The sequence below is a fragment of the Pholcus phalangioides genome, unplaced genomic scaffold, assembly GCF_987345545.1.
Source record: "Pholcus phalangioides strain wild (caught in Gottingen) unplaced genomic scaffold, Ppha-v1.0 ptg000001l_1, whole genome shotgun sequence".
NCBI classification, from domain to species: Eukaryota; Metazoa; Arthropoda; class Arachnida; order Araneae; family Pholcidae; genus Pholcus; species Pholcus phalangioides.
The window spans coordinates 3,668,456-3,795,000 of record NW_028301594.1 but is presented as its reverse complement, the minus strand read 5'-3'; the positions used below and the strand labels follow the sequence as shown (position 1 = coordinate 3,795,000).

At 35.8% G+C, this 126,545-nt stretch overlaps 5 protein-coding genes across 5 annotated transcripts in view; 2 read left to right on the top strand and 3 right to left on the bottom strand.

The window, feature by feature from the left end:
- LOC149089705 (ankyrin repeat and FYVE domain-containing protein 1) overlaps positions 1 to 16,001 on the bottom strand; it is a 44,352-nt gene extending 28,351 nt beyond the window's left edge. Inside the window, exons 1-13 of the mRNA XM_089239027.1 lie at positions 15,967 to 16,001; positions 13,708 to 13,894; positions 9,163 to 9,281; positions 8,849 to 8,984; positions 8,590 to 8,713; positions 6,991 to 7,140; positions 6,262 to 6,427; positions 5,095 to 5,299; positions 4,634 to 4,848; positions 4,174 to 4,271; positions 3,722 to 3,941; positions 2,853 to 3,105; positions 2,487 to 2,655 (exon numbers count right to left, since the gene is read on the bottom strand). Of these exons, the coding sequence (XP_089095153.1) occupies positions 2,487 to 2,655; positions 2,853 to 3,105; positions 3,722 to 3,941; positions 4,174 to 4,271; positions 4,634 to 4,848; positions 5,095 to 5,299; positions 6,262 to 6,427; positions 6,991 to 7,140; positions 8,590 to 8,713; positions 8,849 to 8,984; positions 9,163 to 9,281; positions 13,708 to 13,894; positions 15,967 to 15,976 (2,052 nt within the window). The 5' untranslated portion in view covers positions 15,977 to 16,001. The remainder of the gene's footprint in view (positions 1 to 2,486; positions 2,656 to 2,852; positions 3,106 to 3,721; positions 3,942 to 4,173; positions 4,272 to 4,633; positions 4,849 to 5,094; positions 5,300 to 6,261; positions 6,428 to 6,990; positions 7,141 to 8,589; positions 8,714 to 8,848; positions 8,985 to 9,162; positions 9,282 to 13,707; positions 13,895 to 15,966) is intronic.
- A 449-nt stretch (positions 16,002 to 16,450) lies between these two features.
- On the top strand, positions 16,451 to 34,481 carry lwr (ubiquitin conjugating enzyme lesswright). The gene is made up of 6 exons (XM_089238901.1): positions 16,451 to 16,843; positions 17,799 to 17,882; positions 20,470 to 20,542; positions 27,346 to 27,455; positions 31,095 to 31,174; positions 34,139 to 34,481. The coding sequence occupies exons 1-6, from the start codon at positions 16,778 to 16,780 to the stop codon at positions 34,203 to 34,205; spliced, it is 480 nt and encodes a 159-aa protein (XP_089095027.1). The 5' UTR covers positions 16,451 to 16,777; the 3' UTR covers positions 34,206 to 34,481.
- A 1,901-nt stretch (positions 34,482 to 36,382) lies between these two features.
- On the bottom strand, positions 36,383 to 66,237 carry LOC149089703 (monocarboxylate transporter 9-like). The gene is made up of 4 exons (XM_089238788.1): positions 65,882 to 66,237; positions 48,143 to 48,286; positions 45,301 to 46,584; positions 36,383 to 36,915 (listed from the first exon to the last, which is right to left on the bottom strand). Exons 1-4 carry the CDS (start codon positions 66,084 to 66,086, stop codon positions 36,767 to 36,769), a joined length of 1,782 nt encoding a protein of 593 aa, XP_089094914.1. The 5' UTR covers positions 66,087 to 66,237; the 3' UTR covers positions 36,383 to 36,766.
- Positions 66,238 to 72,277: 6,040 nt separating this feature from the next.
- Positions 72,278 to 101,606, bottom strand: l(3)72Dn (UTP4 small subunit processome component l(3)72Dn). The gene is made up of 18 exons (XM_089238725.1): positions 101,338 to 101,606; positions 99,438 to 99,492; positions 98,275 to 98,394; positions 97,988 to 98,053; positions 96,638 to 96,722; positions 95,876 to 96,044; positions 94,414 to 94,489; positions 93,101 to 93,148; positions 92,790 to 92,955; positions 91,963 to 92,033; positions 88,811 to 88,907; positions 86,334 to 86,497; positions 85,746 to 85,938; positions 81,308 to 81,408; positions 81,079 to 81,174; positions 77,151 to 77,330; positions 74,782 to 74,871; positions 72,278 to 72,480 (listed from the first exon to the last, which is right to left on the bottom strand). The coding sequence occupies exons 1-18, from the start codon at positions 101,439 to 101,441 to the stop codon at positions 72,364 to 72,366; spliced, it is 1,998 nt and encodes a 665-aa protein (XP_089094851.1). The 5' UTR covers positions 101,442 to 101,606; the 3' UTR covers positions 72,278 to 72,363.
- Positions 101,607 to 101,754: 148 nt separating this feature from the next.
- Positions 101,755 to 126,268, top strand: Srp54 (splicing regulatory protein 54). The gene is made up of 13 exons (XM_089238641.1): positions 101,755 to 101,891; positions 103,945 to 104,095; positions 105,627 to 105,760; positions 108,926 to 109,014; positions 111,541 to 111,696; positions 114,272 to 114,447; positions 114,562 to 114,692; positions 115,732 to 115,948; positions 116,332 to 116,391; positions 117,938 to 118,225; positions 119,117 to 119,344; positions 119,493 to 120,260; positions 124,691 to 126,268. Exons 2-13 carry the CDS (start codon positions 103,971 to 103,973, stop codon positions 124,971 to 124,973), a joined length of 2,655 nt encoding a protein of 884 aa, XP_089094767.1. The 5' UTR covers positions 101,755 to 101,891; positions 103,945 to 103,970; the 3' UTR covers positions 124,974 to 126,268.
- Positions 126,269 to 126,545: the final 277 nt, after the last annotated feature.

Sequence of the window (126,545 nt, the reverse complement as noted above, 5' to 3'; positions counted from 1 at the left end):
GTTTATATATGTTGAAAACAATAAAGGCGAGTGAACCGCTCCTTGAGGAGTACCTGAATTTACAGTAGCAAAAGGTGAATCATGATCTTTAAAATGAACAAATTGTTTATGATTTTTTTAGGAAAGCTTCTAACCATTCCAGCAATTGTACATTAAGACCAAGATTTGAAAGTTTAAGGAGGAGTCTATTGTGCTGTACTTTATAATAGGCTTTAGAAAAATCCAAGATGATATCGGTTTGTAATGCGTTATCAATGACTTTGGAAAGGTCATGGATGAAGAGGGACAGTTGGAATGTAATAGAAAGGGATCGGCTGAAGCCGTGTTGGTTGAGAAAGAAAAATTTAATGGAGTCTAAATGAGCTTGGATTTCCTTTGCTATAACATGTTCAAAAATCTTACAACAGGATGAAGTAATAGATATTAGTCTGAAGTTAAGAGGGTTGGACAGAGGGCCAGTTTTGTAAATGAAAATAATTTTATTGATTCTCCAATTGGTGGAGAGGATGGCTAGTGAGAGGTGTTTAGTGAGACACTAAATAAGATTAGAAGATAGTCAGAGATTTCTTCTGCAATATTTGAAAATGGATGTCATTGGGGCCTGCAGAATGGGGTTTCATTTTTTTAGCAACTTTATATATAAAATACTTTCTTTAGTGAAAAGGACCAAATTTGAGTTATGGACAAAATCGACAAATGAATATTGTGGTGGAGTGCGATCAACTGAAAAAACTGAGTAGAAAGTCAAATTGAATTCAATAGCAATATCTGAAGGAGACGAGACGTTTTTATTTCAGATTTTGAGAGAAGTGGGTTCAACAGAAAGATTTAAGTCTGAGGACGTTCAAAAACTTGGTAGGATTTGTTTGTAAGTAATTTGGTAAAGAGTGTGATAGGTACTTGGACTTTTGGATAGAGATGAGGTTCTTGAGACTCCGAGTGAAGGTAGAAATTGAGGATTTTTGGAGTGCATTAGATTTGTTGGATTCATATTTGAAGGTAGCACGCCAGATTTTCCTCTTAAGGTGAATGATGTTTCTATTGATCCAAGGACTGTGGAGAAACTTAGCTGAAACTATTTTTGTCGAACTGTAGCTACGAATTTGTTTATAATAAGTTTGAAAGTTGACCATAGGATATGAATATCGTGGGAGGAAGATATTGATAGGAAAATCATTGAAATGGGAGCAAAGAATGGGTTGTATCAAAGGGTAATTGGCTTTGTTAAAATAATGTTTGGGAGTGAGTTTGAAAGAAGGGATAGAGTAATGAAGAGAGAAATTAATAAATGGGATATTGTGATTTGAACAACATTAGAAGGTGTAAGTATCAAGAATTTGAGTTCGGTTAGAGGTGGCGATAAGATCGAGGGTGGAGCTGGAGTGAACAGTAGTTCTTGTTGGTACTAAAATGTTTTGGACAAGATTAAGCTTATAGAAGATGTCCAAGACTTTATTGTTGATTCGGTGGTTGCCAGACAGTGATTTCAAATTTTTCCAGTCCATTCCCAGGAGGTTCCAGTCTCCAGAGATAAGAAGGGAATGTGTATTAAGGAAACTTTCAAGGACTGATTCGAGTTGGACAAACAAGTGAAAATCGGAAGCCGACGGTAAATAGATAGAAAATAAGGCCAGTGGGAAACAGTTAGGTTGGAGCCGGCTCCAACGATTTCTACGTCAGAACCTAAAGGGATTTCAGTAAGGGGGGATAGAATTATTGAAAATTAGTGCAACACCCCCTCCCTGAGAGTTTTGTCTGTTCGCAAAGCATTAAAACCAGGTGGTAAAATTTAGGAATTAAAAATTGTATTGTCTAACCATGATTCTAAAACTGCAAGGAAGCGGGGATTATGACTAAGCAAGATTGATTACAGAACATCAACTTTATTTCTTAAACTTAGAGTGTTAATGGTTCCCAACTTGATTTTATTTTTCAATTTTGTGGTTGGGTGGATGATGCGAGTGCTCCGGGAAAAGGGTGGCCTGTGGTTTGAGAGGAGTGGTTAGGCAAAGAAGGGTTAGCACTAGATTGGGTGTGGAAAATAGGGACAATATTGTTGATATATAGTGGGATCCCAAACGTATATTAATTTATAAGAGCAAAATTATGAAAAAGTTTGACTTTCTGGCCCCTATCACAAAACTTTTGAAAAGCGTTCCAGATCTTCCCACGAAGCTTGCGTGTTTCAGATGAGAAGTCTTCAGAGATTGATATGTTACTATTTTTTAATTTAAAGGCATTTTTTAGACTATCACTTTTAATTTCGAATTAATTAAATTGATGATGGAGAGTCTGCATCCGAGGGTCCGTTTAGGGCCTATTCTGTGACAACGACCTATATCACTGGGTAAAATGTTCAATTCAAGGTGGTTAAAGCAGCATTGAATGGTTTTGGATGCTAGGGTGGAGAGGGACTCAAAGTCATTTCTTCAGGGATCTCTCTCTCTCAGGTTATTAGTATAGGCATATGCACTATGTATAATTACCAAAATAGAAGCCACATCTTCTTGTCCACTTTCTAGAGCCAACCACAAAGGGCTATTGCCATTTTCATCCAGTGTATCTAAAGCTGCCCCTGACTTACACAGGATATCTACAACAGCTGGCAGATGACGTTTCACAGCTAGTCTCAATGGTGTATCATTATCTCTTGTCCTGAAAAATTAGGACATTAATTAATCCTTTCGAAAATAAAATGTATAATAAACTTTAGAAATGATCGGTTACAGGAATCTCGCTCAATTTTGAGTTTTTCTCCAAAATAATTCATAAATTAGTCAAAAGCATAAAACATCTATACTAAATATAAATCATTTGGAAAAATTAAATTTAAAAAAAAAAAAACCACTCACTTCACATTAATGTCAGCAGCATTCTCAATCAGGAAAAGTGCAGCTTTGGTATCTTGGTTCATGATAGCCTGATGTAAAAGTGTAAGACCATCTGAGTTACTGACATTGATGTTTGCACCACCGGATAGCAACTGCTGGGAAACTTTTAGAAGACCCATTTCTAAAGCAAGGCTCAGTGGCGTGTGACCCTTTGAATTTTTAAGGTTGAAGTTTGGTATAATCACAGAAGGTTGCTCAGTAGACTGTGCATATGCTACAACAAAATTTCAAAACTCAGTTCTGATATTATAGTTACAAATCAAACAAAAATTAAGCTTGCAAACTATATTACAGTCTTATGTCAGGTAGCATGTTCAAAAAATTTTCTCAAAATTAGGAATCATTACTACTACTTTCAACCATACATGCAACTCATACAAATTCCTCTGCAGAATTTCAAATGAATATGGTGCATGCTAGAATGTATGTTCTGAGTGTATTGTGGCCCTATCACATTAATGTAGTCAGAGTTGTGCTAGTTCTGTGTTAATGTTGTTGCTGTCTGATCTGTCTTCCAAGGTTTGAATGCACACTGTGGAGACAAAGGGATCAATACTGCAGAAAGTATTACATCCTAGTCTATGCACCAATTTTTCACTATATCATTGTAGGAAGGTTAGGAAATTGGAAAGTCTTAACATGTCACTTGTTGAGACTTTTTCTTGCACAGGGTCTCCAGTCTATGTGTCATAAGTTTATGTAGACTGGACTATTACATACAATACTTATATTTCGTGAAGCAAACTATGAGAGAACATTTTATTTATGAAAAATATATTTCAAAAATTCAAACTCACTGATCATTTTTTTTAAAAAGGTAGATGTCTTACTTTTATGATCAATCAAAGCCTGTATGGTTTCTTCATGTTGTCCAAGTATTGCTAGATGCAGGGGAGTCTGTTGGTATACCACTTCTTCATCTTCAAAGCTCAGAGTGGAAATGGGCTCAGAAGAAAATGTTTGTATATTGGGGTTACCACCCTTTTGCAACAACACAATTGTTAATGACGAAAGACCCTTCAAACAACTTAGATGAAGTGGTGTTTCTCCCTAAAAAATTAGCATAATTGAATTAAATATAAAAAAATACATAGCTGGAAAAGGAAAAAATAAATGTCCATGCTACAAATACATAATTTAAACATCTTATAATTGACTGCTTTCAATTTTTTTAATGCCTCTATTAATGAATATTTCCTACCAGTGATTTATGTCTAAATTATGTTTGCAAACTAATGAAGCATGAATCATAAAAATATACTATTAAAAAATTGGTCCTCACTTTATTGTTTGTTAAATTTGGTTTTGCTCCATGTACTGCCAAAAATATGCCAGCTTCTTCTTTGGATGCTCTGCACGCCAGATGTAATAAAGTATCCCCTATAAAAATTGCGCAATATGTTAATTATTGTGGTCACCATATGAAATCAAACCATGAAAGAGGAAAAACATTAACACAAAAAGTGAGTTGCGCGTGTGTGTGTACTGTACTGAATATAATAAACACATACAAACCACAAAACCCCACACATATGGTTTCCTAAACAAATGTCAGATAGAAAGACTGAAAAAAATAAAGTATAACCATTCTGTAGCAGCACAAACAGTATGGGTGTAATAAAACCAAACAAAAGTGTTTCCATAGGAATAATTATTTTTTAATATCAATTTTTATTTAATGTTTAACTTAATAGCAAATTCATAATCAGCCAAGTACACACAAAAAGTATAGAAATAATTACCATTTAGAGGACATACAGCATCAAGATTACTTCCTCTTTTGACTAGTTTAGCAGCAAAACTGTTATCATCATATCCACCAATACCAGAGTCCAAAGCCAACCATAAAACTGTCTGTCCCTCAGCATTTTTTATTTCAAGATCTAAATGTTTGTTCTCGAGCAACAACTCAAATATACATGAGTTTTGAGCAATAATTGAGCGATGCAAGCATGTGCTGAAATGAACAAATAGGAGAAAAAGAACATAACTCTCTAAAAATTTGCATAATTGTCTCAGTTATGCTTGAATCAACTATTGAAACTTGTTTAAAAAAAAACAAATTGAATAATTAATGAAATCAAAACTTTATTTTATAAATTATTATTTTTTTTTTCTAACAAAAATTACACAAGCTTTTGTATTTTGAATTTAATTTTTTTCCAACAAGAAATACATTAAAAATATATGAATCCTAACTCACTTTCCATTAATGTCTTGCAAGCAGAGATCTGCAGAGTGCTTGACAAGCTTTTGCGCAACGTCTGTCATACCCTCCATAACACTTTGAGAAACCTCTTTTGGACAGATGCTGGCAACCAAATGCAGAGGAGCAGCTTTTTCTACCGGAAGAACAGTGTTCACAGCAGCATTGTTTTCTATGAGGAAAATGGCAGAAAATGTGTCTCCTGCCAATTGAAAGGAAGCATTTTACTATTCTTACATAATCAATAAAATGACACTTTGGATGAAAACCATGACTTATTTTACAAACAAAAATATCCACAAAACAAAATTTCATGCACCTCAGAAAATTACAATTAACAGATGAATCCAAAATTTAATACCATTTATGAAAATTGTGTGTGTCAATTTTAGATATTACATATTTTTATTGGCTGATCTAATGCTTGTTCATTAACTTATTTGTAATAGTAAACTTGAAATCCGTGACTTCATCATTTATTTTTCATTAAGATACAAAAACCAGCTTATTTAATGTTAAATAAAATCTTAGCATACATCACAGAATTAGAAACATAACTTATCATTGGAAGACGACACAGAACATGCTTTGAGGGAAAGGGGGAAATTATGTTATAAAATAATCAATTGAACTTCTAATGCAGGGGTTCTTAACCCATGGGTTGCAGGAGCTCCGAAAAGAGTTGCACAAATCAACTTACAAGCTGGTTATAAATCTATTTGTTGCACGACTGATTTGAATGAATAATTTCAGAATTTATAAAATGAATAATTTCAGAATTTATAAAATGAATAATTTCAGAATTTATAAAATGAATAATTTCAGAATTTATAAAATGAATAATTTCAGAATTTATAAAATGAATAATTTCAGAATTTATAAAATGAATAATTTCAGAATTTATAAAATGAATAATTTCAGAATTTATAAAATGAATAATTTCAGAATTTATTCATTGGCAAAAACAGTTAAAAACCCCGGCTTTAGTCAATACAAAAATTGCAGAAAAGAAAATATGAAACTCTCCCACATATTTTTCACTACTGATCTTTGGATTATATCAAGGCAAGTGAACTTGACTGAAAGTCATAATATAAAAATTGAACTTCAAACAGCATAAAAAATTAACATTTAAATTACATCGTAAATAATAAAAGTACTTACTTCTCTGAATAGCTTTGTGCAGCAAAGTCCAGCCTTTGTTGTCTGCCTGATTTACATTTGCTCTGTGATTAACCAGAGTTTTGGCAATGCTTTCTTGCTGGGAACGTAATGCCAAGTCCAATGGTATGTCACCTTGATTATCAATTTCATGCAATTTTGCTGGAAGCTGAAATTGTGAATGAAATGTAAGCTATGAACAAAATTCAGCACTCTTCTCAAAGCATACACAAAAATCAATTTCAAACAACAAAACTGATGAAAAATTTTAAAATGAGTCAAAAGTTTAAATTTATGACTTGTTATATAGTTGACTTTGAATGATCATCAAACTTATTCTACATATATATACAGAAAATCATTGCATTGAGGCACAACTGAATATTGATTGGTAACACTATGAAAACTGTGTGCATTATAACCACCATCCTATATTTAGGTATGTAGCTATGCACATCAGCACATTTTCAGGCTTCATAAACTAATTGGGATAGGGCACCCTAAATGTGGGTACGATGAAAACTACATAATGACAAGGTACCTTGTTAAAGTTCATTAAACCAAAGTAAAGTTTAAATTTCATAAAACAAGCTTAATGTTGCTTAAAGTGGTCCAAAATAATTTCCTTCAGAAAATTTTTCCTTAACACTCATTTACAAACCCTATTTCTTTCATGCATACACCATCGAATTAATAATATCAACCAGAGAATTTTGTGAAAAAAAATTATACCTGAGAATCGTATTCTATAAGAAACAGGAAAACTACATCTTCTCTGTATATTCTTATTGCAGTATGCAAGGAAAATTCTGTCTTTGCTTTGAACATTTTATACAGAAGAGGTGCACTCATATGAGCAAAATCATCACTGGAAAAATCATTCTAAAAAAAGAATTGAAGAATGATAACTAACATAATCTTAAGCCACAAGTTTTTCACTACTAATATTTAAACAAAAATATGAATGCATTCGCGCTTGAAAGATGAAAAAAACTGCAGTGATGCGATGAGTATCACTGCAGTATAAATGTATGTGCTTAAATCTGAACCATTTCTCCCTCCTTCCAAATATAGATTTAATTTTTTTTCCTCAATTCTATGTTATATACAAATGTACAGTAGACTCTAAACTACAATAATTCTGTGATTTCAAAGGTGCACAAAAACCCCGGTTTTAGGGTGTGACTGTGCAAAATCGACCATTGAAATCTCCCACATTGCGCTAGCCACATCTCAAAGCCGGTTTTTGCATGGTTTAGAGCGTAAGTGGAGGGACATTGTGTCACGGAAGAGGGCTAAAAGGAAGCAGCAGTCATCTATCAAGGACGTTTTCAAAAAATATGAACCGAGTTTTGTCTCTTTCACCTTAGGCTTACATTTTACATAGTCTTTGAAATTGGTGTGATCATTCAACAATGAACAGTAAAAGTTTAAATAATTTTAGTAAGAACTAAGCTTATGTTTTATTTTAAAAGCGTGTGTGTTCATACTGTGCACTCTATAAGATTTTATTTTTCCTGAAATCAAGTTAGACATAATAAAATTTATCCTAAAATGCGTCCAATATTTTTGTTCTTAGGTCATTTATTTTGTAAGAAATTGCTTAAAATGCAAAATTTCAGCATTTACATTTTTAAAATGTACTTTATTAAGCTCACATCTACTTAGAGGTCAGAAAATATAAATAAGAGCAGGTTTTGGTATAAAAAAGATGATGGGAGAATAGTAAATGAGCATTTGTAGAGCTTCAGACTATCCAGCTTTTCTGTTATCTGGCCCACCCTTCCGCCACATTAGGCTGGATAGTCCAGTGTCTACTCTGTGTGTAGATATTATAACCATAATAGATATGACTGACATAATGCAAGACACTAATATCCTGAAGATTTGGACATGCACTGTATGATTATATTAAATTTAGTCAATAGTTTTCATACTCCTTCATGCCTTTGAAAATAAAAAAACGCGGTGGCAAACATTCAACAAAATCACAATCGTGTCAATGACCATCCATTTCAAAACATGACCTGACTTTCACCGGAAACCCCCCTCCCCGAATTAATTTTGGAGTGGACTCTGTAATTTTATTCATCAACTGTTATTTATTTATTGTTCTAAAATACAAATTGAGATTCGCAACATTGCTGACAGAAACATCAAATAATGCATGCAGGAATTCAGAACCAAAGATTAATTAATAAGTTTTTTATTAGAATTTTGATCAGCATTTGTATGTTCAAATGTAATTAAAAACGAATGGAATAAAAATCCATTAAAATGAAAATTTAATTGTATTATTTGAAAATAAATAGTGAGGATTGAAACATTTACCCAGTGGCTTGAAATTAATTCTGAACAATGACTTTTCAGAGTTTTTGCATCGATTTCATCAGCAGTTTGATAAAACTTCACACAATTATGGACATTGACAGCAGATATCAAAGCCTTTTCACACCTTCAAAAATAAGATATAAATATATACACAACCTTAGAAAAAGAGTATACTTATATTATTAATGAAAAAATATATAGGCCTATTTTTCATAATGATTTTGGAAAACAAATCTAGAATAAATAACTACATATATACCTATTTACTAAGCTTGTAAGTTCAAATCGTTTAGCAAATCTCATCAGATCAAGTAGGAAGGATTCTGGTTTTGAGAGGTCTATTTGGTCGGTATAAACCCACCTTAATAACGTGAAACCTATTTCGTTTGGGATATCTATAATGAAACAAGCAATTGATAATTTAAAAAAAAAAAAATTGGATAAACAATGATTTAGCCATCCATAAACCATTAATATTTTATTATTACAGCGGTGTAAGATTTTGCAGTTTCCTTTAGTTTTCAATCATAAAAATTTCAAATTTCATTGGAAAATAAATAATGTTTCTTTTACCTCTTAAATCCAGAGACTCAACTTCCGCCAAGTTTGGAACACCCCAGTTATTGCTCCTTGCTGATAAAACAAATTTATGGGCCCGGATTTGACGTCCATCCAGATGTACTGTCAAGTCACTAACATTAATGAAATATAAAAACCAAAGACTTAATAAAAAATACAAATAAATACAAATACAACGCCACAACAGGCAAAATGCCCAATGAAGTGGCTGAGAAAAAGATGCCCATAAAAATACGTCATATATTTCAAAAATATAATGTCATAAATTTCAAAAATATAGCAACCCAATTAAAAATGCAATTAACAAAAATTGTAAACAATATATACACAGGATAAAATATTATACAATGCCCATAAAGAATACTTATGGTTGTCTTATATTAAGTATGGATAGCTTCTCGATTTACCCCAACATGTTTATCGTATTTTTTTTTAAACGTGTCAACTGTGTTACAATTTATTACCTCCGGGGGTAAGCTATTCCATTCCAGTTCTAACAACCCTTAGAACTAAGACATGTTTAGCAAAATGTTACTAATATAAGCATAAACTAGTCCCCTAATCTGTATGTATTAAGTGGTGCATTTGAAATTTTTTGTGAAAGTTGTGGACACAAATGTCCAAATTTACAGCCTCTAATGCACCAAGGACCCGTGGATGTGTCCAGGTGAGTCCACACACATTAAGACAGCAATGCCAGGTACAATGCATCAAACTGATACAATCTAACCATCACATCAAACTATGATACTTCAATTACAAATATCTCGACTTGAAAAAGATTCCGCAAAAAATAAAATGAGCAAAAAAGTAATTCGGCATGAACAGAATATTTGACTTATGAGCTTGAAACTTCTAAGAGAAATTCATTTGACATGTGAATGGTTGTTCTAAAAGTCAAAATCGACAGTGGTTGCCGTATTGTACAATTATATAGTGTTTTTTTTAAAAGCAAAAATACAGCGATACCTCAGCCAACAAATGCCTGAACTTGTACAGGGGTCTGTCCAGCCGGAATTTGGGTCCGGAAAACGGACCCTTCACAAAATTCCGGGGCTAAGAAACGGACCCTTCACAAAATTCCGGAGCTAAAAAACGGACCCTTCACAAAATTCCGGGGGTAAAAAAAGGATGTGTCACAAAATTTGGAGGATAATAAACGGATCCATCACAAAATTCCAGAAAACGAACCCTTCATGAAAATTACGTCGTAAAAAACGAACTTTTGCGACTGCTGTGCGACAAAATTCTTATCAGTTATGACCCTAGTCGTAATAGAAAGCCATTGATCTTTTTTTTAAGCATGCATTGTTGGCCCAACACCACCACCCACTCTCCCATAGATGAGTAATCTTATCTATAGAAGTTCTTGAGAGGGCTTTCCTTGTTTCTAGTCTTCTTGTTAGGACATCCCGCTGGTTGACCACGGATTGACCGCGTCCGATATTTTATCGCACAACCTATGCCATTATACAAACGCTTTAGCCCTGCACTTCTCCTCAAATGGTCTTTGAATCACAACCTCTTGTTAGTCGTAAAATCGGTGTAGTTGATGCTTATTGTAGAATTGGATTATGCGCTTTCATTTTTGAAAATTTAATATGAAGCGTGGTTGACCACCAACAGGTGGAAATTCAAGGAATAGTGATTACTACATTAAAAAAATACGGCCAACTGACGTTCGGGGATGCAGCTCCATAACATCGTTTTTTAAACGAGGATCTGAAAACGTCACCAAAAAGACGTCAGATACAGATAATTCCAATTGTGCTAACCCGGAAAAAATTACTGAAACATTGCTTCCTTCATCGGTTTCGAACCACGCTGTCGAAACCTTGGAAACGGCGCGATACATTACCGATTTATCGGAGGCGCCTAAAGACATTACCGATTTATCAGAAGCGCTGAAAGACATTTCGGATTCTTCGAAAGACATTGCCGATTCGTCGGAAGCGGCAGAAGAGATGACCGATTTATCGGAAGTGGCGGAAGACAATTCCGTTTCTTCGAAAGACATTACCGATTCGTCGAAAGCGGTGGAAGACATTGCTGATTTATCGGAAGCGCTGAAAGATGCTACGAATTCATCGGTAGAGCCGGATTTAAAGAAAATTTCATCTACAGAAGCTAGAAAAATGGGTCCAAAAGTACCGAATTTATTGAACATCGCACGTTTTGAAAAGCTTCACAGTTGGCTATGTTACAGCATTTCTGCATCTGGCTTTCTTTGCAAAATATGTTCTACATTTTTTGATAAGGGACCCTGGATTGACCAAGGGGTGCAATTTGGCGATCACCCAACACGATGTGTCAACAAGCATATATATAGCCAGAAACACAAACAAGCTGTGAGTGCATCAAAAACTAGGAAAATGATAATAAAAATGAAATGAAATAGGAAAATGAGGTTGCTGTTTAATTAGTATTACTTTCACTGCTATTTTGAACGTTTTCACAAAAATAAGGTACATTTTCACAAAAATAGGACCCTGTGCAAAAAGTCTGGACAGACCCCTGTTGTACATTTTTCAGCAACAACAATTTTTTCATGATTTTTCTGTCTCAACTTACCAATACAGATTCGGCTAGCAAACATTTCTGTTGATATGGATGTGTGCACTAACTAGCCCAGACAAACCTTAATAAAAATAGCCTTGACACTGGCAAAATTGCAGAAGTTTTGTAAATTGTTTCTTAATCAGAAATCATTACTGAACAATCTAACTAAAATCGGACCACAGTCCTAAAACCAGATTTCAAAATCATGTTTATGTGTGCAAGATTAGGGATATCAAAACAACTTTTTTTCATCTTCGTAGCAAAAAAAGAAAAAAAGATTTACACCCTATATTGGTGGATTTTCGTGGTTTCTTGCTAATTTTCCATAATCCTTTACAATTTGTGCCAAATCAATGGATGAAAAACAACTTCATTTCTAACTATGAATCTCAAAGTGATGAAAATGATTAATTCGTTTTTTTTTTTTTGGTTCACTGAAATATTTCTGCAATCTTTCTTTTGTCTCCACTTTTGTTTGTTTATCTCTTTCAACCCTTTGTGGTAATTTTTTCTTCTCCCTTTTCTCATATTGCTCTATGCCTATGATAAACTATATAAATTCAAAAAAAAAAAAAGATTTTAACCAGTAGTTTGAAAGGAATATGAACTTTTGTGTGTGTACTATTTGAAAATACTTCAATTTTAAGTTGTGAAAATAAACTAATATATTGCTTTTATTGCTATAATTTTGAGATTCATAGTTAGAATGAAGTTTTTTCATCCATTGATTTGGCACACCCCACAAGCTGTTAAACAGGACAGTCCATTATGTTTGCATCCGTAATACATCCTATGCCTAAAATAGAAAAAACCACTCTGTCATTTTGAAATCGGTTTTTTCTTGTGGTCTGATTTTGGATATGTTGTTCAGTAATAATTTCTGATTGAGAAACAATTTACAAAGCAGCTGTTGAAATTTCGCCAGGGTTTATCCACAAATTGCCTGGACTAAACATAAAACAACTGCGTCATGAGCTGGATTATAGCGCTAATTATCATCAGAGAGAATTGCTATCACTAAAGCCTGATTAACTCATGTCCACCTTGGAATATTTTTCCAGATGTACCTCCAGTTTTCTTTCTGAAAGTTTTGAACCGTTTCACGTAAAATAAAAGATTCAGCGAAAAAGAAAACACATTGAAAAAAAAGCTTATGTTTTTGGAGCGCACGTGCTTCCAATTCAAGATTTGTAGCATCAAACTGAACAGTGTGAATGTTCTAGGAGCTAATCTTTTCATCTCCATGTACAGGACAAAGAAATGCATTGATCAATATAGTTAAATGATATAACATGCATTAACATTAGGAATATTTCTGAGGTTAAAGCATATTATAACACAGGCAGAATCGTTAAAACACAATTGTCCATATGGGCAATAGTGTTTTAGATAATAGGGATTTCAGCTAATTAATATGATTCTGGAAAAAATTACCTTCATCAGCTGAGATACTGTACCATGGTAATTGATTTTTATACGAGTATTATTATTTTAAGAATGCAGGACACTAACAAAATTTCCATTATTTTGAATTTGAAAAAAATGATTATCAATGATCAAATTTAAAAAGGAATAACCATAAAAACTACATACTCAAGATAATGTTTTTATGAACTTTGGTATATCTAATAAATACGTTGGAAATGAATGTTAAGTAAAAAACACATAAAACCTTTTAGAATGATTTTTATGTATCAAAAATTTTTTTCCATAAGAGATGGTATGTCTCTTGACCATTAATTTCAAAACATGGTTATTTCACTGCAAACTAAACCACCAAATCAAAATTGAATAGAGATTACAAACCCACATGACCCAGGCTCTATCACACAACGGCAACTTTGGCTCATTACTCCGAAGGTCACAGACCCCAGCAATTACATGGACATTAAGGTTTTGAAAAAAAAAAAACCACATACACAATATGCAAAGCATAATTGTCACCAACAGTAAAAGTCAGTAAAGCACATATAATGGTACCTGTACAATTCCTTGTCAAATAAATCAGCAACCGTTTTTAGGAGACGCTCGATGAAAGAATCACCATTCACATGACCAGAAGAAGCAGATGCTATACTACATTTCTTTTCCACTTCAGCAAGCTTTGCTTGTAATTTCACATACTCTTCTCGAAGAAGACTTAGATGCCGTTGAAGTTTTATCACTTCTAAGGAGTAGATGAGAGAAAATTATGATTTCAAAATAATGAAACAATAAGTGATGTATGCCACCAGGATGCATTTTTCACAGTTGAAAATTTAAAAAATGCATCTTCTGTACTCAAAGACCCCATGAACAAAAATTAAATCATATACAGTAAAAATCCTACATGACGATACCTTCTGTAATGATAAAAAAATGATAAAAGTGGGTTTTCTCTGCGCTTTCTAACTTTGAGACACAAATTTGAGCCAGTCTTTTATTTGAAAAAGTCACACGTTGGAGAGAGCAGATGGACCTTGAAACATAATTACATGACACTGAAAATTCAGGCATCCCCCATTTTCACTTTAAAGACAGATGACAGCGCCATTAGCACATAAGAAAATCTTACTCTGATGACATAAGTACGTTAGGGTTACACATACACTCAGAGCAGGGTTTAAGTTACAGTCACATTTTTTTTACAAAATGCGAATGAAAATCTAAGAATACGAAAAAAGTAGTAGCCACTTTTGCAAAAATGCATACAGGAGGTATAAAACGAGTAGACATCCAACCATTAATCATTACATTAGCATTGTAGCATTTTTGCTAAAGCTTTTTCCCCAATTTTCACTCTTTTGCGAAAGGAATTTTTATCTAGTTTAAACCTGACTCAGAACAAGCGTAATACAGTGAACCCTGCATATAACGATAAACCTGCTTATAATGCTATTTTCTTTGGTCCTGGCAGAATTCCTATTCATTAGAAAATAACATGAACGCTAAACTATCTACAATGATAACCTGTCAAAAAAATATTTTTCAGGCTTTACTGTATAACATATTGGCAGATTCAGAATGATGTATTGAGAGTGGCAAATTGCGAACGTTTTTTTAAGTCAGCCTGTATTTTGTGGGAGAGATCTAACTTTTGACAGGGGCAATCGTTTCTCCCTCTGGATCTGCACCTGAGCAAACATCTTCAGCTGCGAATGGAGCCGAGGCAGACATCTTCAAATTCAAATAGAGTAGGAGGCTTCGGCTGTGAATGAAGACATCTTCAGCAGCAAATACAGTGGAGGCAGCTTTGAATGATGAAAAGGCAGATATCCTCAGTTGGGAATATAGTGGAGCAGGTGGATCCAGAGTGACGTGTCAGATAAGCAATATATTATGTAGGTACATTGGATCATCCTGTATCTTACGAGTCAGACTCTCTCTTCTCCCCCATATTACTTGGTTCTTGAGAAGGGTGATTCCCCCTCCCCCGATCGGCCTCATTAAAATTTTGCATATGGTCCCCACTGTGTCAATGGCTGAAAGCTGTGGGGTCATATCCTGTCACGCTCTTTGGTAACGTGCGAGTGTAATACAGTGAAACCTGTATTTCTCTGTGTTCCAATAGCACAAATGCTCAAACTGTCTACAATGATAACCTGTCTATAACAATATAACAATAGTTTTTCCCAGGTCCCTACGGTATCATTATACAGGTTTTGCTGTATAGCATATTGGCTCACAGGCCTTATCAAAATGTTACATGTGGTCTGTGCTGTGTCAAAGGTTGAAGGCGCCTGTCAGTCACGATTGTGCTTCAGATGCTATGTATTTGAACAAACTTTAATCTTTTTCTCCCACATATATATATATATGAATCACTATAAAGTTTTACTGTTTTTAATGCAAAGTATCTGCATTTCTTGCGGGCCAACAGACTCCGGCCAATGAATACTGTATAAATAAATAAGAGGGGTGGTTTTGAACTTGGGGCTCAAGTGTCCCCAATTAGGATGGTTGGCTCAACAAGGCCAGAGATGGAAACCTAGCTATAACATTTATATTGATTTGAGAAATAATGAATTGCAAGAAAATAAGCACCAATAACATTAATGAAATAAATTCAAACCGAATCCATATAAATGTACAAAAAAAAAATTAGAGAAATCATAATGGGGGAATTCAAACAGCACATTCATTTCAAAAAGGTTATATCGAAAAAATTTATTATTGAATGAAATTCATTAAAATCAATAATTTCTTATGATGTACACATAATATTATCATTGTTGTTAATATAGGAGACACTCCTCTTACCATCAGCCATGTTTGTATTGCCGAGAGGTGTAAGAATTTGTGATGAGGAATTAATTTCCTAAATATATATATACGATTATTAGAGATGATTTGCTCCGATTTTAAATCGGAATAAAAAAATGAAAATTCGAATAATCTTCGTAAACAAGAAGGGATATTTTTTGTACAAAAAAATGTCGGAATGCCCGAAATAACGGAAAAATATGGGACTGTTTGGGAAATATTAATCATAATGGTCACGAAAGAGCTGCCTCAACATCTATCACTTTCGTGACTAGAATGTAACAGTCATCTGTGGATTGCTTCGAGGAATTGTTTCCAAACAAAATAAAATTATCAAATAATCAATTCATGAAATCAATAACATAAACTAATATTATTAGTTTATTTATAAAATGATTAAAATAGCAGAGACAAATAATTTTTTTTTCAAATCTTTACAATTTCGCTCGTAATTAATGAATATTTCGATACTTCATATTGGCAACGATTCAATGACAAAAACCCCCCTTAAGTACCCAGCAAAAGTAGAAAGTAACTTATGCGCTTACTTGTATTTATTTGATTGATAGTTTCGGCGCTGAATTAATCCGGTTCATCAGAGACTATTATTCTTTAGTTTGTTGAATGCGTGGTTCAGCGGCGTTAATTTCTTTCCGCGTCGTTGCTTGAAGAACAAACAAATCGTATTTGGCGGGTTTTTATTGTTAACCCTTGTGAGAGGCTCTCCATTGAAAAACATATTCGACCCCCCCTTTTTTTTATTTTATTTTATTAACTTTATTTAACCAACACAGCTCTTGTAAGAAAAATGTCTGGAATCGCTGTTTCGAGACTCGCCGAGGAACGAAAAGCATGGAGAAAGGATCACCCTTTCGTAAGTTGAATGACTGTTGAATTTAATGGTAATCGAGAGAGGAAGTCCCGTGAAATTGAGTTCACGGATTTCTTATCGTTATTAGCGAAAAAAAAGCTTTCTTATCAAAGATAATGGTCTTTTATTGTTCGATAAATTGGAATTACCGAAGTTCATAAACTATAAAAATCAACTCACATGAGGGCCATGGGATTGTTTGTAGTGTGTGGGAGATAAATAAACTGCCAGGAAGTCGACTCTGGGTAGTGGGGGGAAAAAAACAAAGTGTGTTAGAGAAATGGGTCTTCGCCCAGGGTTCAGCAATCATTAGGTGGCTCAGAAGTGTTTTACAACAGGGCTGACCATGCTATAGCCCAGGGTGTTAAATTTAGTGAATGGGTGGTTAAAGAAATTAGTATAGAGTAAGACAAGAAAATTGGTATGAGTAAAGGTGGCCTTGATAAACCCTTATGCTTAGGGTTATCGCTACAAAGAAATCCCCCACCCCCCTTTAAGTGAAATGTATCATTCCCAGTGTGGCTGAGTTAAAAGTCACCCTCAATTAAATGAATACCTTTTGGAAAAAAATTGAAATTACTACCAGAATGCTCCGAAGTTTTGTAAAAAAAAATTAGTCTCAGAAAGGGTTTGTGCACTTTTTTTGGAATGAACCATATAAATACTTATCCCGGGAGAACTTGCTTGCGAGATCCTTAACATCACTTGAAGCGCACTGATTATCAAGATGGCTGTGCCATCCCTTCCCACTATTCCACCATCACCAGCAAGACAATGCGAGAAACGCTGACCTTAGTTTTGAGTGGGAAGCAAAATATTCCACGGCATGAGAAGAAAAATCTTGCGAAGCAAGTTTCTCCCGTGTAAAGAGAACAGTTTCTTTAACTATGTGAATGGAAAAGTTTGTTTCTGTGTGAAACAGAGTTCTACATTATAATTTTAAATCTATATATTCCAGGGTTTCATTGCCAGGCCGACAAAAAATGCAGATGGTACATCCAATCTTATGAATTGGGAATGTGCGATTCCAGGAAAGAAATCTGTAATTAGTATTTTTTATATTGTTATATTTTTTCTTGGTGCAGTTCCTTTTGATCTGGTTATGTGTGATTTTTTTTGTTTTGCCTCAAATTTTTTTTATTAATTTAAGAATTATTAGTGAATAATTAAGGCTTATGTGCAGGGCTGCATGTTTTGATTACATTCCTACAGAATGATTATAATCATTCTCAGCAAAAATTGTATCATTTTTCAGGTTATATGGGGAGGGGTGTATGTGGCCCATTTGGTTTTATTAATTTTTAATTTGCTTAGTTTGAGGGTTCAACAGGTGGAGTAGTCATTAAAAATTTGTCTGGATTGAAAAAAAATAATTTTGTATTTACTACTTCATGGTCTTGGACAATAAATAACATTCATCATTCTAATTTATAGGCCTAGTCCACATTTTTCGTAAAGGGGAAACATCAGTTTGCATTACGAAGCAGTTTGATACATAGGCCTATTCTAGGTTTATAGCATTAAATTGTCTTCTATATTTTTATGGCATGCAGAGGCATACACAATATTTACAATACTTAGCAAAGAGGTAGAAATGAAAGTGCTTCATTTGTCTAAAATGATTACACTGGCACACTGAACAGTAAAATGTAAACAGATCCGATTACAAAAAAGGGATGGACAACACAGTAAAACTATCCAGTTTACCTTGATTTATTTACACAGGATCTTGTAAATCGCACATTTTGCACTGTGCTTTTGGAAACGTTCTTGAAAGAGCATCATTCTTGAAAAACTTGCATGTCTTCATAATTTGCTGTGCATTGTTAAAGGGAATTGACAGACTAGACTGTGGAAGGCTCCAAAAAGTAATTTATATTGTGAGAAAGAGAGATGGGGAAAAGAATTATCTGTGATTGCTAGTACCCTGTTTTGGCCAAAAATTGTTTGTCACCAAGTTTGTCATTTTGCTTCGGCTAGAGTCAGTCTTACAGGATACTTAAACAGTGCTATGAAAAAAAAAATTTTTAGGGATTTTATTACACTATGATTATGTTGTCTAAGGAGGTACCTTTCCCCCATCTTACTTATTAGTCTTACATTTTCCTACTTTTTCTAATTTTTTGAGTGGGAGCTTTGATATATGATATTTGTATAATGTGAAAATTTGAGCATGTACTATCTTCAATTCAAAATATGAAAGACAGGTAGCCGCACCAGCATAAACATGAAACAGGCATAACTCTAACAACATAAATAAGTTAAGTGCCACACATACACACAGAACATAAATTTTCCTGCATGTACAGTTAAGGGTTAAGTAGTATAGTATACAGCATGTGTGCGTGCCTTAATGCTGCTTTTATCTCAACTGTTCGTCATGTAGGCATGTTTTCGATTTACAAAAATTCTGAAAAGGCATTAATAAATTACCCTGAACCAGTTTTGGGAGTGAAAATGCAGTGTCGCACTTTCACACACAAAATAAAAAAATCTATATGATTTCCCCTGTTCTCTTAATTCCAGTTAGAAAGATGTTGCCCCATCCTTCCTGAATCCAACAATAGAGATCCTATGTTTTTAACTGCAATAGGCTATTCACTGAGATATTCAAATTTGAAATAAGTTGGGAAAGGACAGCATAAATGAAAAGAACGTGTCCGTTAGTTTTTGCTGCCATTTCACATAAATTTTCTCAGATTTTTTTGTTCATATATCTCCGCAAATATTGCACTTAGAAACATGGAATTTTTTCTGTTGGACTCAGGAGGGGGGCAATAACTTTCTGAATGGTAGTTAGAACACAGGGGGGACTGTATAAAGAATTCAGATTTTTTTTTTTATTATTTCGTTATACTGTATTTTCACTCTGAAAACTGGTACAGGATAATTTCTTTTGAGCATTTTGTGAATTGAAACCATGCCTCTACAACGAATGTTTGAGGTAAAGGCCACATTAGCACTTACAGGACTCCCTGTATAAGATATGAATGCAGAAGTATATGCTCTGTCATGTAAAAATTTTTAATACAAAACCAAAATATGGTATAAGTGTTGGGGGGAGGAGGGGAAAGGTCTTCTAGTGGTGAATAAAGCCTCAGAGATTAAAGAAAGTGAAGATCTATTGTGATGTGAAAACATTTAGTGTATTCTGCTTCCAAAGGCAGAATTTTTTACATTGTTCTGTAGCGAACCCTTGGCTGAATGGAAATGTTTTGCAGTAAAAATTCCTGTAATAGTGTTTTCCACATTTTCCTTAAAAATTTTTCCTGCTTGTTCTGCTGTGGCATTGATTGTTCTTCGACGTATGTTGCAGAACTTCGCACGACAGGAAATTATCACGTTCCCATTTAGCACGACATTCTCATGATCCCAACTCTCGCTAATACTCATTAAGAATTTCCCATTACAGCATTTTCCTGCTTATAACGTTCTGTCATGACGGTTAAAAAAAAGTTCATTATCAGGATTCACTGTAGTTCGTGGAGGGGGTGGAAAAGAAATGTAACGAGTGGTCTGTGCTTCTCTCAAGCAAAAACCTATAAGTATTTGTCGGTTATATTGCTAGTCTATTCACTAACAATCAATACTTGTACTTAACATTATTATTGATTTGTTTTTATTCTCAGACTCCGTGGGAAGGAGGTCTGTATCAATTGAGGATGATTTTCAAGGATGATTACCCTTCTACACCACCTAAATGTAAGTATGAATTAGCACAGTGATTTTTGAAATATATTTTTTCTCTTCCCCTCCTTATTTTATTGAATTATTTACGTCATTAGTGGCTTTCAAAATTTGCAGGAATGTTTTTGTGTTCCCAATCTGTTACTTTTAGTCTTCTCGATAGTGTTTTGAATGATGAATTACTGATTCCTGAATTCAAGTTACAATGGAACTTTGGTGTTCTGCAAACATGTTCATTGTCAAAATCATATATCAAATCAAACTTTCCCTTAGGAAATAATGTAAACCCGTATAATTCCTTCCACAGTTATTCATTCATATAAATATGACTAATAAAAACAAAAAACAGCATTCAATCACTAAATAGAATACAATAATAAAAAATAGTACTATAAAATAATACAATTATGCCATAAATAAATGTACAATATGATAATCGTTTACAAATTAACTTACTCTAAACAGTGAGAGAGAAAGACTATCATTTAGGACAACTTGTTACGTTGTCTGTAAACTTTTTTTGTGTGTGTGACTTTGAGGAAGAAAATATCCAATGATTCTTGCTCTTGCCTCTTTTTTTAAGATTTCTGGGAAATGGGAAGTTGCATTGTCACACTAGCCAGATTTGTTGCTCTCACTGCTATAACTTTATTTGATCGGTTCTTCTCTATAAAATTTTGCAGATTTCCACATTTTACAATCTTTCCAACTTCATTTGAAATGAGGATGACATAGCTGCCAAGTCTCCCGATTTTTTCGGGAATCTCCCGAATTTTAGCTTCATCGCTCGACATCCCGAAAAGTTCTTAAATCTCCCGAATTTTTACGAAAATCACAAAAATCCCTAGTTGTCCCTTAAAATTCCCTACTTCATTAAAAAAAATCCCCGCTTATGAAAACAATCCCTAAGGAATTTCTTGTGGGGCATCTTTTTTTCCCTTTCGAAATGACGTCACACGTCGTAAATGGGGAAATTCCCTTTTTAAGGAAGTTTTACAAACCCTCTGATGGTAACAAGAAAGTTGTTTGTCTTATCGTGCAGGGAAATGGCTTAGCAGCCAATAGTCCTGGATAATAATTGAAGATTATAGTCACGCGCATGTGGTCAAAATTTCTTTTGTTATAACGTGCCATATAACAAAACACGAATACTGATAAGCAAAAACATATTTAATCAATTTTAAAGATACTTATTCCGATGAATTTCCTTTCATCAAACGTTCCAGAAGAGGGCCGACTTTTCCTTTGTGTACAAGTTGTGTTACGGACATAAACATCGGTCATGGAAAGACTGCCATCATCAGTCGTGAAGTGAAAAAAAAACATCAAGCAAGTGTCACAAAAAGTCAGTGTTCTTCAAAAATTGACGGTGTTTTCCTTCATCTTCCGATGATTTTGGGGTCATTCGCTCAGAATGTTTGTTCACAGCGTTTCTGATTGAACACTATTTATTTTTACATCATTGAAGTTTTGGCCTCCAATTTCACTTGTTTTTTTGCGTATGAATTTTATTCCCAAGGGTTTAACTTCCATGTGTGTAAAATCCCTATTTTAATTTGACTTCAGTTTTTGAGTAGGTATTTTATTCCCTACGCTCTAACTTTTATATTTGGAAAATCCCTATTTTATTTGGAAAAATCCCTATTATATTTATTAGGGAGTGGTTTTAGCATAAAATACGGGTTTGCGCGAAAATCTCCCGAATTTTCATTTTCAAAAGTTGGCAGCTATGGGATGACACTTTTCTCTTCCTCAGACGAATACATTTTGTACATGAATACACATTGTACATGAATTCTGTGTTCGTCAACTGACTAATTTTATGTGTTTATATTTAATTATATATATATATATATATATATATATACGACTATAAAATATTAACCAATTATTATTGTAACAAGGCTGCATAATTCAATTAACTCTTTGATTTAACTTATATTGACCCCAAGGGACTGATAGTCCCTTGGGGTCAATATAAGTGTCTGTGTCATCGTAATATTATTTTTTGTAGAGTTTTATTGTTTTTCTCTGTTTTGATTGTATGTTTTATGTGTTGCATTCAGTTCAATTTAAAAAAAAAAAAAAATCCACAGTACATGTGTGGATGAAAACAAAAAACCATTGGTTTTTGCTTATTTAAGTTATGATGTGAAAATAATAAAGTGAAAAAATGTTTTGCTCGTAATTTGAATCATCACTCTTTGACAGAGCGAAAAAATTCTCTTGTTATGCCAACCACTCGATAATCAAAGTTCCACTGTACTGTATGTACTGTACTCATATTTTATTAATGATCTGCATCTGTATGAACAAAGTAAATCAAGCTTCAAACTTTTATTTTATATTGATATACAAGAGATTTCCAAAATGCAATACCCACTTCATAATTAACCAACAAAGGTGTTTTTTTTTATTATGGAACACTATTTTACTGAAACACATTGTAGCATTACGTTTTTACAGTCAACATATGAATTCAAACGCTTGTCACATTGTGTATTTTGTATGCTGGCTTTCTATTCCTCCTTGCTAATGTTAAGCAGGCGCAAATCGATCTTTGAGAATTCGTCAAACCCCACAGTTTTGTTGTTGAAAATTGTTTTTCAACAAAAACAAATTTTTGGGTTCGGCATATACACTCGTCAGTTTTTTGAGAAAATATTGACTTAAACTTTACTGAATGCTACATGGCCTCCGCCTTGTCTAGCTTGAAGATCCGAGACATCATTAAACTACTTTAGATGGTGTCTCAATCAGTGGAGCAATTTTTATAGCTGTTCAAACCCTACAGAACCTATAATGTTAGCCAAAGCAAAAAAACTAAAAACATTGTCTTCGATACTCTGTGGAGTAACATTGGTTTTATACGGCCTTTAGGTGAGAGCATTGGCGAGTAAGATTAGTGTTATTACCCCAAGCCGAGATGAGTGTTTTTGTGCAGAAAAAAACGTTAAAAAAAACTTCCTTCAGAAGACCAAAAAATTTTGAACCCCCCCCCCCCCCCCAAAAAAAAATCTGCATATGTCTATGGGTGTGAGCATTAACAAGCCTTTTAAAGGAATTTATGGAGCGAATGAGTGAGTTCCAAAGATGAAGAAACAACAAGAAGCGTGCCTTAAAGAAATTTGGCACGGGCTTGGTGGGCCAGTGGGTTCACAAAGTGTGGAACTCTGTTTCCATCGAAATCATTAAATCCTTTATTAAATTATTTTTTAATGCAGTGTATGGAATGGAAGATGACCTTCTCTTTGAACAGTTGAAGATGAAAACGAAGATGTCACACTGTATGATGACTTGGCTTTTCGATGTAGAGCAGTGTTTCCCAAAGTGGGCAATATTTCTCTCTGGTGGCGCAATGGAACGGTCCGGGGCACAATAGAAGTTACAAGTATAACATAGGATCCTATGAGCTCACTTGAGTCGGAGGGGGGGGGGGGCAATGAGGAAAAAAAAATTCTAATGAAAGAGGTAATAGAACAAAAACTTGGGGAAGCTATAGTGTAGAGCATAGTTTCCAACCTTTTTTGTCCCATCCCCCCCCTTCAGAAATGTTTTTCTCCCATCGCCCCAACACAATCTAACCCATAGAATCTTATGTTATACCCATAGCTTCTACCCCTCCCCGGAACATTCCATCGTCCCCCCAGGGGGCATTCACGCCCACGTTGGAAATCACTGGTGTAAAGCAGAAGTGTCTTGAACCTTTTTCTAGTTGTGAGTACTGCCTGAACCCATCATCAAAAGAGGAGCACCCTTACAGCAAGTTTGATATACCAATGCATAGAATCGGGATGATTTAAATTTTTCAGTATGATTTGTACAATGTGTTACGTTGATCAAGTGCTCACAAAATCAGATCCCAGCATCAAGCACTCTGGGTGCTTTAACGAGCAAGGGATTGAAGATGCCTGGTGTAGAGCTTGGAGAATCAGGAGAAATATGGATCAGCAGACCTGCAAACTCTCCAGAGTTAGGCGGGAGACTGAATTTTTTACCTTTCCTCTGGCTCTCTGGATTTGCTAAAAATTTCTCTAGATGTTGGCAGAAAATTAAATATGGAAGAAATTTTCATTGATTTGTTTTAGATAGAAATTTTTTTAGATTTTCCTTGAGCTTTCACGCCATTGTGATGTCAATGACATTGTGTTGAGGAAAACACGTATAGAGTGCAGCCATAGTTCGCTGAACCTATGGTATCTTTACATAGCATTTTCTAGGGGTTCTAGCTGAATCTACCTATTTGGTTCACGATTTTAGTACTGTTGAACAAAGCCATCAAACAAGGTCTTGGCGACCACATTTAAGTAAACCGCAACGACATGACTTCGGTTACTTAGTGCTTATCAGCAAATGTCAAGGGATGGGCTTGATTGCAAAAATCCCTGTGTAATTCTAATAACAAAGCTGAATTAAGCCTCTTTGATTAACAACCATGTGACAAACAATAACGGAAGTATTGATTATACAACCATGTGATATGTGATGCCACCTGAGCTTTTTTTTGTCAACGTCTTTATATTTTTAAGTATTGTTTAATTCTTTTCTCTGATTAAATGTCTTAAAAATATATATACAACTGCTTTTAAGAGTTAATATACCCAAGATTATCCATCACTGATAGCATCCCAGGGGGGTCCCTCCTCTACTCTTGGGAGAATCTCAGGATTTCAAATCTTAAAGTTGGCATGTCTGGATCAGAAAGTTTAAATAATTTTTCCATTGCAACTTTTATTACATGAAAATATACAAATTTTGTTCCCTTTTAAAATATGCGGATTTTTTTGGGGGGTCAGCTTATACACAGGTTTTCAATTTATTGCAGTTTTGGTTGTCCTGAAGTGAGAAGGGTCAGCTTATACACAAGTAAATGCAGTAGTTCTGGAATAATTGTTAATTAGCTAAAATCTTTGTTATCCTAAACATAGTTTTTTATAGATTTTGATTAAAAATCATTTAATTCATTCCAGGTAGTGGGCAAAATTTAAAGATAAGTTCATTGAAACACCAAGGAGTGCAGCAAGAAAGACAAACTGATCTAGGGCTAAAATTAACAGCTTCGAAATTAGATAAATGAGAATTCACAGGAAGGTGTAAGATCTTTTTATTTTACACACTGTGCACGACACCAGCTTCAGTGTACCAGTGGTCATAGTGACGGACTCGCATCACGAGGACCTGGGTTCGAGCCCCACCGTCACCACAGTGGTGGTCGGCTGAAGTTGGTTTTCTGTGGTTCCCAACTTCAAGGCGCAAATGCGAGCCGATCTCCCTGTTAAAAAGTCTCGCCACAGAGAGCAACAGTCCTACAAACAGTACAAATATTCAGTCATTACATTTCATCCACTTCTGAGATATATATGGCAGGACTAAAAAATCATACACAACTCTAGATACACACTCAGACTGTTAGATGCACATACTTACACTTCCGGCACATTCACCAGTTAGTAAATTGCCCATGGTGATAGCCCTGATTTGTGCTCGCCTTCAAAAAAAAAAAGCTTCAATGTACCGAAGCCAGTATTGACATAACCCATTCATAGTGTTTGTGATTTTGTGAGTTCATTTCTGTGTCTGATGCATGCAAATGGGAAAGATAAGATCCTAAAATCACCAGTCTGATAAGAGTTGCATTGAGGGCATGTTTCCAGGCAAGAGTGTCATTGTCTCTCTAGACAACTGAAACATTTCTTTCAAAGGCATACATGCTCTGAAAACATTTCCTTCTTTCCAATGTATTTCTATTAGCTGAATCTTTTCATTTCACAAAAAATTGTTCAAAAACTTTTAGAAAGGGAATTACATCTGAAAAGTTACTTAGAATTGGACATGAGTTAATTGGGCTTGAGTGACATTCTGATAATGATTGGCTCCAAAATTCAGCTCATGATGCACCCCAAAGCAGAATATGTCAATCTGCGATGTACGTTGCAGAACAATCAGTTCTACCGCAGAATAATCTGGTGAAATTTTAAGAAAACACTGTTGTGTAAAAAATACTATTAGGGAACTTTTACTGCAGAACATTTCCAGTCCGCCGATGGCTTGTTGCAGAACAATGCAAAAGATTCGGCTTTGGGGACGATGCAGCTGCTTTATGTTAGTGCATGTATTCATATCAACTTAAATGTTAGTCGAATCCATATTCGTTAGTCGAGGAAGAAAAATCACAGAAAATGTCTTCCTTGGATGAAAAATTTGCAAGCAGAGATATTGCTTTATAACGATACTCAATGACCCAAAGCAGTATATGCCAAAAAATTCTGACATATATCACAGAACAATCAGTACTACTGTAGAACAATCTCAGTAAAAACTTCAAGAAAAGAACTCTTGCAAGTATAAAACCACTATTATGGAATTTTCCATTGCAGAAAATCTTTAGTCAGCTGAGAGCTCATTGCAAAACATTCTGCATAAGGGCTAAGGGGACAGGAATGTATTGTCTTAGATGGAATATGTTAACATTATGAAAAATATGAAGACCAGCGATAAAATACTGTTTTAATTGAGGTTTTTTCTTTGTAATTGGAATACTCACTTAAACAAGAAACATGTTAAAAATCAAAAGAACTATAAAATCTTGCATACAATAAGCAGGCAAACATCTGAAACTTGCTGACCTTTTGAATTGTAAGTACTTGAGCAGAAAGTTCTGCACATGTGCACTAATGGGTGCTATTTCACTGACAACTCTATTATGTTGAACATATTCATTTTGTGTCTGTTTTAGTTTAAGCTTCAGTTTAATATGACATATGGCTTTTTTCATACAATTGAAAAATTAGTTTTAAAACAAATTTTGTTATGTTTAGGCAAGTTTGAACCTCCATTGTTTCATCCGAATGTGTACCCTTCTGGAACTGTTTGCTTGTCGTTGTTGGATGAAGAAAAAGATTGGCGACCTGCCATTACGATCAAACAAGTTAGTAACCCTTTGGTTTTTAGCAATGTTTTATATCTGTATGCTGGAGGTAGAGAGCACTGTCTATTTCCAACAATATTGGGATAACACAATTTGCAGTTTCATCACACTACACATCATGGGCACAAGGCACTAAGTTTTATTTTAATAAATAACAGATTATTATTTTATAAAACAAGCAAGATGCATAGAAAGAAAAGGAAATGCATATACAAGCAAGATGCATAGAATGACTCTCCTGAATGAGAATGCTGCGACTCTGCCACCAGACTTATCCTGCAGTCAAGATCTCTTCCAGCCCAGCTTCAAGGCAGAGTATGAAACAATTGTAGGCTTGTTGCTTTCTGAGACTGATCACCATTGTGGTGCCAGTGGGGTTTGAACCTGTCCCTTCTATGAAAGTCCATCACTATGACCACAACAGCAGCTAAACAGCTTTTGTCTGAAAAATTTCCTTTTTATGACATGGTGCCCTTTACCTCTGGCATAGAAAGATATAAAGGAAAACTTCTCTTTTGTGGACACTTGCAGGGGCAAAAACATTTGTTCATGAAAAAAGAGGTGACTGATATAGGAGATTCCTATTGAAGCATTCAAAATAGCTCTTCATTAAAAAAAACTATTAAGAGTTTGTAGAAAGTTTTACACACAATCATTTAATTTTGACAATTATGCAATTTAATTTAAAATAGAACAAACAGAAATCATGGTAGTTTCCAGTGAATAATGTGTGGGTATAAGCCACATCCAGGAAAACATTATTTTTCTGTAGAAATGCCACAGATTCATATAAGCCAACTATTATTTCATACAAGAAACTGATAAAATTGGATAAAACATGTTATTTTAAGCATAAATTGTTCTCATTTTTCATAATACTGCTTAAACATTGGCTCTCATCCTGGAGTTAACAAATATTTTTTAAACTGAATTAGAATAAAAACATATAAACTTTTTTGTTAAAATTCATTACATTTCCCTCCAAGTCAGAGAAATGTGTTATTGAGTAGATCGTGGCTTTGAATCGGCCACAAGAGATAAAAACTAACTTTTGAAGCTTTATAACGTATAGCTTCATTATGGGGGAAATTCATGGGATGAATTACGAGAGGAAGAATATTCAAACAAAAAATGTGACCATATATCTCAAGTTTATCATTAAACAGAGGTTTGGACTGCATACTTTAAATACAGCTTTTCCCAGGAAATTATTTGACTTTAAAATGGGTGGCTGTTAAAAGAAGGGTTTCTCTGTATGCTGAAATTTAAGAAATAAACTTTTTGCTATATCCTCTGTAGTCAGAAATTAGACATAAAAATTTGATTGCATATTCATCTAAAAGAGAAGCATGCTTTTACGAAAAGTTTTGTGAATTTTTTGAAGGTTTTTTTTTTTTTGAATTAAAATGGTTGAAAGACACTAACTGATAGCATGTAACAGTTTAAAGCTCATTTATGGTTAATATAAGCTCAATATCAATATAGTTTCTCAATGACTTGTATTACTTCCATCATTCTGGTGCTGTGATTCTTAAGTTGTGAAACATGTATCCCTGGGGGGTGCATGGTAAGTTACTCATAGGTACGTAAAAATCATTAGTAATGAGAAGCAACAAATAAAAGTATATGAGGGTCATTCCATAAGTAATGCACAGGTTGACAACACTGCAGAGTGAATGATGCAATGATCGTGAAAATTACATCGTGTGTAGTTCAAGGCTTGGGAAGAAGTGTATGGTTTTTGTTTAATCGATAGCATTAATTTCTTTTTTAGTAACACAAGTTAGAAATGAAGCCTACACTAGTCTCTGGTACTGTGAGTGTTGAGCATCATAAATCATATATTTAAATCTAAAATTTTTGTGGTGTAAATTTTCAGTGCTTCAAGGAAAGTTTGCTGTGATTTAACAGTAGACCTTAGTACAGTATGGCCAGTGTGAAATGCAGTTCAACGAATGGAGAGGTCAGAGTTCCGCAAGACAAAAAATATTTTGCCGAGTTCAATCAAAGGTTAAATGTTGCTTATAAAACAGTTGCTTATGATCACCACAAAATCATCATGACCAAGGCCTGGATGTTGTTGCCCTAAAAAAATCTTGAAAAATGGCTGAAAGATGCCCTAAAAGTTGGGGAAAATTCCATCGAAATAATAAAACTAAGTTCTCTTGAAGAATTGGTTATGTTTAAAAGTCGAGAAATGAAAAGTTTCGCCAGCAATAATATGTAATGTTTTTTTCTTAGTGTTTAGATTTTATCAAAAATAACATTTTGTAATAAATGAGTTGTAATTCATGAATCTGTTAGGAACATCAGTTGGGGCTGACAAGGCTACTGCCTGTGGACCCGAGACGATTCTTATTTTTGTTTTTCACAAGAAATTTACTATTGAGTGGCTTGTGAAAAATCTGATGGGGGGGAGGGGGGCAGTAGGGTTTTTTGCGTTAAAGAAAAGAAATTAATTCTTTCTTCCCCCCCCCCCCCCCAGAAAATCCAGTGTACACCCACAGTTATGGATTTAAAAAAAAAGGCATCTTTTATTTTACTTTCTGAAAAGTGCTGAATTTCAATTCATTCATCAATTCAATATTCTTCCTTTTCATTGGGCCAGTTGTCATAAATTTTGTTCAGGGGCAAAATGATAAACAATACAGTTTTGGCCATCTTTCCTATCTTTGTTCAGTCTTTTTCTCACATTCTGGGATGAGACCAGACCTCCCAAGTTGCTCTCTCACTACAGCCTTGCTTTCCATAGTCAAAATTTAAAAAATGAAAAAATATTCTGAAAATCCCCCAAAAAATGCCCTAATAATAAAAAAATCAGAAAGATGCAAATGTCTTCAATATTCAGGCCCAGATCATGACAAATAGAGCTCCATGCTTACTAAGGGACATAGTGTTCCAATGTTCCATAGTGGACCAATGTTTTATAGTGAATTCGTTCAAAAACTGAACAGAAATGCACGAAACCTGACCTTTGAAGCTCGAGGCTATGTCAGTCACTCTTCATAACAACGCTCGTCTATACATTGCTATTGTCATAAATGAAAGCAGTGTGAATACAGTTGGGGTGTTTTACCTCATTCACCCTACAGTGTGGGCATGATTCGACCAGACTTTTACTTATTCCCAAAGTTGAAAAACTGATGTGTGAATGTTATTTTCCTTCTCTGGAAGTGCTTGCTGCCGCCATTCACCAGATGAAAAGAGATGGTGTATAAGATGGAATAGTAAAGCTTCCCAGACGTTGGGACTCTGTCATTGTGAAGCAGAAACACTATATTGAAGGATTATAAATAGACAGTATGAAAAGATAAACACGTAAGTAAACAAAAGATTTGTGTGCATTAGTTATGAAATGACCTACGTAATGAAAAAATTTTGAATCGAAAGTAAAAAAGATCAAAAGAGTAATAAAATATAAAAGATGGGCTGGTCCGGAAATCGCATATCATATAAGTATTTTCACAGATGTACAGGAAATGTTGGAATTGCTTTTTTACATTTTGAATTTTTTTAGTATATAATAAGTAGATACTGTAGTAACTGATAAGTAAATGTTGCTGAATAATCCGTAGTTAGGTGAAAGTATTATGTGTATGTGTGGTACATCAGTACTTATCTTGTTTAAATTTTATATAGATTCTTCTTGGAATCCAAGATCTGTTGAATGAGCCAAACATCAAGGATCCTGCTCAAGCTGAGGCATACACAATTTACTGGTAAGTAGTCATCAAATGTAATTGAATGATTTTTTTTGCATGTAACTGGGTCTACCTGATTAATCAAAAATGATTGAATATGTCAATTGTTATCCTTGATTTAGGGGTGGGAACTTTGCAGCAAAATTAACACGTTGCGCCATCCTACTCCAATAGTGTTTTCGAATTTTTCTGCGCCAAATAGCCAAAATAGCAAATTTTGCCTCAGTATGCACAGAATTTTGGAAAGGATGACAAAAAAATTTTTTTTGCTTACTGCAAAACGATTCTTTCCAAGAATAGCGTGTTTCTCTCCTCTTCACAACCTCCTCGCCTCTGCTGTAGTCATGCTATCTCCTTGAAAAATAGTGTTCTCTGTTTGAAAGTATTTTAATTAAACTGTAAAATACAGTGTTGGGGGAAAAACTCGTGGGTTAATCATATATCCTTTTCACACTTTGTAAGCATGACATATATTTTTTACATTTGAACTAAAATTTTTGATCAAAAAATATGTAATTTTTATTTACCCTTCAACTTTAGCCAAGACAATTTTTTTAAATTGCTACAAGCATGTTAAACCAATAATCCATCTGGTCTCTCATTAAAAGAGTTGCCGGAAGTCCAGAAAGTTTGCGAAATTAGAGAGAAAATAGCTGCTTTTTTTTTTTTTTTTTTAATTTTTCTAAATTTTCCTGGCAAGTTCCTGCTCTCAACTTTGACCCCAAAAATCGGATTGGGATAACTGCGCCCTCTCATCTGGCTTTCCATTGCAAAACCCCAATAATAACTGATCGTGCAGCTGAAGATGGTTTACAATTTTCTTTTAGCTTTAAAGAGCAAATGTGAGTCAGTTTCCATTTTCTAAAAAAATGTCACCATTGCAAGCAGCAGAAATTACTACAGTTGATCGTCATTGTGTCAAATCCTGATGCTTCGTGAAAAAAAAATTCCATTCTGCGAGTAAAAGAGCAAGTCCACAGAATTATTAATTCTAATTTAGCAACTTTGCCAAATAGTGAGTGTTAAATCTCCAATGTTGCTAAATAATGAGTGTCAAATTGCCAATCTCGCCAAATAACAAGTGCTGAATCTTCCGAAATTCTCTCCCATTTTGCAACAATTTCTTTCAGAGTATAAAAAATTTAAAACTTATAGAACATTTTTAGCTTATTTAAACTGCTGCTGTTCCAAACAGCAAATAGTGCCCTCAGTAAGCAAAAAGTGTCATCTTAAATAGACTGGTGTGAAAATCTTTATTGCAACTGCTCTTTCAAACAAGCTGATGAAAAGATGTTTGCGATAACAAAAAACAGTGCAGTTGTTTTATTTTATAAAATGTTATTGTTAGTTCAATTTTTTACTGCTCCGATTTAAATATCTGCTCCGAAATGGACTTCATCACTTCCCACCCCTGCTGATTACTTAATAGAGATGCTGTTAATAACCTGTGAATGATTACTGTCTTTGTCCATAACCAGGGTAAATTGTTTCGAAAAATTACTTTTGCAATGATATCCTGTTTATAAGCTGAGTCACTTTGTAATCCGCTTATGGAAAATTTGCAATTTTGAGACAAAAAACAATTTTATAATCTCCATAAGAAAACTTCTGGTTGTTACCTTCATCACCAATAATTAAATCTTTAGAAATGAAAAGGAGTTGTTGTTTACGTTTTTCTAAATTAAAAAAAGTCTACATGTAATTATAGTTTTTAAAAAATATTTTTATTCCCATTGCTAGAAAAAAACACAGCCACAAATTTTCAACTTGAATATATCATGTTAACGAAAAGACTTCAAAAACAGTAGTTTGCAATGTGTTAATTCAGACAAATTTGATTGGAATTTTCAACAAAATTGTACTTGAAAGTTATATGGTTCTACACATAACATTCTGTTGTTGCAACATTTGTTATTTTGGACTTATTCAGAATTCTGACAAGTCATCCTATTCACTTAAATGTGTTTATGGTGTTTTCAAACCATTTATTAGCCTCATTTTGTCTTTTTAGAAACATCTATATTGTGTTACATAATGCACACAAGAATTCAAGGTTTTATTTATTTTTTTTTTGTAAATACAATTTTAGATTTATTTTGTGACACTATTGTATCATCTGATTAAGTTATACCAGCGGTTCTCAACGTTTTTTCGCTGACTCGCTGAGCCCTTTTCAATATATAATTTCTGTGTCTGAGCCCTACTTGACTCGAGGAGCCCTTTTTGATATAATTTTTATGGCGGACCCCCTGCAGATTTCTTTTTTTTATTTATCAAATTTACTGATTTATTTTATTTCCCTTGAGTCACCACGGAGCCCTGGTTGAGAACCGCTAAGTTATACCATATTACACTGGGGCCAGACTCCTTTTATCAGATACAATGAATTCTCTTTTGCGTTGTAAAAATATATTAAACACTGTCCTTGCATGTGTTGTGTACAAGTTATTTTGATTTCAAATCTGACCTACTTTACTTTGGGCTGAGCCTCTCAAACCCAATTTATAAGATGTATTCACTTCGAAAAAGCTGCAGATGAAATCAGCTGTCTGTAATCTGCCAATTCCAGGCAGGAAATGGCAGTATTTGTTATTTTAATACTTTTTTCTTTCATGAATGAATCAACTGATTATTTCACAATAAAAGCAGTGGTATATTTGCTAATAATAACTTACTGTTAGCAAATATGCTAACTATAAGTCTTATAATTTTTATGAGATCCATATAATAATGGCCCATATTCATACTTGTTATCAGTTACAAGGTTGTGCTTTTTCTAACTTTTTATTGCTTGTATATCTTTTAATGCTTATTCATTTTTATGTGCATTTTCACTTAATACATAGCTATGTTATGAAAACAAACTGCTCCTTTCATTGCTTTGGGAATGGCTGTTGTATTTATAAAATCAACTGTTAGAAAAATGAAGTTATAAATCGAAGTTTTGCTTTGCATATTATTAAATGCAGTTTCCGTTTATAGCCAGAACCGCCTGGAGTATGAAAAACGAGTGAGAGCTCAAGCCAAGCATATGGCCCCACAGGAGTAAACTCTGCCACAATTCTGCTCTCCAACTCTTGCAGGTTATTTGCAGTCATCTCTATTTTCATGGTACTTCCATGTTTGTGTGTTTTTTTTTTCCTTTCAAGAACTCTGGGGACTTATTTTCTTCTGCACGTCGGGAGTTAAGATAGTGTTTGGAATATTTCATGAACATGTTTAATATTTCTCATTTTACAGGTCTTATTGATGTTGTGCAAGTGACATTTATAATTTTAATGTTCCATTCCCAGTTGTACAAATAAAGTAGCGATTGGATGTGAAACTTTGTTGATTTTATTTAATTGATTCATTTTTTTCTGTGAATTCTTTTATTAGTTCCTTATATATGGGCATATTTCATATGAATTTAATGCATGTTTCAAATATTTCATCCACAAGTTACATTATTTTTCATTAAAAAAATTTCATTGGCTTGCATATGTAGTTGAACCTTGGTAAGACAAACTTGACACAAATTTTAGTTTAATGCATAATATTGATACCTGAGCTAACAAAGATAATTTTTCTCAGAATCATACTTGTTAGCCGAAACATGATTCCTATAGGTTACTATAGGAAATCATTGTGGTCAGCTCATTTGTCTCATAGAAAAGATAGAACTTGTGGAATGTCTGAATTATTGAGTTTTTTTGCCATGGCTCAAAAGCTTTCTGAAAGAGGAATGGAGGTACACCTGTAAAAACAGTGTTGGGGCTAACGTAAATTAATCTGGCTTGAGTGACAGTAATTCTGATAATTGGTGTGGAAATTTATGTGTTATGTTACTGTGTACATTCATGTCAACCAAAACATTTGTCATTTGAGGTTGAAAAACTGAGTCAAAATTTATTAGACAAACTATCATTATACTTGTCATTAATTCATAGTCAAAAAGGGAGCTGCATTATCCAAAAATAACAGGGTTCGTATGGTGCTTAAAAAGTCATTAGTTTTCATTTTCCTTTGTAAGAGCCCTTAACTCCTTAAAATCCTTCCAGCTGTTATAAAAAAAATCATTACTTTTCCCTCACCCTTGGAATGCTTCTTACTAAGGTTGACGATGATTAGTACTTGATGCTGAAATAAAGTCCCTGGAAAAAAGGTGAGAAAAAGGTGGTGTAAGGTTTCCCATATAAAAGACCACTTCAATATCTCCAGCTCTCCCCGACACTTTTTTGAGAAATATTGGCATAAGTGGTCTACAGGCAGACGTGATAAGTAATTTTATCTGTTGTAATTGATATCAGTAATATCCTTATAGGTTCAAATAAAATTGTATCTACCGTAGGTTTACCATACATCATTGAGGAGAATGCAGGAAATTGTGATCCTAAATACGGAGTATTGTTAAATTTCGCCAAAAATTTCAATTTTTTAGTTTTTGCTAAAATTGCTGAAGGGTGTGGAAATAAAGGGCTGCTACAAGTTGCAGAAACAAAAATGTATTTAACGAAAATGATCTGGTGACATTTCAAGAAAAATAAAACTCAGTAAATTGGGATCTTTTTAAATAATTCATAAAATGTACCAGACATCGCCAATTACCATCTAAAACTTTGTCAGAAATAGGCGAAATCACCAATTGTAATTAAAATTCCAAAAAGAATTGAGGATAAAACATTAAACCTGTCAAATATATGCAAGATAAATCTAATTTTTGTCATAATTATGATACAAATTATATAAAAATGCTGTATATATATATATATATATATATATATATATATATACATGACAAGTTTGTTTTCAAATTCAAATAGGTATCACTGAAAAAAGGGACATGTAAAAAAATGGCCTGTAATATAGGACACAAGTGGTCCATCAAATTGTTTCAGACATTTTACTGGTCCTTGTTTTCTGAAATGTTGAAAAACACTGCTATAAGTTATGTATGAACTAAACGCTGTGAAGTGGTATAAGTTTGATGTGAACAATTCTTATTTCTGCAGAGTTCCGAGACTCGCTTATGAGCACCTGTCATTAAAATAGTAGATAAACGATTAATTATGCCAAAGTTATTTTTAGTTCATATCCTGGATATCTGTGTTGAAGTTGATGAATTCTCATGAACTGCTATTGAAATTGGGTATTTGTGTGTACAAAGACAAAACAGTTTCTTCATTGAAAGAAAAAGAAATTGCAACTCCAAATTTTGTTTTTCATTTTTAATTTATTTTTTTTTTTAATTTGAGAGAACAAGGTCTCAGCTTTTGAAAACAGGATCAGAAAATATTTCCATTTTCACAACAGGATACAAGCATATTCACAGCATATAATTTATAGTTAACATGAAATTGAAATAAGATTGATGAAAATGAAATAACATTTTTCAACTTCACAAACATGCTAACTTTGATGAAATGATAGAATTTCTAGCACTTTTTCACATAGAAAATCATGTATTTTCCATTATGGCAAATTCGTTTCTAGTTCTTTACTAGAATTGTCCAATATTCATGGAGTGTCTTACTGAGCTTAGTCAAATTTTTTTTTCAGAGATTGCAATCACGGAACTTTGTTTCCGACGCAAATCAAGATTTTGGGGGTTTCAAGTTTTCCAATTCCCTCTCATTTTGATTCCAATTTCTCATTGGTGAGCCTTACCTTTCGGGCAAGATAAAAAGGCTCTATCGCCCATAGAAGTGCACACAGAAATAAGCAAGCTCCTAGGAAGTGGAATAAGTGATCGTAGGAACCCAATGTATCTCTGAAGAAACCTACATTGAAACAAGAAGAAATCGATATATTAGTTCTTACGAAAAATTGAAATTCAATTTAATAGCAGTACATAACACAGAGACGAACTTCAAAGGTAGGTTCACGGCACAGGCACATATATTCCAACATGTATCAATTCGTTAGAAGTTCCGCAGAGGAATATGGACAAGGTGATGTGTGTGGCTCAGTAGTACATAACACGTGTTTCGCTAGGAATTAACTATGTAGTACAGTTTATTTGTTATGGTCCAAAGTTTGGACTACAAAGCTTCATCTAGACTTCGGGTGGGGGGGGGGGGTCTTTTTAAAACAGAGCACAACTCTGTTCTATCGTCGTGAACGATTTGCAAGTGAGTTGTGCCGAAAGTGTATTTAGTGTTGTGTGTAAACTTTTGTGCTGCCATCTGTATTTCACATTGTGAATGAAGTGGGAATGATTGAACATTTCTACCGTTGTAGGTCTGTTGCTCTCTTTGGCGAGACTTCAACGGAGAGATTGACTCGTATTCACTTCACGAAGTTTGGAACCACAAAAATCCCAACTTCAGTGGACCACCATTGTGTCACCTGTGTGGTTCGAACGTGGGTCCTCGCGATCCGAGTCATGTTAGTCCCTGTCCTTTCATCGTGACAATGTACTAACGTTTTTTTTGTACGCTGTGGAGAGAGCGGCTCGCATTCGTTCCTCAAAGTGGAAAAACTAACTTCAGCCGACCGCCAGTGGAGCTCGAACTTGGGTCCTCGAGGAGGAGTTCCGATCTTTTGTCCCCTCACGACGGTGTCTAGAAGCTACCGAGAATCAAATATGACGCCTTGATATATATATATAGTAAAACCTCGATAAGTCGTCACCAAGTTATCGAAAAATTATGACGGCTTAAGCGGAGTTCCGTCAGTTTTAATGTGCGATGTTATGAAAATCGAATAAATTTAAAGTATTACGACATTTATTAAAGTATGAATCATTAACAATATTAATAAAATTTATAGATCGCGAAAGAAAAAATATTAATTTTTTATCTCTCATTACTTAAATTATTGTGGTGAAATGTACTGTACACTTTGATTTATACTAGTAATTTTTAATTTATAGACTAACAGAGCAACTGTTTGAATAAGTAGCTTTTCTTCATAACAGAACTCTCTATTGCACATTAATTTTACACATACATCAAATTTAATTTTAGTGTTTCAATTCTTCATCAATAGTTCATGATGCTACTTCAAAGTAATCTCGAACACTTTTGACTTGATGGAGGGGCCCTGGGCAGGGAAAAGTAAACAGAAGACCTCAACTTGGGAAAGAATGTCAAATTTTTTTCAACAAAGATATTTTGTTTAAATTTCAAGTCCTAAATTAGTAGAGTCCATGCTTTCTATGATTATTTATTATCTGTGCCCGCACTTTGACTTTAACTTGATTAATTTGATACTTTGATTTACATAAATTTTGATTTCCTTGCACTATATGTAATCTTTGACATATCAATAAATTTTGGTTCTGCCGGAGATGCCCTGCCCCCCCCCCTCGCGACAGAGCTTGGGTGTCTTGAACAGTCCCCAACATTCCAAAAACCTTATTCGGCAAATGAACTTCCCCAGCGTAACTTTCATTACTTAAACTGTTCCGTTTGTGTATGTAGGATTTTATGGTGACTTTTAAGCATATGGCAATGCTGTTAACAAGCTCTTTTTTTCATGGGAGCCATAAAAACAGTCTGTTCCTCTTTCTCAAACTTTTTCATAGTGACGACTTAACCGAAATTAGCGACGAGTAAACGAGGGTTTAATAACATTGTGGTCTATGAGAGCTGGAAGGGTCTGAAGAAAAGTGACGACTTAACGAGGTTTTACTGTATTTCAGGGGGATTCTACCTCATATTCATCTCGTTGCATTTGAATTTTATGGTCTACGCGCGGACAGACCAAGATTTTCTGTATTTGGCTGCATATATTACGGTTCACATATCCGAAGTCCGGATAATGTGTGAAGTAGCTGACTACTACTAAATGTCGTCGTCGTCGTCCCCATGCCAGAAGCACGAATGTGCAATGCCCTTTCAAAAAAAAAAAAGATCGTGGAAAACGACGTTTGTGAATGTTTACCCACATATCACTCTATGGAAGTTATTTTCCTAAAATGTGCTTTATGTGAAATGCACAAATGCTTCAATAGAGATACACATTAGTGTTTCAGGCAAAACTTAATAGCAAATTGAGGTATCCAACCAGCTGATAAAAGAAAATTTACACATTCGTGCTGGCATAAGGACGACGATGTATTTACCGACTGCATACAGGGTGCATGGTAAAGTCCTTATGCACCTTTCTTTGAGTGGAGACACTCGGGAAAATATTATAATATATCGTGCCCATTTTTTAGAATGCCGTTTATTTTACCAGGGACTTTCTCTGAGATAAGATATAAAATTTAGTATTTTATACGGTCCCCCTGTCCGCTAGCTTCCTGTCTCTTGTGAGCTCAACACACAGAAAAAAATCTATGTATCTTAATACGATATTCGCCGACATGTTCCACGTTGAAAATTAAGATGGCATCAGAGAATTTTTAGCTAATTTTTAAAATAAACTGCTATTTTTCAGAAAACGTTTCGAATTTTTGCGTTCGGGATTGTCCCTAAACCACTGTCATTCACGCACGGGCTTTCGGCAACACATTTGGACGATGTGTAGTTGAACTAGCAGTAAATCTCAAAAAGTGGTATTATTGTGAATATAAAAGAAAAATAGAGATAAGAAATAGGTATGTAAAATGATAGTTTTTTGAACTATTATGTATTCAATCATTTTTTTAATTTTATTTTTTTTACAAGGACTCTACTTACATACCCAAGGCCGCTACGTGAAACGAAAATTTACTATCGCCCGGGGGTGGGTGTCCATTTTACCACTCTCTGCCTCGTAATTTTCAACGGAAAAACAGTAAACAAAGTGTGGCTTCCTATCCAGCGCCCGGTACACCAAACCCCGCCCTTCCCTAGTCGCGGCCCTGTATGCACCCTGTATATTCGTACTCGCTGAAATGGAATCTTTCACCAAGTGTAAAAATCAAAATGTCAATTATGCTTTCGATTGTTAATTAGCACCTTCACGATGTTAAAAACAGTGGCGGATTACCGCACAGGCGCATGAGGCGCGCGCCTGGAGCCTCGGCAGAGCGGGGGGCCTCCAAATAGTTGTGTGCTTCATCCTACATATGAATTTACATGCGCATCAACAAATCTCTTGAACTAAGTACAGTATCTGCTCTACCTTTTTTTTTTTTTAACCGCAATTTTTTTTTTTTTTAATGTATACTGTACCTATAAGAGTTATGGAAGAAAAACGGGAACTGAAAGAAAAGAACAATTTACAAGACGCAGCTCTCAAGGGCCAGTTCTTCCCCGACAAAGAAAGAAGAGACATTGTAAAGCGATCATTCAGGGAGGGTCATTTTCAAACAGTATTTCCCTAAGGGCACAAGCAGGAGGAGGGGTGAGAACAGCAGGTCCTAATGTCTGTCCGAAATGAAAATTGGAGTGAAGGCATAAACAGATGTCTCATTCCACAATATTAAATGCTTTTATAGGCGCCAATAATACGACAGCTTTGGTGTAAGCTTTTGTATACAGTATAATGGATGACAAGATGGCTATCGGCAAGCGGCGACATCGACAGGAAGAGACACTCGTACTAATTAAAATGAATGTAGTAGAGCTCTTATTGTGATTTTGTCTCCCACTTGTTTGAATGAAATACTATAAGCTGGTTCAAACAACACATACATTTGCAATCTATGACTGGAACCATACGACCATATGACAAAAAAAAAGTGGGGTTTGAAATGAATGCTGAATGACATGCATTCTGAATCACGTGATTTTTCTGTTTCTCTTTTAACACTCCCTCCCCGGCTGAAAAAAATCAAGGGGGTTTCTTTTCCTTCTTTCTAAAAAAAAAGAGCTACATTTTTGGATTGATCAAGGAGGCTTGGGTAGACAACATCTTTGTGTCAGACCGAAAAGTGTTTATTGTTAATGTAATTGTAATGTGTGTTATTGTAATGAAAAAAAATTTCATGCCGATCCTCAAGATTTCCTTTAGGATATAGATTGCAGAGTCTTCAAAAATAACGGTAAGCAAAACTAAAAATATATAAATTATCTGATAAATTTTTATTTGAGCATTTCAACTACAGTAGTCTCTCGAGAATTCGATCGTGCTCTAATCCAGCACGTCCAGTAGTCCAGGATATTTAGGTGGTGTGGTGTCACTTTTCTCCTGATGCCCTAACCCCTTAACACGTTCTAATATTTCTTAATTGCTGATCAAGTCCTGACTATGTCTTTGCACGAAATTTCATATATTATTTCAATGGGTTTCTTCAAAGTTAATCCAGCAATTTCGGTAAAATCTGGCACACCTTGGTCTAATACGTACCGGATTAGCGAGAGGCTACTGCAGTGGTCTTCAACCTTTGAGGCATAGCAGGCCATATTGAAACATTTTATAAAGTACGCGGGCCACAATGTTATACTGTGGCATTTTTCGTTATCAAACGAAACGGGGGGGGGGGCATAATATAGAAGATTTTTATTCACTCTGAATACAAATAATACAAAGGCAAAGGCCACAACAGGCAGAGTGCCCAACGAGGTGGCTGAAAGAGAAAATAATAATAATTAATATAATAATAGTAAAAATAAAATAGAATAAACAAATAAAAAAATAATAATTTCTAAAAAATTTTTTTTAAATAATTTCTTTCATTGACAATAATTTTAATTCATTATGAAATAATTTCTTTCATTAAATTTTATTCATTCTGACCTAATTTCTTCCATTAAAAATATAATTCTTATATTTACTCTGATATAATTTCTTCCCTCTATTGAAGAAATGTTTTTCTATTAAATATTATCAGTATCTTTATATCAAATCAAATATATTATATTTGAGATATTATCAAATCTTTATTAATCAGTAATATTAAATTACTAAAACTATGACGGATCTCCATTTTTGCCGTGTGGCTGGCTGAAGGCACCAGGACGGACATCTTAGATTACTAAAAATATGATGCAGAATTTTACTGTGATTTTTTTTTTTTTTTTAATGGGAGTGTGATTATTTTTGATCTAGTACCAGAGAATATCATTATATTTCCTTATCTTATTTTTGTGTTTATGGTTTTGGTGATGCAAAAATAAAAAAAAAGTTATGATTTTCATAATACTGTTCATTTTAGTGAACCATCTCGTTCTTATTAGGGCCAAAAGGGTGCAGTGGTGGATAAACGCAAATTTGTGGGTGGGGGCGGTGGTTGTGACAATGTGTTCAATTTTTCAGGACGGTTCTGATTTTTTTTGGAAAAAATTCTGAATTTTCCCCCTTTTTTAAGCAAATTTATTTTCTTGGTTTGTTATTCAGTCAAAAACGTAGAAAATATTTTTTTTTCCATTTAATTTTTCTGCTCTCGGGGGGGGGGGGGGAGTGACAGCCCCTACCTTTAATCCGCCCCTGATAGGGGGGGCCTCCAGATCAGGTTGCGCCTGGGGCCTCCCAAAATCATGATCCGCCACTGGTTAAAAAAAATAATTATCCCTAATTTCCTTGCTTATTTTTAACATTGTACAATACGGACATGAATGGGCATCAAAAAATATTACTTGGGCGTTTCCTGTAGCGTATGATCGAATTAAAATAAACATTTATTAATAATGACCTCGGAATGCGTTACAGATCTGTCGTTAATGCATACATGGAACACGGTTCACCCAACGTTTAATAAATTTGACCCTTACACGTGTTTCGTAAGTGCGCACATGGCTATCCTTGCTTCCAGGTGCTGCGGGAGGACAAAACTCGAGCGTGCGCTATTTCGCAAGCGACATTTCAACGAGAATATAGTAATTAAAGTATTTAATTTTGTTATTCTAGGAAGAGTGCGTATGTAAATTTCGCCGTATTGAAACTACACGATTACGGGCTGGAAAGAGAAGCCAATTTTTGAGTGTCGTCGTGGATGTATGTATTTAATGACTAGTCTAGCATTTTAAAGGGACGGTGCTGCTGGTGTCACATACGCACACACCTACGAGGCCCTGGAAATAGAAACGTGAACACGGGAGTGTAATACAGCCGCGCACAGGCTAGTAACGTAACCTCGAAACCTTTTTGCTTAAGGCATCGTTGGATTTATCCAAGATTTTTAGGTAGCTAGACATCGTAAAAGGATTTTTTGACGGAAAAGTTTGACAGGCCTCTGGGGAAGTGGGGGGGGGGGAATCAAGTCATCGTTCCCTCGCGATTCAGGCGAGTTCGCAAACCAATACGCTACAGAAGCACTGATAATTTCCTTTCGTAACGGGGTTTCAAAATGGACAGTGATCTAACTCAGCTAATGCTCATGAACAACATTAGCCATCAGATGACGATATACTGTGCAGTAACAGCTGGTCTGGTACCCAAACCTAAAATCGTATTACCACCAGTAGAGTATCCTTGGATTTGTTTGGACAAATAGGAGCGTCGGTTGGAAGTGTTTTAAACACTTTTTTTTTTGTTTTCTTAAACTTCATATAGGAAATTTCGATTTCTGAATAAATTCTGGGGGTGCCCAGACATGTGTCAGAAATTACCGTGGGTGTTCGAGCACCCCCGGCTCCAATGCCACTGTGGAAAAAGATCTAAACTTAAACATTAAAAAAAAGTTTGTGCTCTTCTACTTAGGATAGTGATGGGCAACAAACTAAGACCCGCTTAGAGGTTCTATCCGGCTCACCGCAGATTTCAAAAAAATAGTATAGAAATTTCCAATTTCAGTGTTTTAAAAAAATTCGTTTAATCAGGGGGGGGGGTGTTCTTTTTTTTCATATGGAAAATATTGTGGTGAGAATTTGAATAGAAATTGTTTCAGAAACATGTGCAAAAAAGATGGAACACATATTCTAAATAAATAATGCATAAAATGTTACTGAAATATACTTTTTTTCACAGATGTAAAGGCCATGTCACCATTGTGTTTCATTCGCAATGAGACCGTGTGGCAGTCTTCAAAGAATTCAACACATTCCACCATTTTTTTTCTAAGCATAAAATTCCCAATTATCAATCGATGCCCGAATGTCCAGCCCGCAAAATTTTTGTTTTTTGGCCCGCTCCTAATAAAGTTTGCCCATCACTGTCTTAGAATATGGATAGACGTTTAAAATATTTACGTTACTCCAAATTTTCGGAAATGTGCGCGATCGAGTCACATATTGTATAGATGATGTATTTGTTACGGTAAATTCGATAAATCTGGTGATTATGCAAAATCACCTACCATTTCGGTAAGTTTGATGAATTTTTCGAATTTATCACATCTACCGTGGATTATGTGTAATACCCAGCTCGTTTTGGTAAATATGATAAATCGTCAATGAATCACTTAAATTTACTAGATATTTTGCTCAAACTTCAGTCCAGGATGATAGATTCGATCGATAATATTGATTATTTTTAAAAATGTTGATAAATTTAAAGAAAGCTTATATATTACACAAGATTGATGATAATTGGAACGTTTTTACGTCCTTATAACACTTATTTTAATTTAATTTAATGTTTTATGGCAAAATATGTGTGGTGCACCCATCACTTTTACGGAAGAAAACTGGCTGAATTTAAATATATTTCTGCATGATTTCTTCCATATTCATCAATCATACTTACCAACTTCATTTGAGAATCATGCATAATCACTGATTTACCTAACATATTCGTGTCCACAAAAATATATATATATATTTATATACAAGGTCTTTGCAATTAAAGTTATACTTTGAAATGGCCATAAAAGGAAAACTACTGGACAAAATGTTATCAAACTTGGTAATAGTTTACAGGAGGGCATGGGATTCAATTTTACGCAAAAAAGTTCAAAACTCTCCACCAGCGGAGAATGGCGCTGTATGCAATATTGTTGAACGAAATAAGACATGAAGACATTGGTTTAAAATGTTTTTAATCGTTTCTAAAACGGTACTGTTTGTGGGGAAACAATTTGGCGGAACTCAAAAATGCGATACACCGACACGTCCTTAACATTCCCCCTGATATGCTAAGAGCTACTGTTGAGAACGCAGTAATGCGATTTAACTTGCTTTCAGAAAATGGTGGACGTCACATTGAACGTGCTTTGTAACACGTTTTAGAAACGATTCGTTTAACAATATTGCATACAGCGCCATTCGCCACTGGTGTTGAGTTTTTTAACTTTTTTTTGGGGAATATTGAATCCCATGACTTGTAAACTATTACCAAGTTTCATAACATTTTGTCCAGTAGTTTTTCTTTTATGGCAATTTAAAGTGGAACTTTCACTGGGTCTTTTTACATACCTGTTAGAGAAGGTGTGACCAAGGATATGCATCCGATCATGAAGTTCATTAAACCGACAGCCATGGCCAAATGTTGGAGCCCCAAATATTGTTCCAGGAGCGCGTAGAACAGTATCAAGTTCATGCCGACTACGACTCCCGTCGCCACGGACATCGCGAGCACGGCCACGTATGTCTTGGCGAAAGCCGTGCCGCCCAGAAAGAAGGCCAGTATCACCATGTTGCACACCATCATATTCTTGCGCTTGACGAGACCGCTGTCCGTAATCCAGCCGGAACCGAGCCTCCCGCACAAGTCCGCGATCGAAAACGCCGACACTAGGAACACCGAACTCGTCTTGTCAATGCCCAGGTCGAACGAGTAGTCCACGATGACCATCAGGTAAGTCATGTACGACAAGAAAAATATCGAATAGTTTACGGCTGTCACTAGGAACATGGCGTTCTTGACTATTGTCCAAACATTCCTCAAAGGACTGGCGGTCTTTTCCGATTTCTTCCCCGATTCCTTTCTATGGGCCTCGTAGATCTCATTTTCATTGGTCTGGACGAGCTGATATTGGCTCTTCTCGTGGACCGATTCGTTGTGGTTTTCCGTGTGTTTATGGTTTGTGTCATCTTCGTCGTCGTCGATGAACTTTAGAACACCGTTACCGATTTGGACACTTGTATGTGGGTTGATTTGCTCGGTGTCGCTGTCTTGCAGCTCCGATTCCGTCGTCCGAGATCCGTTCGCAATAATTTGGATGTTATGGGGGGTGTTTAATAGATTTGCCATCTCGTTTGGATCTTCGTTTTCCCCGGGATCTTCATTTACTTGGAGTTCACTGGAAAAACGAACCGTTTTGACGAATTTCTGCGCCAAGTTCCGGCTGCAACCGTTCTCGGTTTTTGGCGATGTCTTTTCGTGCCCGTTGCACGGGTTTTGGTTGATGTCTTTCAGGTATTTTCCATTCACCCCGTTTGTCGTGGTCGGTTGTTTGTCCGAAGAAGCTACGATGGTCGTCTCCGTTTTTCCTGCCACCGTCGGTTTGTTTTTCTTCAGCCACGGTGCTGGTCTCATAAGTGCTGCTCCGAGCACTCCCTGCAGCGTTATACCGGCCATCATCAAGAAAGCACCCTGGAGACCGTATTCTTCTATGGCCAGCTCCACCACCGGCGGCAGAGCGAAAGAGCCTGCCGTTCCACCGGCGCATGCTATTCCAGCGCCCGTTGTTTTGTACTTCACGAAGTACTGGTTGATTATCACTGGAACTAAGGTCATGACCATTCCGAGCCCTAAACCTAGGGACAAAAATAAAACTTTCAGGATGATAATAATTCGGAAAAAAAACTATTTAGGTAGATATAGTTATGAATACATATGTTCAGGTCGCATACACACAATACATCGTCATGACCAATGCCCGACGTCTGGCCACTTCGAACAATGGCCAGACTTCAGACGCTCATCAGGGGGGGACCTCCATAACGGACACTTTCTAAAACCCATGAAATAGAGCTTCAACGTAGCTGCTGTCGATGTATGTATTCTACTCGAGGCCGTAGCGAAAGCCCCCCACACCACACCCGAAATGTCAGAAAATGGCTGATATATAAGGATTAACACGCTCCTGTCTATTGATCTATCACTCTCTCCCCCCAACCGAAGTGAATTTCTGGTTACGGCCCCGACTCTACTTATTTGCTGATACTCCCTGGTACCAAGGAAAAATTTTAGTCCTATGATCCGTTATCGAGAGGTTCCACCATATTTGCATATTCCCTGCGAGGCGGGAAAACTTCGTCTTTAAACTGAAAAATATATACAGAATGATCACTTAAGCCCTTTTATCCTGGAATAACTCACTAACCGTGGATCCTAGAGACAAACTTCCAATGAGGAAAAGTATCCAAACGGCGTGTACAACTCAGATACGTCATTCATATTACATGGTATTGTGTTATTAAAATAAAAAAAATTTAACTTTTTATTTGGTCGTCCTGTCCGAAAAAAACCCAAGTAGGGAAAGTTGTTGCCCCCCCCCCCCAAATTAATATCTGTAATACTAATGGAAACATTGGGTTTAAGCACACCTTCTATAGCAGAAAGCCTCCACGCGAAGCTCGTGACGTCACTGAAGTCGTCTATTTCACTTATAGTCATTGGACATACTGCAAAAAAAAGGTAAAGATTTCGTATACGTCGACCTGCTATATCCAATGGCTACAGGTGAAATGGGCGACTTCAGTGACGTCAAACATTCGCGCGGAGGCTTTCTGCTATAGAAGATGTTGGTTTGAACCCCACTCCCCATATATTTTTGAGCGCTCCCAATATTCCCAGGGCCGCAACTAGATGTTTGGTCAGCTGGGGAGAGCACATATTTTGGCTCCCCCTTTCTGCTGTATAATTAAGACTGCCAAAATATTTCTGTTCGCTACTCGGGAAGTTGTATATAAGTCGGGGGAATAATTACATAAATTTTTTTAGAAGAGGCCGCGATTTTTTTTTTTTCAGCCTGGCCCTGTAGGGCCCTCAACCGACTTTAATCCACCTCTGGAGAGGAAGACCAAATAAAAAGTTAATTGTTAATTTTATTTTAATAACTATGCAACCCTTTGTAATATGAATGACGTATCTGCACGTTATTTGGATGTTTTCTCTAACTGGAAGTATGCGTCTGGGATCAGTGGCTTGCCAGTAATTTGCTGCCAAGGGGCTTTGTAATCACCCTGTACACATCTATATGCAGAAACAAAAAAATCATATATATATATATATGCACTACTTCTTCTAAACTATTTATTCTTAATAGTAATAAATTTTTTAATGCATTAAGAAAATAATTAATTTCTTCACCTTGTAACAATCCGAAGAATACCGTTACGGCAGTGATGTCCGAAGCAAACCAGCAAAGGGCATTACCGAGAGCCACTGCAATTACTCCGAAGAAAGTTATCGTCCGTATACTCCACCGGTAACTCAATGCACCGGCAACAGGCCCTAAAGATGAATAAACACAATATAAAAAAATACGATTTTATTCAATAAGATACATGATTGATTTCTAAATGGAATTTGCTTCTTGACTTTATGAGGCTTTTCGAATAGACGTCATAATCATCATCAGCATCCCTCCCGAGGGACATACACTGGATGATCCCTGTAGAGATCAATGTTAAAATTGCCGATTTCAGCGTAGAAATGCGGAAATTTAGTGGGGTTTTCCCGCCTCATCAATAATTTTAAAAATTGAATTGGATCTTTAGTTTTTGAAATATTGAGTTTTCGCTTAGAGATACGAAACCTAGAAAATTAAATACAAAATAATGAACCAGACCCACTTTTGAGGTGGATATCCATGTGCAATAACATTATAATTTCAGCTTTTTATTTATATCTTCTCAAGCGGGAAAATTAGAATTAACGTCTCCGTATTGTCTTATAATATCCAATTGCATCAATTCATATAGTTTAGGATGTTTTAAAATTAATTATGGGTCCATATAAATTACATTGAAGAAATTCCGCAGCTTTGATCAAGCATTTTTTGAAGAAAAAACAAGTAGATCAATAACTTGAAGTTTAAAAAAAAAAAAAAATTCGAAATTTCTAGCTCTCATTAAAAAGAAGAAAAAATGATTTATTTCTATGTTTCTTTAATTTATATTTGTTTCTTTCATGAATCGCACAATGAATGAATGAACGCCAGAACTTTGCCACTGGACTTATCCCGTTGCCGAGATAACCTGGGGCATTATTCCGGACCACTTTAGTAGCCCACAGCACGTTCTCACTTCAATTAAGTGGTCCAAATTACTTAAGTGGCCCCGACACATTTCCAGATTACATAAGTAACCAGTATCCAGGGCGGGCCGTAACTAGGCTGGGGCAACCGGTGCACTGCCCCTGGGCCCCGATCTGAATGGGGGCTCCACAAAAGTTTACTTTTTTTTTCTTTTGCATAATAATAACCTTTCCGAGAGAGGGAGAGAGAAGCCCCAAGGAGAAAAGTCTGTCTCTGGGAACCGGGAAGGCACACATCGGCCCTCCAGTGGCACATTTTCAGATCACTTAAGTGGCACTGGCACATTCCGAGATCACTTAAGTAACCAGTGGCACATTTCCAGATCACTGAATTAACCAGTGATACGTTTCCAGATCACTTAAGTGGCCCCGGCACATTTACTGATCACTCAACAACTAACTTGGGGCACTATTCCAGATCCCTTAAGTGGCCCCAGCACATTTACTGATTACTCAACAACTAACTTGGGGCACTATTCCAGATCGCTTAGGTGGCCCCCAGCACATTCTCACTTCAATTAAATGGTCTGTGGCACATTTCCAGACCACTTACATTTCCCGCGACACGTTTTCAAACCAATGAAGCGGCCCACACTCTCCAGAAGATTGGGCACCCTTGCTTCAAGCAGTGTTTGTCCCTATCTCTTTAATATTTTTTTTCAAAACAGGTTCAGACCTCTGGACCACCCAAAATTTAATCCAAGTACAGATATGGGGGAAAAAAATCCACATATATAAAATCAATTGAAACGTTTAATGGCAACAGACACTCTTAGAAATAAAGTCAATAAAAGTTGAAAAAAAAATTACTGCCCATTCATTTTATTTCCTTTCTTTGTAAGGCCGGGATTACACTATAAAAGTTTTCCAAAAGTTATTTTATAAAATTTGAAAAATTAAACCAGTAAGATTATTAGTTGACCGGGGTTACACTATAAAAGTTTTCTAAAACATCCATTCTATAAAACTTGAAAAAATTCCAGCCAATAAACCTCAGAGATTACATTCGAGCAAATTGAACCGCTAATATTACTGGTTGAATTTTCCAAATTTTATAAAAGAACTTTTAGAAAACTTTTATAGCGTAATCCCGGCCTAACACCCATGTTACAAATAACATACCAAGAGGTGTAAGCGTCTCACTGAAGGTATGTGCGCATGTAGACATTTTGCTGTAAGTTTTAAAAAAACTTTGAAACCTTCGCTTTAAATTATTCAAGCAGTTTGTCTCAACAGGGTGATTCAGAAAAGATGTGGAAAAACTTTAAGAGGTGATAGTACACACCAATACAAACAATTGTGATCAAAGAATGTGTGGTCTAACATGAAACGGCCGCTTCGCAAACGTTAAGACGGCATTCCTGTTGAAATTTATCGGGAGAAAAAGAGCACCATGTATGCAAATGTAACCTGGGGAAGAAGAAGAAGAAACCGTATGCAAATCTGCGTCACAGTAAATAAACGGCGCGGATGCCAGAATCTGTGAAGTTATTCCAGCGTGCAACCGCTCTAACAGTTATAACATACGGGATAATGGCGCACTTTAGTAATACTAAAAAAGCAGACATGAAATTTAGTATGAAAATTCTTAGCGTATTTCCTTAGGTTACATTTGCACGCATGTTGTGTTTTTTTTTCTCCCGATAAATTTCAATATCAATGCCGTTTTAACGTTTGCGGAGCGGCCGTTTCATGTTAGACCACGCATTCTTTGATGACAATTGTTTGTATTGGTGTGTACTGTCACCTCTTAAAGTTTTATCCCCCATCTTTTCTGAATCGCCCTGTGCAGCCCCGTTTAAATGGGAAATAGAAAAAGTGGGTTTAAAACCCGCTTCAAGAGCTTTCTACCAATGACTGTTCCCCATTTCTTTCCTTGTGAAGGAAAAAAAGGTCGTCAAGCAGGTGCTAGGACCCCCAATGCTTCCGCAATATTGCGTATCGTCTGTATCTATGACAGTTTTTTTTAAATATTTTTTTCGACAGAGGTCAAGACTTCTGGGCCACCCTGTATGTGTACATGCAGACACTTTTATTTGCTCACCTCGGGTCCTTTCCGGGTTTTTTTCCTACTCACAAAATTTGATTTGACTGTTTTATATAACTTCTACTACTTGGCCATCCATGCACCACGAATTGCCGCATGTGTTTTGAGTGTATGCAGAACATTTATGCTGTCAGAGCTGTGCGTGTTTCGTATTATAGTGGTGGTGGTGCCATCCGTATTCCCCGTTGTGAAGTAATAATGGCAAATGCCTGAATTTTCGCGTTATGTGAGTATCACGTTGAAAGTCTGCTTGCTTTGTGAATCCAACAATATGTCCACACAGCAGCATTATAAATTTACTGGAAAATCAATTTGGAAGGTCCACTAAATGTTCTAGTCCAGCAGGAGCGGATCCAGGGTGATGCGTCGGGAGGAGTGAGTTGTGTAAGTTCATTGGTCGTTCCGTATTTTTCGGGGTAGACAAATTTTCCCATATTATTCGGCTCTTGGGACGGGCGATCGTTCCTATATTCCCCACCCCCAACTCTGGATCCGTGCCTGAACGGAGGTGCACAAATCTTCAGCTGTGAATAGAGCAGAGGCAAGCATCTTCAGCTGTGAATAGAGCAGAGGCAAGCATCTTCAGCTGTGAATAGAGCAGAGGCAAGCATCTTCAGCTGTGAATAGAGCAGAGGCAAGCATCTTCAGCTGTGAATAGAGCAGAGGCAAGCATCTTCAGCTGTGAATAGAGCAGAGGCAAGCATCTTCAGCTGTGAATAGAGCAGAGGCAAGCATCTTCAGCCCCGAATGAAGCCGACGCAGATATCTTCAGCTGTGAATGCAGCTTTGGCATGCATCTTCCTCCGCTGATGGGGCGTTGGCATCTTCAGCTGTGAATGCAGCGGGAACAAATATCTTCAGCCTGCGAATGGAGTGGAAGCAGGCGGATCCAGAGCGATGTGTCGGAGAAGCGACTTATTTTGTTGGTGCATTGAATCATCCCGTATTTTACGGGCGGAAAAATTTCTCCCATATTATTTGGCTCTCACGAGGGACGATCGCACCCATCCCCTCCCCCGGATCTTCACTTGGAGCCCAGGGAAAGAGGGAGGGGAATCACGAAATCCCAACATAGAGACATTGATGTCTGGAATGCAGAGTCCTAGGTCCCATAACAAATATTTGCCGCCTTGATGAGCGCTTTTCACGACACCCTTTTCTGTTCAAAAAGTATGCTTTTTCTTACGTAAGAACTCCTCTCAATATTGAAGCAAACACTTCGTCCTTCTTATTACGTGCATATCCTTTAAAAGATTGGCGTTTCTTTGTATTACAGCCACCCGTCAATCAAAGTTACACAAATTTATATTTTTTGATACACGTGTATGTTACGTCGTGTTACGTATATCAAAGTCTTTTGAGAAAAAAAATTAAAAGATTACGGTTAACCTTCAAAAAAATCACAAACCACATAACATATTGTTTTCCAATCGATGGCACCAACCGAGCGCAACCAACTGCAACATTTTCTCTTTTTTCTTCTGTGTTGCATTGGAGGAAAGAAAGAAAATTTAGCTTTTTTTTCTTAAATATAGGAAATGTGATCTCTCTCTCTCTCCCAACAAGTTTCCGAATAAATAATTTTCCTCGTTTAATTCCTAGAAAATTCTCACATTAAAGGCGAAGTCCTTGGCGGAAGAAATGAAGGAAGCGAGAGGAAACGGCGGTAAAATATATCCGAATGGAAAAAAATGTTTCTATTTCAAGGTGATGTGTGTGTCGGAGTCGTTAAACGATGTCGGAAAAGGTCAAGCACGTTACTTCCATATTAAGAAGTTTATAATAAATTCGAGTGGAATGCTGCGTTTCTTCAACAGACCGGGAACAGACCAGTTAACGTTTTCTGAATTTATTAACATTGAGATCTTTCACTCGTTATTTACGATATGCATGCCCAACCTATGGCCCTTGGAGTCGTTTGATGCGGCCCGCGACCTGAAACTTAATTTTGTGGAAATGAAATGAGTGGCGTCATTACCAGATCACTTGAGGGACTGGCAGCGTATTCGCAGATCACTTGAGGGACTGGCAGCGTATTCGCAGATCACTTGAGGGACTGGCAGCGTATTCGCAGATCACTTGAGGGACTGGCAGCGTATTCGCAGATCACTTGAGGGACTGGCAGCGTATTCGAAGATCACTTGAGTGACCCCGCGGTGCAGTTTCGCATCACTTTAGTGGCCCGCAGCACATGTCCAGATCACTCTTAAGGGACCCGAGAATATTCACAGAACGATTGAGTGACCCGCTCCACACAGTCGGGACTTTTTACAAATCACTTCAGTGGTTCGCGGTGCAGTTTCACATCGCTCAAGTGGTACTGAGCACATTCTCAGATCACTTAAGTCAAGGGTGTTCAAACTTTAGAAGAGCGTGGGCCATTGAAATTGGTTTGAAAACATTTCGCAGACGGGGCACTTCAGTGATCTGGAATAGCTCTGGAGGTCACTTAATAAATTCACTTAAGTGATTTGGGAATCGAGCTACTTGAGTGAAATGCAACGCGAGCTAATGAAGTGATTTGTAAATGTCCTGCGGGTCTCTTAAGTGATCTGAAATGTACCTCTGAAATTCATTTTCACAAAATTAGGTTTGAGGTCGCGGGCAGCATCAGATGACTTCGAGGGCCACATTTGGCCCGAAGGCCAAATTGTTGGCCAGGTTGAGCATGTATTACTTGAGTGATCTGCGACCTATTTACAGATCACTTAAGAGCCACTGTGGTGGTCAAATGGGCATAGTGACGGGTTCTTATCACGAGGATCCAGGTTCAAACCCCATTGGCGCCACAGTGGTGCCGGCTGAAGTTGGTATTCTGTAGTTCCGAACTTCGAGGCGCGAATGTGAGCTGATCTTTCCATGAAAAAGTCTCGCCACAGAGAGAAACATGCCTAAAACGGTACAAACATTCAATCATTACACTCCACTCCTGAAATATAGATGGCAGCACTGAAAAATCAGACACAACACTAGATACGCACTCTGACTGTTAGATACACACAATCACATTTCCGGCACAACTCACTCGGTAGTAAATTGCCCATGGCGATAGACCGGAGCTGTGCTTGGCTTTAAAAAGAAAGAATGATAACTCAAGTGACGTGACCTCAGATCACTCAAGTGGCTCGCGACATGTTTTCAAACCATCAAAATGGCCCGCACTCTCCTAAAGGCTGAGCAGTTGAGCACCCTTGATTTATGGGTAAAAAATGGAAAATTCCAAATGGATATTCTCGCTGATACGATTACTCGTTTATACCAGGGGTCTTCCATTCATGCCATTTTTTCATGAATTACATTACCTCATCCATCACGGTACCAAAGTAAAGTTTTACTGAGTACCAGGTCATGTTGGAATTCCGGGCAATGAGAAAGCAGACACCGCAGCTCCAACAACAACTAACATTGGCAATAGTCTTTTGGTACCTGCCAATGACCACATCCGAATCCTCCGAGAAGTGATGCATCGCCGCTGGCAGGGTCACTGAAATAACCAAATAAATAATAAATTACATGCCATCAAGCCCACACTTGGCCATTGGCGTTCGAGCAGTAGGACCAACCGAAAAGAGGAAGACTTGCTCGCCAGGTTGCGAATAGGACAGTCGCCTCACACAGTCATATCTTTTACTACTAGAGAGTCAATCGGAGTGCCCTCATTGTCAAAGTCCATTGACCATTGCTCATGCTTTTACTTGTTCCCATCACCGTCATCATTTTACGACCGCTTTTGGTCATAATCATCTTTCAATTCGCGACATTTGAAATTACCATTGCGATGCATCTCACATTTTTAAATTCATCAAAGCCATTGGTTTTTACAATAAAATATAGTTTACAATCCAAGTTCCTTTTTATCATGCGTAGTTTTACTTTCTTGACATGATAAGGGCAATTTTTCTTATTTTTATATAGTCATTTTTTGGCGCAGTTTGAACAAATTGGTCCTTGCGCCAATAAATTCAAAATCCAATCCAATCCAGGGGCCTTCGACGCATGGCCCGTGGACCAAATGTGGCCCTCTGAGATTTTTGCCGTGGTCCGCCGACCATTTTTAACAAATGGCTTAAAAACATTGAAAGACGATTAAATTTAAATAAATAATTCTGTGAAGACCACATTCCCCCACTACCATTAACGCTGTGTATCTGCTATATTATACCGGGGTCGTCTCAACAAGTTGGGGGGAGTGGGACCCATACACTGTTTTTTTTATTTCATTATCTCTGGAAGTGAAAGTCAACATACGTAATTACCCAATTACCTCTTAATTACCAAACCTCTTAATAAAAATGATAATTTCAGAATTTTTTTGAAAGAAATAATTTCAGAATATTAAAAAAATATATGGTTTGAGAATAATAAAAAAATAATTTCGAGAAATATTAAAAGAGATAATTTAATAATTAGTGACACAGAAACAATGTGCCAGAATTAATGAAAGGAATAATTTCGAAATAAATAAAGAAAATAATTTCGGAAGAGTAATAAAGGAAATAATTTCGGAAGTAATAAAGGAAATAATTTCGGAAGTAATAAAGGAAATAATTTCGGAAGTAATAAAGGAAATAATTTCGGAAGTAATAAAGGAAATAATTAATAAATATTCAGTTCATAATTAGTGAAAGAGAAATGACTTCGGAATTCGTCAATTATTTCGGGCCTCATCATTATTTATTAGCCGTGTTTGGTCAATCCGTTAAGACGCCACTGCACATAACACCAAGTCCTTGTGAATCTTGTTTGTACCTTAAAATTATAAATACGCAGTATGACGGTGTGGAGGCCCGTGGGCTGAATGGGAAGTTCGAATTCGGCCCATAATGTCCGGACCCCTGATTTAGTTTATTATTATCATTTACCAATTGATGTGTCAGGCTTTGCAAGGATCTTACTCCCCTTGACAAAAAAAGCAGGTAAAAAAAATCAATAAAAACACAATCAATTCCGAGTGTACAGTATTGATGACGTCGATGCGAATAGGAAAAACGTGGGAATTTTTTTTTTTTGTATTCTACTTATATATACTCATTCTAATGGGTTCTGATTAAGTATACAGTGTGGTCCAGAAGTCCTGACCCCCTTTTGAAGGGGGGGGGGAATCTATAAACAGACAAACACGGCTTGAAGCATTTTAAAGAGAGGGCTTCAAAGTTTTTTACTTGCTACAAAATTATTACACGCGTAGCCTTTAGTGACGAGCACGATGCCAAATTCTATATAGGATATCTTGTCATGTTTATTTGTAACAGGAGTGTTACAAAGAATGGAAATAAACAGTACTTTTCATGGAGTTTTTTTCGCTAAACTACAGCTCACAATGTTTGCAATCAGTGTATGATCGAAAACTCTTTTCGGTTTAAAAATATTCGGCAAAGGTTTTTCGGCCAACAATGAGCTCAGGTGTTACGTTATTGTAGGTAATACTAGATGGACCGTCAAAAATCCCTCGAAATACCATGAAAAAAATGCCAGATTGTTTTTTTCAGACTGAAAAAAAACCCGTTTTTTTTACTATTCAACGTCAAGAGGAAACTTCTTTTCTTCAAGGAAGTTTCGGGGGGGGGGGGAAGAACGTTGGTTTTGCAAATGCAGACACGGGTATGAAATATCACTTCACTCCAAAGTGGACCATGGTTACACACACACACTCTATCTTCACTCCCGGAGGGTGATTGATGCCAAAAACAAGTCTCTTACGAGCTTGTCCACGGTGTTTATAGTGTCAAACTTCTGTGAAATGCTGAATAATGAAAAGAAGAAGAAAAAAAAAAACCGTGATATTTGCAATTTTATTAATTTATTCTTCATTATTATTCTTAACACGCTCTAAAATGCCAATCAAAAAAGACGTGAATAGGAACATTGCCACCGTGACTTACGGTAGCAATGATAGGAATCGAAGATTTATGCTGCTATAATATTTCAATGATTTTTCCTTTTCCCATCTCGGTCATATATCTCAGATATCTGAAAATCTCACGCAGCTATAATTGCCGTTATTCCTGGAAAAAAATCCCTAACTAATTGAAAATAAGAAAGGTTATTAGTTCAATTTCGTTTTTGATAAACTGTTCTTGTATCTTCATGTATTTTTCTTATTTTTCTTTCGAAAGATGCCATGGATCAGTTGTAATTTAAAAAAGAAAATCTTTTAGAGGGAAAATTCATTTTTATCTGAAAAAAAACACAGATAGATAATAATTGCCGTTGTTCATGGGGAAAAAAAAATCCCTCAATTATATAATTACCGTTATTCATGGAAAATACATCCATCAATTAAAGGTAAAAAGAATTATTCGTTTAGTTTCGTTTTTGGTGCTCTCAAACTATTCCCATATCTTTATGTATTTGTTAATTTTACTCTTTTTACAATAGTTCGGTTTCACTTTTGCTAAAAATCCTTTTCATTTGAAAATCACGAGACGATAAAATGAATTCGAAGAAACCTAAAGGAACACATCACTTTTTCAGTTGCTGTTGTCAGGGCCATCGTAATGCGGTTTACGGAAATTTCGCCTCCGACATTTCGCCCCCGATATTCCACTCCTGACCCTGACATTCCGCTACAGACATTTCGCCTGCCCTGACCATATGAGTGAACAAGTGAGTGGGTAGGTTACCGTATGAGAGACCAAGTGTGGTTACCTTAAAGCAGGAGTGCACAACCTCGGGCCTTCGGGCCAAATGCAGGTCACCAAGGGGTTCCATCCGCTCCCCGACAGGTCTTCTGGTAGAAAAGTATCAATACATTCAACACGATAAACACATAGGCTGACCATATTTCCTTTATAAAAGTACGGGATTCGTATGCACATCGTTAATTATAGCCAAAAAATTTTCAGAAGCAAGTAAAGTTGCCCATTACAGCCAAAAGGTTGTCAGAGGCAAATAAAATTGCCAATTATAGCCAAAAAATTGTCAAAGGCAAGTAATTCACCAAAATAATAATAATAATAATAATACATGTTTGACAAATGATATGTGAAATGAATATACGTTTGACAAATGATATGTGAAATGAATATACGTTTGACAAATGATATGTAAAATCAATATACGTTTGACAAATGATATGTAAAATCAATATACGTTTGACAAATGATATGTAAAATCAATATACTTTTGGCAAATATGTGAAATGAATATTTTGTCGCCTCCCAACAAAAAAGTGGGGAAGGGGGCCACCCAGCAATATGTTTGAGTATATGTTTGACAAATATGTCATTTATCTGACTATAATTATGATAGTGCCATATTTACCGTAACATAATTTATAAGTCATGAAAACAAACTTAATTCTTCATTTCGAAAATTCAACTAAGTTTCGTTAAAAATAAGGGGAAGAAACGGGATATTTTATAAAAAAAAAAGTTGGGACGGCCAAAATTATGAGAATCTTCAGTAAAATATGGGTCCTATGTATCAAGGCTGGACAAATCCTAGGTGCCAGGTCACCATGGCGACTAAAAAATTCGTATTGGCACCTAAATATTCTTTGCGCAGTTAATAAATTGCTGGCTGGGAGCAGCATAAAATATTTGGAATTTATAGCAGCGTATCTGTCAACGTGAAAGAGTGAGTGTGTGTGTCCAGTCCTGCTATATATACAGGCGATTCCCGTTTCCGCGAATACCGTTACAGCAAAAAAATCTCGTTTTAACGAAAACTTTTCTAATCCCTCAGATAAGTTCACATAGGAACAATATAAAAATCTGGAATTCCTTTATAACGAAATTTCGTTATTACGTTAAATTTCACAGGTCTCTCAGAGTTCGTTGTAACGGGATTCGACTGTACAAGTTTCTGGCCGTCTGAAGAAACACCGCATATCTGGCCCGTGGACTGAAAAGGTTGTGCATCTCTGCTCTAAAGAATAGGCCGGTATTACACTATAAAAGTTTGGTAAAAGTCCTTTTATAAAACTTGAAAAATGAAGCCAATAAGATCACCGGTTGCATTTTCTAGAATGTAACCAATAACCTTATTGGTAAGATTTTTCAAGTTTTATAAAAGGGATTTTATCAAACTTTTATAGAATGTAATCCCGGCCTTAGAGAGAGCTCAAAACGAAAAAAAAAACCGCTTAGAACTTACGGGCTGACCTTATATTTTGTCTGATTGATCAGAATATTTATTCGACACTCTCGACCTATTAAATTAATACTAATGCACCCATTAAAAAACTAAATATAATGGCAGCTAATAAGTTAATGAAGATCGGATCTACAGCATCCATCATTAAAAAATTATGACATTTTTCCCCTATAGCCATACACAATGGAAAAAACGGGTTATTAGGGCAGTGAAAGAAAATCGTTTGTTTTTCCTTAAGAATAGCTTTTTCATTGTGTAGCCGTTCATCACAATGAATCGTAATAATGAAATCGTCTGTGATTTTTTCTGCTCGTCACGGGATGCTGGATGAATATAATGTCCTATTGTATTATTTATTGTGTTATTTGCACTTTTCACGATGACGTTGAGAGGGTAACACCTGTGGCTTCATTTCCTGGTTACTTTTTCGGTGTTCTTTCATGTTAATATTTTACATTTTGGATCAGAATATATGTTTCGGTTTCAACTCTGCTCTATCTACATTTATTTACACGCAGGAGAAATATTCACTCATTTTTTTCTATTTTCTCGATTCCGATTTGGAAGGTAGGTGTCACTACCCCGAACACCCACATTTTTATATTTATATGTAGCCGGGGTTCTTGAACTTTTTGCGTTCGATGGACCTCTTGTGCCAATGAGGCGAAGGCCACGCCTTAAGTTATATATGTGTATATATATATTCTCTCCACCCCCCCCCCTTTACAGAATATAATTGTTTCTCATTGTTTTCTCATGATGGCTCACGGACCTTCTGAAGCCTTTCCAAAGTCCCGTCCCAAAGTGTCCGTGAACTACAGTGACATGACGACAGAGTGTGAAGGGGACCCGTCTTCGTATCCCGGACTGATTTCCGAGTTTTACCCCGGGTGAACGGGTGGGTGGGGTTCAACTGCAGTGGAATCCCATTTTAACGAATACAGTTATAGCGAAAATCTGATTTTAACGAACACTTTTCTAAGCCTCCAGATAAGTTTACATAGGAGCAATGTAATAACAAATACAAACCTAGAATTCCTTTATAACGAAATGATTCTCCGGTCTCTTGGAGTTCGTTATAACGGAATCCGACTGTATTTACTTCGCCCACCGGGGCAAGCGCGCGTTTTCGCAACTCCCTTGTAATGTTGAAGGGGAGAATTTCGGCCCCGGCCATGGGGGGATAGAGTAATTATTGCACAGTACGTAAATAACATAATTTGGTTTTAACTGCTTTTTAACTTTTTTTAACCGTACCCGAACGGCTGGTCATTAATAGTAGGGTTGTCATTAATAGTAGACCATGGTTCATGTTACGAAAAGAACAAGGGACATTGGAATCCTAACTGCGGGTAAAAACAGGAAATCGCCAAATGTTGCTAAAAAAAGGTTACCAACTGTAGTGTGTACTGTGGAATCACGTAAGGTGCCTTTTAAGTAGTATTTCAAGGTGCTATAGATTTAATTACAAGATAGGTAAGACACACACACACACGTCTCAGGTAAACTTTGTTGCTGCGAATATTACCCCCTTCTAACCAAATCGTGGCCCGCCTTCTGTCTCGAAGAAGAGATTTTAACAGGCGTTCGAAGAAGACCTAGGCCATGCTGGAAGCTGTGTATGTATGTGGAGTGAACCTAACGTGAAATCTTTCGGCGTGATGCTTGTTATGTGTTGTGTGCTGCCATCTGCCGTCAATTTCTTCTAACTACGAGTGAAGTGTAATGATTGAATAATTGTATCGTTGTAGTCCTGTTGCTCTGTGTGGGCCAGACTTTTCAACAGAGAAATCAGCTCGCCGATGGAATCTTTGGTCACTAAAAAAATAACATATATGCAGTGGATCCCGCTTATAATGTTTCCATTTAGAACGTTTTCCCAGACTGCCACGAAACTGGACTATCTCGTCAACTGGATAAGTCCGGCGGAAGAGTTCTGGCGTTCATTCGGAACGTTTTTTCGCTTAGAACGACTCCTTTTCGAGGTTTGCAACTCTTACTAATACACGTCGCAATTTCCCGTTTAAAGCGTTTTCCCGCTTGCAACCTTTTTTTTTCGAAAAACCATCTTTTGAAGGGGTTCACTGTACATCAGGCCTAAAAAGTAACAATTTAGTTTGTCTGCCGACGCCTTCCTGATTTCAATCTTCATTCATTCCGGGATCCAACATCGTGGAAGAGGACATAGATGAGTGTCCTGTAAGCGCTAACACGGCCTGTCTCTTATCAACCGTCGGTCGTAGCGGCATGGTTTCAATTTAAAAAATGCTCACACGGTGTTCAAAAATTACCATGCACCAGTTTTGAGAGTGGAATAATGTCAGAAAATAAAAAAAGTATTAATTTTTGTACGGTCCCCCATCCTCTAACTTCAAATTAGAAAGTGGTTTCCCTGTCTCTTCTGAATCCAACAACAGAGATCTTATGTTTTTAACTGCAATATTCGCAGAGATATTCGAATTCAAAAATCGGAGAAAAGCTGGGAAAGGACAACAAAAATGAGGGAAATGAGCGTTGTGTGTCCGTTAGTTTTTGCTGTTCTTTCATAACTCTTCTCCGATTTTTCAGTTCGAATATCTCAGTGAATATTGCACTTAGAAACATGGAATTTTTTCTGTTGGCCTCAAGAGATACAGAGCAACAACTTTCTAATTGGAAGTAAGAGAACAAAGGGGATCGTATAAAAATTTAGATTTTTTTTTTAAATTTTGTGAAACACTGTATTTTCACTCTATTTTTGAGAACGCCTCTCGAGAATTTTTTAAACTGGAATCACACACCTCTACGATGGACGGTTGATGAGATGAAGGCCGTATCAACACAAATTACAGGACACCCTGTATAACGAAGAATATAATATCAGTATTCAGTAAACGCAACTCCCTTTGACATTAAGCTGACGAAGTGTCTTGCGTAGGTGAAAAACAATAAACATTCCTCATCATATTTCATATGTTTCCTCATTCCCTGTCTTAACCATTTCATTCTTCTTCTTCTGCAGCACATCCAACTCAGATGCAATGGTGAAAGCCCTTTTAATTACAAGTGCTTCTCTTCAATACAATGCACTAAATCGGGGGGGGGGGGGGGGTCATTCACCTTTTAGCGGGCCAAATTTTCCACGAGGCCCGCGGGGGCCACCAAGTCATACCGCGGTATCCTGGGTTATTAATCAGAATTCTCCAAATTTCATTGAACACTTTTAATTACTTTATTTGCATTCATTTTTAAATAACTTCCTTTCATTAATTAGTTAATTCTTTTTAAATTAATTATTTCTTATTAAATCTGAAATTTGTCCCAGTAATTCTGAAACTATTTTCCATTAATTTTAAATTTTCATTATTAAGCAGTCATTTCTTTCAACTTTCCTTAATTTTTTTTCATCAACACTTTTAACAATTCTGAAATTACTCTTGACAGTTCTCAAATTATTCTTGACATTTCTGAAATTATTCCCAATAATTCTGAAATTATTTCTATCAGTAGTTCTGCAGTTATTTCCTTCAGCAATTCTGTAACTATTTCTTCATTAATTATAGATTTTCATCAATTATTTAATTGCTTTTTTAATGATTCTAAAATTATTTCTTTCATTAAGGTGTTTTTTTAGAATTTCTGTTAAACTCTTTTTTTTTCTTTTTTTTTGAAACCGAGCACAACTCAGTTCTATTGCCATAGGCAATTTACTACCTAGTGAGCTGTGCCGGAATTGTAAGAGTGTGTATCTGGTATTGTGTATGATTTTTCAGTGCTGCCATCTATATCTCAGAAGTGAAGTGAGTGATGTGTAGTGACTGAATATTTGTACTGTTTGTAGGACTATTGCTCTCTGTGGCGAGACTTTTTAACGGGGAGATCGGCTCGCATTGCGCCTCGACGTTCGGAACCACAGAAAACCAACTTCAGCCTACCACCACTGTGGTGACGGTGGGGCTTGAACCCGGGTCCCCGCGATGCGAGTCCGTCACTATGACCACTCGACCACCACAGCGGCGATGCCGAATTCGGCCTCTCGACATATGTAGCCTATATGAAATCATAGGCCTCAAAAACTGTTTTGGCTCCGAGTCCCCGAATTCGTTACGACGACTACTTTTAATGCATCAAATGCACATCATTACTATTTAATCCGGAAAGTAACTCACAGTTCTAAATACAGCGTTACAGATTCCAGTGCCCCGCGCGCGCGCGGAGCTCTTTCTAACGATTTTTATTTCTTTTTTGGAATCGTTTTTCCATGTAAAGTGGCTATTATCTTAAAATGGTCCACGGGCCACAGAAAAAAGCTCGGAGGGCCACATCTGATCTGCGGGCCACCAGCGGTACTTGTAAGATAGAATCCAGTTTCACACAAGGACTTACTATAATGTATAGTGACGTCTTAATAGAAGGACCAACAGGAGCCCCGAATGGGGTCCCAAAATAATTGAATTCTTTGGATCAATTATGATCAATTCTTACATAAATGTTATCAATCTTGATTAGTTCTGAAATAATTTCTTTCACCAATCTGAAAACTTTTTTTTTTGATTAATTAGGTACTTCTTTTAATTACTCTGAGTTTATTTCAAATTGTTCTGCAATCATTTATTTCGGTGATTAATTATCAGCTACATAATTATTCCTTTCTCAATATATCTTGAAATTATTTCTTTTAATATAATTATGCAATCACTTTTTTAATAATTAATAAATGATTTCTATCACCAATTCCGAAATCATTTCTTTCATTAATTCCTAAGTTATTTCTTTCATTGATTCCTAAGTTATTTCTTTCATTGATTCCTAAGTTATTTCTTTCATTAATTCCTAAGTTATTTCTTTCATTAATTCCTAAGTTATTTCTTTCATTAATTCCTAAGTTATTTATTGCACTAATTCTGAAATTATTTGGTTGAAAAATTCAAAAATTATTTCTTTCGGTAATTTTGGAATCACTCTTCCTCTTGAAAATAATTTCAGTAATTCCATTATTATTATTATTATTATTTTAATTTTTCATTTTCAAATTGTTTTTCAGCATTTATTAAAAATTCTGTTATCAGGTATGCCTTTTGAGATGACGACTTTTCCATCGTGAAATATATGAAATCAGGGGCTTCAAAAACTGTTTGGGCGTTGGGGTCCCCCAATCTGTAAAGCCGACCCTGATAATGTACCAGATGCATCGCGTTACTAGAGACGGTGAATCCAAAAGAAAAGGTAATATCAAAGAGAAGTGGCTTCATACACGTGACTTTTAACCTTCATGAACACACGCCGTCTTTTCATTTCAGAAATTTGTTTTGATGTCGAATAATAAACAAAACTTCCAAACGATGTCTGGCTTGTTTAAATCACGTCATTTCTATGGGCTACGCATGCCGACCGATTCAAGAATCTTCGAGAAGAAGGAACATCAATCACTTTCACGTTTAAAGGTTGAATCGAAATCGATGTCATTCACATCCCTAGTAGAAGGCGAAGGACGACAGAAGTGAATAGTCGAAAACACGATCAATAACATATTTCTATTCAAAAAAAACGAATCTGACCCGATTATGAACGTCTACTGAATTAAATCGATGTTTTAAATTCATACCGGGCCCAGAGTGTTAACCCATATTTGAATAAAAATTTACGAAATAAAAATGTTTCATAAAATTATTATTCCAAGTGTCATATCCGAGAAAAAAAAAGTGAAATCTTGGAATGGTCGGGTAAATGGAATATACGGGGTTCAAAATGAAAAAACTAATTGTCGATTTGATCAAAAACTAGATTCAATGAGTTTATGACAATAGAAAATGACAATTTCATCGTTTGTTTTTGTAGTTGATGGTAATAGTGGTGTCATAGTCCATTTGCAAAAGTCACTGATGCAATCTTCATTCTCTATCCCAGACGAGTCGAAGTGGACCACAGAGAAAAGGATGCACATTATTCCCAGACATATTCTCAAAAACTAAGGAAAGAAATAACTCAAAAACTAAAAGAAGTAATTCCAAAAAATAATGAAAGAAATAATTCCAGAAACTAATTAAAGAAACAATTCCAAAACTAATTAAAGAAACAATTCCAAAACTAATTAAAGAAACAATTCCAAAACTAATTAAAGAAACAATTCCAAAACTAATTAAAGAAACAATTCCAAAACTAATTAAAGAAACAATTCTGAAACTAATGAAAGAAATAATTCCAAAATTAATAAAAGAAGTAATTCTGAAAACTAATTAAAGAAAAAATTCCCAGCATTAATTAAAGAAATAATTCCGAAACTAATGAAAGAAATAATTCCAAAAACTAATAAAAGAAATAATTCCAAAACTGATGAAAGAAATAATTCCAAAATTAATTAAAGCAATAATTCCGAAACTAATGAAAGAAATAATTCCAGAACTAATGAAAGAATAATTCCAAAGCTGGTGAAAGCAATAATTCCAAAGCTGGTGAAAGCAATAATTCCAAAACTAATTAAAGTAATAATTCCAAAACTAATTAAAGTAATAATTCCAAAACTAATTATTGCGTGGACACAGTTTCCGTTGGCTAAAAAAGACAATCTCAGAAAATTAAAAAATATCGCAACTTTTCGAATTCAAATTGAAATTCAATCATTACGCGCATTACTAAAAGACGTAATTAGTTAATTGACAGGCACTTACCGCTCAGGTTCCAGATGGTGAGCCTCAGAATGAAGGGCCACGAAGCGGGTCCCCTACCGACTTTATATATGTCGATGACATACACGTAAACTACTCCACCGCATCGTACGAGACCCTGTGTCACGAAGGTGACCCAAAAGCACGCCACTGCCACGACCCAGCTGTATATTCCGTCCGGACGTTGCACCGTCGCTGCTGCTGCCATAACCGAACCCGATGGGTAAATGAATGGCCGGAAGAAGTTTGTTGACTAGTAGTAGTAGAAGTTAGTTTGTTTATTTATTTATTTATTATATTTTCCCTTCTACTTTTTTTTCCGAGAGATGAATCTCATGTGAGCCGAAAGGTGTGTGTGTGGTTTTTTCTTTCTTTCCTCGTCCTGTTTGGAAGCCAGACGTAACTCATTATTATGAGAGTTTGTTGCCGCTTTTTTTCTTCACCTTCCAATGATATGTACGAATTCAGCCGGCGTAAAATGTTACTTTTTTTTCTTTTCTCTTCTTTATTTAACCTTTTTTTTTTCCACGCTAACCCAGATCAGCTGCAAGGATGGTTGTATGACATTTCGTGAACTAGAACCGAAAAGAAAAGGAAAAGTGCATAAAATTATTGGTTGTTTCCCTGTCTATTGTATGCAATGCACTCGGGCTGTGTATTGATGACACTAGTTTTTAGACGCTACCTAACCGGTGGCACTAATTTTTGTGCTTCAAGTACTCTCCAAGAACGTACGTTCTTTTTTTTTTCTTTCTTTCAAACTCTAGCACAACTCTGGTCTATCTCCATGGCCAATTTACTATCGATTGAGTTGTACCGGAAGTGTGTGAGTACCTAATAGTCTGAGTGCGTATATGATGTCGTGCGTGAATTAGTGCCGCCATCTATACTTCAAATTGTGAGTGAAGTGTAATGATTGAACAATTGTAGCGTTGTAGGGCTGTTGCTCTCTGTAGCGAGACTGTTTAACGGGAAGATCGGTTCGCGTTCACGCCTCGAAGTTGGGAACCACACAGAAAACCAACTTCAGCCGACCACCACTATGGCGACGCTGGGGTGCCAAGAATGTAATGTATATGTTACGTCCAAAGCCCGAAATTTGCCAGTACCCAGCCAATGTCCGAAATTGGGTCTTTGGCCAGCCATTTCGTGAAGTGGCTAAAGATCCCTGGCCAAAGAAATGACATGAGTCGGTGCCATTGCCAAGTTGGCGTATTTTTTGTGATAATCATGGCCCCCCTAACGATCAAGGGAATCAGGATATCGCATAGCCCACGGGCCAAATGAGGCCCTCCGAGCTTTTTGCTGTGGCCGCCGACCATTTTTAGAAAATAGCTACTTTACATAGAAAAACTATTAAATTCCAAGAAACAATACGTTAAAGCGCTCTGGACACTACTACTACTAAACAAGACACGCACCTCGTCCATATTCCCCTGTGGAACTTCTAACGAATTGGTACATGTTGGGATGAGTGTGTGTGCGTGTAGCACTGAGCTATAGGGAATTAGGTGGAAGGCTTTCCTTATAGTAGTTAAGTGAACCTTCCGTGAAGTTTGTTTCTGTGTAATGTTTGTTATGTGTAGTCCTGCCATCTGCCATTAGTTTTTATAACTATGCATGAAGTGTTTTAATAGTATTTCGTATCGTTGTAGGCCTGTTGTGTCTGTGGCGAGACTTTTAACGGGGAGATCGGCTCACATTTGTGCCTCGAATGGAAGTCGGTCCGTACTCTGCTGTATTAAGAACTGTGAGGTACTTTCCGAATTTAATAGTAATGCTGTGCATTTGACACATTAAAAAGGCCGTCATAACGAACTGGGGGGGGGGGGGAAACCCGGAGCCAAAATGGTTTTTAAGGCCTATATGATTTCATATAGGCTACATATTTCGAGAGGTGAAATTCGGCATGCAAAAGGTATACATAATTACAGAATTTAAAGAAATGCTAAAAAACACCTTAATGGAAAGAAATAGTTTTAGAATTATTGAAAAAAAAATTACTTCATAATTGATGAAAACCTATAATTAATGAAAAAATAGTAACACAATTACCGAAAGAAATAATTTCAGAATTACTGAGAGTAATTTAAGAATTGTTAAGAGTAGTTTTAGAATTGTTAAAAGTAATAATTCATCAAAAAAACTGAGAAAAAAACGAGCAAAAGTGCGAAACAATCAGTTTTTTGAATACGTTAATAAATAAAATTCAGTTGAATGTTTCGTCCCTGTAAAAGTGTTTACTGCATTACACAAAAGTTTATTGCAGTAAAACACTGTTTTTACAAAATGTCCTAATAAATGTATAAAACAAATTACGGCCTTTTTTTGTGGTAAAATATAAAAATTCTCTACAAATGAATGTTTTCATTATTACGCTGGGGCCATTCAAGTATTACGTCAACAGATTTTTAGCCATTTTTTAGCCTAGTCTAATTTTCTTGACCATTCATTTCTTGAATTCGCCCCCCCCCCCCCTCATATAAATACGTCTGTATCTCCACAAGTCACTCTTTTAATCACTTACATGTTTACATTCCATTTTGGTCTCATGCTCCCACAATATCGTGGTCAATCTTTAGGTCATTCACATGCGTTCACACGCACTAATCCACTCTTTTGGTTAGTTCTATGCTCATACACTTTCTATATCACTCTTTTAGTCATTCACTGACCTGTCCGTTGCCCTCCGAGTCATTATTTTGGTCGCTCTCATGCTCACACACTCTCAAAGACACTCTTTTGGAACCGTAATTCACATACGAGTACGCGCTTAATGTCACCCTCCCACTGACCTGGTCCCTCGCTTTCTATGTCACTTTTTTGATAATTCACATTCTTGCACATGCTCTAGGTCACTCTTTTAGCCATCCACATGCTTGCAAACCAAGGGCGTAGTGAGGGGGGGGGGACTTAGGGGTCTGGTCCCCCCCCCCCGAAATGTGAGAAAATGACCCAAAAAAGGGAAAAAGAAGGCCAAATCCATTGTTCTGTTACTTTGGTCCCCCCCCCGAACGGAATTTCTGGCTACGCCCCTGTTGCAAACTCTCTAGGTAAAACAGTTTGGTCGCTCAACTAACCTAGTCCCTCGCAAATGCGAATTGATATGGTGGGCTACACAAATTTTTCCGCCTTTCTCCCGTTCTAATTTTGTTGGCCGCTAATTCCTCAAATTTGCTACCTTGTGCTATAAGACCCGTAGCGCCTCCCTGTAAATACGTATTCTTCATCGAAAATTCCGTACGTCAGCGAGTTTCACATTACCATCACATACTCTACCCCAAAACAGATTAAATTCTGCGGCTCATCTAAAATAAAGTTCATTAACTGAAAATTGTTTTTATAACCATCTATTGTACATTTCCCCATACGTAACAACGTTTGAAAACTCTCCAAAATGTCTCTTTTAGAACCATAGAATTCTTAAATGATTCCAAACCATGGTTTGGTGATTTGCTCGGGGAAAATAATGCTTTAAATGAAAACATCTGGGTTTTCTCGCAGGTTATTGTCCTCGAAGAGGTTTTAGTTATATTTTTTTTTATAAAATAGACGATTGAGCATGTGCATGCTCTAACTCGTTTGTTATGAAGTAAATCTGAAGCAATTATGTAATTTATCTAAATCATCACTTATATCAGCGAAACAGTACATTTGACAATTGATCTTCGCTTCAAGTTGCACGTTTGCCTGGCCACGGGTCATATACAGTTAAGCTTGCGTATTTAAAAAAAAAAGTTTCTCAAAAAGAAAACTTGAGATTGGCATTAATATCATTAGTATGTCACGACATTTCTGACAAACTGGTGAGGTGTGTATCACGGAGTCAAGACGAACATTCAACAATCATCACTGCCTTAATCCAAATATATTTTCGTAAAATTGGTCGGAAAAAAAATCGGATTTTAAAACATCGAAGCTCAAATAAGAGCCGGATTTCCCTACAGAAAAAAAAGTCTCCCTCTGTGGGAAGAATCAGGACTACACAATATTTAACCATGATATAGAGCAGTGCTTCTCAACCTTTGGCGAAGCCCAATCCCAGTTGATTTCTTTTTTGCAAGTGGGAAGTCCGGTCGTACACACGACTAATGCGAAATAAATGGGTAAAAATGAAAAGGCCAATTACTCACGGCCCGACTTGACTGATTGATGTCAGGGCGGCGGGTGAGAAACACTGGTATAGTGCGTGATCATGGAACTTACCAAATGAGTAGCTTAGTGCAGTGGTTCTCAACCTTTGGAAGCCCGCGGCCCAGTCTTTTGTGTAAGTGAAAGGCCCGGTCATACACACAATTAACGAGAAATTTATGGGAAAAATGAAACTGCAAATCACTCACGGCCCGGTGTGACTGGTGTTAGGGCCCGGTACTGGGTCGCGGCCCGGCGGTTGAGAAACACTGGCCTAGTGCGTGTGAACGACCAAGATAGTGTGTGAGTATGGGAGAGACTAAAAGAGTACGGAAGCATGCGAGGGATTAAAAGAGTTTAGACAAAGACGTACTTACAGGAGTGAGAGGGGGTAAGCGGTTATATACAGCACAAAGCGGCGAATTCGAGAAATAAGTGGTCAAGAAAATTAGCTAGAAAGGGGGAGAAGAGTGGCAAAACCGTAAATTCCCTTCTGGTAGTGATAAGTTTTAGTTACCTTACAACCCTCCCCCCACCTTGCTAGTTTATCTCACTACTGATGCAAGTCCAGTGGGAGCAGCAGTTTTATTTAAGCCATCTCCCTGATGGTTAAGACTTCTCACTTTCGCCTCAAGATCTCTGACGAAGGCCGAACAAAACTATTCACAGCTCGATCGTGAAGCGCTAGCCATTGTGTTTGCAGTTTTAATCATTTTTTCGATTACTCACGTTAGAAAAACGTTTCAAATTAGCGACTGACAATCGCCCGCTAACAAGGATTTCGTCTAAATTTCAAAGCTACCTCCTATGACCAGAGGCGGATTTATGGTTTGCTACGTAAATTTCGCCGCCCTTCGCCCATTCTTTTCTAATTTTCAAAGCATACGGATATCGGTATAAATTTTATGCTTTATAACGGGAGAGGTCCATTTCCAGCCAGATAGAAGGAAACCAGGAATATCAATTCACCTAGGATAATGCCATACCTCAACACAGGAGCAGGTGGGGAAGTGGGTTAAACTAGGGTAACCAGATTCGAAAACTGAGAAAGTAGGACGCCTGCGCGCTCACCCTTTTTAACGTGACAAATTTTCACAACGGATGGCGCCACTAAGAATCAGAATTCACATCCTGCTTTCTGTTTGGGAAAGGCAACACCCTCCCTCCTTCCCGATTCAGTACCCGGCATTAGATGCTGGTGAGTAAACAATGGTATTCTTATTACTGGATATGTTGAGGTTTGCCTTGCCTGCTGGGAACATCGGTTCTTGTATTCTGGGAATTTAGACGGCGATTGGTCAAATCAACTAAGGGGAAGTCACAAACATTTATGCCAATGAAGATATGTATTTCAAAGTGAAAATTTTTCCATAGAAAAAAAAAGAAAAATAATTCCGAAAACCTGAAAAGGGGGGCAAAAGGGTGAATTTTCTAAAACAGTAGGATGTGCTTGAAATGACATCGAAAAAAAGGATGTCTGGTTACTCTAGTTTAAACTCACCGTTTGCCTATGCCAATGTGTATATATATCTATTGGCATCATCATCATTGTGCCTCCCCCTCAACCCCATCTCCACCTATGTTTCTGCAATGACCTCTTAGCTGTCAAATTTTCTGAGATAAAGATTTCTACAAAAGTGTTCTGAGAAGTTTTTCCTTCCATTTTTCAAAAATCTTTCCAAGATTCTGCTTTGCGGCATGCAAGAGCAGCATTACAATGGGAACCCTACTGCCATCTAACAAATAAAAAAACCCTATTTTTTATAATTCTGCAAGTGAAATTTGTTGTGGTTTTCATATAAAAATGATTGATAAGTGATAATGATGCAGCTAACTTTGAAATTCCCTGCTGTACTCTTTCAACCTTAATCAGAAACTAAGAAATGTCTAGAAACAAGTATGAAAATATCAAGAGATTAAATGTCTGTTGTCTGTAAAAACTACTTATCCTGATATTGGTAGATGTGTTCAACAATGGTTCTTGCAATGCAGAGAGAAAAAATATTTAGGAGGTAAAGTTCTACCAACGCTATGGCTGTGGTTTTGAGTACGTGGCAAGCTATAATAGGTATTTAATTTTCTTAATCAAATTCTTGATGTTTTGGTCATATTTTTCTTTGTTTTAACGTAAAATCTCTCTACCTATAATTTTTTTTCACTTTCTACAGGTTCGAGAGAGAGGCTCTTTTTACACCAGTACATTATTGGCACAATAATACATGTTAAAATCAATCTTTTTTAAAATGAAATGTAAAAATGAAGCATCGGTTTTTTAAACAATAGTGGTATTTTAATTACAAATGGTATGTAAAAGTGACATATCAGTTCTTTGATGTCTTGAGCACACGAAGATTCTAAGTACCATATTTTTTTTTCCACAATGGACATGGAAGATTGAGTTTTATCTTTGCCGGTTTTATTTCAATTAGAAAAACACTTCCATCATGGAACTGGTGCATATCCAGAATGTGCTGGAAGGAAAAGAAAGAATTTGTCAGACTTACCAATATTCTGTAATATTTTATAGATCAGTGACAAACAGAAACCCTTAAATTCGAACTATATTACTATTTCTTCTATATTATAGCTACACACTTTTAAGTTATAACACGGAAACTATGAATAGTCGTTATTCTTGAAAATTTTGCATTTAAATACATAAACAGGACTGCAACCAGAGAGGGAGCAGGCGAGTCTGGTGCCCCGGGCAATGGAAGAGAGTGGGTGCTGCCAAAAATTCACCCTTTAATTACCATTTCAATATTACACATGACACTAAAATGTGTACTAGGGAAAAAAACAATGTGTGTAGACCCAAAATCGGGAAATTTTGGGTCTACACACTTTTTTTCCCTAGTATATTGTCTCACCCAAGAAGTAATTCATGTCAACTAAAATGTGTGCTTGCCTCTGCTGGCTGTGTATCTAGATGAGGCACTGTACATAGACTAACACAGAATGTTTGGATGAAAACAGAACTCTCTAATCATACCAATATAGTAGGAAACTGACGGGACAATAGAAATTTTCACGTTAACCAATTAGAAAGAAAAATTTCCAACACTTAGCATTAACATGTCACGTGCAAGATTTTTTAGTATAAACTCATAATTTCAAGAGAATGCAATCACGGATTGTGACTCATGATGGACAATACAGTAAAACCTCGATAAGTCGTCACCTCAAGTTACTAAAAAATTATGACAGCTTAAGCGGAGTGAGGACTTAAGCGAAGTTCTGTTAGATTTAATGTGCAATGTTATGAAAATCGTAGAAAAATTTAAAGTAATATGACATTTATTAAAGTATGAATCATTAACAATATTAATAAAATTTATAGATTGCGAAAGAAAAAATAATATTAATTTTTTATCTTTTTTATCTCTTATTACTTAAATTATTGTGGTGAAATGTACTGTACACTTTGATTTATACTAGCAATTTTTAATTTATAGACTAACAGAGCAACTGTTTGAATAAGTAGCCTTTCTTCATAACAAAAGTCTCTATTGCACATAAATTTTACACATACATCAAATTTAATTTTAGTGTTTCAATTCTTCATCAGTAGTTCATGATGCTACTTCAAAGTAATCTCGAACACTTTTGACTTGATGGAGGGGCCCTGGGCAAGGAAAAGTAAACAGAAGACCTCAACTTGGGAAAGAATGTCAAATTTTTTTCAACAAAGATATTTTGTTTAAATTTCAAGTCCTAAATTAGTAGAGTCCATGCTTTCTATGATTATTTATTATCTGTGCCCGCACTTTGACTTTAACTTGATTAATTTGATAGTTTGATTTACATAAATTTTGATTTCCTTGCACTATATGTAATCATAATCATATCAATAAATTTTGGCTCTGCCGGAGATGCCCCCCCCCTTCGCGGCAGAGCTTGGGTGTCTTGAACAGTCCCCAATGTTCCAAAAACCTTATTCGGCAAATGAACTTCCCCAACGTAACTTTCGTTACTTAAACTGTTCCGTTTGGGTACATAGGATTTTATGGTGACTTTTAAGCATATGGCAATGTTGTTAACAAGCTCTTTTTTTTCATGGGAGCCATAAAAACAGTCTGTTCCTCTTTCTCAAACGTTTTCATAGTGACGACTTAACCGAAATTAGCGACGAGTAAATGAGGGTTTAATAACATTGTGGTCTATGAGAGCTGGAAGGGTCTGAAGAAAAATGACGACTTAACCAGAGTGACGACTTAACAAGGTTTTACTGTATATATACATATAAAATTTAACACATTCTAAGGCTATCTAGTACTATGAGAAATTTCAATTAGCTTCAAATTGAAAGGGTTTCTGATAGACAAATTCAGTACCTTTATGGGATTTGACCCATATTTGCTAGTATCGCACAAATTATATATCTGAAAATTAGTCCATGGCTAATGACATGCACTACTTTAAAGAACAAGACAACAAGGAGCCAACTCAGGGATGACAAAGTCTTATTATTGGCCCCCTCATGCTCATCGATAAAGAAGCATACAGAATAAAAAGACTACAGAGAGACCCAATATCTGGCTAACAGTTCCGCCGCTAATCAAATTTCCTCAAATTCTTCTTAGAAACATTGTGTGTGTATATTCTGAAACAGTTAATCTATACTTGCAAAATCCTTTTACATTGAATAAATGTCATTATCATTGCAACTGAAATCGATGTGAGAGCCAACTCCTTTCATATCAACAATGGAATTTCATGTGGTTTTGAGTTTTAGTAAGGTTTGAATGTACATTAACTTTTCAAAGACATACCTTGTAATTAGTCAATCTCAAAAACTTGTAATTTTTAGGTTGCAAACATGCAATTTGATCAGCTTTGACATGTTTTGCCTTTGGTTCAACCTAAATAAAAACATCATAACATAAAATTTTGCAGTAGGATAAGGAAGATATCACATATGCACTGCACAAAATTTAGTTTCGAGTATAACAGTCTATATGCAATGGCATTGGTCGTAACACACAGGGTGTTAAGTTCAGTTCTCTTATATACGCCCCTTTAACTTTGAACCTGTGATCATAGAGTCATACTTCAATAAGAAAAAGTATTAAAATAATGTGCTAATTTTTGGATAGGTTATTTTATTATGGGCAAGATACTAAATTTCATTTTTTTATGATTCCCACTACTCTTTGTCTTATAATTCTTATGCCGTCTCTATTGAACATCCAAAATAAAACAAAAAATTCCAAGATTCTAAGTATAATAATAAGCGAGATTTTGGATTCAAAATTGTTGAAAATGAGTGAAAAACAGCATATATTAAGGGACAAACCTGAGAAAAAAACAGTGTGATGATTCGTTAGAGTTGGAGTTTAATAAGGGTTTTCTAATTTCTCAGATGCTTGCTCCTTTGCTTTGAATCAGCAATATCTTCGCGAATATGGCAAATTAGAAACGTGGATTTTTTTAATTCTGAGTGGTCAGAAGAGATTGGGCAACAACTTTCTTATTAGAAGTGGGGGGGGGGGTATAAAAAATATTTATTTTTTTTCGGCCCTAGTAAAAGAAATGACATACCTAACATGGGTTCATTATTTGGATATTTTTCCAATTCAAAGTATGTTTCTATAACACTTCAAGAGATGAAAGGTGTAATAAGGACTCACCCTTACACCCAGTCTGTATATATGTTATGGTAAATGTGATAAATCAGTGATTATGCATAATCACCAATCATCCCAGTAAGTTTGATAAATTTTCCTACATTAATCATTTTTAAAAGTGATTATGCATAACTTCTGAATAAAGTTGGTAAGTATGAAATTATATGTAAGAAAACAAGAGAAAACATCACTTAAATCCAACCACTTATCAATATCTCCAGCACATACGTGATGGAAGCATTACTTATATTTTGCCATAAAAATTAAATTCAATTAAAATTTAGTGTTACATGAATAAAAACGTATAAATTATTATCAGTCTTATAATATTAGGTGCCTTCACATTCATAAATGTTTTTAAACATAAAGAACATCACTGATTGAATCAATCATTCTAGATTGAATTTTGAGCTAAATGTCTGGTAAATTTAAGTAGTCTATTAATGATTTATCATATTTACAAATGCGAGCTGGGTATTATGAATAATTACCAGTAAATGCAATAAATTTGCTTTATAGAACTTACCAAAATGGTCGGTGATTGTGCATAATTACTGGATTTATCACATCTACCATAACATACACATTACGCAAAAAAAAAAGGTACATATATTTATTTGCATCTGGAGAGAAGTTTTGATGACCAAAGTTTATGTATGTATGTATAATCATCCTAATTATATAAGTGTATCCTAATGTATAAGTACAACATCATCCTGAATATAAGGGTACAATTTGAACTTGATTTGACTAGCACAGAAAGCACAGTTTTGGACCAAAATCATCATCTTGAGTAAATCCAAAATACCATTTCCCCTGATAATTAGGCAAAAAATAATTAATATTCTGTATCTAAATTTTGTTAGACTTATGATAAAAAATTAGGTACAGTGAAACTTTGCTATACAATGATACTCAATATAATAATAAATACCTCTACAACAACATTTTTTCCAAGTCTTGCTTGAAAATGTCTATACTCTGAAGTTAAACTGCTGCTTCTTGATACAAAGATAATCTTTCTACAATGATACTTTTTCTTGATCCGCAGAGTATTGTTATATCAAGATTTCACTGTAATCTAGAAAACAACCTTCACACTAATCTTATCGCTCATGAAGGCTGAGCTTAGTAGGCTGCTCTGATTCTTATTGAAGATATCTGATGTGCTTAAAACAAAAAAGATGGATATTTCCCTCTTGAATATGAATAGAAATATATCCATCCACATTTGAAAAGTTAAAGGGTTGGATTAAGCACCAAAAAAAGGCATACATGTTTTTCAAACCACTGCGATTTCTAATAAATAATCTGTCTCTAAAAAATGACTAGAGAAAAAAAATTCCCATAAAAATGCTACAGCTTAGTACACAGTGCACAGAATTTCCATTTAAGAGCTAATCAAATTGCTGTTTTGAAGTTGCACAATTCAGTGAGTTAAAAATATTTTTGTTGCTACTTCATCCACTGTATTTTTAATAATAGAAACCAAGTCGATAGAAAAGTATCTGTACCTCAGACAAAGATTCCATAATGTAAATACTGGCATCATCATAAAACATCACAATGGATTCATCAAACTTTGGATATAGCAGTCCTCTTATAGGCTGGTAACTGCTCATCTGAAAACGCTCCATGCATCCAAATGAACAAAAATCTCTGCAAACTTTTCTTTCCATATCATAACTTATTACCTGAAAATAAATGTGAGCAAACATTAAGTTCTAACTCAACTTGAATTTTTTTTCCAACATTAATTTCAAGAAAAGTTATCAAACAGGAGAAAAATCTAACAAAACATTGACAGGGTTTAGAATCAATACAGTAGAAAAGGGTTAATCCCCATCTAGAGATGTGAGGTGAGAATATTCTCCTGGATGTAAAAATTGGAGAATAATCATTTTTCTTTTTAAATAAGTAAATTTTTTTACTAATTTTATTTATATTATGGAAATATAAACCAGTTTTCATTGCCTGAAACATTTGAAACAAAGAAATTTTTGGCATAATCCCCCCCCCCCCCAATGACAACTTTTAGTTCGAGAATTCTCATGATGGTAGGTTTTAAAAGTTTGGTTATAAAGATTTTAGAAATAAGTTCACAACAAAAGAAATTAAATCAAAGTTGATTGATAAAGGAAACTAGTTTCTTAATAAGACTTATTCTTATATAATCACCTTCATTCTAAGAAGATACAGAACTGTTGTTTTTTTCAATGTACATGCACTTAAATTCTGTATCACTCATATTTCTTTATAAGTTGTGCAATTCAGCCATGTTGGTTTAATTTTTCTTGCTTTCAAACTTTAATATTGTGTAATACAAACTTCAGTATTCCTGTCTTCTTGACGGGAAGAGAGACGGGGGATAGAGAATATTCTCTCGAAGTACTATTATAAATTACTAGAGAATATTCTTACTAAAATAATAAGAATTATTTTTAAGTTATTTATAGAGATTATTTATTATAATATATTATTACATATATTCTTGAGAACACTCTCTAAAAAGGACTTCTATAACGGGGGAATATTCTCATCAAAGAGAATATTCGAGAATATCCTGAAGGACTATTATTAATAACTTGAGAATAATTCTTACTATTTTTGATAATATTCCCCAATAATTTATAAAAGTAGTCATTCTGGAGAATATTCTCAAGGACATTATATATAACTATATTATAAATAACAGGAGGATATTATCATTAAGAACTTATAAGAATATTCTTAAGTTAATTTATAATAGAAATTCCTTCAGAGAATATTCTCCTAAAGATTATTATCAAGAATTTTACATCTCTATCCCCATCATTATAAATTACCATATTTAGAGACATAATATAGACTTTGTGAGTTCACTGGACTATAAGAGCTTTTGGGTTGTTATATTGTGGTTGAGTCCCCTCTGAGGCAGTCATTTCATCTACTTCTGTGGTACATGCGTTGAGGCTAAATCACTGTGGTCAAGCTTACTTCGCTACTCCCCTGTAGATGTTCTTTCTGCTACTAAAGTCGCTATGTGTAATACTTAAGTTGTGTAATAAATTTGCAACTTGTTCTGCTAGTGTGAGTTAAGTTGAAAGGGGTGGGTGGTACTTCACTTGCTGGAGTTTTTTTGCTAGCTGGTTTGTAAGTGCGGCACATGCAATATATACACTTAGGTACTGGAATCCCCTGTCTTCGATAGAACATACGAAGTGAAATAATAGAAATAATTATGATTCTTATTATTACAGATCTTAATATAATATATATATGTCACCCGTTGGGAAAATTAAAATTTCTTCATAAGCAGAATGACACTTAATGGTGAGTAAACTTAATTTACTAATTATGCCAGCAGGGATCTTTAAAAATTGACCTTGAAAGTGGGCGACGTTATATCGAGGTCTTACAAATAAACAAATACAAATACAACGCCACAACAGGCAAAATGCCCAACGAGGTGGCTGCGAAAAAGATGCCCATAAAAATATGGATGTCATATACACTGCTGGACACCCAAATTGCAACACCAAGAAAGACAAGAGATATCGCAACAATATTTATTTTGTAGATAACATGTTGACCAAGCATCAAATGATTAAATTTATAGACTTCTGTGAAGTGTGGTTCAATGCCACACACCTCGGCATTGATTCAAAGAGACTTTGGATGTGTTCTTGGGGTACAGCAGACCAAGCAGCTTCCACGCGTTGCCAAAGTTGATCTGGTGTGGCAGCTGGGGATGTAATCTGGGTCAATCGTTGAGCAACCATGGACCACATGTTTTCTATCGGCGAAAGATCCGGAGAGCGAGCTGGCCAGGGAAGCAATTCAATCTGGTGATTGACGAAGAACTTTTGGACAATGCGTGCCACGTGTGGTCGCGCATTATCCTGTTGAAATATAGCTGTGGGCAAGCCCTGAAGGTAAGGAAGGACAACTGGTCCTAACACCTCGGAGATGTAGCGCTGGCTTTTTAAAGTACCGGCAATGCGTACCAGAGGAGTGCGAGAGTGATATCCAATACCGCCCCATACCATAATACCCGGTGCAGGACCAGTGTGGCGGTGCATAACGCAGCTGTTCAGCATCCTCTCTCCACGGTGTCTCCAGACTCGAATCCGACCATCGTGGTGTTGCAGACAGAAGCGTGACTCGTCAGTAAAGACAATTTCATTCCATTGTGCCGTCCACATCCTTCTTTCATCGCACCATTGGCGGCAGAGACGTCTGTGGTTCTGCGTCAAGGGTAGACGAAGCAATGGATGTCTTGCGGACAGACCACTCTGCTGTAAACGGCGTCGAATGGTACGTGCAGACACTGGATGATGCGGTACAGACTGAATGTGCTGTGCTATGGTTCGTGATGTGGCTGAGCGATCCGTCACTGCCATACGCACAATATGCCTGTCATCACGTGAAGTGGTGCACTGAGGTGGATGCGATCGAACACGTTGGTCCGTCGTACCCTCCTGCATCCAACGATCACATATCCGCATTACAGTTGTTTGGTTTCGTCCAACATGACTACTGATTTCCCTGAAAGATAATCCACAATCTCAGTAGGCCACTATCCTTCCTCTGTCGAACTCGGATACTTGATCAAAAGATGGTCGCTGTTTTCCAGCATAATTGATCATTTTTTTGAAAAAACAACAAGAAAAACACAATTGCCGTACTTCAAATCGTCGAAATCTCCAAGCCTTAAATAGCGCTTTGAAGTGGCGCCACAGGTGTGTGTGATGTGCGTCTGCGCTGAAATCCTAATCATTTGCATATCTCACCTCCGCTAATGCATGTTGTAAATTTCATATTATTTGCATGCTTCCTTCAGGGTGTTGCATTTACGGTGGCCAGCAGTGTATTTAAAAAATATAGCAATCCAATTAAAAATGCAATTAACAAAAATTGTAAACAATATATACACATGATAAAATATTGTACAATGCCCATAAAGAATACTTATGGTTGTCTTATTCTAAGTATGGATAGCTTCTCGATTTACCCCAACATGTTTATCGTATTTCTTTTTAAACGTGTCAATTGTGTTACAATTTACTACCTCCGGGGGTAAGCTATTCCATTCCTTACTGTGAAATGTAATTTAAAAATGAACTACAAAAACTAGACTACACATTATGTGGGCATTGTTAGTGACAAAATTACTTGCATCACATAATGTTTGTTCATAGAGGCTGTATAGCTAAAACTTAAAGAATCTAGTTAGCGAGTTTACTAGCTGTGTGTAATTAAACTTGTACTGGTAGTTACAATGTGCTCATTCTTGTTCTTTACTCATTAGTGAATAGCTATAAATTCATCCAGCAGTGTAACTGAGCCTTTAAGTACAGGTAACAGTGCGTAAAAAGATAATGTGATCTTGATAAATAAAGAATAAATAGAGAAACACCAAGTAAGAAAAATGCAGAAAAATCTGAAAAAAAAAATCCTTACTTTTCTATCACTATAAACAACTACGAGATGAGCAGATGATGGGTCAAATGAAAGAGCGGTTGGTGGGTATTTATAAGAGGGAAGTTGTGAATGCATCTATATTCGGAAAAAAACAAAAAAATGTGTTATAAGCATCAAACCTTTTAAAAAATTCCGAAATTTAACTTACAAAAAATATTTAAGATTAAACATGAATGTAATAAATGAGGAAACTCATTAAGCAACAAACTTGAAATTCTTCCACATCAAAAACCAAAACAGAGCCTTTGATAGAACTCAGAGCCAAATATTTATCACAGCAGCTAATAACGGTTGAGTCTGTAAAATCATCTGAAATATATGAAATTGAAAAAAGTTATAATGAATAAATGATTGATGAGTAATTATGTTGAAATAATAAAATAAAAATCTGAATTCCATAAAATATACTGTATACAGATATCTGATTCAGAAAATGGGTGCACAAACTTTGGCTGTCAGGCCAATCAGACCCAATTTGAGAGTTTTATCTGGCCCAAGAAGCAATCCAGAAAAATAAATCCTCATTTCAAAATACGTTTTAGGACTTGTGGTTAAATGTAATATGCATACAAAATAATCATTTTTGTTGCATGATGGTCGTTGTCTACATGTGAGGGCTAATTATACAGGGACCTACAGTTTATTGCTCAATCCGAACAGCAGTGTTTGACATTTTATTCTTTTATTCATCTTTCTGAGGGATTGTATACTAGCTCCTTGGTGGGGGACTTCCTGCAGTAGTGCAACATGTTCTGCGGTCATCTTATTGCCATTTCTGTTGTATCTCTGCATCCTGGTATCTGATTTGTAGTTCCTGATGCTGCGTTACACTGACATTAATGAACCCACATCAGGATTCTGACAAGAATGAATTGGATATCTAACTCACTACATGCTTGAAGATCTTTTGCTACAGTAGGTGAGGATCTTACCCCCAAACCAGAATGTTTCACACTGTTCTGCAACAAACCTTTAGATGTACTGAGAAATTGAATTTTCTGGATGTTATGCCGAAACTGATATTTGGAAAGAAAAGTGATTTGCCTACTTTGGGAATTGAACCTGGGTCCCCTTGCCTACCGAGCAAGTGCGATAACCAATACACTTTTTGTTTCTCTGTTTTTTTCCAATACACTTGCCCGCTATGCAAGGGGATCCGGGTTCGATTCCCGGAGGAGGCAAATAACCTTTCTTTCCAAATATCAGTTACGGCATGACATCCAGAAAAGTCAATTTCTCAGTATATTTCAGGCCGAAAAAATACCATCTTTTCAAACCTTCAGATGACTGAAAATGCTTGGATATAAGTTTCCATAATAGCGTTTTCTTTATGCAAGAAGATTTGCTTTTTTAAAATTCTTATTGAGATTGTTCTGCGACATATGTCACAGTTTACGACATATTCTGCATTGGGGTATCAACTTGCACTACTATGCTTGTACATGAAATAAGATTATATAATTTATTATTGATTTTTGCTGCAATACCCCAACGGGAGATAGTAACTTAGAATGAAAAAAAAAAGGATGTTTGAATTAGTTATTAGTGTTTTTCATTGATGTTGGACCGTTGAAGCAGTAATTTGGCTTATATATAGCCCATAAAAGCAATCCTGGGAAAAATATTGCCTGCAAACTATAAAATTTATGCAACTATGATTTAGATCAGCATCTTCAATCTGTTGCTCGCAAGCACCATGGTGCACCATGAGGTGCTTGATGCTCATGTCTGAATTCATACTTGCGAGCACTTCCTGAAGGTCCCAAAAACATCTTGTATGAATAGCATTCAAGGACTAAAACCATACTGATTTTTCAGGTATAAATATCTCAAACTTGCCATAAGAGTGCTTTTTTGATAATGGGTACAGGCAGTGGTGACTAGAAAAAAGGTTGAAGACCTCCGATTTAGACAGAAAAAAAAATTCAAACTATATTATTATAATGTTTCCAGCAAGTTTGCTCTGAAAAACATACTTTGCATTAAGAAAATCAATTTACAACTTTTATACAAAAATTGCGACGTTTTTAAGACAAATAAATTCACTTGGTCGACGCGTTTCGGCTCTTCAATGGAGACCCGTCATCAGGACCTCGTGGTCAGAATTCACACGACTGAGTCGTGGAGGGGTGATGTTTACATCTGGTCGTCCGAAGAGTATTTGTATAAAGTCGCCTTTGTATTTGCTGCGTCAGAGTGGTCTTTGGATGCGAATAGGGGAGCCATCTGTTGTAGTGTGTTGAAAGTTTTGTCACGACTGAGGTTAATAAAGTCTGTCCAAGCTGACAAAATAGGTGGCGTGTTTTCTTCCATCATTAACGAGGAAATTCTAGTCTTCTCGGTCGTGACAAAACTTTCACCCAGAATTTCCTCGTTAATGATGGAAGAAACACGCCACCTATTTCGTCAGCTTGGACAGACTTTATTAACCTCAGTCGTGACAAAGCTTTCAACACTCTACAACAGATGGCTCCCCAATTCGCATCCAAAGACCACTCGGACGCAGCAAATACAAAGGCAAACTCTTCGGACGACCAGACGTAAACATCACCCCTCCACGACTCAGTAGTGTGAATTCTGACCACGAGGTCCTGATGACGGCTCTCCACTGAAGAGCCGAAACGCGTCAACCATTCGACCAATTGAATTTATTTGTCTTAAAAATGTGGCAATTTTTGTATAAATTTAAACCAGGCAAAGTTTCCCATTTTTGTATAAATTTAAACCAGGCAAAGTTTCCCATTTTTGTATAAATTTAAACCAGGCAAAGTTTCCCATTTTTGTATAAATTTAAACCAGGCAAAGTTTCCCATTTTTGTGATAATTTACAACTTGTTAAATAAAGAAAATAATTCTGAACAGAATTGAACTAATTTTATCCAAAACAAAGAGGACCAAACATATTGTTGGTAAGAAATATACTGGATATGAGCAAATATCTATATAGTACTTGAAGTTTCTAAAATAAAGGGCTTCGAATAAAGAGCTAAAAATTGTAGAAATGAGCTTGGTTTGTTGACAAAATTTGAAATAAATCTAACAAAGTTAACTCAAAAAATATCTGCATTATTTCTTGGCAATTTCTTCAACCTTACAGCAATTTACCACCAATTGAGTCGGGTCAGAAATGGTCCAGTTTCTTAACAGTCCTCGCTCTGTTTTTAATGTTTTCATCAACAGATTTTTAAAAAAAAATTTTCAGTTGTTAAGAAAATGCTCTTCTCTTGGCTGTCCCCAGCCCATTTTTCAAATTTTAAAATAACTTTCTTTCCTAAATATATTCCTTTGTTTAATAATATATATTTTCAGGACCAGTATATTTTCCTATTTCATTCTTTTTCATAATTTTAAATATTTTTTTATCAATAGTTTATAGCCAAATGAAAATTTTCCCCACTATTTTTTTTCATTCATGCCATTTGGAAAACAACACCAGCTGCCACCAATCAAACTCTGCATTGAGAAGGTTAAGAATGTAATCATTACTTAAACCTCCTTTTAAATCAATTAGAATTGTAAATTGATTCAAAAATTAAGTTTATTCGGGAAAAAGTGAGTGTCTTCATTAAATGTTCTTTTTCTGACTACTTTTTTGAGAGATATATATAACTGAAAATTATTTTCACTTTACCATGTTTCAGTTCAGAGAGACATCTATTATTTCTGAAAAGCACATGTTTTCAGCCTGCTTAGTTTTTGATCAGTGTTGCAAACCATGTAAAAATTGCCTTTCTCCTGGCATTAGGTAACCAGAAGGAAGGTTCGACAATAAGGGGGGAAAAAGTAAAAAAATCTAAATTTCTTAGTTGCAACATCAAGTTGCAGTAATATTTCATCTAAAGTCTTTGCATTAAGAATGCAACTTGTGTTCTAGCAAAACAGAGACAAGTTAGAAATTGGCTGCCCCAATAAAATTGACAAAAAAAGAGCAAGAAACACACGCACACAAAAAAGAACTAAAAATTCAATTCACAAAAAAATTGTCCAAATTGAAAAAAAATGGGCCTCCAAAATAGACAGAACATGTTGCGATTACCAAGAATAAATATGTTAAGTGCTGAAACAGGCAAAATGCCTTGTCGGATTTGCTTATCTCTTAACATGGTTGAATTTAAATCATTTTCTCCATGAATTTTTAACAAACTTCATTGTTGACTATGTTTTGTTTATTAGCAGGTAAAACAAGTGCCCCTAAGAATGTTTTTGGGTTTTTGTTTAACATTTTTTTTTTAATTTTTGGTCCAATTTCATGGGAATGACCCATATATACTTATATGTTACTGCCAAAGCCTGAAATTGAGCAATTTGCGACGAGGCCAGCCCAGTTAACCTGGACAATGTCCAAAATTTGAGCTTTCAATATTCAGATTTCCTTGATTATTAAGATTGCTATAGCTAACCATGATCATTATGGTTAACTATGGCTGATTATACAGGGCCATAATTATCACACAAAAAAATACAGCAATGAAATGACCCTGAATCAGAGACTGATATAGGGATGTATAGGGATTGATAAATGGGCTGGTTCGTTGCAAATTGGCCAACTTCAGGCTTTGGCAGTAACATATGTATTTTGGTTGGAAATCTTACTATATTTTCAATATATGAACTCAATTTGAACAGAAAAAAAATAGAATGCTCACTTGGCAAATTATTAAATGATGTCAATAGCTTTGGTGACTCTGTGTCACAATCCAATAACTGCACCCTATCACAAGAGACGATAGCAAGTTTATTTGATGATACAAACTTCAACTGTTTTGCAGGTCCTAAGTTTTTAGGAAGACTAGCTTTCTTTATGAACAGTGAAGTTGGATTTTGTGACACCCCAGAATTCTGAAAAATAAATGAAAAAAAGAAAAACTTAGAAAGAGATTAAAATTACAGCTAGATTTTTAAAACACGATTACTTGAAAATTTTGACATGGAAAAAATAAAATTTCATCTTGACTAAAGTAATAATTGAAAAAGGGGATTTAATTGGGGAAAAGGGATTTAAAAGGGATAATTATTTTGAAAAGGAAAATTTAATAATTGAAAAAAAAAAAAGAAATAATTTCCTTAAAATAAGAATGGTGTTTCTGAACAATATATGAACTATGAACTTTAAGTTGGAAATTTCACTTCATAAAACAAAAATTTTAGTAATAAGGATTTTTTGAGGGCAATGCAAGTTACAAGCAGATGCATACTACTGATTAAAAATAAATGGTTAAATAAAGGTTAATTACCTCATGAACCTCATTAATATAGAAAAGCTTAATGCTGTATAAAGTGGAATAAGAAATCCAGCTTCCATCCGTTGAGATTGCACTGCAAACAATGGTCATGTTAGAATTAGACTTCAAAGAAAGAAGTTTAACAGGATCAAATGGAGTTTTTTCACCCTCTTCACCTGAAACACAATTGACTAATGATAGAACTAATATGATACAGCAACTTCAGTTTAATCATCATTACGTATTCATAATTTTCTGTTTTCAATACACTACATTTTCAAATGTTTACAGGCTTTTTAAATATGCCAATTCATTATTTTCTGCCCACTTTCAAAGTTCTTTACTATCAAAATAATAGCACCATTCAAAGTGATGACAAATCGAAGGTCATTTTATGGCTAATTAGACCGGAACCTACAATTCATTAGCTGATTCAGAGCACACAAATACAGCAACCTTCTACTATTTTCATATTATGCCTTTGACAGAGAGGTTGTTATAATAACTTTTTTTGGGGAACTTCCTGTGGGAAAAAGAAAAAAATTTCTTTTTGCAGTTATCATTGATGTCATTTTTGTGGTACTCCTACGTAAGAGAATATTCTTACAAAAACTGAGCAGGTATTAAACTCATGATACCTCTGGAAATCTTTTGATATAGTGAATGAGTATCTTATTGACCTAGGCTACAGCCCTTTCCATGAATTGTTAACTAGAGTAAAAAAATTGGGTCACTGGAGTCATAAAAAAAGGGTCAGCATGACTTTGACATTGCATCTCCTGAAGACCAAGTCGTCAGTCAAAATGAAATGAATGTATCTGATGGTAATGCTCACCTTGTCTGAAAGTTCTCTCATGGTGATTCGATTATCCTGCATCACCGGAGTCCTCAATTGGTGAATAACAATCTCATTTTTAAATGTTGAGGGCCTACCAGTACGTGCTTCACTTCAATCAATGTTCGGCCATCTTTGAAGTGGTTGTACCACTACTTTATGGGTGTGGATGCCCATTTCTTCATCTTTGAAGGTCTGTTGAATCTTGCAGATTGCTTCCACTTAGGAATAACTAACCTTCACACAAAATTTAATGCAGTAGCATTGTTCACGTTTTACCTGCCAGTTGGTTGAAAATGTGACAATACTTACACTTTCTCATTCATCAGCGGTCTGCTGACAACTGACAGCTTCTACAGGCAAAAAAAAAAAAAAAATCCAAGCCACAAGAACTAGAATTGCCTACATACGTGCACTAAACCATGCCCCCTAGCTTCATTGGTTTATGCATGAAAAATTCTTATATATGGTTTCATACTTTTGGAGGAAAAACCTCATAGTCAATCTTTGAAAATGAGAGAAATCACAGGTAATTTTATTTACAAACGATTAACTATCTAACTTTGGTACATAAGTTCAGAAATGAGAATTGTGTAAAAATATTTCAAAATCATCAGTTTGAATGGGCTCCTTACCTGTCATGAGCTGTGCTGACGAAAGGTATGTGTGTAATTGGTCACATCTGGTCAGGCTACCCTCAGCAAACAGAGGCCTCGGTCAGTTAGAGAATTGATTAATTAAGGTTCTATTATATATGTCTTAGGAATAGATTTTTCAGCAGAAACATTTTTGGATATATTTTCGATAAAGTTCAAGTGTGATTTCAACTAGTCTTTAAGATCATAAAACAACTATTGAAATCAACAGAATCAATTCATACTCTCATTATTTAATTAATGCAAAGTAGATGCAAAAAACTCAAACAAAAACTTTAAATACAAGATATACAGAAGACTGGATGTTGTGAAGATATTTATTATTTGAGATGTTAATTTTTAAAGGAAGGAAAAACCTCATCTCTGCCTCTACCGGGAGTCGAACCCGGGTCCCTCGATTGCCGGATGAGTGCTCTGACCACTAAGCTACAGAGAAGATAGAGATTTTCCTTCGCTAGAGCGTATATGTGCTGAACGGAACCGTGCAATGGATGGTGAACCGATCAGCTAATAGCTCAATGGACGACGAGCCACTAGATGGCTATATATATGACATGAATGTCGCTCTCCACTTGTTAATACAATATAGCCATCTGGTGGCTCGTCGTCCATTGAGCTATTAGCTGATCGGTTTACCGTCCATTGCACGGTTCCGTTCGGCACATATACGCTCTAGCGAAGGAAAATCTCTATCTTCTCTGTAGCTTAGTGGTCAGAGCACTTGTCCGGCACATATACGCTCTAGCAAAGGAAAATCTCTATCTTCTCTGTAGCTTAGTGGTCAGAGCACTCGTCCGGCAATCGAGGGACCTGGATACGACTCCCAGTAGAGGCAGAGATGAGTTTTTTTCTTCCTTTAAAAATTAACATCTCAAATAATAAATATCTTCACAACATCCAGTCTTCTGTATATCTTGTATTAACAAGTGTAGAGCGACATTCATGTCATAAAAACTTTAAAACAAAAAATTACTTTATATAAAAACCTTCATCTTTACCTGACTGAAAAATTTCTTTGAATTTCCAAATCTCAAGACATTTCGGATATTGAAGTAAAATATAGTTATTTTTTTCAGAGGCAGCACTGTATACTACCTGAAAAAATTATTACATATACATTTTTCTAAACTTTTCATATGCAAGCTCAATCACAACATGAACTCAAATAAATCAGGGCTTGACATGTGCCAGGTTGCCATGGTGCGTGAAAAATGATACTGATACCTAAAATTTTCTAAGCATGATTACTAGCTCAGATAAACGAAATACACTTAGCTCCTGAAATATTTGGTTGGCACCTAGATTGTGTCTTGATTTGTCAAGCCCCGGAAAAGACATAGTGTTAGAGGTTATATTTAAAGTACTCTATTGAAACCTTGTTCGAAATTCCCAGAGAATAACTGCAAGGATATGAAAAAGATCTTAAAACAAAGTTCTTCAAATATTGGACACTTTTAAGAATAAGAATCAACACATACACTTTCTTTTCAAATTTTCTCAAAATGCACAATTTAAATCATTTGAGAAGTACATTCACTATAATGATAAATCCATCTATATATAGATATATAGAAGAGTTGATCCACTTTGCCCAAGAATATTGAGAAGACACCAACGAATAAGGCAAATACACAAAAAATAATAAAAGTCCTAATGCATTTCAACACCAATGGGTGCCGTCTTCAGAGGAAAAATTTAACCACTAGTCTCGCTAACCGAGTTTCCCACTTGGGTTGAATACCAAATCTTCACGCTCGGTTGCTCAGCGGAAGAAGTACGTCTGTTCACTTCAAATGTCGTGGTCAGAATGAAGCTGTGAGCCTGCGTGAGATACTAATGCAGCGTCCTGATAGGACCTTTGCGGAATAGTGCTATCTGATTGGTCCATTCGAATGTTCTTGTAATTCCCGCTCGAAATGAATTTAAGCCATGGTGTTGCGATCGGGGGTGTAGATTTATTATCGTTCACTAGTATATTTTTGAAGGCCCGAATATATGTGCCTTCGTAGAAATCTAGATTTCTACGAAGGCACATATATCGGATAGCACTATTCCGCAAAGGTCCAATCAGGACGCTGTATTAGTATCTCACGCAGGCTCACAGCTTCATTCTGACCACGACGTTTGAAGTGAACAGACGTACTTCTTCCACTGAGCAACCGAGTGTGAAGATTTGGTATTCAACCCAAGTGGGAAACTCGGTCAGCGAGACTAGTGGTTAAATTTTTCCTCTGAAGACGGCACCCATTGGTGTTGAAATGTATTAGGACTTTTATTATTTTTTGTGTATTTGCCTTATTCGTTGGTGTCTTCTCAATATAGATATACACTATCTACCAATAAGTATTTGGACACCTATGCAAATGATGATATCTGCGGCCCTGAGATTCGTCACGCCCTCCACCGGTATATATAGTGTAGGAAACAACATCGGCATTAGTCGCATGCAAGATGCCGCGCAGTTTGGAGCTCTTTGATTTCGAGAAAGGTATAATTATTGGGTATCACAAAAATGACCGATCCTTAAGGGATCTAGCGAGCTGAAGTACCCAAAATCGACAGTGGCCTATGTGATTAAGAAGTGGAAGGAGAGCTGTGATTGTCGGAATTTGCCCCGAGTCGGCAGACCAACGAAACTGGGAGATAGAGACAAACGGGTGCTGTCCAGAGAAATTCGGAAGAACCGCACCCAACCGATGGCCATCATTCGCGAGGAGTTTCAACAGGCATCCGGGAGTATTGTTTCAATGAATATCATCCGTAAGGAAGCACATCTGATTGGTTTCCATGGTCGTGCTGCTGCCCATAAGCCTTTGATCACAAAGTCCAACCATGTTGCTCAGTTAATGTGGTGCAAAGCCCATCGAAATTGGACCGTAGATCAGTGGAAATGGGTTCTTTGGAGCGACGAATCAAGGTTCACCCTCTACCGTTCGGATGGCAGGGTCTGGGTCTGGCGTCTGCCTGGAGAACGTCTCCTGCCAGAATGTATTGTGCCAACAGTCAAGTTCGGCGGAGGTGGAATTATGGTCTGGGGTGTTTCTCCTGGTATGGACTGGGACCCTTGGTCCCCATTCATGGTAAGCTCAACGCCGATGCCTACTGCACTATTTTGGATGACAATGTGCTTCCTATGTTGTGGCAGTTTTACGGGTTGGACCCCTGTTACTTCCAGGACGACAACGCCAGCTGTCATACTGCGAGGTTAACCAAGGCTTGGTATGGTGCCAATGGGGTTCATCGAATGGACTGGCCTGCCCAGAACCCAGACCTGAACCCTATTGAGAACCTCTGGGACAAGTTGGATAGCCGACTTAAGGGGTGCCCTACCCGTCCAAAATCGGTGAAGGAACTGACATGTCTTCTCCAAGCCGAGTGGAAGAAAATACCACTAGCCATCACACAAGGACTTGTGGAAAGTATGCCCCGGAGGGTTCACGCTGTAATTGCCTCTCGTGGAGGCTCTACCGACTATTGATTTTGAATAAAGTTAGTTTTTCTTTTCTATCACAGGAGTCCAAATACTTATTGGTAGATAGTGTATATTTCTTCAAATATTACTTGAAACTGCACATAGTCTCTAATATTAAACTTCTCTCGATATAACAATCATCTTTATAGATAAATCTCTGTACAACGATATTTTGGAACAGATTTTGAAACTGTTAAAACAATATACTTTTATGTTTCGTTCAAAATGGCCTTCAATAGATATCTAAACTTGGCACCTATATTTTGTTTATTTGAGGGCACCTACTAACATCAGTATTTTACACCACCTGATCACAGAAAGCATAAGCTGTCTGTGTGTAGCACGCAAGAGTAATTGGGTAAGCCCTTTTGCAGGGGCAAAACAGCAAACTATTAATAAAATAGCAAACTATAATGTTGCTTTTTTTTTGTTTTTTGCAGCAAATAAACACTTGCTGCAAAAAAAAAAAACATGTTCTACTGGTTTTACCAACTCCAATTTAAAAGAGATGGCAATAATAGCATAAATTTTGTGGTGCATAATGATAATGCTGCCTCCCAATATACACGAGATAAAAATGAATACAAAAAAGCTCAAAAGGAATGTAATTTCGAATTACATTCATTTGACACAAAATTATTGAAAATTGATTGGAAAAGAATATATATTGTAAATTACCTCTGAAAAAGGAGAGAAATCAATAACAGTTTTTGGAGGATATTTGCTGAAAACCAGATACGAATCAACACCTGGGAAAGAAAACACAAACCATCAATAAAATTTAAAAAAACAAAAACAATAAAAAACAGCTGCCAACTTTGGAGAATCAGAATTTTTCACGAGGATCCAAATTCTGTACAAAAATAAATATAAACAGTATTTTTGAAAAATAATGTAGGGATTTTTTATAAATGAAAGTAAAGTTGTAGAGATTTTTCCCATTAGCAAAAACAAGCATTGTATAAGCCGATCACAAGTTACCAACCAGCATGTTAAATTACCCGTCATTACCAATTTCAAATCAAATCACCCAACAAGAAAATCGCCATCAGGGCCAAAAACCGGACATATAACTTAACAGGACATATGGTCAAAGCAGATACAAGTCATCTCGCTAATTTCGGATGTCAAAAGACCAAATTTATGGAGGATATATGGCAAATTTTGTCTTTCTTCCCAAAAAATAAATATTTTTGTGATATTTTAATAAAATGACAACAATTTATGCTTGCAGCGTCGTTTCTAGATTAAAACCTAAAAACAGTCTTTTTTCCAGGCCTTGTTTAGAATTATTTCCCCCCCCCCCCACAAAAAGTAGAAATTTTTTACAATCATAGTTGAAATTTGGAAGATATAAGAATTTTTCAGTCGTCTGGGAGATAGAGAAGAAATTCAGGAGAATTGGCAGCTATGAAAAAAAGATGAACAGCATTTTTTAATATTTTTCAAAACAAAATGGTTAGTATAATAAAGTAAAGTAAAGCAAAATTTTAAAAGAATTTCACCTCCTGATACAAGATAATTTCCTGCCATTGTTAATGCTCTGACATCATGTGAATGCAGTGTCCTTTTCACTGATTTGATCCACCTTCTTGATATATTTGGATCATCAACTCTTTCATGTATAAAAACAACGGGGTCCACACCAGCAGTGTAAACTGATCTTTCATCCTACAACAAGTAATGAAAATCTGATTTGAATTGTTAATATGATTGGAAAAAAAAAAATTAACTACAAGGGAGAAAGAAAAAAAACGAACATTATTTTCAATGCATATCAAAGATTTGATAACTTTCTGAAAATTCAAACACTCACTTTACTCAGGCACATGGCCAACACATCAGCTTTGTGCACTTCAGTAGACTATAATAGAAATATAAATCATTATTTTTTACATAAAATTAAGGAAAAGCATTGATTAAATTAAATGAATGAATCACCCACCCACCCCTTCCTCCCTCTCACGAATATATAGGACAGTACCCTGCATTCTCTACTTGAGAAGGAACTTTGGTGATCATCATGTGATGCTAAGTGTAGTAGTAAATACACTCAGCATTTACAACTTGACAAATTTTCTTAATTATACGAAACGCCTGACTCATGGTGAGTATCGATTCTCTGCTCTGATTCAAACTCTCTTGTTGCATTTCTGGCCCCATAACCCCAGGAAATCTCTGCCCCCCCCCAAAAAGGGGTATAACAGGAACAGCATCCTCATTTACTTATTTATGGCCAACCAATACTGTTTGCAGGTATCTCTTTGTCCCATTTACAGGATCTTGGTAACAGTTACCATGCCTTTCATTCCGAACACTTTTGCAAAAGCTTGTGGAAAATCCCCACAAAGAATAATACTTCTTCACACCTACATGATTCACAATTCTTGTTATATTACTTGGGGTGAGAGCAATGGGCAAAACTGCGTAAGCACTTCCCTCTTGGGATGCCAACAATTGATGATGATCTTGTTTTAGCAGTCTAGTGAGATTTTTTTAAATACAAAAATATTGGAAAGCTGCGCAGGGTAAAGCAGAATTAAATGAAATTCATGGGATCTTGCACTATCATTGAAGACTATTTTTCTTGATCAACAAATTTAAAGATGGCCAAATATCCACTGAAAAAGAACAACCTGAGCACCCAATTGAGGGCACTACTTTTGGATATCACTACGATGGTATCGTCACGGAAGATCAGTGTATTTGTATTCTCCCATTAAAAATTGGAAACTATTTTTTTTCTTTGCGAAAGATTACTACTTCACCAAACACCAACTCTGGCCATATCGCTATATTGCAATTTACTGCCATTAGTGAGATGGGTTGGAAGTGAAGGCGCTGTCTATCGGTGGTCGCCTCGAGTTTGTTAGGGAAAATATCTTATCTATATCCTCCCTTGGGTTCGAACACGGGACCCTGACGATGACCTTCACGATGGTAGACGAGCATCTTACCACCATGCCACTCGGGCACTTGCGAAAGATTACTGACAATTGATCAAAATTGAATGCAAAAACACATATCAAAAGAAAATTTGTGGATATTGGCTCATAATACATCAATATCAACCAGAGCAGAATAAAAGATAAGCAGGATCAGCTCAATTTTGAGAGAAAGATTTCTTACGTTTAGTAATGTGCCATTTCTTCCATTCCAGAATGAAGTCTTGCCATTAGAGTCACCACTGATAATGGTCATATCTCTTGAAATTTTGAAGTAAAAGATATTAATGTATGGAAAAATATAATTTGTAGTTAATAATGCTTACACATGCTACAGTATAGGCCTACATGCACAACAACAGAAAATCTTTGAATTGACACTGCATCTCTCCCTCAAACAGATTTTTCATTAAACCATGTTAAAAAAATCATGTTCCTCAACCCTTCAACTCTTCTTTAGTTATGTACAGGGGAGTTGCAATAATATAAATTACTAAACATAACTTACTGTGGTAAAATTATGTTACTTCATATACAATCTTTTAATTTTTAACTGAAATTTGCTGTCATAATTTTAGATAGTATTCTAGTAACATAATACAGTAGATGCTCGTTATAACGATCATGCGTTATTACAACAGTTCCATCGTAACGACCAGTATGATAAGATATTCATAGTGAAATGCAGTGTATATTTGTTATGTCGACCTCTGTCGTTCCACGGAAAATGGACTTCTATCTCCCGATAAAAGTCCATTTTCCATGGAACAACACAGGTTGACATAACAAATATACACTGCATTTCACTATGAAGCACACAAATAATTTAGCACTATTTTTAATCTTGATAAATTACATTTTCCCTAAACCAGCTGACTTTCCCCTCAATTAGGGTGATCAGGAGACACTCTACTGACTATTATATGCTTGAATGATCAGGAAAGCTTGTGTTTTATATTTAGCAAGCATGACTGTGAGTAATAAATGATACAGTAAAACCCTGACTTCAGGTTTTATTCTTTGAACCAGGTTCCTACTGTATTTGATCTTTAATCCTTTAACTGAAAAAAAAAATTTACCTTTTATTTTTTGTCTCATTTTTTAAATGTAGGAGGTAATGGTTTGTGTAACATATTTTTTCTTGAGGAATAATTATTTCTCTATAAGTTTCCATACATGTTTTGAAGAAGTTGCATATATAGTTTTACTGAAATAAATTCTTACATTATCCCATTAATTGCCAAGACTGGAACCAAGCAGTTTAAGGGTTAAAGGGGGAAAAAACTATTTTGTCAATTTAGTTCAAGCAAAATAATGGATCTGTTTTAATTCATGCTGAAAGTTCAACTGTATTTAGACATACCTATAAAAATGCCTTTGAAGATCTGTGCAATATCTTAAGTTAGTATGAAAAGCAAACTATGCACTTTGACTAATTACATGAATCAATAAAAAAATCAGGGAATGGATTAAAATTGGAGAGAGAGCTCAATTTAAAAATTTACAAATTGAGATTATCATAACTATATTATAAAAATATAAATAACCTGATTAGCATCTTATACTGTATATAGTATTATTGGAAAATTACAAAAATTCTAAATATATCTTAAAAACATTGAATGTGAAAATGATATTCTTCTTACTGTGTTAAAGCTATGCACCATACTATTGTTTCTGAGAATTTTTCTTTGCGACCAATAGTGATTCTTTCACACACAGATCCTCTGAGCACACTCCAAAGTCTTATTGTATCAATAGATCCCGTAGCAATGAATTCGCCCGACTTATGCCACGCCAAACATAGTATACGACCTGAATATGCAAAATAACATGCAATAAAATGAATCAAGAAATCTGTCATTGAGTATTAATTTTGCTTCTAACAACAAAAATCGGCCCCATAGCCAATAGATAGAAATTTTTAATATTCACTATACATAAAAATCTTTTGAAGGGGAAAAAATGTTTTATTTCCTTTTTCATTTATGATTTCAGCCAGACAAGGAAATTTTATCACATTTTCATCATTACTTTATTTCACATCTTTTCTGTTAACTATAACTTTTTACAGTGGAAATATTGAAATATACACCGTAAAAATCCTATACAATGATATTCTCCTATATAACAACATTAAGCTTTGGTCCCAATGCACTCTTCACTGCATTAATATATTCCATCTACAACGAGAATTTTTTTTTAACAATATGTTTCCCCAGCTTCTTGAGTATTGTTACATAGGAGTTTCGCTGCATATAAAAATTGTCTTTTAAATTAGTTTGTCAGAGACAAATATTTGTTAGTTAGCTTCAAAATGTGAGTAAGGTTTCAAAAGCAGATAAAAATTAGTTTCAACATGATTTGAAAGCTCCAAATAATCATTCCATTAAAAGAAAAAAAAATACCTTCTTGCTTGTCAAAAGTCTTTTCCAACTCCATTCCATCTTCATGTAATCTATAAATGCAGACATAGCCATCTTCCGTACCAATCTGGAGAAAAGAAAGTAAATAATGGTTAAAACATAAACAAAACTAAAAATATGAGAGGAATAAAGAAAGTAAGTTTCATTATATATATATATATATATGGTCATTAATCACAGTAGAACTTCTATCACAATAGCATGTATGCCTGCTAGTTGCATCAAAGCCAGGGGTGCTCAAGCATCCATGGTAATTTGTGATATGGGTCGGGTGCGAGTACCCACAGAATTGATTCAAAGAAATCAAAATTTCCTAAATAACAAATCAAGCACCCCACAGGTCTGAAACACTTCCGATGATGCATACACTCCACTGATGCACGCTGAGTAAATTTAACCATTAGGAAGAAGTTGACACTATTTTTAAACGTTTTTCCTGCGTGAAAAATTCAGGAAGTCCATTTTGACTTTCAATGTAGAAGACAGCAGCATGAACATGAAACATATATAATTTGACATTACAAATACATTTGCTCAGCTTGAATGCACAAAACTTTTCAGTGTGCACCAATTACCCCCAAAGCTGATTATATCAAAAACCCATAACATACATCATAAAACAATCTCTGGAAGAATTTTAAGGGAAAGAAAAATGGCTCTTCTGCATAGAAAGACACCAATATGAGAATTTCTACCACAGATCATTTTCAGCCAACCAAAGGTTCGTTGTAGAACGATGAAAAACATTATGCTTTACACCAATTTGTTATATTTCTGTGGTTCCCAACTTCGAAACACAAATGCAAGCCAATTTCCCCATTAAAAATTTTATCACAGAGCGCAACAAGCTTACGCTTACAGTAGTACAAATATTAAATCATTACACTGCACTCATAATTTGAAACATAGATGGCAACACTAGAAACAAATTAGAGACAGCACTATTAGGTCTCACACTTCTGCCACACAATTCACTAGGTAGGAAATTGGCCATGGCGATAGAGTGAAGTTTTGCTCAGTTAGAAAGAAAGGGTCAATTTGTTAAAAATTCTCTAGAAGACTGTTTATGATGCACATGCGATTATTGTACAATACTGTTCAGCATTGATTTCAATTTTCTTTTTCCACAATGTGGAACAATTGTGTGCCTACAATTGCCCTGAACATGACTGCATTTTATTATGCACAAGTGCAAAACGTGAAAGTACACGTGCTGAAAATTTTTCGAGAGATATTTTTGAGATTCGGATGCTGAAAATATTCGATTGCACAAAGGACGCAGGATAGATCTTGACGGGGGGAAAAATTGAGCTACCAAATCTTGATACTTACTGCCATTTGCGTATCAGATTTATTCACTTCTACACACCAGATGCCATGACCAGTGGAGGCTGAAGTCTATATGAAAGCAATGAAAGTGACACAAAACATTAATGAAAAAAACATTTGTAGCACAGATGGCTGAATTTCTAGAAACACTGTTTCTATTGACAGCTCCAAGAAACTATGATCATAAATTAAAAAAAAAAACAGTAAAAAATCCAATGACAAACTTGCAAATCTATACAGTTTTCAATCTCTTCAACAACAAAAAAACTGAACAATATATATTTTATTACCTTTGTGATAGCAGACTGAAAATCATATTCAATGATGCAACCATGCAATCCGACTGAAAACAACTGCCCTTTGAACCATGCGACAGCTTCGACTGAGCTCGAGGTATCATCTTTGAAAACCTTTGAAAAAAATATATATATTTTCCATATATTTCTTTCAGTATGCAAATATACTCATAAAACCATCATTGAATCATCCATGCAAAATTAACAGGAAGGGTGAACTCGGCAGCCCCTTTAATATTGTGCCCGGAGCACTAGACCTACCTGCTCTGCTTAGTTGTGACCCTGTACAGCATCAGCAAAAAGACAGTAAAAACCTGAACCATTCATTTAAAAGAATGGAGAAATAATCTTATTGAGATGGAGTTAGTAGAGTTGGTGTTTTCAACACAGGGGAATTTTTTTTTTTGATGAAGAAAAAAGTAACAAAAATTTCTGCTGGATGCAAATCAAATAGAAGATAATCACTAAACACTGAGTGTGAGATAAATTTTTTCATTAATGTGTGATGTACGTGAATAATCTGTTTTGTGAAAAAAATAAATCCTTAAGTTCAACATAAAAATTTTTAATGGGTACAAACAGTTGATAACACCAGAACCACAGTCAACTGTAAATTTCACACTTGTCTTTCGTATGTCTACGCCACCTATCACCAATTTTTATAACTATTTTCTTTGTCGAAAAAAAAACCCCTTCTCTGCTGAATTTACAAAACTCTAAACATAATAACTAGTGCAGTAGTTCTTAATCAGGGTTGTAAGAAGGCATTTTTGGAGGTGTGAGACAAGGAAAAAAAAAACTATAATATGTTGGCTATGATAATTCAGAAAAACTGAAATGATGATAAAAATTGAATTCTTCCATTCTGAAAAAAAAGAATCTTACCGATATTTTGGCACCTCCATCTTTTGGCTTTAATATGCAGAAATGTGTCACATGAAATTTGCTTTGCAAAAGTTTATTTTTCTATTAGCGATCATACTTGTTTTCATCATACTTACACTGGATCTCGATACAATAATTTCTTTATTTTATGAATTTTTTAATGACTTTTGGCTCATCCGGTACTTTAGTCAACCATTTTATACTTAAAAAAAAGTGAAATAATAAACAAAAATAAGCTAACAGAACTTGAAAGAAGGCAAAAAAAGTCAAACCTTATAAAGAAACGGACATCCTCTCATATCCCAAATTTCAACAGAAAAATCTGACCTACAAAATAGAAGTAATAACATATATTACAGAGATGTATAGAACTCATGATACCATAACAAAGTGCATTGTGGCATCTGGGAGAGGTACCACAAAACTTAATCATACATTGTATATCGTAACCATTCCTCTGGGAGAATTTCTAATGAATTGGTACATGCTGGAATGTGTGTGGCATTATCACATTTATGCTATCAGAGTCTCACTTGTTTCATGCCCCAAAGCAGAATACTTTGCATTGTTCTAACAAACCAGCTTTCTTCAATATATTTACACCTATTTGGCTAATATACTTTGTTCTTTTTATCTTTCTTTCCGGTCAAAAGAAACAAGATATACGTGTGTCGCCTACACCGATGTCATCATAGGGTCGAGAGCATTTTACTACCTTTTAGCTACCTCTTTCCTGTTCCAGCTTTCTTCATCACATTATGAATTAACTGTTCTACCATGTCCATTCAAACATTTTTTTTTTCTCTTTGCATTTTCTTTCAAATATTGTAAAATATGTAATTTAATTGAAAAATCTAATTTGTATAACATTTTTGTAATTGACTAGGGACAAATAAATTATGTTATATTATGTAACGAATCTTCAGATGGCAGGAAATGTTCTGCACTAAAAGTTTCTGCTGCTTTTGTGGTCGAGTGGTCATAGTGACAGGCACGCAATGTGACGACCTGAATTCGAACCCCACCGGCGCCACAGTAGTGGTAGATGAAGTTAGTTTTCTGTAGTTCATAACTTTGAGGTGCGAATGTGAGCCGATCTCCCCCTATTAAAAAATCTTGCCAAAGTGAGTAACAGACCTACTAATGTACAAATATTCAACCATTACACTTCACTCATAATTTGAACTACAGATGGCAGCACTGCAAAACAAAGAGATTGTCACTGTAGGCAGCAGTTTAACATTAGAGCAAGGATACTCAACCTTTAGATGAATACGGGCCACTTCATTGATTTGAAAACATTGATTTGTTGCGAAATACTTCAAATTATTTAGAAATGTGCAGTGGGCACACTTCAGTGATCAGTAATTGTGGGCCAGTTCAATGATCTAAAACTGTGTCAAAGGTAACTACAGGCCTATAACTATGTGGAACTGCAAGCTGGCCGCTTAAGTGCCATGGGTCACACTTTTTGTGATCTGTAAATGTGTCACGGGTCACTTAAGTGATCATGTGCTGGGGATCACTTAAGTGATTTGGAAATTGTCTCGGCCCCGTGATCTGGAACGGTGCTGCGAGTCCCTCAAATGATGTCAATGTGCTACTTAGCACATTTTACAAAATTTGATATGAGGTCACAGGCCATGTGGGTTGAGCATATATACACTACAGTATAGACCAGCCATCTTAAACCTGTCATCAAGAGTGCTCAATGCTTGAGCCCGGTTTCATGCTCACGGGCACTTGAACCCGTCAATTTAATACCCTGTAAAAAAATTCATTCAAGGATTCCAATTATGCAGATTTCAGGCATAAGTAAGTCAAAGTTGCCAAAAAGGGTGATCTTCGTTTGAAGATGGGAACAAGCAGTGCTTGCAACTTGAGAAATGTTGAAGACTTACGGTGCACATTTCCAAACACGACTTGAAAAAATATCATTATAGAGGAATTTATCACTGTACAGAGGTTTCAATGTATATGACTTACAGGCTTTAAAAAAATGAGAAAAGCACACTAAACACGAATAATGCTTGGGGCCCTCTAAACAAGTTTAAGCCTGGGGGGAACACCCCCAGAATAGCAGCACTCGAATCACCAACTGCGATTTAGCATATCATTATGCAAATTAATTATATTATGTAAATTCATCGTAAGTAAAATTTATTTACTTACCTTCCAACAGCCAACCTTTCGGACGATTCATCATAGGAGAGACAGTGGATCGCTTTCACGGGAGGGTCAAAGAAATTTATTCTGTGCACTTTCATGGACTTCATAATTGAGTGACTTCAAATAAATTACTTGAGATAGATTAAATGTTGCTTTTTTTTCCAGCTCGATTTCTAATATAAATCACTAATTGCAATGCCACAACTAAACACAGCAATCAATAATACGCATACACGTGTTTCGCTTTACCATTTTTGTTGTTATTTTTGAAACTTGTTCTACTTTAAGTTTTTATACAGCATAAAATAGCTTTCCAGATTTTTACGTGAAATTTATTTTGCATGCACCTTAATCGTTTCATATCCTGTATGGCCTGGATAACAATGTTTTTTTTTAAACATTTTATCTTTGGCAACATTCGAAGTGTATGCTATGCTTTTTTTGTAGCATTACTGACCAGAAAATGCCGCTTCGTAAATGCCGTTAGAAATTTATTTTTAAGATGTAATTGATTAAAGACCGTAATCAGCATCGAGTGGTTATCGAGTCGAGATCAGGTAAACTTCTTTACTTTCTAGTGGAACAGATGTAATAGCAGATGTCTTTTCCTCGTTATTCTTAAGTAGATGCTAACCTTGCTTGTGGTTTCAATGAAAAATTCAGCTCCATCGGGGGGAAAAAATTTGTTAACATCTTCAGTTTTTTTAATGAAATTTTATTGTTATTCGATCATTCAGTTTTGTTATGTTTGTCGAGCTTGTCTCTCTCCTGTACTTCCAGTTTCTCAAAATTATATTGATGCGTGTGTTAGGGTTATCGGATGTTAGTTTAAATAGTGGCCTCTGTTTTCCTAATTTTTGTGAATTACTGAAACCTCGATGTAACGATACTCTGCTGACCAAGAAAAACGATCGTTGTAGGGGAGTTATCGTTATACCGGGGGCAGCAGTTTAACATTAGACTATAGGCATTTCAAAAAAAAAAAAGGCTTGACAAATATCTTTGTAGAGCAGCCATCTTCAACCTGTTGCACGAAGCACCAGAGTGCTCAATGCTCGTGTCCGATTCCATGCTTGCGAGTACTTGATCAACGCTTCATTTATACACCCTGTAAAAATTTTATTTAAGGATTACAATTAATGTAAATTTCAGGCATAAGTATGTCAAAGTTGCCTTAAGGGGGTGCTCTTTGTTTGGCGATGGGCATACATAGTGCTCGTGACTCGAGAAAGGGTGAAGACCCCTGTTGCCCCAAAAGTAGAATGTTTTGCATTGTTCTGCGACAAGCTCTCAGCTGACTAGAAATGTTCTGCAGTAAAAATCCCCCATACCTGTGATAGTGTGTTTTGCGGTTTTTCATAAAATTCTTCTAGATCTGCGATAACACTAATTGCTCTGCGACATAAGTCGTAAATTTTGGCATATTCCGCTTTGGGGTCCTGTTGTTGAGGGATTTATTGTTATATTGAGTATCGTTGCAGCGATGTTTCACTGTTGTTCGATAAGAAAAAAACAAGCCGGAACAGCTGTAGGGTAATCCCTTTTCCGTAATATGTAGTAGGAGATTTTTTTCCTGACTTGAAAAATGTCTGAAAGCATTATGAGAAGTTGCCAAAAGTGAAACGGAGTCATGCTTTTGGACATCTTTCCTCTCAAAGGAAAAAAATTGCCAAAAAGGGAAAATACTGTGTGGCTGCTGAAACGAAAAAAAAAAAAATTACAGAAGAATTAATAAAAAAGACAATAACAAACAAAAAAAAAACATCCTTAGATTAAGTACGGAAAATTAAGATACAATATAATGTCCTAGACTGATATTTAAACAACATAGCCTATAAAATGACATTGAAAATAGAAGAAAATTAAAAATGAAAACACGATCCTGAAATAAAAACTCTGGTTATAAATGCAATCGTTACTCTATTTTTAAATAATGCAGCGGTCAGATCAAAAAAAGCTTAGGTTCGATCAGAAACAGTTCATTAAAATTGCTATTGCAGGATTAAAACTGGGTATAATGGCTAGTTTGCAAAAAAAATTAATAAAAGTGTACAACCTGAGAGAAAACGAGGCATTCCAACAAGAAAAATTTTATGTAACATGCAGGGAAAATACTATAATATATATGGTACAATGGGACTAATAAAAACAAGTAAGCTTTAATATTCTGAAGGGTTCAATTGATTCAACCACTGTGCTCTTCAACACAAAAGCTTGTTATATTACTAGCAACCTCTAGGGGTGACTTCACAGTTAAAAAAGAAATGGCAAACCTAGAAATAGGAAATACAGTCAAATCGAACCCTGTTAAAGCCCCCCCCCCCCATGACATCGCACCATTTTGTGCCAGAAATTTTCAATGAACAAATCTAATTTCTAGGCTTTGTATGTGTCTGACCTTGACTTCGATATAACGCCGAACTTGTTATAGGGCCAGAATTCTGCAAAATAAATAAAATCTTTATATCAGGGTTCGACTGTAATGATAGCCGATAGGGTAGAAAGCATCAGCGGAAGAAAATAGACAACCAGGGAAAAAGCATCAATTCACTGTATATATTTGAAAACAAAGATATGCGTTCTCAGAGGTTTCCTTTCTCATTTTTCCAGAGTATAAAAGAAGAAGAAAAAAAATAATGGATGGTACGATGCAGACATATATAATTCAAGTCACAAATGTTGCTCCAGCTGCAACTTTGGAGCAGATGAGAGAGTTGTTTGGATTTTTAGGGAAAATAAAAAACATCAAGGTTTTTCCAGAGTAAGTTCATAGTTATTATTTTGATTTCTCATTACCCTTCCCAATATTTTGAAGCTCTTTCAATATTTTCATAGGCCTCACTTCATAAATGACACACTAGCATTATTATAGTCGAATCCTATTATAACAAACTTCAAAAGACCGGACAAATCACTTCGTTATAATGAAATTTCGTTATAAAAGGAATTCCAGGTTTTTGCATTGTTACTATATAAACTTATCTGGGGGGGATTAGAAAAGAGTTTGTTAAAACAATATTTTTGCTATAACAGTATTTGTTATAAAATGGGATTCGACTGTAATTGTTCGTAATGTAAAATGTATATATTTCCCTTATACATTGGCACACTGCTCATCGTTCGTTCTGTGTTTTAATTTTTAAAAACATTTTAAAATCGGTTGATTATTTTTGGAATTTGATAAAATTACACTATATGATACATGTAAAATGGTAAGTAGCTGTTCAGCTGAGTTGAGGCATTTTTTAGTTTCGTAATATTTTTACTTGCGTTGCGAAAATAAAAGTATTTTTTTTTTCAATTGTAAAGAATCTTCGCGACCCACTTTTTGGAACCATTTCGATGTAGTATATCACAGACTTGAGAGGGGTGGGATAAATAAGTTTGAAAGGCTCTACCAAAGAAAAGGTCAGTTTGAAGATCGGGGGGGGAGGGGGGGGGGACACCATCAGATTATTAGCTTGACCAACTCAGCAAAACATTGACATCTTTGTAGATACTTTATCATAGACTCTAAGACGGAACACATAGTGAGGCGACCAAAAGGTATGGGAGTGCATAATGGCGACTAGCAATGAAAACAATTATATTGTTTTGTTCTACACTTCACATACTTAAGCAACAAGACAAAGAAGAGAAAGAGGCCACTCAATGAGGGTGCGCGACTTGAACAGCCTGGTTTGTTTTTCTCCTCGAGGTGGTATTTTTTGCTATCTGCTGATTGGTCCATTTCTCCACTTTTTTCTCTCCCTCTTCTGCGGAGGCTTCATGGGTGTGGTAGCCCAAGTCGATAAGATACTCTCCTAAAGTACCAAAAGATGTTTAGGGGTGTCGCGAGTTTGATACCCGGTTCGTCCTTGTCAGAAAACTTTCCTGACACAGGGGGTACAACAGAAACGGCGACACAACAGCAGAAAAAATTGCTACCGCAGGGAGTCTCCATCAAGGAGTTAGCGCACCAACCTCAATGAGTATGAAAAAACAAGCCTGCCGTTCGGAATCGACAATAAATTGTAGGTCCCGGTCTAATTAGCCCTCGTGTGTAGAAAATGACAGCGGTGTGACAAAGATGATCAAATGAGCGGAGGCATCGTCATCATACTTACATTTCAAAACCCTTCCAGCTATTTTCTATCCTCTTCCTCTTTCACTAGGCCGTGGACATCTCTTCCGCCATTCCTATGCATTTATTTCCTCCTAGCCACACAATTTTCATACAGCTTATCACTCTAATATTACTGCCGCCTAATGATTCTGTAAATTCAAACTTTTTAAATTGTTTTTTTTTTCAGGACGTATCTCATGGATCCTCAGTCTAAAGTATGTTATGTAGAATATGAAGAAGCAGCGAGTGTTGGAGTAGCTCAGCATTTGACAAATACAGTTTTCATTGATCGAGCTCTGGTGGTGGTTCCAGTTGCTGAAAGTATGTATAACGTATAACATTCAAGCATTGAAGATCATTTTTTAACATGCGAAAAATTGCAGTTTATAGTGTACAAACCGCTTAATTTTGATTTCTACTCTGTTGTTGGAAAAGAAGTTGCTTGCCATGTCTATCTTAAGAGGATTGTAGGTGTTTTGAAAAAGGAATTTTTCCTAGAGATCTCCCACCCCTACCCAAATATAAACCCAAATATATATATAATATCTACCAACCAGTTAGCATACTTAAAATTATAACTAGATATAATTATCAAAAACGGCACGTAATACAGTAAAATTCCTCTTTTGCGGACACTTGCGGAATAAAAAAAAAAATTGTGTGTGAAAGCGGAGCGACCATACCAAAGGAGGGTTCCTGTCAGGGTTGGTAAAAAAAACATTTTTTTTTGAAAAACCAAAAAACCGGGTTTTTTTTGGTTTAAACCAGGTTTTTTGTTTTATATAGTATTAACATTAAAAACAATGAAATTTCTGAAAAATCATTCAAACTTCTGAAAATTAACTAAAATAAAAATGTTTATTAATTTAATTAACACTATTCCCATGCTAATTAATCAATAAATATTTATTACAATTTAAGCAGCTGCTTTGCTTGTATTGCAATGTGCGTCTTGATAGAAGTTCTATCCACACACTGATGCTGTGGAAGTGCCGAAATGATGTGGTTGCACAAAATAGATTATACTGCTGGCCAAGTACAGCATCATCTACTTGCACATTTTGCACTCTTTTCTTTTGCGAAAGAAACTTTCATTGCTTCAGGAGTATCCATGCAAATTTTCAAGTCATTCTAATCAGTACTTAGGCTATTGTATAGTTTTGGAACCAAAACTTAAATTATAATCACCCTGTATATAGCTGATTGTTTTTCATAAATCTGTTACTACTATACAGTAGAACCTTGATTAACTGGGCTTAACAGTGTGAGTGTGAAAGTATAAAAAAAACAACTATTGAAAATATTAAGACTGGGAGATATACAGTAGATGTGCTACTTCTTATGGGAAAGAAAATGAAAATGTATGTGAGGTAATGTAACAACTAGTACACTAGTCTTTGTCCTTTAAGGACAGCTGGTGTCTTTATTGGATTATAGGACCACCTGCCCCTAGGATGATAGTGTTACTACTGTAGCTGCTTCTCTGTGAAGGGGAAAAGAAACCCTGTGAGATAATACACCACTACATTTAGATGTGTGATGCAATCGTTATTCATGAATTTGCTAAAGATATCATCAGAATGTAGCCAAAGGTTAGAAAATGTTGTAAGAATGAGAAATTTTGGCTTTTATATATATATAACTTTAAATAACTAAGATACTTCATATGAAAAATATATATATATTCTGGCCACTTTTATGAGACTTTTTGAAAAAAACCACTTATAAAATCTTATGTCATTTAAAGATATACCATCGGAATGTATCCCAAGGATATAAAATGTGGTAAAAATGAAACATTTTGGCTAATAATGAACCAATATGATCTTTGTCAAGGAAAAAATGATATTTAGGGCACTTTTAGTTGATTTTTTGAAAAAATCAAACTGGTTTAAACCATGGTTCAAAACTTGGTTTTAACCAAGTGGTTTTTTAAAAAAATCAAATAAAAGTTGCCTAAATATAATTTTTTTCCTTGAAAAATATCATATTGGTTCATTATTAGCCAAAATGTTTCATTTTTACCACATTTTATATCCTTGGGATACATTCTGATGGTATATCTTTAAATGACATAAGATTTTATAAGTGGTTTTATTTTGGTTTAAACCAAACAATCCTGGTTCCTGTATTAATTTTATTAACCATAGGCGTACACAGAATTTTCTGGGGGTTCAAAATTTTTCCTTCTGAAGGGGGGTTATGTTTTTCCAGTCAAAATAACACTGTAATCTCAGCTTTGAGGGTTAGAACCCGAACTCCCCTCCCCCTGCATACGCCAATGATATTAGCAGTAACTAAAATGTTCTTTATTTGAATGCGAATGAAATTTGTATTCAAATTCTTTCTTTCAAATCAAGCACAACTCAAGTCTATCAACATGGACAATTTACTATCTAGGGGCCATTCAAGTATTACGTAAGCAGATTTTCAGCCAGTTTTGACCCCCCCCAAGCAAAATTTCGTCAGCAGCTTAGGATATTTCATATCTTCAAAAAGGGGTGGTTGATGACGTAAGCAACTTTCAAACCCCCCTCCCCCCTTGTCATCAGAAGTCAGCAAATCCTAATCCCCCCCCCCGATGCTGACGTAATACTTGAATGATCCCCCCTAGTGATTTATGCTAGAAATGGTCATACCTAACAGTCTGATTGCGTATGTAGTGTTGTGTATGATTTTTCACTGCTGGCATCTATATTTCAGAAGTGAAGTGTAATGACTTAGTATTTGTATTGTTGCTCTCTGTGGCGAGACTTTTTAAAATGGAGATCTGCTTGCATTTGCACCTCGAAGTTGCAAACCTCAGAAAACCAACTTCAGCCGAATACCACTGTGGAGATGGTGGTGCTCAAACCCGGGTCCCCCTCGATACAAGTCTGTGACTATAACCACTCGATCACCACAGCAGCTCAAAAATGGGCTACAAACCGGGGACTGGGATGAATTTCAGTATTGTTTTTTACTTATTTATTATAGAGAAATTCCTGTGGAAAATTTAGGGACCTTCCCAATCGTAGGATTTAAGGTTCATCGTCATGTAAGGCCTCAAAATATTATGGCTGTAAAAGATTACCATACACAGACTGTATTTTTCATCATGACTACCTAAGGAGGTCTATGGAATTTGAATCATGTGTATAGGATTACTTGCATCCTTGCTGATGAAAAAATTAAAAATGAAATCGTTGAAATTCCCTTTCCTGGGCATGTAGCCAAAGAGAATACAAGTTCAGTCAAAGTTTTCATATGCCCCGGCTTGTCAAGCAATAGAGTTAGTTGTCCAGCCCTGTTAGTAAGTCAAAGTGATATAATGTGTAACCAACTTGTCTTGGACGATTCAGGGCGTTGATTTAAAAAGTCCCACTCACAGATTTTATATAGTCAGAATAATATCAATGCAAGTGTTTAAAATCTGCATTAAAAATAGTTAATTTCAGTTTGTAAAATATTTTTTCTTAAGTTTTTTCAATTTTTTTCCCATTTTAGATTCAATACCAGACGAGAACAAAGCTATGGCCCTGATTGACTCCAATGTTCAAGGTATTTCTTCAGGTCTCTGCCCTGTCATCAATGAAGTAAGTTTGATTAAAAACATGTTTCTGGTACATGCATTTCTTCTTTTGAGTGATCCGTTAATTAGAGAGATTTATTTAACAATTATAAAATTATTAATTTTTTTCATTTGAACCACTTGGAATTTTTTCTGGGGGGGGGGGGGGGGAGGCAGTGCCGTCATTTCAGCTTTTCCATGGGGGCAAAGAACGTGTACTCAATGTATGCATATATATTTGTATATACAGTGTATCCATAATTAAAAGACCCTATTTTAAAGTAGCCTACAGGCAAAACAGTCATCATAAAATTGTGGAATTTTATGGAGGACTTCATGAAGTTATGGGAATTTGTTTCGGGGGGGGGGGGGGTTAGTTGCACATACCGCCACCAGAGGATGTTTTATTAAGAAATGGCACATTTAGGCAAATGTTTACAATTTTAACAATTGTTAAACTCTTTTACAATTGTTACTGCAACAATCATTTTCAGAGACCATGTGAAATCACAAGATGGCATGTTCCACAACTGACCAAAGTGTGGGCAGGAAAATGTGCAGCATGTGCGTGAAATGCTGCCTTTAAGGCCAGGTAAAGTTCTTGTGTTTTCAGACATTGACTTACCAGACTTTTCAAATGCCCCCAAAAAGCCGAAAATCACATGGATTAAGGATTGGGGAGGCTATGGATTAGGGGAAGTGCCGGCTGATGACATCTTCTTCTGTAAAATTTGTTACAAGAACATTCTTAACACACACCGCAATATGTGGAGGAACTCCGTCTTGCATAGAGATTGTGCCTGTAAGGCAGTGACGTGCTTGCAGAGCCGGAACAATTTTGTTCTGTAACAGCAATACATATCACTTCCCGGTGATCAAACATGTCACTGGACCTGTAGAAGTAGGGACAGAGACTAAATGATGCAGTAAATCCCCACCATACTGTCACTTCTGGTGAATGCAACGGAACTTCTAAGATAGCGTGCAGATTTTCTGGTTCCCAAATTTGGCAGGTGTAAGTATTGACTGCACCATCCAAGTGAAAATGCCCTTTGTCTGTCCAGAAGATATTCCAAGACCATTCTGAATCAACCTCAATGTGAGCTAGAAATTGCAGTGAGAACCAGAGTCGAGTGTCATAATCATGTGGAAGCAACCACATTTCCCCCTCCTTCAAAACAAATTCCTATCATTTCATTAAATCCTCCACAAAATTTTACTTTTCTGATGACTGGTTTCGCCTGTAGGCTACTTTAAAATAGGGTCTTTTAATTACGAATACCCTGTATGTATACCATTTCTAGTGTATTTTCTAAAGCTGGGGACAATGCCCCCCCCCCCACCCCCAATGATGGGTTTGGGGGGCAAATTGTGTGTTCTACATTTAAGTATTCATTCAGTGCTTTGCCTGCTCAAGTTGAGCAGGAGCTCAAGTTTCAAGACATGTACAGGATTCAATGATAAGATGTCTTTCATGCGTGAAGGCAAAAAAATGAGAAAACTGAAACATTTGATGTGACTCTTTAGCCCAAGAAATCATCATTGAACTACGGTTGTGAAAACCTGTCTAGATACATGAAAAATCTTGTGTTACCAAATGCTGTTAACATAATGCTTTGTTGTGTGTTCTCTTTCATGAGCTCATTAAAAACTAAATAATTGAAAATATTCATATTCAGCGAAACCTGTATAGAACAAAACATCATGTGTCTGAAGTAATTTCTTGTTTTAGACAGATTTCTGTTTTATAAAAGTGTGCATCAAGGCACTAATCATTACTGGAAATATCTTTCGATTCTGTTCAAGACAGGTTTCACTCTATTAATATATTTTTTCTTTTTTTCCTTTTGCTTAATTTCTGTTCAAAAATGTTCTGATTGCCAAGTACAGTTGAACCCTGATTTAACAAATCAGTTAAAATTTTTATTCTTTAAATTGTTGTATCATGCTGAGATTAACACAAATATATATAACGGGGATTTATAAAAACAGTTAAATCAGAGTTTGCCATATCTGGGTCCGGATGTATATTTGTATGTACTGACGTCACTTGCAGCTGATTAGGGAATTTATTTTTTGTTACTTATCTCAAAAATTAGAGATATATTCATTTCATAAGAAAATTTTGGTTTCTGTAAATTGCTTAATGCATGTTTTTATGCTATTACATTATTAAGAAGTCACCAATGAGTAAGGCAAATGTATGAAAAATACAAAAACTCCTGATGCATTTTGACGCACAATAGGTGTCGTCTTCAGAGGAAAAAATATTTAACCACTAATCACACACTGACTGAGGATCCCACTTGGGTTGAATACCAAATCTTAACTCTTGGTTGCTCAGCAAAAAAAAATATGTCTGTAAACTTTTATATTTTTTCCTCTGAAGGCGACACCGATTGTGTGTCAAAATGCATTAGGAGTTTTTGTATTTTTCATGTATTTGCCTTATTCATTGGTGACTTCTTAATGTTGTTGGGCAAAGTTGATCTACTCTTCCAAATTACATTATAATTATCATGGCTATAATCAAGTACTTTCTATTTCTTAGATAAGTGGTGTGGATGGAAGTTTAGTCATTACTACTATTGATCCGAGGCTCACTGCGCTGGGTTTGCCTCAGTACCCTCCATTGCCAGCTAACATGGATCCCTCAAAGATAGAAGAAATTAGACGCACAGTTTATATTGGCAACCTGTCCCCCATTGTAAGAGATTTTTCAAAGTGGATTTTGCTTATAATACCAACTGATTATAAAAGTAAAATAATTTTTAACTAAAAAAAAAACAATGAAGAAATGCACAAGATGATAACACTCGTGACACACATTTTACATCTATAAAGTGATTTTGCTTTCAAACTGTTTATTTAGTGCTCTTGTAACAAAAAGTGTGATTACTTATTTAAGCAGTATCATCTAACTTTTCAGCCCAGTAATAACTTGAAGTGATTGAAATGGTGTTGTTGTCTAATTGTAGAATGATGTTGAAAATTAATTTTACTAACAATGTTATTAAAGACAAATAAAAGAATTTAATTATACTTAATGTACAGTTCAGCTCTTCCTGGGAGTCAAACGAACAGTTCAGTTGTTGGCTTAGGACCCGAAACAAAACAATAAGCTTTCAGCTGAAGAAGAAATCCTTAGTTTGGACAGTGACTCCCACTTGACTCCTTTAAAATTCTCCCTTGTAACAAACTTGGCCCACTCTGAAGATACCAGACATGGATTTGATGGATTTGTTGTCATTCACCAAGACTTTTTTAATGCTTTTATATGGAACAATGATTCTTGGTGAACAATAACAAGTTCACGCCTGATATCCCTTCAGCATGGACGGAGTTTGTTACAAGAGAGAACTTAAAAAGAGTCAATGGGCAATAGGTAGCCACTGTCCAAGCAGGGGTTCCAGCTGGAGACTCATTTTTTGTTTGGGGTCCTCAGCTGACAACGACTCTTAGTTGGGGCCAAAATGTAAGTCAGGTGTAATTAAATTGTTTTGTTTCCCTAAAATAAGGCTGTATGTAAAATTAATTTTCATATATATATATTGAAGCAGAGGAATATTTTTCTTCAATTAGAACAATGTTTTTAAATCTTTTTACACTTGTAAACTGGCAAAAATGGTTAAACAATTTCTCAGACCAGTAGAAATATGATTTTGATTTAGGAATAACTTGCAGATATATGCTGATGGTGAAGGTAAACAAAAAAAAAATATAGAGACCTTATATTTTATTTATTCTAAAAATGTGTATTCTATGTATCAGCGTTTCTCAACATTTCTAAACCCAAAGACCAGCAAAATATCTGAAAATTCGACAGACCACTTACGTTCCATATTGCGAGACATTCCCTTATTTTTAGTTGTTCCAAATTTTTTTATACATTTGTCTAGTTTTTTTCAATGATTCTTATTTAAATTTGTAATGTTTGCTAAAATCATGAATAAACAACATTTTCATAATTATTGATAATTATGGGTATAAATATACAAATATCAATCTTACATATTTGTCAGGTTTAACCTTTTTCCTTAATTTTTCAGCAATTTTATAGATTAACAGATTTTAAGGATTATACAGACTCATTTTTATGTTTTTGTTGACAATTTGCACTGTCCCATATTTTAAAGCATTTAAGATCCTTGTTCCCCTTATTTTTCTCAATGCAATATGGTCATTTATTCATTTGAATGTTTTTTTGTCAAGTATATTTTTGTTTACTGCGATTTGAAGCAGCCCTTTATTTCTCCCACACTTCGTCCATTTTTGAAGTAATTAGCAAATTTGTCACGAATTACATCTTATGGCTAGTCAGTGATATTCAGTACTTAGGATCACATGCTCCTCCCGCATTTTCCTTGATGAGGTATGGTCAACCTAAATATTAAGGTACAATTTTCTTATTTAAATCCATATGGATATTAGTAATATAAATTACAATTGAATAATTTTTCATTCAGTTTTAATTGAATTATCAAGTTTGTCTTTGGACCGTGAGCTGATTCGTATGAATTGGGTAAAATGCTCCGAGGACTGGCAAGAAATCCCCATGGACCGCGGTTGAAGAACACTGGTATGAAATATTAGGCCAAATATGGTAGACGCCACATTTTGGAATCACAGATAATGCTATAATTCAAATATTGTTTCTCAAAATGCTGACCAGATGTATACCACAACATGGGGGAAAAGTTTATATATAGTTGCCAGGATTTCAGGGTGAATAAAAAGGAGCTGTCACCTTTTTTCAAATGAAATGGGACATATGATCACATTTGAATCTGTTTTTTTTTTCTTTAGATATAGTTATCAATCAGTTACTGATATCAAATGTCTAGAGTTCCAATGTGATTGCATTAAGCAGCATGTATTGTATATTTATACTAATTTTATCCTATTTCATCCTTCATGTGATGCGTTTTCAGGCTTTTATTCACATAATTTTTTCTTGGCTGCCAAAATTGATAATGCTAATTACACCACAGTAGTACTTGTCATAATATATGCATATAAATCTAATTTTTTTCTGGATTTAATTATAAAAGTTTTTGATTTTATGGATAGAAGTTTTGGTATTTTTTGAATGTGAATCTCAAATATTTTACTGATTTCAGTGTAAACAAATATGGAGAGATATTTGTCTGTTAATCATTCTATCAAGACATATTTCTCTCCTTATTACTTCATGTTTTATTTTAAAGGCAATTCAATAACATTTTCTGTTGTCCTTTCTTCAATACACTATGTGTATAGTCTATACGTTGTTTTCATTTCAGGTCACAGCTGAGAAATTGCTTAGTTTTGTCAACCAGATGGGTGAGGTAAAGTATGTCCGTATGGCCGGTGATGAAACTCAACCAACCAGATTTGCATTTGTGGAGTTTTCCGATCAGATGTCTGTCGCCAATGCTTTACAGTACAACGGGGCTCTGTTTGAAGGTCGCCCTTTAAAGTGAGTGCGCAGTTATTAAATTTTTTAAGAATTATAATGCTGTATTGTATTGAGATGTTTCATAATTGATACAGTTATATGAAATACACTTTTAATTTGCTTCTTCATATTAAGGATAAACCACTCAAACAATGCTATAGTCAAACCGCAACCAAAAAGTTTGGAAACCGCGCAGAAGGAAATCGACGAAGCAATGAAAAGAGTCAAAGAAGCTCAATCACTGATAACTGCTGCTATTGAACCAGGTAAGCATGTGGTGATTGGAATAATAAGCATATTGGATAATAAGCATATGGACTTTAATTTCTTGCAATAGGGATTGGTACTTATATAAATATAGTCTTAGCGCTGGTATGTATTCGTGGGTACCACAAAACTCTTGTTTATTATCATAGGGCCATTTACGGCTTGTAAAATTTGTTTCATAAGCAATTCTATCTAATTTTTTTAAATATAACAAAACATAAACATGTGCAGACACAAACATATAAACGTAAAAAACATACACTTTGTGACTTTAACTCTTTAACGCCCAGATAGAAAACCTGGAAGGGTCATGAAAATACCAAGTTTTTTGTGTTCGAAGTGGACTCGTCCAAATTTCGGCCACTTTCCCTCTCCCCACCCTTTCTCCATGAGTTTCTATTCAATCCACCCTTTGCATTGACGTTCACCCTTTCATTTCAATGGATTTTCGGGAGATAATTTGTCTACTGAAAACACCCCTTTCCTCACAGTATTATCTCTTTGTAAAATGCATTGAGTACCCTTAGTCCATTCTCAAGGAACATTCTAGTACATCAGCTTTTAAAATCCCATTGATAGGGCGTTGCAGTTGTCTTTTCCGTTCCCGCCTCTGATAAGAGCTTTCATCTTCTTCCCCGTTGGTGACAAAAGCCCACCAAAACATACCCATACCCCCTAGCTGGGCCGACTTGAGGCGGTTATGGGCATTAACCTACTCGGCTGACTTCGGGCGATCTGGGCATTATAGAGTTAATGGACTAGAAGGTCCTTCTAACGGGTATACAGGGTTAGAATTTTGAACATGTTTCAAGCAATAGCTTATATAAAAACTAGACATGTCGTATTGTAAAAAAATTGTATTATAAGCAAATTCACAATAAAATTCTATAAAAAGCAATTCTATCTACATAGTTATGTTGTATTTTGGCTAAATTTAAATGCTTTTTTTTTTGCCTCTGTATAAATGCATATTTATGATAAGTTTATTTCATGAACTATTCTTACTCTGAATTACTGTTATTTTTTGTAAACATACAGAGCTGGATAAAAAAAAAAAGAAAAGTCATAGAAGCAGATCTCGATCGTCCTCCCGACATCGATCCAGTTCAAGATCATCTCGAAGAAGGAAGAGATCACGTTCAAGATCAAAACGATCAAGGTCTAGGAAACGTTCAAGATCCAGGCGCAGGTCATCACGTCACCGTTCTAGATCTTCTAGTAAACGATCGAAAAGGAAATCCAGATCTCGATCCAAGTGAGTGGTCTTTTTTATGAGAGTTGTTTCATGGTGGTTATGAATATATAATGCAAGAATTATTTGTTCTTGGTTCTGTGGAAAAAATAAATTTTTCAGATTTTTTATGTTAAGAATTGAAAATTTTTATAAAATACATTAGTGATAACACTTATTAAATATCTAGTTACTTGAAGTTCATTATTTATTAACCAAATATCACTGCTGGCCCTTGCATTAAATTTAATTATTAGAAATTATTTAAGATGAAAACATTCGTCACAACATTATAAGATCTTTCGATTTAATCAAAGAATAAAAATATGAAAAGGTGCTAATTTGTATTTTTTTTTTTTTACTATTTGAATGTATAGTGTATAAGTTTATTATCTTTTTATTTGAAGGGATAGAAGAAAAAGCTCAAGTCCTCATAGAAGAAAAGGTAGAGGAAGAACTCGAAGCAGGTATTTATTTTGAAATCTGATTCAATGTTTGAGTTTGTAGAAAAATATATACAGTGAAAATCCTGCATAACAATGCCCTTTACAACAGGAGTGACCAACCTGTGGCACTCCATGGTATCGGGTGTGCCACGTTAATACTTTTCAAAAATTGAGGAAATTCTATTTTATTTTTCAATCAAAGAAATTCTCTCCAAATTTTAAATAATAATTTTCGTATAAATGATGATTGTATGGGCTGTTAAACATATATTTAGCGTGGTGGGCACTCTGAAAATAATTATGTGAGGATTTTCTATCAACAATTTTTTTGCTGGATGTCTCACGTGTAAAAGATTCAGGATCATCTGCAGGGAGACATGCACTACATAATATAACTACATTGTATATCCATGAATTCCTTGGGAGGAGGTGATAAGCCCTTTTACAAAGTTTATTGTGTGAGGGGAGGGTAGCCAAGTACCCTCAGGTTTTGGCACCTATGCTCAACATGGTGTAGGTAAGATGAACTTCTACTGATATACGTTTGTACACAATCTGCATTGCAATAATGACATTTCTGGCTCGAAAATAAAAAAAAATATGCTTTATTCATAGAATAAATGAAAACATGAAATGATTCATGAACTGATGCTTTATTCATAGTATCGATTTATTCCATCCACAATAATAACTTTTTCATAATGATACCAGGGCTCCCATTCGTCCTACTTTTTGGTAAAATGTCCTACTTTTGTCATATTTGCTCGGTTTTGTCCCTACTTTCTAGTTTTTGTTCTAGAAGAGAGTTGACAGACTCTGCACTTTGGAAGACTCCAAAAAAAGAATGTTATATATATGAGGAGAGACAGAAAAGAATTATCTGTGGTTGCTAGTTTTTTAAATTTTGTTTTCTAAGGGGGTCACCCTCTCCCGCGTTTTCCTACTTTTTCTCATTTTTTGAGTGGGAGCCCTGTGATACATCAAAAATGATTTCCTGGTCATCAATACATCAAATCAAGACACTTTCTGGGTATTATGCAGAGGTGAACTGAAGAAAGAAAAGTTTGTTTTCTCCATTGGGAATTGAACCCAGGACCTCTTGCAAACCACAAAACATTATTGAAAATTTTCAGTGCACTTGCCTGGATTGCAATAAGTCTTTGGTTCAATTCCTGGTGGAGATAAATTTTTCGTTCCCAAGTTCACCTTGGCATAATATCCAGTACGTCTTTTGATTTAAAATATTTTTGACTCTACAGAAGCATGATTTTTTTGTAATATTTCAGTTTTGAAACACATTTGGTGATGGGAAGTTCAAACTTTGATTCAAAGAATTTTCAAAATGACTGAGTAATAAGCTTTTTTTAAAGGTACTAACTGGGTATAGCATGAAGAGGAATGTGTGAATTTCGAAAGCTTGGTTAGGAAAGGCATGTGTCGATTTGGGATGATCGGGTAGCTGCAATTGCAAAAGTTTGGGTGGGGGGAAACCCTATATATTTTATTATATCATTATATGATATTTATTAATTGGTCATGTAATAAATAGCATTGATTTATTCTTTAGAGACAGAAAGAAACATAGAAGCAAATCTCGGTCACGCTCCAGATCAAAATCTAAAGGGCGTTCTAGCAAGTCCTCGAAATCAAAGGATTTGAAATCAGATAAAAAATCATTGAAAGATAAATCTCCAAGTAAAGACAAATCTTCACGGAAGAGCACGACTATCGATGACCCCCAAAGAAATAGCACCCAGTCTTCATTGGGTGTAGAAGTCAATGCAGAGGAGCAAGGACCACCTGTATTAACACCTGAAGTTTATCTTGAAAATTCTCATGACAGCAAAAATTCAAGGTATATTTTTCCTGTTTGTTTTTTCTTTCAAATGTTGGAAAATGATTATGTTGGATGCATAATTGTTGCTTTGACATGGAAAAGCATGTGAACCATAAAAAATTCAGTTTTTTTCCATCATATAAAAAAATTGTTTTCACGAGTAGTAGTTTCTTTGCTTGTCCCGTAAATCATCACAGCTTGTTTTCTTGTCCACATCATACAGGAGCACAGACGGTACATAGATGGGTAGAGGGGGGTGAAAATTCTCCATTTCACCCTGACAAATTGTATCAGTAGCATAGGCGGCAGGGCAAAAGTAGACAATTCCCTCCGATTACTATGCTCACCCTTAGTTAACCACATCCCCTTTCCCCCCCCCCCCCATTGTTTGAGGAACATGTATCCATTTATGACTCAAGGATAATGCATGTGACTTGCTGAGTAGACACAAAACTTTAGTCAAGTTCCCCCCCCCCCCAAGTGAAACAGGACATGGAGAGGGGTCTGAGAGGTCCACTAGAGAAAGATGGTTATAGAGGACTTATCAATAAGAAGGGTGTTAGTTCAAGTGTCCACAAACAAGGGAAATTTTTTCTCATTTTGGCATTCCCAGGAAAGATGCCATCAAGAATATTTCATATTTTTGTAAAGGGTGGTTCATGACATAAGCATCTTTCAATCCCCCCTTGTCATCAAAAGTCATAAAATCCAAAACCCCTCCATTGATGCTGACGTACTTGAATGGCTTCTTTTCCATGTCAATGAAGCAATTTTTGTTGGCGTATTACATGTTGAAATTTTGGGAAGTTGCAGTGATATTACTTGGAAATTCAACCAATATGAAGTAAAACAAAGTCATTTTGATGAAATAAAACCCTTTTTTTTTTTTACTTTGGTAATGTATTGTAGTGCTGATAGTGGAGATAAGGTTCAGACTAATGAAGAGGCGAAACCAAAAGAAATCAAGGAGTCCTCAAATGTTGATGATGAGACAAGCAAAGATGCAGATATTCTCTTCAATGAAGCTATTGGTATTCTTGCAACAGATGACGATTTAAAGAACACGAAAGATGACCCCTCTTCTGCTGGTGGTGGAAGTATTGGTGTTTGTAATGACGACACCATTCCGAAATCTAAGTATGATTTTCTTTTTTCATTATTGTTTTTAAAACTAAATTCTAAAAACGTTGAAACCAATACTTTTCATGTGGTTTATTGTAATTTTTTTAGATTTTGGTTCCCTTTTTTCCCGTGAAATATTTGAAACTTTTTTTTGTCATAATAGGTCCTCTACCCCTGCTAGATCAATGTCTGCCTCTGGATCACCTTCGAAATCGCCTAGTAAAACCAAGCTATCGAGCAAACACAAAGCACGATCCGTTAGCAACAGCAGGTCAAGGTCACCTAGTGAAAGAAGGTCTGGTTCTAGAAGCAAGAAAAGGTCTCGTAGCCGAAAGAGGTCTACCTCTCGTAAAAGGTCCTCCCACAGTAAAAAGAGGTCTCGTTCTCGAAGCAAAAAACCATCACGGTCACATAGCAAAAAACGCTCTCGCTCCCGTAGTAAGAGGTCTCATTCACGCAGCAAAAGGTCATTGTCTCGCTCCAAAAGAAGATCACGGTCTCGTTCCAGGCGATCCAGGTCAGACAGCAGGAGGCGATCCAGGACGCCTTGGAAACCCAAACATAGGAAGTCTCGCTCGCCAGTTCCTAAAAGGAAGCCATCTAGATCACCCCGAAGATACAGGTCAAGATCGGGTACTCGCTCCAGTCGTATATCGCCTTCTCCACGGAGATCTAAGCGGAGGTCTGTGACGCCCAAACGGTATTCCAGATCACCGAAGCACCATTCCATAACACCGAGGCGGAGAACAAGAAAGTATTCACCGAGTCCGAGACGGGTTTCTAGGTCTCCGAGCTTCAGAAAGGACTCTAGAACACCAAGACGTTCAAGAACCCCAAAACGTAGCAAGCATGGTTCTAGGAGATCCTCACCGAGACGTTCAACTTCCCCAAAGAGACGATCCCGATCAAGGTCATCTAAAAGGGAATCAAAGTATGCATTGTTTTTTGCATAAAGTTTATTTTTCATGAAAGGTACTTGAAAATTCAAACATTTGTAGGTCCAAAATATTTTGTTCCATTTCTGCCACTTGTTAATTGACCATAAAATGTTGTTGCTAGAATATTTGTTGGCCTAACCGAATGGTGACCCCATTCCATATTTTTTTCTATCAGATAGAATTTCTATCTGAATATTTGCCGACAAAGTATCGCTTTCTAACCCATAACATTTTATATTAAAGTCCACGCCACTTAATGTAATCACATCAGGACTGGGGGTGGGGTCCTGATGACAATAACTGAATGATAACTATATGTGAGAGAAAATCCCATTTGCAAGTACAGTGACCATACATTGTTTGGTCGAATGAAACATGTGGTAAACGGCTTTAGTAAAATGGTACAACTGTCTTTCTTTATCACATAATTGGTAGCAAAATGTTCAATGTCCTTTTTTATGTAATTATTGTTCTAAAACGGGACCTTTATTTCCCCTTTAAACTAAAATCCTACACTTTTTAATTAAACCATTGGGAGGCATTACAATGGAAGAATCACGAATTATGATACTTTTTTAAATGTGTGATATGCTTCATAGATCAATTGAGAAAGTCTCTCCTAAAAATAAATTTGGATCTGGTCAACTGGAAGAAAGGTAGGAAGGCTCACCATAAGAAAGCCATTGGAAAAGTAGTTCCACACATAAATGGATCATATAGCGAATATTATGTCCCGATTACGACATCGAGGTACAGAAACGCTTAACAACAGAAAGTGAGCGAGAACTGCTTCTAGTCTTCAACATGCATAGTCTTGCAACCTGATAATGATGACTTATGGGAGGGAGGGGGACAAGGTTTAAGTTATATAAAAAATTCCTTTCGCAAAAAAGCAAAAATGGGGGAAAAGCTTTAGCAAAATGCTACAATGCTAATGTAATGATTGTGGGTTGGATGTCTACTCGTTGTGTACCTCCTGTATGAAAGTGGCTACTACTTTTTTCGCATTCTACGATTTTCTTTCGCATTTTGTGAAAAATGCAACTGTAGCTTAAACCCTGGAGGGGGAATAATTTTTGTCAAACCTTTGCTTCAAAACGAGCAAAAAGAAAGAAAAAAAAATTGATAACATTATCCAAATTCCTCAAAAGTATGAATGAGCTTTTTCCCTTGTTATAATATTGGTCCATTCTATTCTTTACATAAGTGATAACGATACCCAAATGATAACATTATCCGTGATTTTAATAAGCAGTGTCAACTGTATTTGGGAAAGAGAAAGGAAACTCTGAACTATGCAAATGGGACACCTCTACGGGAGAGGTGCTAAATCTGGGATAGAAGAGAAACATAGTGAAACCTTCCATAACAGTCACCTCTGACTAATGGCCATATTTTTTTGGAACACAGAATGCATCCTATTTTATTAGTATTAAGGTTAATCTCTGAATAAGGAGTTCCAAATAATGGCCACTTTCGGAAATTGAAGCAAAAGAAAAATGATGCATTGAAAAAATGCATCCCAAGATTTGCCTAGAAAGTTTTTCCTTCTTTGAGCCCTTAGAACATAAAAACAACTATGGTTTCTTTCCTATGTCATTAGTTTTCAAAGTGTGGTCTGCAGCCCCAGGTTTCCCCAAGTAGATGCTAACAGGTGTGCGAGATGTGTTTCAGATAAAGAACAATACAGAAATTAAGATTTAATATTAAGAAGGGACTATTCCATAGACCCCAGAGAGTCCTTGTTTTCCGTCCTGTTTGACCAAGGGTACTTGGGTAAGCACTAATTTAAAATATTGCCTTAGAGTCTGCAAAAAAAAACAGCTAATTGCATTGATAGATAAATCTGATTGCTTTGAATAATGCGTATCCAAAGTTGCAAGTATTACAGCGAAGCTGAAGGCATTTTTTTTTTTAAATGAAATGTTTGAATGACATTAACAATATAAAATCACAAATATCTTCATGAAAAATTAATGCATCTTCAATGCAAAATAAATGATATCTGCTACAAAACAGCTTCTTCTAATTAAATATAGTATGGGTTGTTATAATTTTACATGCAGTCAAAAAATGTAATCTATGTTTCAGAAATATTGAACCTCTTAACAACGGTAACCTCCCAGTAATGACCACATTTACTTGGTCCCGTTTGTGGCAATTGTTGGGAATTTTCACTGTAATTGGAGAAAGAGTATTTGTAAAATCTAAACTATATGAATGCATTGGGTGGAATGATTTGCAGAGAAAACTAATTTTTAATGCATTTCAAGTTGGGAAACGCATCTAATTTTCGGGGAAGTTTTACTGATTCTGCTTATACTAGAGGAGCACTGAAGCAATGTCTCACATGTGTGAGAATTCAGTCTTGAGCCTTCCCTGACTCTGGGATGACTGTATACCAGGGGTCTGTCAAGTCAAAATTTGGGTCTGTTTACCTGCTCCATCACTGAATTCTGGATTTGAGAAATGGACCCTTCACAAAATGCAAATTAACAAAACTATAACTTTGACATTCCATTCCTTTTGTACGAAATCAACTAGAATGATTTACTTTTTATAAAATTGAGCACAATTTTCTCAAAAATGAGATCCTATAAAAAAGTCTCGACAGACTCCCGATATCATATGGCAGCAGTTCTCAACCTGTGTTTCGTGGAGCCCTTAATGGCCCCACGGCTCTGCAGCTTCTCCAGGCAAATGAAATAAATCATTAAATTTGGTAAATAAATTTAAAGAATAGGCCTACAGGGCTCCGTCATACGTATTATATTCTAAAAGGGCCAGGGTAAGTCAAAAATGTTGAAAACTGCTCTAATATATGACTATCCCAAAAACTTGACTGACAGCGACCTGTCAGTGAGAGGCATGGAAGAAAAGAAGCAAAATCAGTTATGAAAAAAGGGTTTGGTATAATTGGCCCTCAATCGATTGAAGTAGAAAATTTTTTTAATTGTTTAGTCAAATCTTTGAATTTAAGATAAAGAGGAATCTTCATTATTTTGCAAAATTATCTCATTTGGGTTGTACATGAGCTTTATGCTGTGGTATTTACAAAATCTTTTACATGTGATCACAATTGTTTTATCCCATACTGCAATTTTCTGTATAGGAGGTCTTTCATAGGAGGTGGGTGAAAATACATAGATCATTTCATAAATAATACACAACATTTTTTTTGTTTACTTATATGTTTATTATTTTCATACCAGGGTTTAAGCTATTAAGCAGGGTTTAAGCTTTTTTTTTTTTCAAACCGAGCACAACTCAGGTCTATTGCCGTAGGCAATTTACTACCTGGTGAGTTGTGCTGTAAGTGCGTGTACCTAACAGTCTGAGTGCGTATCTAGTGTTGTGTATGATTTTTCAGTGCTGCCATCTATATCTCAGAAGTAAAGTGAGTGATGTGTAGTGACTGAATATTTGTACTGTTTGTAGGCCTGTTGCTCTCTGTGGTGAGACTTTTTAACGGGGAGACCGGCTCGTATTTTAGAGTTTAAGCTGAGAACTCATTATAGCAAAAGCAAATAATTAGCAACTTTCCTGATACTTCTTCGTGCTTTGTTTTCTTCAAGAAATGCCAAAAAGGTATGGCAATTAAAACTAATTCCTCCCAAATCATCAGTTATTTGTTGCTCTGAGGAGAGTCCTTTCGCAAAATGCAAAAGAATTAGTAGCCACTTCGCAAAAATGTGTACAGTAGGTACGAAACGAGTAGACATCCAACCATCAATCATTTTCATTGTAGCATTTTGCTAAAGGTTCCCTCCACATTTTGCTAAAGGAATTTTTATCTCGCTTAAACCTTGTTTCATACTGTATATTTACAATCCTTCATTAGTCTCCCTGCTTCACAACAGAGAGTCCCGACATCTGAGAAGCTTCACTATTCCAGCTAATATGCCATCTCTGTTCATCGGGCAAATGCCGTGAGCAAAAGTGACAGAAAGCTCTTCCAGAGAAGGGAAACGACGTGCACACGCCCATTTTCTTTGTAAAATATTTGACACATATATAACCTTTTTGAGTTTTTTTTTAAATCGATAATTAAAATTTAGTAATTCTAAAAAATTAATTTTGAAGTAGGCCAGGGCTGTACAATTCCTAGGTCACCATAGCAACTAAAAAATTGGTATTGGTGACTAAAATTATTTTTGTCCTATTAAATGGCAGGCTGAGAGCAGCACAAAATGTTTGGAATTGATAGCAACACAACATAAAAGAGGGTCAGTATCCCCTGAAAAAGTCGTAAGAAGCATTATTATCTTTTTCTCTGGGTAAAAATTTTTTCTGGAGCCTAGATTTTTTTTTAGATTTGTCCAGCCGTGGAGTAGGCTATATTGGTTCTTGTTATATGTAACTTTGGGAGGTGAATTCATTTACAGTCTATGATCTGGTTCTTTTCTATACTTTTTCATTTCAGGACAAAGCATGAGAAAAAGAAGAGTTCTCGAGAAGATAGGGTTTCGGAAGTTGAGAGAAGCAATAAGGATAGATCAGATTCTGAGGGAAACAGTTCTGGTAAAGATGCGGCTAAAGTTTTCCGTAATTATGATGAAGAGGAAAAGGGTTATGACAGCAGCAGTCACGAGCCTGAAAGTAGTGGTCAGAAAAAGACAATAAAATCAGTTGACAGTCCACCCGACAGGAACGGGAAAACATCAGCACATAGCAATGCTGATGAAATGGAACTTGCTAGTGATTAATATTGTTGATGCTGGGTTCTGTTTTCAGTGACATTTCTCCCCTCCCCCCTCTCGTGTGCTGCATTCATTGAACTGATTTACCCTCTCTGGGGAAAAAAGAATGAAATTTTCAACTTCAGAAAATTAAATATTTACGTAATTATTTTTTCGTTCTGTGCACCAGTCTATCCTCTATTATGATATGATCATACCTGTTCTACTTTTTTTCATATCTTTTATTTGACCCTGGTAAAATAAGCGATGTTATTGCTATTAACAAAACTTGTGAAAGAACCTGAAATATGCTTATTCTAGCCCATGCACTGTTTAAAATAATCAGATTTGCTCAAATTTCGAGTTAGTTTATCATATGTATCCTAATACAGTCGTCAATTCTAATGTACACGCAATAAAAATTTGTGGTACATTGATGTTCAGGATGTTTATTCAATGCTGAATTTTGCTATTACAGAACTATGTGAAACAGTTTCCATTTGACAAGTATATTACGGATTGATTTTTCTTTGAAATATTGTCTGAGGCTTTCGTGGCCACCGTTCAATGGCTTGTAAACGGTTTCCGGGCTATTAGACCATGGTCCAAGAGATTTTCTTCCTCACGTTTTGCCCACATGTGTGGCAGGTGTCATCTGAGGTTATTCGTGTGCTAGTCTCTGTGGCAAGCGAGAAAGGCTTCGTACATCTACTGTCATAGACTTGTTTTCTATATGCACTTCTGAGACTTAATCGGCCGCAGAACCACATTGGTTGGCTTGTGTGGATGTGTAGTGCTGATTGGTGAAGCCTTTCTTGCTTGCTGTGGAGACCTATTTGAATAACCTCAGATGATGCTTGCCACAGATGTAGGCAAAACGTCAATAAGAAAATCATTTGGACCATGGCCTAATAGCCCTGAAACCGTTTACAAGCCATTGATTTTTATTTTTGCGTGGTTCTTGGTTTGAATTAAGTGTGTGTAGACTTATGCTATGCAAAAAAAATAGATTTATTTACAATGTTTTATATAATTTTCTCTATCGGATTGTGTCTGCTGATACATTTTTATAGATATTCATCGACTATTTAAAGGTCATTGCATTGTGAAATTAGTTTGCATTAGCATTCATATTAAATTTCCCCCCCCCCCTCCCCCTGCTTTGATCATACCAGAAATGCCATAACTTTTCCAATTCAGGAATAGTTGAAATTATTTTGTTTTGTATGACATCAGCTTTTTTGATGTGAACTGTTGATATTTAAACTAATGTATCAATTTCTTTTTTCCTTTTGAATAAACATCAACAGTTCATAATTCTACTTTGCATACTATTTTTTTTTCAGACTCGCCAAAGTCACGTTTTCGGATTAATCAGTTCTTTCTTCATACATGTGCGTAAGGAATGTTCTTCTGTACCAAGTACAAATTACTATACAGGGTGATTCAAAACTCAACGAACAATCTTTTAGGGGAGATAGAAAACACGAAAACAAAACAGAATCACAGGAATATATGACCGGAAATCCCAACCTGATCTCAGCTGGAGGACAAACGAAGGTACAGAAATTACAAGCCAATAATGGGTTGGAAAACTGT

Excerpts from the sequence above, each read along its gene's own strand:
- lwr (XM_089238901.1), top strand. The coding sequence starts at position 16,778 with ATGTCTGGAATCGCTGTTTCGAGACTCGCCGAGGAACGAAAAGCATGG. Across the intron at positions 17,883-20,469 it reads CGATTCCAGGAAAGAAATCT|ACTCCGTGGGAAGGAGGTCT; the intron begins GTAATTAGTATT and ends TTTTATTCTCAG. Across the intron at positions 20,543-27,345 it reads CCCTTCTACACCACCTAAAT|GCAAGTTTGAACCTCCATTG; the intron begins GTAAGTATGAAT and ends TGTTATGTTTAG.
- LOC149089703 (XM_089238788.1), bottom strand. The coding sequence starts at position 66,086 with ATGGCAGCAGCAGCGACGGTGCAACGTCCGGACGGAATATACAGCTGG. Across the intron at positions 48,287-65,881 it reads CACCATCTGGAACCTGAGCG|GGCCTGTTGCCGGTGCATTG; the intron begins GTAAGTGCCTGT and ends ATTCATCTTTAG. Across the intron at positions 36,916-45,300 it reads GGTCACACCTTCTCTAACAG|GTTTCTTCAGAGATACATTG; the intron begins GTATGTAAAAAG and ends GTTTCAATGTAG.
- Srp54 (XM_089238641.1), top strand. The coding sequence starts at position 103,971 with ATGGATGGTACGATGCAGACATATATAATTCAAGTCACAAATGTTGCT. Across the intron at positions 109,015-111,540 it reads TCTGCCCTGTCATCAATGAA|ATAAGTGGTGTGGATGGAAG; the intron begins GTAAGTTTGATT and ends TCTATTTCTTAG. Across the intron at positions 114,448-114,561 it reads TTTGAAGGTCGCCCTTTAAA|GATAAACCACTCAAACAATG; the intron begins GTGAGTGCGCAG and ends CTTCATATTAAG.